Source organism: Cavia porcellus, unplaced genomic scaffold (genome assembly GCF_034190915.1).
Source record: "Cavia porcellus strain 051 isolate PalLab524CR breed Dunkin Hartley unplaced genomic scaffold, mCavPor4.1 scaffold_27, whole genome shotgun sequence".
In the NCBI taxonomy this organism is placed as follows: Eukaryota; Metazoa; Chordata; class Mammalia; order Rodentia; family Caviidae; genus Cavia; species Cavia porcellus.
The window spans coordinates 49,576,150-49,720,328 of NW_026947510.1; the positions used below are offsets into that span (position 1 = coordinate 49,576,150).

The 144,179-nt window shown below is 38.7% G+C and overlaps 1 pseudogene; it reads right to left on the minus strand.

Moving 5' to 3' along the window:
- Positions 1–10,657: 10,657 nt before the first annotated feature.
- LOC100722992 (ESF1 homolog) lies at positions 10,658–51,826 on the minus strand (annotated as a pseudogene).
- Between the last annotated feature and the right edge of the window lie 92,353 nt (positions 51,827–144,179).

The following is a 144,179-nucleotide window of genomic DNA, read 5'->3' on the forward strand; positions in this document are numbered from 1 at the left end:
GGGGTATTAAATTATAAAAATGAATCAAAGCAGATATGGTGCAAATAACCTATAAACGATAGTCAAAATTTAATCAGTGCTTAAGCATTATTAGGTACTATTTGAAGAACTTTACCTATACACATCAAATCATTTAATTCTCTGTAAGCCCCAAGTAGATACATTATTATTCATATTTTTCTTTTATTTTAAAATAATTTTAGATTCTTGGTAAGTTGCCAAGAAATGTACAGAATATGTGCAACCATTCCCCATGTTAACATCTCACACAACCATGGTACAATATTAAAACCAAGAAATTAATATTGGTACAATCCACAGAGCTTAAGGAGATTTTGTCATTTATTCATCCACTCACTTGTGTGCATTTCTAGCTTTATGTATTATTCCCATTTTGCAGAAGAGAAAACAAATAGAGGCTGAGAAGACTAACTTTCCCAAGGCACCCAATTTGAAATGGTGAAGGGATCCTTCAACGCTGGCCAATTTGGCTCCAGAGTCCTTGTCTGTATCATTAAGATCTACTGTATCTCACCTTAGCATATTGCAGTAATTTGAACAAATACATCAGTATACCTATAGAATAAATGGAATCATGAATATGTGTAAGGCTCAGCAAAGAGGACCAGAGAAAGCCTAATAAAAGAACAGAGTAGCTGTGAACATCCTATAACTGTATAAGGGCAGGCACTTCACACCAACTGACTCCAAATTTTGCAGTGTAATCACCACAAAAAGAAACCTTCTAATGAAAAGAAAAACCTCGTAAGCTATTTTAACTGAAGGACATGTCTCAAGAATAACAAAATAGCCCTTGCTTTTAATTCATAACCACAGAGCAATGTTTTAGCTATCCATCTACTTGTAGTGTCTCAAGAACTGTTATTAAACTCAACTAAAAGCTACTTAAGGGCAAGGATGGTATCTGTCTTGTTCATGCCGCCTTTGGAACGAGTGAATGAATGAACTTATTAGGGGTATTGTCAGCAACATCCATCTTTCATCTGTAACACTCAACTAACTCTATTGAGTGCTGCCCTGGAGGAATAGAGTACACAGAATAGGAAGTGTACCTGTCATTACGTAAGGGGACCTGCCGGTAGGATTTCAGGATCAGAACAGTGTAAGTCCACAATAACCATCTGCACACTGGAGAGTAGCTGCTCAGTCTACGAAGCTGGAAACCCTAAAACAAGAGTGACCTAGAATGCAGACTCAATCTGAAAAAGAGGCCTGAAATTTTCTCGGAAAGTGGTTGGTGTGAGTCTCAGTTCAAATGCTAAGGAAGCTGAAGTCTGAAGTCCACAGGCTATGGCAGTAGAAAAGGACACACCAGCTCTCAAGCAGAGCTTTTCAAATGCAGGTCGACTTTTTTCTTCCCTCTTTCTACCCAGTCTGCAAACCTGTTGGACGGTGCCACTCAGAGCTGGTCTTCCCTCCTCAGTTTGCTGGTCCAAATGTCAATCAACTCTGGAATCCCCATCCCCAAGGCATTCTCAGAAGCGTGCTTTACCAAACTGCTAGGCCTCTCTTAATTCAGTCAACAATTAAGCTTGTCACAAATATTTTCTTTCTTTTATTTCTAACATCTGAACTGTTTTCAAGTCATGCAATGTCTTTATCTTGCAACGTTTCTTTCACCTTTTCATTTATTTTATTTATATTTTCCCCTCCCATATCTGCCATCTTGTTATACACTAGTACCTGTGTACTTCGCTTTCCTTCATTTTAAAATGGAATAAATATTCTTGCTCCTATGGCCAAACCCTCCTCTTATACTCTTAATTTGAACCTCTCACTTTAATAACAAGGATTTACTTCCTGAATTACTATTTCTTTTCCCCCCCAATTTGTCTCTCATGGCTTATTTCCATCTATATACAAATATATGTTAATATTATTGATGTTAAAAATAAATGAATATGATACGTCTCTTTACTTTAATCCCTTTTTAAGTGCTGTAGATTTCTTTGTACCTTCAGGACAAAATGTTGAAGTTGTTAATATTCCTGCCACCTTTTTTCTCACTTTGTAATCATTCTTAGATCCACCAAGATTGGACCTTTGTGACTATCATTCCATAGAAATGGTTTTTATTAAGACCAGATAATTTCATTAGAGGTCAACTTTCTACCTGTCATTTATTTGACCTTTCACCTATTAGTCCTGTGTTGAAACATTTTCTTTTCTAGGCTTCCTTGATATTATTACAGACAGCTAAGTTAGGTAGACCTCGAAGAAATCAGTGCAGAAGACCAGAATACTCACAACTGTGGCTGGAGGTGCCTCAAGATAAAGATGGAATGACCTGCCTCTCTAGGACATAAACAATAATGGTGGATATTCTAAACAGGCATTAATCACCTGGGTGGGTGATCAGGACCTACTGACCTATCTCTTCCAAAAAAGGTCCTTGTTCTTTCCACATACACTTAATACATGATTTGCTTCACTTTTGGATCAACATTACCTGAGGGGATATACTTATAACCTTATTGTTTGGTCATTGGTTGATCACTGGCAATCCACTCTCTGAGTCCTCTTCTGTCTCTTTCCCTTGTTCTTCATAATTCAGTCTTCAGTTTTGGGGAACACAAACTCAGTGTACTGATAGGAGATATGCTCTTTCAGATACACCAAGTTCATGTGTTCCAAAGTCAAAAAACGAATTTTAAGGAACAACGGAAGCTAAGAGCAGGAAAATTTATTGAAAAAAGGAAGAGAATAGAAATGGGAACTGGGATGGGGGAATGGGGAACAGGAATAGCTTCTGAGAGTCTGGGGTATAGGGGGTCCTGAATGGGTTGCCAAAGAGTCCACTTCTCAAAGCAAGTTTTATAGAGCAAAATCATGAGGCACATACAATATGGGTCAAAATGATGATCAACCAATAAGATTGCAAGTATAGCTGTTTAGGTAACGTTGATCTAATGGAAATGAGGGCACATGGGTGACATCACTGACCTTGGTCAATTATCTATAGTTTTTAGTCTTAGTCTTAGATTTAATTTTAGTAGTGTCAATCTTAACTCTAGTGGGTGGGAGAAGATGTGGGAAATCTCAGCAGGGTGATACCAATAATCCCGAACCTCATCCCTTAGGGAAGCATGGCCATGCTGACTTTAATCTTCAGACGCTCCTCCAGCCTGTTCCCATGTGTTCTCATCTTCTGCATGGACTCCCTCAAGGGCCCAGTCCTGTCCTTCTGCCTACTGTATTCCTACCTAACTTGGCCATCTGTAATGGTTAGAGTTATAGTATTTCCCTTGTATCATTTGGAGGCTCTATAGCAGTATTGTTTAGTGATCTCATCCAGGTCCAGTCTTGGATGGCTGCCATATGCATATGACTTTCAAGTACATCCAGTCCTGACCTTTCTCCTGAGTTTCATATTCATTTGTCTAATTGTCTACTTGACATCTGCTACTGGATATTTATTTTAATTAATTTTTTTCTTTTTGAGACGGTTTGAGAAGGTGTTGGCCTTGAGTTCACTGTGTAGCCCCAGTTGGCCTCTAACTTGTAGCAATCCTGCTTCAGCCTCCTGAGTGCTGGGATCACCAATATGTATCATCACGCCTGGGTCTTCTTGGATGTTTAGTAGCCATATCAGACTTAAAATTTACAAAAGGAGCTCCCAACTCCAGCCTCTCCTTTCCCTTACACTCTGGCCAAGGTGTTCGTCCTTCTCTTAGTAAATAGCATGAGGCCAGAAAATATGGTAATTTTCCTTGGTTAGCTTTTCTAATCTCAAATTCAATCTGCAGATAAGACTTGTCTATACCAACTCCAGTATAGCAAAGTTTGCTTTCTCATCCAGTGCAATGCACCAAACTCCCAACTAGTCTGAGCCTCTGTTCTGCACCTCAGTGTATGCTGTTGGTGACCTGCTGGCTTTAATCTCTTTTCAATGAGGAAACCTCTGAACTCCTTCCTATTCTAGTAATTCCTCCGTCGTCATCTCCTTTGCTCCACAAAATCTAAATTATTTGGCTCCAACTTACCTCTGTAATGTCATCTCCCGCTGTGCTTCCCTCTGACTGTGTATTTTCTCTTGCCTAGAATACTTCCTCTCTGGCTATGCCCACAGAATGACACCTACTCATTTTCTCAGGTTCCGGCTCTGTGAAGCTTTCCCAGATACTCTACTTGGTCAATAATCCTTCCTCAGTCTAAGCTTGATTTCGTCTCAGGGCTTTCACATTTCCTGTTCCCTGAGTGGGAAAGGCTCTTCTCTCCACGCCTTCTTAGGAGATACTCCCTTATAATCCTTTGTTTCAGTTTAGACACCATCTCCTCAGAGTCCTTCTGTAACTACCCGCGAAGAGGCAGTTGTACCACATTCTCTGGTACCCTAGGTACCTATACCCTGCCTCCTGCTTTCATTATCTCTGTGCCACTTAGTGTTATATTATCTTTGGTTATTTTATTTTTTGGTATTTGGAATCGAACTCAGGACCTTGTGCTTGTGGGCAAGTTCTATGCTACTGAGCTATATCCCTGGCGATTACTTTATTTATTTATCTGTGTAAGCTTGCTTCTGTTTCCACTGCTGAGAGAGAATCTGTCTACAGTAGGCAAATAATAAAGTCTGAAATGGATAACACGTCGAGGATAGTCTGTAATGTGCTAGTTACCGTGCTGGGTGATAGTAAATAAAGTATTGGGCCCTGATCGTGATCTTTCCAGCTACTTGGGAAGAAAGATAATGCAACGAAAATATTAACAACACAATGTGATAAGTGGTATTGACTAGTTGTATGGTAAGTGGTATACAACTAGTTTTAAAGCTCAGAGGAATTAATTGTATCTCCAGAGAGAATTGGCTAGAAACATTTAAAATAGAAGCGCTATTTGAGCTGAATGAATAAAAGTTGCCTTTCAGTAAAGATAGGGAAAATAAATTTTAGGCAGTCAGAATATCAAAAGAGCATACAGAAAAAATAATATTATAAAAAGCACATAGGTACAAAATTTATACACAGAGCAACATCACCCAAATCATAATCTCACCAGGATTCTTTTTTTAAAGAAATGGACAAGATGATTCTAAAATTTACATGGAAATATGAAGGATCTAGAAAACAAAGCAAATGAAATATATGGGAATATTTATACTATATGATTTCAAGATTTACTATAAAACTACAGTAAGTGTGGTACTGGCACAAATCAATGACAGAATCAAGAGCTCAAAAGAAGATCTACATTAACAAGGTAATTGGATTTTCCACAAAGCAATAGGAATTTTGTAGGAAAAAGGAATTTTCATCAAAAAATGGCTCTGAAATAATTGTGTATTGGTAGGGGGAAAATGGACTTTAACTTATACCTCTTACTGTACCAGAAATATGTAAGTTGAGTTGTAATGCCAAACATGAAAGCTAAAACCATGAAGATTCAAAAGAAAACAGTAGAATATTTTTGCGACTAGAGAACAAGAAAAGGTTTCTTAGGGCAAGAAATGCAATCATTAGGAAAGAAAAATTTAGTAAACTAATCTTCAGGAAATTAAAACCATCTGAGTATCAAAAGGCACACATTATGAAAATAAATAAGCATGGACCAGTGAAATAGGTCAGTGGTAGAGCCCTTGTCTATCATGTACATGAAACTGGGTTAGAGTCTCAGCATTTAAATAAATACATAGGCAAACCATAGACTGGAGAAAACTTTAAGAAGTCTACAGTTGACAAAGTGCTGGTGTCTTAGTTACCTTCTCATCACTGAGACATAATACCTGATACCCACAATTTGAAGGAGAGTTTTATTTTGGCTCACAGTTTTTAGAGGTTTCAGTCCATAGCTTCAGCTGGCTTCAAAGGAGGGTATGGCAGCAGGGCAGGGCAGAGGAGAAACAGCTCATGGCATGGCTGCAGGAAGCAGAGAAGGATCAAAGGAAGTGGATGGGAGATAAACCCTTCCAGATCACATTCCCGGTGACTCACCTCTTCTAATCATGCTTTATCTCACATCATTATGTTTAGCTACAAATGTATCAGTAGACTGATCTACTGGTGACAATCACTCCTTCAAGATACAATCACCCTCAAAAAGTCACCTATGAGTCCATGAAGCTTTGGGAGAACATTTAGATATTAACTACGACAACTGACAAGCAGGGTTATAGAAAACTCCTTAATTTAACAAAATCAGAAAAGCAAATATTTGAACAGACATCACAGTAGGAAATATGAAAAAAATGCAACAAGCACATGAAAAAAAGACTTCAACATCATCCACCACCAGGGAAATACAAATTGAATCACAATGAGACATCACTACATACCTGTCAGAATGGCTAAAATTAAAAAGATTGACAACATCACATGTTGATGGGGTATATGGAGAAACTAGAACCCTTAAACACTGTCAGAAGAATGTAAAGTCATATAATTCCTGGCTATTACTTAAGCGCTTGTACATGCATGTGCATGCCTGCCATATGACTCAACAATTCCATTAATGTTTACCCCCTAAAAATGAAAACATACGTCCAAAAAAGATGTGTACAAGAATATTCATAGCAAAGTTATCTGTAACAACTGAACATTAGAAAAGCTCGGATGACAGGAGAATGGACACTCAAACTGAGATGTACTTGCACAATGAAATACTACCCACCAATTAAAAATGAATTGATACACTCTACTATGTGCTCTGAAAAAGAAAAATATGTACTGTACGATTACTTTCATGTGACATTCTAGGGCAAAGCAAGACTAATCACTTCTCTGGTAGAAAAAAATTGAGCAGTGGTTGTCTCTGGAAGATTGGGCCTGAGACAGTCTGGGAAAGGGGACTCAGGAAACCCCTGGAATGATGATACTGTTCTATATCTCAAAAGGAATTTGGATTATACAGCTGTAGATACTTATCAGATTTCAGGAGATGGTACATTTAAGCTTTGTGGATTTTATATGTAAATTTTTACCTCAAAAGAAAAATAAAGGTATAAAATAAATATCAGTCTCTAGTTAATGAATATGTATACCAAGGTGGCTAGGGGAAAACTTTGTGACTGCAACTTACTTTGAGAAATATGATAAACTGAGAACAGTAAAGGCAAAATCCAAGTAATGGGCACATGGACACTAACTGTAACATTCTTTGAGGCTTTCAGTTTGAAAATATCGAATATGAATAGAGATGCAAAGGATGTGGACAATTCCCCAAGGTGTTCAGTGGTTGAAACAGGAGGAATTTCTGGCAAACAACGAGGCAGGAGAGACTGGCAGAAGCCTGACCATGAAGGGCACTCTGGTCGCGCTGAGAAGTCTGTGTTTATCCCAAGCAGAGTATCTCCCAATCTTCCCACTCCGCTGCCACTTCCATCAGTCCTGCCCTCATTACCTTTCATCTGGGCTGTTGTCATATATTTATTTAATCAAATTGAATCAAACTGAATCAGATATGAAGAATGCACTTATATTGCCTGGGAGTTTACATAATTTTCCTTGCGCTACTGATAAGGAACTTTAAGATTTTTTGCATATAAATAGAAATTGCTATTTGAATGCATTTACAGTGGAAAGTAGCTTCAAAATTGTAAGTCTGTATCTAGCCCTGAGGTCTTACTTCAAATTTTTCCCAACATAAGCAAAAAGCACACTTTATAAATAACTTCTATAAAGGGAAAATCAAAAATGAATTCATTTTATATTTCTCAGGATAAAATATTCAAGCAAATGTTGAATATAAAATGCTGTATTATACACTATGAAGTTGTATAAAATTATTGTATTATAATTATAAACAATAACCCTTGACTCCAACTTAAAATTGCTGCATTTTGGAAGCACAAATACAATTCTTTGAAAGTTGTTTTGTTAGTTGGAAAGGTATGTCTCTTATATTCTGTGGGCTCCCCACTCCAGATCACTTTTCTATGCCCATTTCATGAGGTAACTATTTGCAAAGGTGTAATGGCAGATGACATCATAGGTTTGGGCGCATCAAGTGTTTACCATCTATGGAGACAGAGCAACAGGGACTGAGCAAGCCCTATCATTCCTAACATCATCTGTAAAATGCAAATTCACCTCTACAAGAAGCTTTAAGAAAGTAATTCATAAAACACAACAGTAGTTATGTAGCAGGTTATTTCTCTCTATAAAGAAAATGTAACCTATTCATCTACTTATTTTTATATTTTCTTTTTTATAGGATGCTTTGATTTGGATGATTTGGAAAACATGGATAGCCCTTAAGAAATCAAATTTTCTAAGCCTACTCAGCAAACCATATTTCTCTGTTCTTGAGAATCTTGTTTTTGTCAAACTTTGTATTCCCAGAGTTTTGCCTAGTGCCTGGCATAAAATATATCCTGATAAATATTATCTGAATACATATATGAGTGAGTGAACAAAGTTATGATGTCAGAAGACTAAAAAATACAATAGTCGAGTATCCAAATATTAAACCACCTAGATTTTACCCCTAATGCCATATGAAAAATATTAGGTATCAGACAAGTATCAGATTAACTTTTTAGTAAGTTACAAGACACATGCAGTAGTTTGTCTGCAAAATCATTATTACAACGATCTTTAGTAGGGAAAAGGAAAGATGATGCCCCACTTTGTAATCAATAATCTTATTAATAGATTTTTTATTAATAAGTCTTTGGGAATAGAATAAAAATCACTATTGATCGTGTTTGTGTGATGAATGTAAAATTATAATGAATAATAATTAGTGATGAATTTAAAACCAGACTGTCTGGTTTTAAAGGTTAGAAGCCTATTAATTTTGTACTGAGGGCTTTTTCCCATCTCTCTTCACACAAGGAGGAATCGTTTTGGCTTTGGGGCCAATACTGATTGCCTAGTCCACACATTTCCTTGGCTTTTTTTTTTTTTTTTTTTTTTTTGGTCCTAATGGAACTCCGGTTGTCTTTGGGGATTATCCTCCTCCATGGAGCTTGGACATCAGCGATTTGGCTGTAGGGCTGTATTCTGAGCACTGTAAGCAATCAGAGTGCTCTCATCTTCCAGTCAGAGATTGGTTTAGGTGATTCTCTGTGATGTCTTCTGTGGACAATCACCTGCAGGCTTCACGGAAGCCTGTGACACACAGCAGGAGACAATGATAATGTTTCTGGATGTTGTGCTGTTTGTGAAATTGATACCTGGAATTGTTGCATTCCCTTTGTTAAAGACTGAAGACAAACACAGCGGAAAGAGAAAAGCAAAAACAAAAGATTACAGGGAAGTGGACCTGAATTGTGTGACGCAGTCCACCTTCTGCTGTAAAATATGTTAACTGAGGTTTTCTGTTATCTGCTGCTAGCAATATATTTACAATGTCATACGGATTTTTTCTACTCTAAACCTTGGAAAGCTGACCTCACCTATGAATACAGATGAAGGAATATAACTCACCAGAATATGTGATTTTCTTATTTATTTATCTATTTGGGTTTTTCTGAAACAGGGTCTCACTGTATAGCTTAGGCTAGGCTTGAGCTCACTATGAAGCCCAGGCTGGACCCACATGATCCTCCTGCCTCAGCTTTCCAAGTGCTGGGATTGTTAGACATGCACCACCATACTCGGTTCACTTTTAATATGGTCTGAAAATGAGAATTTAATGTGTGTGTGTTAAATAGTTATAAAAGAGTTTTCCCTAAAGTCTTTTTATTGGGGCTATGAGTAATGACATTTGATTATTAGGAAAGAAGGAAAATTATTTTCTTAAACAAAAGGAATTCTCTTACTGTTGCTCCCTGCATAGCTGCTAGAATCTGACTAAGCTAAGTCAGCTTGTTTGACAGCCTATGATCATTACTTTCTACAAGCTTTATAAATCTAAAAGGCCTCATTCAAATCAGAGAGAGCTGACACCATAGTCACATGATGGGCTTTCGAACATCATTGGCGCCACTCAGTAGGGTGGTGGTTGATACAGTTGTCTGAGCACGCAGAACGTGGGGCAGAGGATCAATCCCACAACAAGACAACTAAGGATTTCTTTTCAAATCAGATTCTTTGGGAGATACTGTGAAAACCTCATGTCAAATGACAGAGAATCTGGGAAATGCTTTCAGGAGCATTTATAATGAAAGGAGTTATTTTTAAAGGCTAGGATAAAAAGGAGAAGCTGGTCATTCATGCCTGATATATTCTAGGGCATTTCCTATAAGTGAAGGCAAGTAGGAAAACACTTTTCTCAGAGGCAGTCATGGTGGTCCTCATCCCAATATGTGATAGAGTGGCATGAAAAAGGAACTGGTATTCATTATGCCCTGTACCTAGCTCAGTAGCAAGTGTGCATATGAAGTGTCAATCACTATTTATTGAATATCCTTGCAGTGGAAATAAAAAGACCAATTTTCCTTGAACAGCAGTCATTGCTGGGTTCACCAAAAAGAATTTCCTTATTTGTGACTATTGTGTTTATAGCATATACATATTAGAAAGGTAATAAGAAGGGTTGTATTTTATCAAGCACTAGTTACATACTAGGTACTATCTAGACACAAAGGTCAATTAAACCAGGCTGCTGTTCTTGGGGAATTAAGAGTTACAAATTGATGCACAAGATGTTAACAAATCTCCATGGAATCCCCAAAGAGAAAGCAATTCATGGCCTTGCAGAGACAGGCTTATCTCCATGAAGGGCACAGCCTTGAAGTAAAAACAGACTCACTGAATGCCTATGGATACATTAGGGTAGGCATTTGCCTAGCAGAAAAAAGTGAGAATCATATACAGGCACAGAAAGGCTAAAATGAAAGACTGCCCAAAGATTCAGGGAGTGTAATTGTAGCATATGGCATATCTGGAACCCATGAGAGATGTAATGGGGGAGGACTCGGGGGCAGGAGATAGAACTAGAAGCTGGATTATTCCAGCCATTGGGGTTTCAAAGACGGGGATAGACATGCCCTATACCTCGCTCAGTAGGTTTGAAAACTGATCGCGTGGAGAATGAATTAGTGGAGGGAGAGACTCGAAGCAGTGAAGCCAGATAGGAAGAGCAAGTAGGGAGGTCACTTTCACAGCTCCTAGGAGGGATCGATGACTTGCTGAACTCAAATGCTTTCAAGAGAAGGAGGAAAATACAGAATCTGAAGCCGTGCAAAGCAAAACAAAATGCAGTCAGGAAGACCAGGTGATTTGTGAGTTGTGAAAAGAAAAAGGAGAAAGTTACAGACTATTCCTAGGTTTAAAGCATAGAAAAACCAAGGAGGGGTATATATGATGATGTCTTCTATAAAAACTCCTACCTCTCTATATATCTCTGAAGGAAGTCACATTATGAATTGTTATTAATTTGTTAATTATAAATAACAGAACTTTAGACATGAAAGACAACATAGATTTAAGGAAAAGATCCCACTAAAACTACAAAATAAAAGATTTTAAACAAAATACTGAAAATGTAATATAAATAATTACTATCCACTATTACTAATTTTGTTATAGATGTTTCTGATAATAATAAATAGTCATTATTTAAGGTAAATAGGGGCCAAATCAGTGTCACAGTGCCTGGCTGGCAAGCAGAAGGCCCTGAGTTCAATTCCCAGTACCAAAAATAAACTAAAATAAAATAAATGCCTGCTATACACAGAAACCAGAAGAAAGGCGATAATTTCTTTTCACTTTGAATGCCTCTTCCTGGTTTTCAGTTCTTGAATTTGATGACTTAATCTTCACATATTTATCCCCAGAGTCATATCACTGAAACTTACTAGTCAAATTTTAAGAGAAAAGGAAATAGCAAAGTCATCTGTTTTCATTTTTGATCCTGAGCTGGTCTAAACAGGATAAATTCGCTTTCACAGGGCTTTTGGACGGTAACTGTTCTGTCCTTGGATGTATGATGTTTCAGTTAAGCATGTCCTACTCTAATATTTTCATGGTTAAAAATAGCTCTCTGGTCTTTCATAGGTATTCACTCATTGCGGTTAATATAAGCAACAATATGAATATATGGCACATTATGTTTTGAAGATGCCTTTATATTTCTTAGGTAATGTGTCATAAGACACATTTGACGTAGATATAACTGATGCAAATAGAACCTATAAAATTTAACCCCTTCATTATGAGACATGACCCACAAATAGTAAGTTGCACAAAACATGTACAGCTTAAGAAATTAAGGTGGAGCCACCTTTGAGGCAAGATCCATTGCCTGATCCCAGCAGAGTGCCTCATGTCATTTTCAGTCCAACCTCTACAACACAAGTTGCTACACGTGGCCTAACATACACAGCTGCCACTTTGTTGCAGATCTGCTACGGCATCCTTAAACACGAAGCCTTGTTTGTTTGGCTTTATTTAAATATTTCTGTGTATATTGCAGTAGCTTCTTTGATAATCCTTTAAGATAATCATTTTATGTTGCTGGGATTTATTGATGCTATTTTCAGCTTTAGTTAATTTTCATATCATTGCTATGGAGCATTTTCACTGACTAAATATGTCACAATTTATTACTGATAGAAATTTAAATTGTTCTGGGTTTGGCAACAACAAACAATGCTTTATGAGTGTTCTTATACACATCTGCATGAGCCAGTGGAATTAGTGAGTCACAGATTATGTACTGACCATGTAATGCCAAATTGCTTTCATCTCTTTGTACCAATTCACATCCCATTAATAGCATTTGAGAGTTCTTGGTCTGTCTTTCATTAGTATATTGCTACTGTTGGCTCTTAAATTTTATCCTTTCATGTGCATATGTAGTACTATCTCACTATAAATTTAATTTGCAATTCTTTGGTTACTGCCAATGAGATGCAGCCCATTTTCATGTTTATTGCTCATGTAGGTATATTTTGTGTCCTGTCAAAATATTAGTAACTATTTGGTTTTTCCTATGTTGATTGATAGGATTTTTGGGTCACTTATTTATATACAGATTTTTTTTAATAATCTGCATCTTGCTTTCATTCCTTTGTGGTATCTTCTTTGAACATTTCTTAATTTAATTTAATTTTTTTTCAGATTATAGTTTATTTGAGGTGCATAAGTGAAATAAATTTGTGTTATACAAAATTAAAAAAAGTTTTGAATTTTTATGTATATATTAATTCCATAAACTACTAAACATAATTATGACTTCCGGGCTTCTACCATATATGGCTAGAAAAGTAAGTTATTTTAATAGCTATGTATTTCTTCCAAAGCCTCTAGCTTCCAAAGAAATGAATGTATGACATACACATATTTTTCAAATGGTCTCTAACATTTACAGACTGACAAGTAAAAACTGATGTTTTTATACAAAATTGGAAAAAGGTTTTTTTGTTGTTGTTGTTGCTGGAGATGGAACTCATGACTGCACACTTGCAAGGCAGGCACTTATGCTGCTGAGCTAAATCCCCCGCCCTTGGAAAGAGTTTGTTAAGAAGCTAATTTCTAGTAACTTTCTACTTGTTAGAACTGAACTTCCTAAAAGATACACATCTTATAAATCTTGCCATTCAGGTAATTTAATTATGATTAACCTGTGGAAAAATACAGTACAAATCTATAATCATCTATAATTAGGTAGAAGTGTATATGGAAAGTAATTTTACTATGGTCAGAAAAAGAATTTTGTAAGTGAAAAGGTAACTGTATTCCCAATATCCCTCCAACTGTTTTTATATACTTTAGGGCACATTCTAAATCAAGAAGAAAGAATATCCAGTTATTTGACTTTTTGCTCTTTTCTTGCTTAAAACTGTCCTGTTTTTCACAGACAGATTTAATCAGCATTGACAAGCCAGGATCAGTGGGCTTCTTTTATGATGTCTTTTCAATCTCGTTTTCTTTTTTCTTTTTTGCTTGAGTAATTTCTGGTTCTTTTTGTTCTCTTTGCCAGGTTTTCCTCAAGGATTTTTTTTCATTGCATTTCTTTTACTGAAATTAGGATCTGAGGAATCCAAATTTAACAAGTAAGAAGTAGACATTACCTGAAGTCGTGCATTACTGACATGTACCTCATCCTCTAACAAAGCCTTCTTTTTCATAAGCTGTTTCTTCTTTGTGCTCAGATTCTGGTGCTCCCCAGTCTTGCCGGAATTGAACTGTTTTTTGCTGTCCTCCTCCTCCTCCACTGCAAGCAAAGCTATTTCAGCCTTTTGTCTTTCTATTTCAGTTTCTTCCTCTGGAGATGTGGCATCTTTTGCAGAGTTCATTGATTTGTTTTCTTTAAACCTATTTTCTTTTTTAACTTCTTCAACAAAGTGCAGGTCTTTCAGATCAACATGATGGGGAAGTTTGTCTTCAGTGGCCTGTTCAGCAAGAACCTTCTGTTTCTTTTGCAGTTCTTTTTTTCCCTTTTTCTCTAAAAATTGTTCTCAATGGGGTCAGTTTATCTTCTCCCTTCCATTTTTTTTTTTTTTTTTTTTTTTTTTTTTACCATCTTCTCTGCACTTTAATGCCTGGAAACCGTTTAATTTCCATTCTCATATCATTTTCTTTTCTGTGTCTTGAATAACCTGCAAGAGCTTTCTGTTTTTTTTTTTTTTTTTTAATTTTCTTTTTTTTTTTTTGGCTTTTTCGGTTTTTATCGGTACCAGGGATCGAACTCACGACTGCCTGTTTGCAAGGCAGGCGCTTATGCCGCTGAGCTAAATCCCCAGCCCCTGAGCTGCCTGTTTTTAGGAACTTGTTCATCATCATCCTTTTCTGCCTTTTCTGTTGTGGGTTGTGATTCCTTCATGATCAGTCCCATCCCAAGTGATCTCCACCAATGATACTCCCACTGCAGCGGAAGTGAAATCTTTTGGTTTCTAAGCTATTAAATTCACTTCCGAGGCCACATTCTTAGGCTCATCATCAAAAATAATATCATCTGGTATAAACCTTATATCTATGCAAGAATGACTTATTTCGAATCCCAGGCCATCACAGTCTTTACAGATTTCACTTGCTGTTTCAGGAGGCTCACAGTCCACTACTGTGTAATAGCACCTCACTTGTTCTCACTGATAACCTCTCAGTCTTGCGCTAGAAGTTCAATCCTTCTTGGGAGCATCTTCAGGAAAGCTTAACAACTGCACTGGTCCTTGAATTTGCTCTTCCTTTATTCTTTCCTTTCCAAACTTCGAAGGTGATATCTTTACAGAAAACATAACACCTCCTTTAGGCTTAAATGAGTTGAACAGAGCCAGTAAATCTTTTGCCTTTTATCTACCCCAGTCCATTTTGCAAACTGCTAATCGACATGTAATCTCATCAACATATTTATCTAATCTTCACCAAGCATGCTCAATACCAGGTTCTCCTGGAAATAAATCTGCCGAATCATCTTCATCTTGGAAACTAGTTTCTACGTTTCCTTTATCCCTTGTAAGATCAGGGTCGTCTCACTTCAGTCATCATCCTCATCAAATTCACCTTCTCCATCTTTGAGGCAGAAGTCCTACCGCCCCCTGTGATTTAATCTTCAGGTACCTTAACCCTACCTATTCAGCAGCACTGTCTGAATCCTCCAGAAAATCTTTGGCAGATGTGTCACCATCAATATCTCCTGCTACTCTGAAACCACTGAATGTTTTTCCTCTTTGTCTTAGAACAATGGATCTTGGAGACTGTACAATTTTAAAGGTGCTTGAGTCTGTCATTAGTTTTCTTTTGGGAAAAGAGTCACAACTATGCTCAATAAGCTTTTTCTCTTTTGTATTTTTTTGTGTAAGTTCTTTCCTGTCCTTAGGATTTATTTCTGAATCTGTCTTTTTAGATTTACACGAGCTTTTCATTTTCTGAGTTCCTTTAGGATTACCTACAGCATTTTTATTTCCAGGATCCTTCTGACTGACTTTCTTGGTTTCTTGCTCTCCCCTCTCCCGGTCACATATTTAGAATCTATTTCTTTTAGTCTCATTTTTCAAAATTTCCTGTTGATTCAGTTCTTTGCTGTCTTCATCACAGAAATCAGAATCAGAAGCTGAAAGGTGATAAAGACATTTCAAGTCCTTGATAGTGGTGTGGTTGATACAGTGTCCTCACTGATAAACAGCATATTTCAGTTGAAACCTTTTGATCCTTTTCTAGCATTTTCCAAAGTCTGGGGTTCTTTGAAACTCACCTAATTTATTACTTTTTTGTTTGGATGAAATTTTAAAAGCTTTACAGAAGAAATGTTCAAAGAAACCTAGTATGTCTCCTATCCCTCTTCAGCAGTTGTTAATCTTTATGTATGTATGTATGTATGTATTTATTTATTTTGAGACAGGCTCTCACTTTATAGTCCAAGCTGGCCTCGAACACACTGTGATTTACCTGCCTCAGCCTCCTGAGTGCTGAGTTTACAGGTGGATGCCACCAGGCCTGGCACTTAATTTTAATATAATCCAGCCTACCAATCTTTTCTTTATGGTTACTGCTTTTTTTTTTTGGTAGGTACTGGGAATCGAACTCAAGACCTTGTGCTCACCAGGCAGGTCCTGTGCTGCTGAGCTATATCCCCAGGCCCTATGGTTAGTGCTTTTTGTTTGTGGGACCAGAACCCTTCACCTCTATAGACAAGTCATAGTGTTCTTTTATAGATGAAGAACTGAGGTTAGAAACAGCAAGTGGTTTGCCAAACCTGAACCTACATGTTTTGGTATCGAATCTGGATTATTTCTAGGACACCGTGCTAATGTTGTTTTTAATGTTTTAATATTGTTTTTAGGTGGTGACTTCATGTCTCTTTCCTTCTAAGTATTTTATTATGCATTTCCTACCATCAAAATCAAGACATTTAGCATATATATAATGTTAGTATCCAAATGATACTCCAATCAATAACCCCATTATATTTTATTGTTGTTTTTACACCTTTAATGTAGGTTCCAACCCAAAGGTTGGCATTGCATTTAAAGGTTATAATTCTTTAATCCCTCTTTATCCAGAATAGTCCCTCAGACTTTCTATGCTTTTCTTAACCTTGATTTGAAGAATATGGGTATTGTTTTATAAACCACCCCTCTACATGTGTGTGATTTTTCTTGGGCTTAGATTTAGGCTATGCATTTTGTCAGGAAGATCCCAGGTGAAGGCATGCCTTTGTTTTGTATCAATCATAGCAAAAGGAACAGAACAATAGTAGTATTGACTTGGCTAGTGAGGAACCCTGTAAGCTGCATCCTTCTCCTTTAATATATTCCCTTCATTCATTTCTCTTTCTGGAGCCATGAGAGATCCCGACTTATCTTGAATTTCCCTGTCTGAGTCTTGGAATTAGCTCTTTATTTTTTCTCTAAGCATCTCTATTTCTACTTAGTAGAGAATGGTATTTAGAAAAGCAATAATATATAGTGATTACATAACCATATGTATTTGACAGAGCTATTTGTAGAACAGTGCACTAAAAAGGATTTTTTTTTAACTCCTGGGTATTTATAATACAAAGTATATAATCATTGTAGCAAGGAAAAGGAAAAAGCTTAAAGTGAATTATGGAACATGAGCAATGTGAGCACCCAGCAATTAAGATATAGTACATACTAAGTGCCCACAAAAGTCCCTCTCACCCCTGGTGCTGAGTTATCCCTCTATCTTCTGGTGACCATGGGTCTAAATCTGCTCCTCTAATTTATTTTGAATGGCTTACAAATGGCATTATATTCTCTGTATCCCATGTTCCCTTGAAGTTACGCATCGAGCTTCCTCCATACTATTGTACAAATCAGTAATGTTCATTTTTATTATTGAATAACGTCATTGTGTATACTCCGGTTCATCAGTTGAAAAGAGTTTTTGTAATTATGAATAAATCCAGTAGAAACATATATAACATTTTTCCCATTTGTCTTGAGTAAATACCCAGGAGTGCAATTTTTAGATCATACGGAATGTTTAACCTTATACAAGAAAATTTTGTATTTATAAAGTATAAAAATACCTTTTAACTTTGCAAAGGAAAATAATCTTTATAAACCAAAGTCATCAAGTCTTTTTTCCTTGCACTCACACCAACCTTAAGGGAGAGTTCTAGTTGCTCCATATCATTTTTGGCATTTGATATTGTTACATTACATTTAAAAAAAAAGTATTCCAAATGTACACAGTGGCATCTCATTTGTGGTTGTAATGTGCATTTCCTTGAATAGGAAAGATCTTTTCACATAACATACATGCTTCTTCCAAAACAAAGGTAGAATTATATTGCACTTATAATCTGTAAATTACTTTTTTATTTCCATTTAATATCATGACATACACATTGCTAGACAATATAATAGATCATTTTGTTGAAAATGTGTCTAGCTAGCAAATGTAAAAATCAAATGAAAAATCTTATAATGCTACTCCCTCATGAAAATAAATCTACGTTTTGATGCTAGAAAGACAGACATGTCCTTCTCTTTCTGGTTATTCATTTTCCCTCTCAGATCAGCCTAGGGATTATTGTTTAGGACTAATTCCTCCGTCTCCCCTGTCTCCTGCTTGTCTGCCTAGGTACCCTCTGATTGCAGATGTAATATGCTCTATGGCTCAGTCTTCCGTATCTTTCTCATTCTTCCAGTTCATCTTACTACCTTCCTAAAGTTTAAGAGGCTTTCCTAAACTATTACTTCTTAAGTGAGATCTCAGAGGCTGTCTCATTTCTAAGATTGCCACCCTTTCTCCTGGAGTAGGAACTGGACAGCTCAAACTCCATCACTGGCTACCCTGCCCTCAGCCAGATCCTAACATCATAATCTAGTCAGTGTTCCAAGAACATCCCACAGGTTCATTTTTCAGGCAATTTCTCCCGAAGTTGCATTTTTGTCTCAGTACTTCTGTGAGCTCTTCTGTTCAGTTAGATAGGTTTGCTGAAGCAAAATGTGTAGCTGAATTTATTCTTTTATTTACCTTACCCATGTACAAACTTGACAGCTACTAGAGTCAAAATAAGAAGACACATTCTCAGAGTTGGGATTTTAAGCCCCTTCTGGGGTTTGTTACCCTCTGAGATAAGGCTGTTTACAAACAAAGCTATTCAGCATAGATGTCCTTCTGTTCATTTCTTCCTCCCAGAAAAGAGAAAGATTCTTCGGAAAGGATCTCCCTCAAATACCTGGCCATTTTTTAAAAACAAGCACGATAAGCAAGTATCACGTAAGAGAGGCAGACATTGGAAACTGTTTCCTTAAACTACTACCCTGTTCAATTATTGTAACTTTTGATGTGATTTCAAGTCAACCCATCCATGTTAAGAAGTTAATGCCCAGAGAAAAATCAGAAAATGGCTTCAACAAACACTTTGAAAGCTTATTCTATAAAGTTTCTCCTACTAGGATCTATAGGGAACAGTAGATTTCAAGTTAATCTCCAGCTGGTTTAATCTGATTTTATTTCCCTGATTGGCATGATATATAAGAATGGCATCTAGCTGGAGATTTAGCTCAGTGGCATAAGTACTGGCTGGCAAGCATGAGGTTGTGAGTTTGATCCCTGATACCAAAAAAAAAAAAAAAAAAAAAAAAAAAAAGGCATTTCATCAGAGGTCCCCTTTACTGTGAAAAGTATCCCTCAGAATCTACCCTTCTTTTGTGAAATGCCTGTCATTCAAATATGTTGTTTATATTCTTGTGTCAATATTCTGCATAACTGGAACAAACTGGACAAAAGGAGTTCCTGGCCAGGATTTGGTGTACTGTGCTTATCAGGGTGCATTCATGATGAGCAGCAGTCTCTTTTGATTGGTCAGGGGTTTCTGCACTTGGGTCTGGATGTATTATGTAGTCCACAGGTCAGAATAGGTGGTGCTGACCTTTCATTGTTGTTCTTGTTGCTTTGAGGCAGGATCTCACTGTGTTGCCCAGTTGGCCTCAAAATCACAATATGGCTCCCTCTCCCTTCTGGCTCCCTCTCTTTGGGGCTGGGATTACAGGCATGCATCGCCATACCTGGTTTCCTCTCCATCTCCACCTTGAACATATTGTTTTCTTTGTGAGTCTGCAATTGCCCAAGTTCTTTGAGCATTTAGCCCAGTTAGCCAAAGGGTGCAAGACACCCAATCCCAAGGATTTTTAGGAGAGACTGTTTCTATTTATTTGCTGGCTCAGACCACAGTAGGTAAACCCAAGTAGTTCTTTAGTTTGACCAAGATAACTAAAAAGAATGGGAGAAACCAAAGTTTTCTTACTTATGTCTCTTGTGGCTCATTTGTATTTTAAATGGAAACCTGTATAATGACATGGTTAACTTAAAAGACTTAAAAGAATTTATGAAGTTGCTACAAATATTCAAAAGCAGACACTCACATGAGGCAAATTGAAAAAAAAAAAAAGACCAACATGACAATAGTTGCTTTTGAAGCAATAGGGGAAAAAACACCAAAAAACAAAAAACTCCTGATGTGAGTTTAAGAACCATCACAGCAAATATTTTAGGCATTCATGAGAACTCATTCTGTGAGGCTGTGTAAAGAAAAGAAATATTCTTCTGGGGCACCCACGTAGCTGTATCCACCCTCCCCACGTGCTCAGAGTTCACATAATTAGCCTCAAGATTTTTAGATGCTTTAACCGTGTCTCTGGAGTAAAATATTTTACCATTTAAGTGTTCTTTGCTTCCCTTAGCCATGTCTGTATTCAAACATCTTCCCGATTTCCCTGTCTAATAATTAATCTTACTGCTCTGCGTGACTGCCATTGTGTTTCTCTCCCTCCCTCCCCCAAGAGATAGCTTCCGGGCAATGAAGTGTCTCCAGGATATATTACTCAGTTTGGGCTTGATTTGTGGCTAAATTAGGGACCTCTACGATGTTGTATTTGGGAGACAGGAAGGCAAATGTCTTTCTATCCTCTTAAACAAAGAAGCCACTATAGGTGTCAATGGTACATCTAGTCTCCCTTCAGGTGATTGCTCCACATTACAGTGTGAAATTACAAATAATTCAGCGAGGCCATTTTGGATCTCATAAATATTTGCTAAATCCCTATGTTGTACATTATTAAGTGTTGGAGCCTAAAAGGATGAAGAAGACAGAATCTTTGTCCTGGAGAACTCATAGTATCGTGAAGAAGGTCAGCATGCTAGTATAATTTCCCATTCATTTGTGATAATCTTGTTATAGCTAATTTGACCTGCCTCCATTCCCAAAGAAACATAGGGATAGGGAGTCTGTACATAAGATAAAGAATTTTTGGAAACTGAAGTAAAAATAGAAAAGAGTATGGGGGTTTATACTTGAGACATTAGCCATCATGGTTTACATATGTATATTATTTCATGGTCTATTTATGTGTATCCTATGTATGTTGTTACTTTTCTCATTGCTGGGACAAAATGCCCAACACTCAGTGTTAAAGGAGGAAAAGTTTATTTGGCTTACAGTTTGTAGAGCTTTCAGTCCATGTTTGGCTGACTCCAAGGCAGAGTGGCACATGACAAAGGGCTATTGCAGAGGAGGAATAGTTCATTGTAGATAGAAGATAGCAAAAACAAGCAAGGGACAGGACAAACTTCTTTTTGTCCCTTATATTGTATCCAGGATACCAGGACTAGGATGAAATAAAATCTCATAATATTATGCTAAAATCTGTTAAAGTCAAATAGCAAGCAAATCAAGATTTGGTCTCAAATGTTTGTACTCTTAAGTTCATGTACAATGTATGTAGAAGTTTGTATATTATAAGCATTTTTGATGTACAGGAAGGCCCATAAAGTAAGGATGTTCAATTCAATAATTCCATTTCCTGAATTTGTAAATATCTTTTCTTGACCAAGAGAAATGACTGCAAATAATTATACAAAGTTGTCCAGCTGTTCTCAAGTTCCACTGAAGAGAGGAGGAGAAAGAAATGTCAGAAAGATTAGGTCAGAAATAAGATGGGAGCTATTAAACACTACAGCAGGTTACTGTTCTCTAAAGATACCGAAAGATAAATTGTCAACTATTCGGGGAAGGTGTTAATATAGTTCTGCCTGAAGGTTGGAGTGAATTTCAAAATTCTTATGTGATTGAGGGAAAACTATAGTGAAAACCTTTTTTTAATCCCAAGTGAAAAAGCATTAGCCAGCTAAGTATAGAACCAGCTCTAGCTTGTGTAAAACTTTTAACATTCTTGTGTGTTTGTTAAATTCTATAGAGTTGAAGACTTGGGACAAATAACCCATACCCTTTAGTGGTTTAACAGCTAAAATTTCTCCTGAGGAAAACAACTTTGAACTTCAAAGACAAAAAGAGAAAGTGCTTGGATGTGAATTTTCACTTGCATTTCTCATCACTGGCCATGCATTCATCTAGCACGCATAGCAAAGCTACTATATTTAGAGACTGAGCAGGATGCCAGAGGGAATACAGAAAGGGCTAAGGCTCACACTTGTAATTGAGCCAAATGCAGGAATTTCACTGGGGTAAGATTTGATTCACCAAATGGCAGAGCAATCTGGGTGATGAATTTGCAGTTCTAATTAAAACTCTCCAGAGTCAATTCTTTAATTCATTTTCAGACAGCCCGATGGCTTTAAGGTGACTTGTATAGATTCTGCAAAGACTAGAAACAACGCCTGGCAGCCATACATTTTGTATGAATACAGTTAGCAGGTAAAATCAGATAAAAAGCACTGAAACAATTCAGTATATTCAAATATAGTAAAGTCTGATGAGAGAAGAAATCTTGAAGCCCCCCAACCCTACCCTATTCCTGACACACATGGACACCGATATTTGTTATGTCACTTACTGTAGAGCAATAAAAATTAGGAACATGTGATTCCTCCCCTCTGAAAGCTCGCATTTCCTGGGGCCCAGGAACACACAAATGACTGCTAACAAAATAAACTTAACTGCTGCCAGATCGACTATAACAGAGGTGACAGGTGCTTTGTTGAATGTGGTAATGAATCCCTGAACTTGGCTCAGTATTTCTAGCCTGCTCATTCGGCAGTTGTACACGCTGAAACTCTCCATTCATCAATGTATCTCATTTTTTACCTGCCTGGCCCTGAACTGGTTTCTAGCCTTGCTAGGACCACTGACCTTGTTGGAACTGCTTACCTTTTGTTTCCTCCGCAAACCTTTGGGAGAAACAGCAATATGATTAGTTAACAGCACAAACTCTGTACTACCTAGACTACCTGTATTTGAAGCCTGACTTGGCTATTTATTATGATTTCTGACACCGCACATGAGTCTTGAATGTGCCTCCATTTGCTATGTTTTTGAATTAGTATCTTAATAGTACCTGACATATATTTGTTACAAGGATTAAATGAATTACTATTTCCAAAGCATACAGAAGCATTCAGTTTCAAATTAAGTAAGAGCGACTGCTTTGTGATTTATTCTCAAATTCTGTTTTGATAAATGCAGTCAGCGGGGCTCAGGACCGCTTGGCCTGACAAAGTTCTAGGATGCTACAAGTTTGCAAAAACTGTGAGTAAAGATAAGGAGGCAGGAAAGTAAAAAATATCAAAAGCTGGGACTCAGGGAGATGCGTAAACAGCAGTAATTTTAAAAGGGGAAAAATTCTAGGCTATAGAGGAACTCAAATACCAAATGGGAAGTTTTCCACCTATGCCGGATGATGTGTGGCATCACGGGATTATAATGTGGCTCTTGGGAAAATAGTAACGGCCAGAAGGAAGATGGTCAGGAGGCTGAGAAACTGTGTATTTTTAGAGAAGGTGCAATCACCTAGGCAAATTGTAATAAAGCATAAAACAAAGCAGCAACACTGTCAGTAACATGAAGAGAGCAGAGGCTAAGACAAGAGACGATTTGAAAGCAAAATCAAGAAAAATAAAATGTAAAAAACTCTGCACGTCCATGAGGCACCAGGCACACACACGATGCTCTGTAAACAGCCTCATTTAGCTGGCCCCAAATCTGGACTGGATAAATACGGTCCCTGATTAATTCACATGAAGACACTCAGAGGATAAGCAATTAGGCCAGTGTCACAATTTTAGAAAGACACACAAAAGAGATGCAACATAAGTCATTCTGGTTTTGAAGTCTGCTTTTTTTGTTTTCACCAATTAAATTAATGGAGAAGAGAAAAGCAAGAACTGAATGTACTCGTCAGTGCTCTTGCAGGATAGAAACGAAACAGGCCAGATGAGAAAGCTTTCACATGGGGTGCTCTGTTTGGCTGTGAGATATAAAATTTTAAATTGTGGAGTGGGATGGGATTCTGTAGGCAACTGGTAATTCAGGTGCCGGACTGGGAGAGAAGTCAGGATTGGAAGCAAATATTTGAAGTCACTTTCCGAAAGCCAAAAAAGTTGAAAGGACAAGATATACCAACAGAGAACACAAAGAGAATGAGCTACAAGAGAGCGTCAAGAGAGATCCTGAGCAGTACATCATTTTAGGCATAGAAGAAAAGTTTGGAAAGGGCTGTCAGGTCAGAGGTTCAGATGGGAGTCGGAAACTTCAATGAAGAGAACTGGAGTAGGGACGGTCAACAGTGCTGCACACTGCTCAAGAGAGAAGAACAGAGAAAGGGCCGGCTTGTGCTTGGGGAGACCACCGGGGATCTTGGAAGAACTGATTTAGTTGAATGTAGGCATAGAACTTTTTGTTTATAGTCAAGTCTGAGTAATAAAGGTAGAAAAACAGGACTCTAAATCGTGGGATGGGGTAAGCAGAACGTGTTTATAAGGTAAGGAAATTCATCAAGGCAGCAAGGGTGGCTGATGAACCATTCTAAAAGGATGAGGGATGCGAGCGAGATGCTAGAGGAGACTGGAGGGTTCAGATCAGGGCTTAATGAGGACTCTTCTCTGGAAAGGAAGGAAACTCTTAATTTCTTCAAAGACTCTTGGAAATTCATGGTGGAGGGCAGTAAAGGAAACTCACGCTGCTGGATCAGTTTCTCCAAAAAGTAGATGCAAATAATGGTGTGGAGTTGAGGAGCTGGGATGGGACAGTGGGGGGGAGGGAGAGAAATGTAACCCAGGCCACGGCCTCCTTTTACCCTTCCCTGCCTGTGGCTGAACGACCTCTTGCAGACACTGAACTTCATCTCCCTTTTATTGGCTCAAGGGCTGTTTTTGCTGGCATCACGCATGAGGTGTACAATGCTTCCAGCTCTTTGAAGTACTCTCATTTCCTCCTAGGGCTTAAAATTTTCTTAGTATTTTGTGAAAACCAAACTAAAAGAGGATACAATTGTAGTAAATTCATAAACAAGCCAATCAATGAAATAAATAAGGCATGACTGTGGCTCAGCCTAAAAACTGCAAAAGTAAATGAGACCGTTTTTGAAAAACCCTGAAAATGACCATTAAATCACTTAATTAAGCGTGTTTGTTTGTTTTTGAGAGGCGTAGAGGTTTATTAGGCAGACTAGAAAGTACACATTAAAAAAAAAATAGAATGTGGGCTGTCAAGCGAGAGACACATTATATTCTGGAGCTGGGAATATTTGTGTTTTGGGGAGTGGACATCTGTGGAATTTGTGAATTTATAGAAAGTTTGGACTTGGTTTATAGGAGAAAAGTGATGGCCCACCCATCACTTAGAAAAACAATGGTTCATTTTACAGGAGAAAGACATGGGCTTGATCTCTTGTATTCTTTCTCCTTTTTAAAATAGGTACTTAATTAAGTTTTGTCTTAGGCAGCCATTCTATTTGCTAGGCATTTTTCTAGGAAAAAAATGAAAGGCATATTTTTACTTTTAAGGATTGTTCTTATACTTCATTTGCCCTACTTCAAGATAAAAAGAAACAGCTTTGTACAGTATAACAATAAAATCACTGTTGATGATAACTGTAATAGAAGTATTTCCAGTTTTCCCAAACTATAGAGCAGGGGACTGGACTTTAAAGGGAAGAAACTGTAATTTATGCAGAGTGGGAAGCGGTCCAGCCCACCCCCTGCTAAGCGCCGCTCTGCTCCCCCATTTTTCTAGAGATATGATTGGTGTGTCCAGCAGTCTTGGGGAATTTCCTGGGCACAGAGAAATGGTTGGTATGTAGCCGCTTTGGTTCACTTCTCAGAGCTTTCTGAGCAACACAGAACAAGAGCTGAATCCAGCAGCCATCTGAGCTGTCTTTTTTTTTTTCTCCTGAAAGCCCAAGAGAAAAAAATAAGAGGACAGTGGTGAAATTAAGCTTTCCTGTTTCATGCAATTCTGAGGTGGCTGAAAAAATTATTAGAACTACAGTCCTTTCATCTCAGGAGCCTGGACATTTTCTGACCTACAAATAATTCCATTATGTGGACAGGCACAGCACCAAGCATGAGATTAAAGAAATGACACTTTTAAAAATATTGTCTTCTTATTTCGCAATATTTATTAAATATTTTGGGCCTTATTTATACTTTGAATGGGAGAGGAGGGAGGAAGGAAAGAAAAAGTAAAAAAAAAATGAGAGAAGGGAAAAAATGAAGCAGAGTTTTTGTAAACAAGGAGGGGAGGGGAATGGGAAAAAAGCAGAATCAAGTATTGTCATGTACAGGTATAAATTCCCTGTGACAAATGTGACTTCTGTGTATACCTAAGGTGTTCCAATAAAACGCATTTTCTTTGGGAAAAAAAAGAAGTGGCAAAAGAGGCACCTGGTTATTTGTTGAGTTGGCTCAGCAAAAGCATGGTGACGCTTTACTTCTGTGTTTATCCGTCAGTGCATCCCCCTGAGGAAGAGACTGTGTATTTTTCCTACTGTGTACTAGTGATGAACTCCACACTATGCATCGACTACTTTGCTAATATCAAAACTTTGAAAAGTAGTTTTTGTTCTGTCAGTTTTATAAATAAAGCTATGAATCGTCTGACAAATAAGTAAATTTCCCAAGATTAATGAATTAGAAAAAGATTGAATTTTGAATATTGAATGTACAGAGGCAAAGGAAGCCCAGTCTGTCCACCAAAGAAAGCCGCTTGTCCGAGGAAGCCCTGCCCTCAGAGACGCTATGCTGCTGACCTCCCGAGGTGTTAGTCCGATATTTTCCCATGGTTAAAGAATAATCTTGCTTTTAGGTAAATTTTAGTTCAAAAAGAACTGAAGAAGAGAGCTCCATAATTTGATTTCTGAAGGATTAAGTACTAGTTTACTGTTTCATTTTGTCAAAATGTAAACTACTTTTTAAAAATGGAATAGTGCCCCGATTGACGTGTTTTAAAATTTTGTTGTCATTTTTCCTCTCCTCTTCCTTGTTTCTATCCTCGAAATAAAATGGATCTGGAAAATAAATAAATAATAAATGAAAAAAATTAAATAAATAAAAAGGGAATAATGTCCCCGAGTAAAAAATTTAAAAATACATACATATATAATTGAGAATACATGGAAGTTTGGTTTCAGTCAAAAGTTACTATTGGGCTTCAAACTGAGGCTTAAACTTGGCTTTTGAAAGACAGAATGGCTGAATGACTACCTCGGGATGTAGGATCAATAACAAATAAGATACGTTATTCAGGCTAATATCAGTTCTTGAATATATTTTTTAAAAAATGTCATTATACTTATCTTTTCCAACACAGGTCCTTTTTCTTCCAAAACAGCCATTTCAATATATATGAAGTATTATTTCATTGTGGTTTTGATATGCCTTTCCCTAATTGGTGATATTGAATATCTTTTCATATATATATATGTATATATTCCTATGACGAATTTTGAGAGACTTTAAAGAAGTAAAATATATGATTATAATATTTATATATGATATATAATATGAATACATTATACTATACTGCTTATAGCTTGAACTTTCTTAAATAATATTTTGGCTAAAACTCATTTTTGTGTTTTGTTCAAATTTCGTCAGTTGAAATATAAATGTATTTTTGCTATCTTGAGAGTAATTAATGATTATAAATTTATTAATTTCATGCACCAAAAATGTCCATCAATTACTAAAAGCTTTGTAATAATTTAGAATAAGAATTGACTATTACTATAAAAATAAGTTCATAGTCTTTTATCTGAGTTCCTTTTGATTATATATCTTTTGGAATTCACATTTTAAAAAGGTAATAGGTATATGTATCAACACTTTGGAAACAAAATATGAAACACATTATTATGTATTAAAATAATCAAGCAGTCACATTAAGCTTCACATTAGACAGACTGTGGTCAAATGAATTACAAAAATATTTTCTTGAAGGTTTTGAATCTTTAAATTTCAGATAAAAAACTTGGACATATTTTAAAGAAGCCGTTAGCTAAAGAACTTTAGAAAAAATACAATATGCTTTATAAACACATTTAGCAATTTATATAACTGTCTATTATTATCATTATCTTATTACTTTATACACAGAATCATGACGTGCACAGTGGCCTAACCATTCTTTTGTTATTAGATGATTATTTTTTAACCCAATTTAACTCTCTTAAGCAGTCCAGCAGAAAATAAAAATTTCAGAGTTGGACTAGCGAAACTTTACAGTTAGAGGTTTTGACAGATTTCTAATAATGAAAAATCAAATGCATATAGCACTTCTATTATGTGTCCTAAGGCTGTGAAAAAGGTGATTTCAATGCCGTTTTGGTCCCGCAGAAGAAACTACTCAGTGACACTCATGGAAGCTTACGTCTAAGTCCAAGTCTTTTTTATTTTAACTTTATGGTTTTCTGATATATCAGTGCTTTTAAAAATGAGTCAAGCGGGGAGCCAAAATTTTGAAGAAACAGTATTAAATTTTAATTTTACTCTAACTTTATTTAAAACTCTAAGCAAATATTAGGCTAGGGAAAGTCTTTTTTTTTTTTTTTTTTTTTTTTTGGTACCAGGGATTGAACTTACAACCTTGCACTTGCCAGGCAGGCATTTATGCCACTGAGGTAAATCCCCAGCCTGGGAAAGTCTTAATTAATGTGAGTCTTATATAATAAACCCAAGGAAAGTTGACACTTCAATGCCAATTTAAATTATCAAGAAATCACCAGCATTAATGTGATGGAGAAGGTTGTTTCACTAGAACTAAATTGTCAATGTGAAATTAAATAGTAAAAAGATGTGTTCCTGACTTTTATTCTGTCTACATGATTCCTTTGCTTTTTCCATAGGATTCTTTGACTCATACATTATCATTGCAGTTATTCTTTTCATTGTTTGACTATCATTTATTTTGCTCTGCCAATATTTTTAAGCGTCCTATGAAATACAATCATGAAAATAGTTAAGTGTTGAAATTGGAACTATGTAATCTATTGCCATGAATTGGAATGTATATACATACCACAACTTCCCACGCTAGGATTATGAACTGCCAGTTACTGTACACATTTCTCTTGAGTTCAACAAGTCTACCCACCAGACTGAATGTAATAAATCCATTTACCTACCTGCTTCCTCAATTCAGATCACCAGGAAATGTTTGTCCAGCAAAGCATGTTGTCATTTGGCTTACTGTTGACCTACTTATAAGCCAAAATGCACAGGGAGGAAATAAAATCACGTGCCACCGCTTGACTATAAGATACTTATTATGATGGCTTAAAGCATGTTTCTTTGGTTTTAGATTAACAGCAGAAAAAGTTCAAAATTAAAAAAATTTATCTAAACTTTCAGACTCTTGAGGAGATTAATACGAATATGCATGCAGAATTCCTCACATATTAGAAGTACTATAAAAAAGAAAACACAAACACTTTCTATTGTTGAAATGTTTGGGAAATTCATTACCATATAAAAGGCTCCGAGAAATCTTAGGTAACTTTGTTTTACTTAGCTCAAACTAGAAAGCTTGAGTGGCCACCAGACTAATGTACTAGAATCAATATCAAAATATGAAGAATGAAGAATCACATCATTTTAAAGGCTGATCATCTTGGAAAGCAATTTGGGAAACTGTTTTGCTCAAAGTTTTTAAAAATTTCTTTTTCTTCCCCGCTTTAGTAGTCTTCAAAGGTCTGTAGAAATCAATTGTGTCTTTACATAATATTAAACACGTAATAATAATCTGTATTCAGCTTAACTCTTATTTTTAAAGAGGAATTATATTTTCCATTTTGAGTCTGATCACAGTGTCTAGTTCACTGTCTCAGATGTTACAGACACACTAGATGTTTGATATTTGACTGATAAAGCAACTTCTCCAAGCTTCCACTGTAATTTACAGACATGATTTTCTTGATAATAACCAAGTCCATAGGATTGAAGCACAGGAACACAACAGATAAAAGCATAACCCTGTTGCTATTAAATAAATTGGAGGAAATATTTATGGTATATTCATGAATAAAATGTTGGGTAGATTATTTTTATTTACAAGTACAATAAACAGGATGGAGTTCAATAAATATGTGATATATTTTTGGCTGTTTTCCTTCTTATAGGATTGGATGGTTTGATGCTTCATGTTTTTTAAAAAAGTGTCATTAAAAAAATAATCTCCTGTGAGATTTTTATGAGTTTTCAGCTGGAAAAAAATGGCTGCCTCTCATGGCACAAAATTAGTTTAAAACTGCTGTGGATTTTGGCTTTGGGGTTGTAGGCATCATTGTGTGTTTCTATAATTTTTCAGGGATATGTAACTTGCCTATAAAAATATGCCTGTGGGCTAAATCTTGCCAATTGACATTTTCGTAAGAGAATATTTTTAGTAATACCTGAATGCTTAAAAGACTTACACATAGGTAAGCTATTTTTAAAAGCTAGGTAACAAAAAACATTGGTTGTTATTGCCACCTTTTGAATATGTTTGGTTATAATGAAACATCAACTTGTAAATTTATTTCTTAAAAAACATGCGAGAAGCGAGGATTTGAAGGAGCTCTGTTCTGGCTCAATTCATCATGAAAAGCAAATAACTCAAATCCTTCATTTGGAAAATTGGTGACACTGAACGGGACATTTTAAGGACCTGACCTCTTTGAGGATATGGCATTTCCATTGCCTCTGCTATGTTAACTTAATTCAAAAGATATATTAAATTTTAATGGGAAGATATGAACTGAGATTCTTGTGGTTTCTCTTTTTCATCAATTCAGTTATTTAATAAGCATATAGAGAGAACACTTAGCATTCCTTGTCTTGAAAGGATACAACAACAGCTAAGAACTGGAGAGAATTATATTTGTCTATCAGGCGATTGTAACTTAGAAGAGAAGATAAAAACCAACACAAGGGCATTATAATGTCAGTCTTTCATTATAAGTGGTGCAATGTAAGAGTTAGATAAATATCAGGTACTTAAATAAATTGGGACTATATAATGAATGTTATTGTCGTGGTCAAATTTCCAGCAGTTTCACAGCTAGTAAGTATTAGTACACAATAAGGGGAGGTCGATTAGTAGATTGTACGAGCACAAGTCTGATTTGGAAAGGAGCTTTTCTTTAGCCGTACGTAGGACCTGGAGCCCCAAATTGCTAAAGACATAAGAAAGAATCATAAATCTGAAATCTTAAAACCTGAATTTTCTTGCTTAATTAGTTGTTCTTCACACTAAGTTGGATATGGTTATTACGGCTAAAACTTCTCTTTGTTATGAGAAGGGCTGAGGAGAGAGCTGTTGCAAGGAGAAAATTAATCAGACTGCTATACAACTGCTCCGCTATTGGCCAGATTTTCATGTTTTGGTGAACATACCGCTTTACCTTGGTGCTTTTGTAGATGTTTGCTCACTCCGCCCTGACAGCAATGCTGGGCAGTGTGGATTGCTGTCCTCTCCGTAAGACTGATGAAACGGGCCCAGAGCCAAGATGACAGCCTGAGTTTTGTTTGCCTTTAACCACGCTGTGTCATACACCACACGTATATCACGTAGCAAGATGATTTTCTACTTCACATAGTTCTTAAATTTCAAATCAGTAACCAACAAAGGTGGGCAATGACAGGGTGGAGGGACAGCAGGGCTCCTGGGATAGAGACGGGAGTAGATATGACATCCCAAACATGGTACCGAAGTGGACCCTGGATAGGGGGAGTCCACGGACCATCAGACAACCATACTCAGGTGAGTCCAAGGTGCTGTCAGTTCTTGAACCTTGGAGCTCCCAGTGAGACTCCAGAAACACGTTTCCAGCTTTCTCTTTTTCCTGAAAGATGTCCCAAGTTGTAAGGGGCATAATTTTGTTGTGTGGATCTCTATGATACGTGCATTTGAGATATGCAACTCTGAAACCCCACCTTCTCCAGCAAGCCTTCAAGGACTATTGTCACGATGTAATGACTTCCAGAAACTTCAACCAATGTAGGGAGGAGTAACTTCCTCTGTGCTCCTCTCACTTGCCAATCTTCATGTCTGCTGAGCTTTCGATTCATGGTTTGATTCAGACTTTTCCTTTATATAACGGCTACAGTAGCGTTTTCTATACCCAGTTTATAGTCCACATACACAATGTGTACTTCTGCTTGCAAATCAAAACTTCATATTGTTTACTTGAAGTCTCAGAAAAGACCTTAAACTTACCAACCTGAGAGTGTTTCCACCTGAAGATACGGAGGTATGGGAAAGTCTCTGGAGCCAGCCCAGCCCAGCCCAGCCCAGCCCAGTTATTGAATCTTTGGGACATTTTCTGGGCTCTCTCTTTCATTCTGAATTATCAGGTTCACCCTAAGTACAGGTAAGGTTTTCAGTGACAGTGAGTTTCTGCCCTCTGCCCAGTCTCCAAGCCTGTGTTATGCAACTGTAGTCCAAAGCTTTTTAACCATTGAGAAACAGTGAGAACATATTATAGAATTAATTAAATCATGCTCTCTTTATTACAAAGCGAATACATGAAGAATGTAAGCATTTTGACATAATTGATAGTAAATCAGAAGCATCTACTTCCTAGCTAGTCTGGGGGCCACTGTCTTTCCCACACCCGTTGCTGTCATTAAAGGACAAACAGGGCAAAGGGTATCAGGAAGTTTCTTTTCCTTTTTCTATTTTCAAACTACATCTTAGAGAGTGGCAGATGTAGCATTTTACACAGAGGATCGTAGAGGCCACATCCTATTCTAAAGAGAGGATTAAAGCTGTCAGTTTGTGTGGCACCTGACCCGACCTGTGACCTGCAAAGAAGTGAAATATGGTGTCTTCCCAGGCCACACTTTCAGGGCCACGAATTGCTGCCAAGGAGCGTGATCACTCAGTTTTCTACTTGGTTAATGGGCATCTACTGAGCACCTTCAGTGTGCAGTGCCACAGGTAGATTCTAGATGAAAAGAGACAAAAAAATGTACAAATTATGGTTTCTGACTGTATGGAATTTTCAAATAACAAAAAAGGACTTTGTTTGATGGTTATTTCCTACTAAAGAATAGAACTGTGAAGAAGTCCCTGCAGTTGAATTCTTTTGCACATCTACAAGCACTTCTTGGGGTATATTTTTTAGAAAGATATTCATAAGGTGTCAGCTTGATGATCTTAGTGCTTACAGTAAAGCAGATATAACCAAAATTTAATGGATTATTAACTTATTATCTATAAGAATAGGGTGGTTCAAAAGCTTAAAAGTATATGAAAAAAATGCAGGAGTTTAAACATTTTTTAATTTATCAAAAGCCAGAGATATAAATCCAGTCAAATTAGGCAGTTTCAAGAGAGCTTATCATAGGTCCTACTATGATTTAAAAATTAAGTAATAAAGTAACTCTAATCCAAGGCCTTTGACTAAGGGACTGACTTTTGTTTTAAAGGATGAGCCCTCTGTTATGGGCTGTAAACAGGACTTAGTGGGTCATTATATCCCTTCAGTGTCATAAACAAGGATTCAGTCCTGGCTCGGTGTATGTCACCTGGTCCTGGACCTTTGGCTAGTTGAAAAGACGGTCCATAAAGGCCCTATAGCAGTAATCTTTCAAAGGTCATGTCCTTATCAGAAGGATGACATAATTATTTTCTTGATGACTAATAGCTTTCAACTCTATAAAGATTAAACAAATTGCTCAAGGTATTAACATATTTTGCGTTAGCAAATCTGTGGATTTTTAGTATTTTTTGTACTTTTAGTGTTTGAAATTTGGCCTATTGTAGTTAATACAATTTAAAACTCATAGTGCTTAATGACTTAGACTTGTGGCTTAAGTTGAAATAGTACTAAGGTGGTCTACATACTAGAATAATTAGGGGTCTTACAGTTCATTGTACTTATAAATTTATTTTATTATTGTGATGATTTATTTATTGCCAGGAAGATTTATTTGCTAAATTCAACAATTATAATATTGAAAAGAAAATCAATATTTTAAATTTGAAAACAGGATTTAAAATGTCCAGAGGAGTTCCTTTATCTATAAAGAAGATTACACATTAGTGACTCTTACACATGATTAATATTTAATGAAAAATCAAATAATATTTATAAGCCTAACTTTAATGGAGAGCTTTGATGAAAACTTATAACTTGAAATAAAAAGTTTTGAATACTTTCTGCTGCACACCACAATCCTTTGTCAAAGAAAATAAGAGTATTCATTTTTAATGCAAGGATTCAAATGTATACTCCTGGGGTTTTGAAAATTATATTCTATTTGGTCTTACAACTTTTACTGGTTGATAATTATATATATATATATTTATACATAATGTATACACTCTTAAAGTATAGCTATACATTGCACATATGTACATTGTGGATATGTATTACGTATGTGTTTATTCACTTGGTATTAGGAATTGAAGCCAGGGCCTTGAGCATACCAGGTATCTGCTCTACCACTGAGCTACATTACAAGCCCTTATACATTATGTTTTGATAACTATTGAGTTGTCTGTTTGAAATTTTGAATTCTCTATCCCTAAGCACATATAGTTATCCCTAAAATACATTTTAAAATTTTCTAATCTACCTTTATTTCTCTTTTTCTTCTCATTTTACTGAACTTCTAATGAATTCTCCCAATATTTGTGAGCTAGCTGGCACAATGATGTTATAGGTAGAAAAATGCAGATTTCTTAAAGAAAACATATGGTAGTATTGCAATGGCAAGCAGAAACACTGAAACAGCACCTGAGATTTGCAGACAGATTTCTTTTATATCAGATGGGCACTGACTAGGGATCAATTGTTCCTCAAAATGTCAGGCCCGGATCTCTGGTGGTCCAGGGCTTATATGCGATCAGCAAGCAGGAAGTGCAGAGGCAGACTTACTGACTGGGGACTGGACCTTACACTGCATCACAATAACCAGCCGTCTCTAGGAAACAGAAGGAACGGAACTAAAACAGGAACATCACCTGGGCAACCAAAGAATATTGGCCGGCGGGGAGGTATTTTTTGCTACAGTATAGTTTTCTTCGGTGAAGATATAAATATAGACTTTCGATACTGATAGACTCAAAGAAATCTAATCATTGGAAGTTTTCATATTATTAAGAAAAAAAATTGAGATGAGTTTTGAAAGAACCACAAAGCTTAAATTTCATGCAAAAGTTCTCCTAGGAAGGATTTAAAGATCATGGATAAACTAGAGAAAACTGAGAAGTATCCAGATAAATTGGGTTCATGAAGGGTGGCCTATAAATACTGTTTATAATCTCTTTATAAACCCCTCTTTAAAGCAAATAAAGCTGATTTTTTTTTTTTATCCTTCAGTGGCTTACTAAGTGCAGTATATCAGGGTCTCTATAGGAAGAGACACTGTGGGAATTATAAACATTATTTTTCTATTAGCAATAATGCCAAGAAAAAATCATCTTAACCTATAGCAGGAAAATTATGCACATTAGAAAAAGTTTTATATTTAGGATTGAATTTTACAAATAACACATTTTCTTTTGGATATATACAAATAAACAAAAAGGCAAAGACTATATTTTCTTCATTGGTAACAAGTAAAATTAAACTGACAATTAAAAAGAAAGTCACAGGTGACAGCAGAGAGTAGGAAAACACACAGCCCTTGGATTGAGTTAAATCCTTAGTGAAATCTTGGTCACTCAGCCAGTTAATTCTTCCTGCTTCTTCTGCTCATGCTCAGGTCCCAGGCATCTAGCTCCTGAGCGTTGTTACTTTCAGAGTCTGCTCTGAACCCAAAGGTCTTACTCTCACTAGTCACATCTTTTTCAATCCTCATGGCTTTGCTTCTGGTTAGACATATATCTCATCAGACAAAAGACTCTTACTAAGGTATCAGTTGAGTACTGCTCAACTGATGTTATCTTTTCCCAAATATCACATTTGCTTTATCACTAGATTTCTTGAATATTTGTAACTTTCTTTACTCAAACTGTTACTTTAAAAGTAGAACTCAGTAGAATATTTTCTAGGTCACAGTAAAGAAGAGCATACTTTTGAGACATCAAGACATTCCATCTATATATTCATTCATTCAACAAATAATTCTATGATTTATTTTGTGCCCCAGGCACCCTTTTAGGGTTGATGATGATAGAGAGGAGCAAGATCTGTGATGTCCCTGTCTCATGGAATTCTAGTTGGATTTGGGAAAAAACACTGTGATTTCATTTAGCGACAACTGCTACAGAGAAAAAGGGGTGATTAGATCGAGTAAGGCTGGATGGTGTGGGAAGTCTTAGAAACTCTCCTAGGAGGAGGCACGTGAGCTGAGAATCTAAGTGATACGGAGCTGGTGAGGTAAAGATTGGGGGGAAGATGTTATTCCCAACATATCTTAAAAAGATGAGGTTAAATGGCCATTGTGTGTATTTAAGCAAAGTTAACAGCGGCCCTCACGCAATTACTGTTGGTCTCTCTGGGGTTTCCAGAAACTCCAGGAAACTCAAACAAAACTTTGATGTCCCCTCTTTCTGATAGCTCTCGTCTTTAGGTGTCAGTCTTTTAAGGCACTTAAAAAAGATATACCTTGATCACATAAAAGTTTAACATTAGTTCTTTAACATTCATTTACTAAATATTAATAAGCATCTACTACGTGCTGAATAAAAAAAAGCAGTTAGCCAAACAGATAAAAATGCATACGTATGTAAAATCTGTGTTTTGGTAGGAGAGAAATACAAATAAAAGAAATGTTTTAGTGCATCAAATCAGAGATCTACAATTTTTCACATTTCAAAATCTCTCAAATCATAATGTGACTGTCAGCCTATGCAATCGGCAACAATTGTTTTTATTTTTTGTGATAGAAAAATAATGTAACTTTAATCACAGGCATCTTAGTCTTGATCAGTTATAAATGCAAAATAGAAAAGTGAGAAAGGAGATAGCAAGTGTGAGGCTTAGCAGGTAGAAGGGACTGGTACTTATAGATGGGAAAGATCCCACTGAACGGATCGCATCTGTACAGGAACTGAGGGTGGCGAGGGAGAAGGTCATGTGGATAACGGGAATAGGCATTTGAACTAGAAAATTATAAGAGCGAAAGTCCTGAGGCGGGAGCTCGCCAGGTGCACTTAAAGAGCAGAAGGCAGGTGATGTGCGTGTAGCTGGAAGCAAAAGGGACGGCAGCAGAAGAGGCCGAGAGACAATGACACGCCAGGCCAGGGGTGGCTTTCAATCTGATTTGAAGAAGAGATCATCAAGGGCCCAATGCAACATGATTTGGAAATACCCAGTATTCAGTTTATCTGGGTCTTAAACTCAAGAAAGATCTAAGTTGGAGATGTAAACTTAGGATATATAATTATATATGCATGTATATACATATGTATATATAATTATATATGTATATATCTCCAAACTGTATAAATTTAAGATATGACTATGTAAAGAGCTCTAAACTAGGCATGATAACACCTGTTTGTGACTCTAAGCTACTCAGGAGTCTGAGGCAGATTAATTACAAAATCTAGAACAGCCTGAACAACTAGGTACAATCCCTACACCCTGCCTAATAATAATAATAATATAATAAATTAACATATGCTAGTATATAATTATACTCTATTAATAATATTAGCAATAGTAATAAAATTATTTGCTAGTATTATTATTTTAGGGACTGAGCCCTGAAGAATAGCCCACATAGGCTAACTGGACCTCAGAGATGATTTACCAGTATTCCACAATGTTAATATCAACAATATCAACAAAGCTTAAATTTTCCCAGATCCATCCCAATTAAGTTAACAGGCCCCATGGGAGTACACTCAATTATATTATGTGTTTTATTTTAGTAGATGCTATGACATGCATTTATTCCTCAGAGAGCAATGTTTGGATCTGTTTCCTCTGTGAGAGATACCTCTTGGTACTTTCGATCTCACGATTGAGCACGGTTTTACTTGAGCTGCCTTTCAACCCAGAGTTTTCCATTACTTGAAAGGTTACAAATGATACCAATTTCCATATGTATAAAATGGGATTTTAATAGCTACTTCACAAGATTATTCTAGCAATCAAGTGAAACGAAATGAAATATTTAGTGTAGTTCCTGGGGACATAGTGTAAAATCCATAAATATTTGCGTCGTTATTTCTAGATGCAGTCTTGGAGACGTTTTTGAAAAATTGATTGGATTATGACACAAAAGTCAGTTCTATAAAATCATGGGATGGCATCTACAATTATAAAAGAGAAAATGGGCAAAGATATAGCAATATTACCTTGGAATCCTGTGAAAAAAATTAAATGTGAAATCTCTTCCTTTTTGGTAATTTGTAAGCTTCACATCATTGAACTGGTCTTATATGTAGATTAAATTGTATACATAATACTATTAGTTATTTATGTTAATTTAAAAGATTGATAATAAAAATCTAGACTTTGAGAGAAGAGTGTGTTTCATGGTGCTCCATCATACATGGAGTATAGCAATGTTTATCTTATAGCCATTAGATTCTGATTAATGGATCCATGTTTCTTAAACTTTTTTTCCAGGGCTGGTAATCAAACACAGGGCCTTGTGCATGCTAGCCAAGAACTCCACCACAGAGCTATGTCTCTAGCCCTTCATGTGTTTCTTTATCAACTATTTTTTGAAGGATTTTACGTGTACTTTAATGTCCAGTGACTAAAGTATAGTAAGATTGAAGAATAGAGTATGGAAAATACACCTGTAGAACAAGCTCAACACATCATAAGAGAACAAGAATATCGTGGTTTTTCAAAAATCTGCCCTAATTTATTGGAGATTTAAATGATTGGGGATCTAAATTCTGATGTTAGAATCCCACTTTATGAGTAGCAGATGATCTCAAACATAGCTTTGAAACTGGACACCTCACTGGTATCATGAAAGCTTATTTTTTCCTTCCTGCAACCAGAGTGTGAGTCTGAATGGCCCATCTACCCCACACACATGCAGCTACATTAACAGCAGGAATCAGGAATCGCAGGACTCTGTAAGTCAAGCCTGAATCACAGTTTCGATGAGCAAATTATCTTCCTGCAGATCTTTTGGGAAAGGTGTGAGATTATAAACATTTTGGCTAAAGAACACCTGCCCTATTTACCTTTAGGGAAATCAAATCTCACCAAAATACTGTGACTGAAATATCTACATTCACCGGCTCCTAGAAGACAGAGCCCAGGGTATGATCATTTTTTTATGTCCTTGTCACATTTCTTCTGAGTTTCAGGGTGGATCACCAGCTTCCCTCTACACTTATGGAGGGCTTATGTGTCGGGGTTCTCAGGAGCTGAGGAAGTTGATAATGTTCACTTTGGGGTCTCACCCCTTTCCTTCTGGACATTATGAATTATCTTTGATCCATTTTAAGCTGCAGAAGTCTGTGTGATCTTTGCTCATGGAAGGTTAGCAGCTGACCAAAAAACCCCATAATTAAAATTCTGTAATACTACGAACCACCTAGAAATGATCAGTGCTTAGTGAAAAGCAATTGTCCCCAAAATTCATTATTTGCCAACAAGTAACCTTAGAAAGCCTCCCCATACAGACTGGCAGTAAATTATGAAAACATTAATTCAATAAGGGTGAATTAGAACCAGAATTTAAAGACGATTCATGTTTTTTAAACTTAGAGAAATATAATTTCCATTCTAATGGGAAAGAATTTTTTACAATATTTTCCTAAATTATAAGGCAACACTTATTTTAAAGGTAAGCTAATGCAAGTGATAATTGTTTATATTTCCCAATGAAAAATACCACTTTATCATTCAAATTTATGCTTTGATGTTGCCTCGTCTAGGATATCAGTGTGATCCCACACACGTTCATTTGTGTGGGCTCTTGAGTGCTTACACTGATATATATTTTCAATCAAATTCAAGACTTTCAGAGAAGGTTGTATACTTACAGTTTAATTAATAGTACACATGCTAATTAGGTCAATTAGTGAAGGAAGGCTGTAGGTCCCTAGACTCAACACATGAGTTATCATGTGGATCTCTCTCTCTCTCTCTCTCTGTAACTAGAGATCAGAGACCATCTCTTACTCATCTTTATAGTCAAAGCATTAAGTATGCATAGACCTCACAGACAGTAGAAGCTCAATAAATACATCACATTGGGCTTTCAAGAAGGCCCTAAAAGCAATTACAGTAAGGATAAGTGAGAATGGCAAGAGTTAGGATTAAGAATGAATTTATAATTGGTCCCATATTTCTTTAAGATACTGATAAGACCCAGCACTACACACAGATGTGGTACTGGTGCTGGTAGACAGAAATTAATGTGAAACTTCCAGGACGGTAGCACATTTTATGAGCAACCTGGTCTGAAAGTACTTTTTAAAAATGTTTTTCCTTAGTTGTTGTTATTTTTGGTACCTATAATTAAATAAACCAAACTGCCACATCTAACAATTTTCCGTGCTTATTGTCTATTTAAAACCAAATATAGCGAGATTCCCAGAACACTGGAAATAATGGCTTCATTTCTTTGCTCTTAGCAGCTGTGTCTGTGTGTGCTTTTTCACATCATGACAGAGCTATTTAAAGGAGAAAACTGCTGAAAAAAAAAATCACAGGACAACTTAATTTAACTGTCTCTGGCTAAAATTATGACAACAAAACAAACCAGTTTGAGTAAACTGTGTCTTAGCTCACTTTCCAAACATTGGGTCAACCTGTAGCATTTAAAAATTTTAACATCAAAATTTTTGCATCCTAAAATATGTACTGTGAAGAGAAATTACAATAGTCATGAAATAATGTGCAGCCTTTTGACACATATTAAGTCTCTAGGATCCACATGAATGTACACGGGCAAGTATCATTCAGAGTCTTTCTTTAAAATGCTGAACTCATTCTTTCCTCTGTGTCCAATGAATGGTCTTGAGTGTAAGAAAGAGAAGTCTTTTGAAAAGGTTCCTTTTCAGCTGTCTTTCTTTCATTAATCAATGGAATCTAGAGGAATTTATTGAGTGATTACTAAGTAGCCCTCAGAATAGGGGCTATAATAATGAATAAGACTAGATTCATCTTCATGGTGAGCTACGGAAGAGCCATGGTGATACGTACGGGATGGAGCTGTGTTGCAGAGATGTTGGGACAGCCTCTGAGAAGGAAATTTTCAATTGGGTCGGGGAGGCGAATTCTGGTGTTGGAATGCCACTCCCCAAAGTGATGCTATCCATAGATGGAGTCTTTGGGAGCCAATTAAATCTTTCTGTGTGTGTGTGTGTGTGTGTGTGTGTGTGTGTGTGTGTGGTCTTCACAAAAGGGATTAGTGCTCTTATCAAAGAGGTTCAAGAGAGTCTCTTCTACCACTTGAGAACACAGGAAAAGGCACCATCAGAGACCAAGCAACCAACTCACACGAGATACAAACTCTGCAGGGACCTTGATCTTGGCCTTCTTAGCTTCCAGAACAGTGAGAAATACATGGTTGTTATTTATAAACTACCTTGTCTGTGGTAGTCATTTGAGCAACCCAAATGGACCAGGACTAGGAGAGCTGGAGAAAGGCTCTTCATCTCACTCGGAAAATGAAAGCTTAGGGCAGTGAAAGGACTTTCCCTGGTTGGGAAGTGGGGAGGCATTTGGGAGGGACAGAGGGGAGCATAGGTAAACAGTCTTAAATGGCCCTAAAAAAGAAAGTGGTTTCTTTTTCTTTCAAGTTTATATATCTGCTTTTCCAACAGCTGTCTGCATGTTCAACAGGGGCATCTGAGACTTCAGAATAAACACAGTGCAGCTGCCTAGAGCACTACATTTCTGTGAACATTCAGGGGGCCAAAACATCATTTTTATATTTCAAAAAACCATTGTGCATATGTTCACAAAGCAAAACGTTATGTCTGGTACAATGGCTCAGGGCTTTGTCCTGCACTGTCAGAGACATTCTCTTCCCCAATCTCTCCCACCATTCAGTAGCCTTTGGGGAAGCACTGGGAAGTCACTGCTTGTGTGAACACTGGAGCTGAGTGCAAATCAACCTTAACAAGTCCCTTCAGGTCTCCGCTTCTCCCTCCAAAGGAAGAGGCACCCTGCCTGTGTTAGGTACATTCCATCTTTCTTCTTTTCTTGGGTTTGTATCTGAATACATGTCTGTACCCTCAGTGAAAGGATAATGCCTATACCACCTTTTGTTAATGAGTCATGCATTTCATATACAGTATGACACTAATCTCCTCTTCCTTGCCCATTTCCCATTAGGCTCATTTTGCATATGAGAAAAGTGAAACCTAAGGTCATATAGTTTGAAATGGTGAGGTCAGAATTCATAGAAAAGCTTGTCTGATCCCGAAGATCATTTTACAAGTTCCTTCATTTATGCAACTCTAGTAAAAAAAAAAAGGTTGACTAAGCCAATGATTTCTGAGATCAGATGAGTCCTGATCATATTTGTATGTGGGGTTTTCTAAATCCAGAAGCAAAGCAAAGGTGTAAAGGCTGGGGTCACTGTGGACTTGCAGAATCCCCACCTAGTTGCCACTTTGTTTTCAAAGTCTTGGGTCCAAAATGCAACCCTGAGGCTGGGGTCGTAAAACGAACATGCTTCATGCCAGAATGGAACACCAACTTCTGCTCAGCCTCCAAATCTGAGCAATGCATATGCAGAAGCCTTCCTTACACCTGTATATGGGCACTAAGACCAAGCAAGAGAGCAGACCTCTGTCCCTCCATGCTTTAAAAACTTTGTTTCCCCAAATAAGTACAAGGTTTGTTGCAAATTTACAAAAATTAACACCTAATTTCCTAGCTGAACAATGTTTTTCTTCCAGTTTGTACTCTCCTAATGGTAGAGTGCATATTATAGAAAGCATTAATTTGCTAGAAATTTGCACATTATTTTACAGAAACTTGGAAATCATGTTATGGATATTTTTAGAATCTTATTCACTTTTATATATTTGAATGTTTTTCATAATTGAAGGACAAGATATATATTGAGTATATGGTAAAAGTCTAGTTATATAACATTATTTGACCTTAAGAATCACTGGTGGAGTACATTACATACATGTAGATTCTGGGTTTCACCCTAGGGATTTTGATTTAGTACTGCAGAGCCCCTGAAATCACATAGCTGCCGAAACCAAGACATTCTGAGGAACTGATTGATTGGTAATGAGATTAAAGAGATTTCTTAAAAATACTGTTCTGGATTGTGAGAGAAATATATACATATATATGTGTGTGAGTGTGAATATATATGTAATATATAATGTAAATATTTATTTACATATAGTATATATATAATAATAGTATCTTTGTTATATGTAATATGTACTATATACTGTATACTTTGTAGTCATACACATATATACTCTATATACCATACTACATGCTATATTATATGTATTATATATTTATATACACTATAACATACTATTCAATTATGTTAATTAACTGTAGTGTCATCTTGAATAAGAAATGCTTGGCAGATTAGTTAGCATAGTTTCTGGATGTGTCTGGATGATTGACTTACAGAAGAGGGAAACACATCCTGGGCGTAAGTGGCACCAACCATTAGGCTTCTAGCCTGGGTGGGATCAAAAGGGAAAGAAGGAAGTCCCATCTTTTGTGTCTTTGGAAGAGCTCCAGCCCTCCATCAGCTTTGGACGTTCATTCCAGGCCTCCAGCACAGACCCTTCTTCCTCTAGTGCAGATTTTCCAGGCATCCAGTGTGACGCTTGAGCATCCCGATATGGACTCACACAAAACTCTGCAGTGAGTTCCATGCCTTTGACCTGTGATTGGTTCCTCTGGCTCTTCGGGACAAACATAGCTCTTTTTCTATTCTTTCACCCCTAACTCTGCAGATGGTCACTATAAACCAATCTTGTAAATTCTTTATATATCATAACATATCATATCATATCATATCATCTCGTATTGTATTGTATCCCATATCTGTATATCTGTTTCTCTGGTGAACTCGAGTTGTTACAATGATACAGTATAATGTATTTATATTTATACATTTATACTATGTATCATAAGTATATACATACTACCAGTATGTAGAGCGTATATGTACTATAGTGTGACATATATTATACATAAAATATACAGTCTAAATACTATTTATCCATATATATATAGATTTTTTCTAATTTTCCGAATTTTGAAAATATGCATTTTGTAATCAAAACAAAACACTTAATTTTGATGAAAATAAAATGATTGAAGCTGCTGCTTGTAGTTACTAGAAATCCTTGGCAAAACTTCAATTCATATTTCAATTTCTAACTGTATTTTAGTCACTAAAAGAAATGTAACTGGCGGGTGTGCCATTCCTGCGAACTAAGGATTATGATGAAGCCATTAAATTCTAATGTTTTAGGAATTAAAAGGCAGTGCTTTCTAAATACTTCATCAAAACTGGGAGTGGAATCCCACAGAGCAGATCTAGAAAGGGTGGGAATGTCAGCTACTGCCGGCTGCACACGAAGGCTTTGAATCAAGAATGAAGCTTGCTTCTCACCCCGCTCTCCCACAAGGTCCACCAGGCACACCTCAGATTCCTGAGTTCTCGGAGGTCCCAGGTTTAGAAATCTTGGCTAGCCCACTGAGGAACTTAGGGAACATACTGATCACCCAGGTATTTGCTATTCTCTCAAGTTAAGGAACTCTAACTAAACAAAGCTGGCCAGTTTCAGGGAGTCCTTGGATAGACTTTCTAGAGGTCACCAAGAATATGAGCAGAAGAAGGGAAGGACATACTTGATGACTGTCTGTAAGATACTAAATCAGGTTTTCACACATTCAAACTCACCTACTTTCGTTTGAATCTCCCAATTGCCCAGCATTTTAGAGGTGAGGCTCAGAAAGGTTAAGCAACTCTCCTGAAGTTCCATACCTGGTAAGTGGCTTATCTCGTCTTGAATGGAAGTCTTTGACTTTCAGAAGATATTTTTTGGATGTTAAGGCTTTGGATGTTACAACCTCTCTGAGGTTCATGTAGTGCTGCAGTGGATTAACAAGCCGAGAAATGAAGAAATGGTCACTGCATGAGGTAAGCCTCAATTGTTAAACTTCTGGCCACTGTGAAATGTATTTGAAAGGTCAGCTTGCACCTATAGCAGTTAGGCTGGGGAATGAAGCAGACAGAATGAAGGCGTGTGCCTGCAACCGATCTCTAAATAGAACTATGTAATCAACATCAGCAGCTTAAGAAGAGATGGTGATAAGGGGCACATTTTGAATTAAATGCAGCTCCATCCAAGATCAGCATGATACATGTTCTGCAATAGTAAAAGGCATTACACAACTGCGGGAATCTTATTTATAGAGAGCTTAATGTACCAGGAATGATTTGTTCCAAGTTATTTCAACTCAAATCATAATGCTATAAAACACATTGTTAGGTAAGCAACAAAGAGACATTAATATGCATGTCACACAAAATAGTTTCTGAGACTGAGCCACAGAAAACTGTCACTCCGGGCTTGTCTCTATTGCATTGATGTTTTATTTTATTCAGAACCCTGGGTGCTACTTGAAATCATCTTAATTTATTATACTTACTTGTTTCTTAGCTATCGAATTAGACTGTAATCCCCGGGGGAGCCATCTGGCCTAACATTTGCTATCCAGTGGCCACATCTGTGTCTGAAATGTTCTAAGAACTTGTTGCAAATTTGTTCAAGAAATGAATGAGTAAAGAAGTCAAAACACTTGAATTATGCATATGTAGAAATCGTGTCCGCCTAAATTTGTATTTTGGATCTGGTAGCATCAGAATAATAGCTATGTCTAAAAAATTACTTATTTGGAATTTTAGTAACTTTTACTAAAGGACATTGTCAAGGACATTTGTACTAAAATATTGAAAGAAAAAATTGCACCTGTATTAAACATGTACAGACTTTTCTTCCTGTCATTATTCCCTAAACGGTGCAGTATAATAAATATGTAACATTTACATTGTATTAGGTACTAGAGATGATTTAAACTATAGAGGAGGATGTGTGTAGGTTATATGCAAACACTACTCCATTTTAACTGAGAAACCTGAAAGCATTTGCATTTTAGTATCCACAGCGGGAGGTATCATAGGACCAATCCTCCAAGGACATGGAGTGACAATTCTAATAATATACCATACATATATGTGTGCCTACTCGGTGCCAGGCATATATTATTAACAGTTTTAATCCTGAAAAATTACCATGAATTAAGATCATATATTTTGTCTTCCATGACTTATTGAGGATGAAACAGAAGCATAGGAATGCAAAGCAATTTACCACATTGTCCAATAATAAAGTGTTAGAACTGGGTTTCAAACCTAAGATATCTGACTTCAGAGGTTTTAGCCTTAATCATTGTATTTTACTGTCTCTCTAATATATACCCAAGTTATATACAGCTATGGAGTATATCTTTTCACACAAGCATGGAATTAGAAAAAATTTTTAAATTCCATGGTGAGTCTGACATTCCATTAGGTCTTTAAATTTACAAATTCATTGCGGATACTGTTCTAAAAAGTGGATGTGATTCCCATACATTGTTTGTTAATCACAAAGGGGAAAACAGAAACTAAATGGGGGTATGGGGGGAAGACCATACCTTCACCAACTGAAGAGAATTAAATTACCAGCAAGGCGGGAACAGCATGTGTCTACGGGAGGGATACCTTCAGACAGACATGACATCACTTGTATAATATGCATAACCTGATTCTAATCATGAGAGCACATCAAACAAGCCCAGGAAAGGAATATTCCATAAAATACTCGTCTGTAAGACAAAATGCCAATGTCATGAGGAACAAAGAAAAACTGAGGAACTGTTTTAGATTAAAGGAGAATACAAAGGAATGGTAACAAAATGTAGTGCATACATGAACCCGACTGAATCCTTCTGAAGAAGAAAAACATGACAAAATTCATTGCTTAATAAGCTGACGAACTAGGAACATGGACTGTAGAGCAGATTAAAATATTTTAGAAGAGTGAACTTCTTTAATTTGGTGATTGTACTATAATTATATAAAGTATATCCTTGTTCTTAGGAAAAAACAGATTAAAGTGTGGGGAAAGATGTCTGCTACCTACTATCAAATGTTCCAAAATAACATGAAGCCATTTTGTAAAAACTGATGAGTCTGTACAAAGTGTCTATGGAGTTTTCTGTGTAGTTCTTGCAAATTTTCTGTAAATTTGAAATTATTTAAATCTAAGCAAAGGTAGAAAAGTAAATAACTTTTCAGAAAACTAAAGATGCTTCAAAGAATTTTTAAGTCTGATTTAAAATAATTGATTTAGACAGACTAGTTTTTAAGAAAGGTAACATGGCGTGGGCCTGTAATCCCAGGATTTAGAAAGGCTGAGGCAGGAAGGATCACACATTTGAGTTCCATCTGTGTAATTTAGCAAAAGATACTGCCTCAAATAAAAAAGGTAGAGGGACTAGGGATTTAGAAAGTCCCTGGTGGGGGGGGGGCAGGACAGAGAGAAAGAGAGAGACAGAGACAGAGAGACAGAGAGACAGAGAGACAGAGACAGAGAGACGGTGAGGGGGGAGAGAAGAGAAGGGGCGAGAGAGAACATGGCTCAGTATCCTATCTGAACTAGAACACGGTTCTAGTTATTACCCAAAGGTCTGAGCTGCTGGTTTGGAGTTAGAAGGGTTGTCATTCATTATGCCCACATATTAAGAGACTTCTATTTCTCATTTGTCAAATAGTGACTCGTCATGTTTGTATAGTATTCCGCACTCCATAAAAGTTCTATGATACTAAAGGTAATAAAAACCAACTCAAATCCTGAGCATCTTGCTGTGCGGTAGAGAAAGATACTGAGTCAGGGGAAAGGCTAACAAACTATAGAATGTGAGGGCCAGGAAAGATCGTGGATTAAGTGAAATTAGGATTGTAACTGGGCAAAATTATGCATTGTTATGAAAGGTGGAAACGGTGGTTTTGGGAAATGGGGAATTATACACAAGTAGTAGCAGAATGCATATTGGCTTCACAGTTAGGTGGTAATTGTTACTTTTAGAGTTTGGTTTATTATTTATTTATTTTTGTCTTTTTGAGACGCGGTCTCACTGTATCATTTTGGTTTATTCTAACGGATTGTGCATATTGGTTCCCCAAAACCAAGAGTCTTTATTTCTCATTTGCTATTCTCATGTTTAAAAATTTCTAGTTTTCAAAGAGTTATTTTTTTTTAAACAGCTTTTTTGGTAAAGGGATAATCTGAGCCAAGTGCTCGGGAGGCCTCCCAGGAACTATAGTTCTTTACAGACTGATGTCTTAGCACAACAGCCTGATTTAATTTTATATAGTGGTGACTGTGATTGATAAATAGAACTTTAAAATGTTTCAAAATAGAACTTCAAACGTGGCACTTGTCTAACATGTGCAGTGCCCTAGGGTCCATCCCAGCACTGCAAAGAAACAAAAGAATAAATAATCATATAAATCAAAAAATGTTCACCCTTAAACACAAGTGGTGAAGACATTTTACATCTAATTATTAGATTATTTTTAAAAATTATTTTTAAAAGGTTTTTTTTTTTTTTAATATGCGGGTGATGCGTATATTCAATAGATGCCTGAAGAGGTAGTCCGGGCGTCGTATGCTGAAAACTTGATTCCACTACAATTTATAAACCTAGACTTAGAAATGACTTCTAGAATCTTAACGATAGAATAGGTATTAACATAACCTTTACCAGTAATGACAGATGCAGGAAAGTAATCCGTTCCTCTGAGTACCTAGAAAGCAGGAAAATAAGATTACCTAACTGTAATTAATTGATGATGTTAGTGGTCCAGGAAAGCAGCCCGAGAGCATGCTGGAAATAAGGAATGAAGAAGCCAGGTGTGATGCCGGTTTGCTCAGCACTGGAGGCTGAGGCAGGAGGATGGAGGTGAGTTCGAGGCCCGCCTTAACTGCATAATGAATCTTGTCTCAAAGCAAAAAAAAGGAATAAGAGTTTGAGGCGAAATACATAAAATAAACCTTAATCAGTGTGTTTAGAGTGTTAAAGAAGGCGTAAATATTATAAGAAAGGCAACATGTAGATGATTGCATAAACACAATGTATACATTTTAAAAACAAAACAAAAAATGAGAGCAAGTGAAGCCCTCAAGAGGAGTTCGAGAGCAATAATGCATCAGTGCTGCGCTCCTGCGGGGCAGAGCCTGGAAGAAATCTCCCGCCGAGACCCGACAGGCTCCCTTTTCTTCTTGCACTGCTTTTCCTCCCTAAGCTGCCTTCCATATGTGGCTGCTGGAGGGGACACGACCTGCTCAGCAAATGGAGTAGCGAGCCTGGTCCATTTGTCAGCTGCACACTGGGGCCGGGGGACTAATCCATCACTCCACTCCGTTTAACACAGAAATTGCTCACGAGCTCCATTAGCAGGGTTCGGCTCCTGGTGCCCACGATGCCACAGCAGACGCTGGAGAGCTGGACACAGAGCCCAGGGCTGCTAGGTTACAGGAGCTGTGCCCCACGGACTCCCTACAGGAGAGCTTCCTCTTGTCCTCCCCACACTATGATCACTGCGAAAGGCATCATTCGGCTAATTAACTGCAATTCATTTTATAACTCCGGTTCCACAACCTATTGGTGTTAATGTTACTTCAAAACACAGATATGCACCAACTAATGCAGTACACCAAAACGAGCTGAGTACCATCTCCTAAAGCCTCTGCCTCTGGCTTCTCGAAGCTGGATGGACAGGGTAAAGCCAGGTGGAAGTCTCAGGGACCTGGGCCAAGGGCTGGGGTAGGGGCTGGGCAGGGGTTGAGGACAGGCTCCAAGCTGACTGAGCACAGGCTTTCCCAGGTTGTGGGCCAGGGATCTTGGCCATGCTCAGTAGATGACCAGGTCACTCAGCCAAAGCCCTGCAGACAGACCGAGGGGAAGATGAACTCGGTCCCTTCACCACCCGGAGGAATGCATATCTACCACAACCGCCCCCCACCCTTCCTCCAGAAATGTGCTACGGGCCTTAATCTCACTATCTGAATTCCCACAGTCTTTTTTAGATATACTATCGTTCAGGCAGTGAGACTCTCCTGACAGAATCATGTAAGTAAAATCCAACTACTGTCTCTGGAATGCCCTTGTAAGCCAGAGATTGTACTTCACTTAATGACCTCTTGTAAGCCCTGCAATCTACAGATAGGCTAGTTGTTATTATACATATATAAAATGGTATCTATCTAATATATGCAAATATACACACATTTCAATTTAGTTAAGGAAGTGGAAGTCTAAGAAGATTAAGTAATGTGGGTCAAAGTCACCCAGCCTGCAAATAGAAGAAGGGTTGGAATTTGCATCTGTCCCTATTCTTTCCCTCTACGCACCCTGAAAGCTCACTTGGGGAAATCTCTAGCCAATTAATGCCCATCTTACATTAGACCCACACTCCCATCTGAGAAGCTTGTCTTAGAGAAGCAAAAACTCCCTCTGGAAGTTATTATCATGATCACCATAACCACTGTGATTATTTCACCTGACCGTTCAGTTGGGACAAACACAAGTTTGCACAAAATTGCTCTCTTACTTTCCAATTGATTTTTACCTTCTGAATGCTTTTGTACTTAATCTGTATTGTTCTAGACATTTAAGATGGATCTATCTGTCATTTCAAATGTTTACAATTCTGAATACAGCTCCTGATTTTAAAATTTCACTTTACTTCAGGGGACAGCCACTTCATAGACAAAATCCAGCAGTGTCTTAGAACAGCAAACAGAATTCTTGCTGAAAAATTCAAAAGTCCAGGAGAACACAGATCGTATTTTGTACCCTGTAAAGGTTCTGGAACAAGCTGGTATTCAAGAAATACAAAATAATACACCCATTAAACTCAGGTTACCATTCAACATTTCAGGCTAACTTTATACCTTAATGGAATGGATTTCATTTCTGTAACAGCACAAAGAAGATTATTTAAACTGCTACTCACAAATTATGCTTATAAACTACTGCAGCTTTCCTCCTCCACACCACACCCGGCCAGAGTGTTATTTTTAAAGCATGAATAGTTTGACTATTGTTACTTTCATTTTTTAATAACAAAAGGAAATCAGAGAGACAGTGATTTTCCCAAGGTAATAATATAAAGATGAACAGATCAATTAATTGCTCCTGATTTAGGAACTGTGCTGTAATGCCCTAACTCGTTTCCTAGAGAAATAATTTTTTTTGTTACTCTTCAAATCATCACTAAGATATGAGGATATTCAAAGCCCTGGTCCAAGATAACATGACAAGGTAGTTTATATTGGTAGTAGTCAAGTCGTATGATTTCTGAGGTTTCTTACAAATTTGATATTACTTCAGGGTGAATGCACTTAATATAAAGCCAAAGAAATCTACAAAACATTATATAACATATGTCATATACTGTGTGCCATAATGTATAATAACATATAACAATGATTTATCTCATTTTAATTTTTTCAAAGTGTTACTTTTTTTTTTTTTTTTAGCACCAGGGATCAAACTCAGACCTCATGCTTGCCAGGTAGATGCTTAAACTACTGAGCTAAATTCCCAGCCCCGTGTTATCTATTGGTTATAAAATACAGAAACAATGTAGAATGTGATAAACCCAAAAACTAGGGTAGATGCCCTGCTTTTAATGATTTCACTGGTGACCAAGTCCCTCTTTGAAGAACAATTCCTTTCCTGTCACTGGAGACATTGCTTCCAGATAGTAACTCCGTGTTCTCACCTGACCTTTGGGCACAGGCGATGTTTGGGGGATAGTAAAGGGATCATCTGAGCGGCCACTGTATCTACATTCTTAGCCATCGTAACTGGTGCCAGAATGGACATGGGGCCCAAGCCAGGCCACTCAGAATCCTTTCCTGAAACTTTTGCTAACGAAAGATGGGGAAGCAAAATTTTCTTTTCTTTACCACTAAGATGTGAGCCTAGAACCTGCCAACAGGGGCATGTCCCCGCGCGGTGAACAAGACAAGGAGAAATAGAGCCGAGACACAGAAAAGAAAATAGGGAAGAGTTCTGATGCTATTTAGATCCTTGATTCTAAACATTCCCCAGGCCAGTTTCTCCACGCCCTTCCCACATGTGGACACATACTCTACCCACCCCGCACTGCTTTTGTTTATGGGAGCTCAAATAGAGTTTCTATTATTTGGTGGAAAAGATATTCTGAATAATACAATTACTACGTACAGTTGAAATAGGCATTTCCCCAACTTCTTTTCCAGAGGTACCACTCAGGAATTATGGGTCAAAGTAACAGAAGAACGAGTTGACCCAACATTCAAACAGATAGATATATTTGCTTATGTAATAGGGCTTCCAGAAAACAACTATGGGGCTGGACTGTAAGAACTCTGGGGACAGGGGACTCATACATAGTTCTGTCTCATTTCCATTTTTCTCTACATGTTAACTGTATATGTCAGACTGGTTTTGGCCTGCGAGGAATGAACTTGGCCATCAGGAACTCAAGAATCACCTTTGTGCTAAGGATGGGGGCAAAAGCCTATAATCTCAGCACTCAGGCGACTGAGGCAGGAGGACTGCCACGAGTTTGAGGCCAGCCTGGGCTGCATAGTGATTTTAAGGCCAGCGTCAACTACATAATGAGACCCTGTCTTAAAAAAACCCAAAAAACAAAACAAAAAGTCCTCATCTTATGACTTGTAGGAAAGAAGTCTTCCGCCTCTTAAAAGAATCCAGTTATTGAATGGTCAGAAGTACACTGATTAGTCTCACTTGGGTCACAAGTTAATCTCTGAACTAGTCACTGAGGCCGGGATTTGTGGTTGACCAGTTGAACAATTTCTGCAATTAGGGAAATAGAATTAAAAAGGACTATGTGGCTGATCTCCTTTGAATCACTTAGTAGAAAGTAGGAAGAAGAGAGGTTTATCAGAGAGAGGGGCTGCTATTGAAGAGAAAACTGTGAACCTAACAATAAGTGTTCTTTTTTGAACAGTTTGGTACACAGCTTCTCAGATTTTTTTCCCAATTGTGAGCAAATTTAGAAATATGGGAACATTCTAATGGCTTTGCTTATGCTGGATGCATTAGAGTATTTGAAGCAAGGCATGATGTGGAGACGGAGGGCCAGCTCGGTGACCCTGCACACACTCAGCAGGCTCGAGGTCCCCAGTCATTCCCAGCACCAAAAACAGAACTGAAAGGAAAAACATCAACAAACATGACCATAACTTAAATTTCTCTAATTCTACCAAAAGACAAAAGTGAAAAATTCCCAAAGAAAGCTGGAGGTAAAGGCAGAGCCCTGGAGATTAGTGGTGATTTTCATGGCTGACTTCTGGCTGGGGATATTATTCTGAAAAGGTCTTTCAATAAAGTTGAAATAAAGATATGTTCCTAGCACCATTCTGGATGTATAATGTGTTCTTTTTTTTTTTTTTTTTTTTTTTTTTTTTTTTTGTCTTTTTCCTTTTTATCAGTACCGGGGATTGAACTCACGACTGCCTGCTTTTAAGGCAGGCGCTTATGCAGCTGAGCTAAACCTCCAGCCCCTATAGTGTGTTCTTAATGACTTGATAATTAACTCCCCAGGAAAGTGAAACAGATATAGAAATGTACTTTTTTGCTGTTCACTGGCGATTTTTACATTAAAAAAATATAAATACATGCCTGAAAGAACTTTTAGACTTGAAGAGAACTGAATGCTTTGTTTATTGGTCATGTCTAAAAACGATCGGAAGTGCTTATGGTACAGACGACAGTAGCCAGGGACCCTGAGTCCTTGGCGTCCACGTCCCTGTGCAGTGTGGAGCTGCTTTGCACCAGCACTACAATGCAGGAGGAAAGCAAGATGGTTCTGAGGCATGGTGACTTTGCAGCTGTCCCCTGACCTCTCATGGTATTCACCTGAGGGGCGCCAATGCCATGTGTTGGAGGGCTGACCCACTGTCTCCGTAGAGAGACATATGTGGGGAGAAACTCAGGTCTCCTGCCAACAGCTACCATCACTTTCTGACAGGTTATGGGGGCACCTTCAGCCCCAGTGAACCGTGTTCTTGTCATCAATCTAGGAGACATTTGAGGCAGCCTTTTGAGAAAATGCCTTGTTCCTAACACATGGTTACTGTGGGTAATAAAATAAAATGTTACCTTTTGGAATTATTTGTGGATTTTAAATTTTTGTTTATTATTATTACTATCATTGGTTTTTTGAGACAGGGTCTTACTATGTAGTTCAGGCTGGCCTTGAAGTCACTGTACAGCCCAAACTGGCCTTGAAGTCACTGTAGAGCCCAAGCTGGCCTTGAGTTTACAGTCATCCTCCTGCTGCAGCCCCCCAAGAGCTGGGATTCCCGAGTGAGTGTGCCACCATGCCTGGCTGAAATTGTTATAGAGCTACAAGTAACTAACATATAAAATAAATGTATCAAATATACTTGAGTAAATTTAGCAATCTATTCCTTTGAAATATCGAGTCAAGGTTATGATATTGAATTAGATCACATTAGTAGGATGGAATACATCTTCTGTTTCTCTCTTCCTGTTGGTTTACTATTCTGAGAAGCACAGTATCACCAAGATACTCTTACTTCTGATCATTAGATGTCTCTCTAGCCAATGAGAAATTTTATTTATTTATTTATTTATTTATTTATTTATTTACTTGTAGAGTAAACTCGAAACAAAGTTTTCTTTACCAGTGGTAGAAATTCCGGGGAGAGGGCTGAGGTCACCAGTAGAATACAAAGTATTAAAGACGCAATATTTCTCTACTCTCCCCGTGGGTTTCCCTTCAAATGCTAAACAGACCTAAACCATAAAAAACACATTAAACAGAAGTGCTGCTGTTACATATTTTAGAACTTTTGTTGTTTACTTTCACTAAGTAACTTGTTGAGAAAATTCAAGCTACTGAAATATTTTTAGTGATGTCAACTCCCTGTTAATTGCTAAAGGAAGGGGTTTTTGGAATTACTCCTGCTAATATTTGCTTTCCTGAGCACCAACCGTCAGGTTAGCTGCATGTTCAAAGGATTCAAAGAAAGAGCTTTTAAAACTGTAATAGAAAAAAAAAAAAAAAACAGGGAAAGAATTGGTTTTTTAAAAATTAGTTTTAGAAAAAAATCAAGTTAATTTAGGCACTGTAGAAAGGATTACAATGAGTTGTCTTGTGTCTAAAGATACAGAATTTAAAACTGTTAAATTGGAAAATATAGCTCTCTTTTAGCTACAGAGTTCCAAAACTTCTGCCAAATTAGAAATCAGTGTCATTTAGAATCTAGATTAGTGGTTGCAAGGGTTTGACCGGTGGGGTGGTGGGGGGAGCAATGGCTGTGAATGGATCCAAGGTTTCTTTTGGTGTGATAAAAAATTCTAAAATTAGATTATGAAGATGGCTACATAATGGTGCAAGCATTCTAAAACCTACCGAATTGTATACTTTCAATGGTAAACATTATGGTAATAAAGCTATTTTTAAAACCTGTAACTGAAGAGCCTGAAAGCAAACCTTTCCTTAAAGGTTCAGCAATGTGCAAAAAGTCACCAAAAGAATCATTGTTTCAAATGTCCTCCTCCCTTTAAGCAGTTATTTGTGCAGCACTAAAGTTGAAAGTTTAAGACACTCCAGCTACACACTTTAAAAACTCTAATGAGAAATACAACTCAGAGGCTTCTTTAAGCTTAAAGGTTGGCTTCCTATGGTGCTCAGACAATAAATCTGATAGACTTTGAACTTGCTGTCAGGATTAAAGCCGTGGAGCTACAGAGGTTTCCAGTTACTGCAGAGCCAAGAGCAGTGTAAAACTGAAACTCCAGCAAGGGGAGGAAAGCTTGTTTCTCATACCTTACTGCAACCACAACAAAGCCCACTTGTTTTTGTGCACTTTCTTTCTTTCAAAGAATTATAGGGAAATTGTTTCCCTGTAGTTTACCTTAAAAGTGCAACAGTTGCTCTTAAATATACAAGCTCATTTTTTTGGATTGTTGTTTAGTTCAGTCGCCCCCCCAACCCATTTTTAAACTTTTGATGCTCTAGAGAAGAAGAAAAAGAAGAGGAGGAAGCAGAGGAGGAAGAGGAGGAGGAGAAAGAAAATAAAAGAAAGAAACGGAAAAACCCTGTCACCTAGATTTGGTTGACTGCTTATAATAAAATAGCTTGTGAGGTAAGCAAAGGTTAATTCTTAAGTAAAACACCAGTGATAATTAGATAATTACAGATCCCTGAGTACAATTCTACACATTTACAAATTAATAAATGAAACCATTTGTTACTAACATACCAGATGCATACTGTAGTGAAAGGTAATCAAATACAGTATTGCATTTTCTAATGAAAGAAGCCAGAAACAAAATTCTACTACTCCATGATTCCATTTATATCATGTTCTGGAAAAGGAAAAGCTACAGGGAAGAAAACAGTGCTTGTCAGGAGCTGGGGACACGGACTGCAGAGGCGCCCAAGGGGACTTTCTGGATGACATCTTCACGATGGCTGTCATGACATGACTGCGCCTGTGTCAAAGCTCACTGGGCTGTACGTTCCGGGGGTGGTGGTGGTTAATGCAAATTACACCTCAAAATCGGATATAAATATAATTAAATGCATAAATATAAATATTAGATTTAACTATTCAGATTACAGAGTGTGCTGCTACAGCTAATTGCAGGTTGCTGAAAGTACACGGTGCCTTAGGCGGAAACTGACCCTATATTTATTGGAGCCTTTATGATGGTCCCCAATTCTTTTTATCTTCAGTGTAGAAAGCGTTGATGTAAAAAATTCCACTGCACAGAAAAAATACTTTTAAGATATTTGTAGCATATACCTTTACTTTTTTTCACCTCACCCATATCTGATTTTTGCAGTTTTCTTCATAGTCACAGATATTTATGCATAACATGTATATACCTACATATTATATACCTATATAATTTTATTATCCCTTATATATTTTTATTATATACCTATAAGTATACTTATACCTGTATATAATATATCTACACATTTTATATTTTTCCAGGGTGGGTTTTTTATATTCTATTTTTCATGTGTAAAAATCGGATACATTTACCTCATTAGACCGTGGTGAGGGTAGCTGTATGAGTGCTTACCAGAGCTTGCAGGGCTGAGGCAAGGCTCCTGCACATTCTCTGACTCAGATGTAATGCAGGACACAGAAATTTACGGGAGTGGCCTACAATGGTGGACCACACGGTCAAACACAGAAGAATGCAAAAGGTCTGTCCTAGAGATCTGAAGGGCCAGCGGAAGGCCTGAAGCCCACAGCAATGTCCCCTATGAGTCTGCATCAGGCAGCGAGGGATCTATGAGAGAAGACAGAGGTTGAAGGGTCAGCGCTAGAAGCTATCGGGTCTGCACTGGCAGGTGGAAAAGTGGGTGCTGGAAGCTGAATAATCTACAAAGGCCAGGAGACCACGCCCAGGACAAAGGTGAAGACCTGAGCTCCTCCAAGGAAAATCAGCATGAAATCCTTTCCTCCTGTTCTCCTTTTATACCATTCCAACAACAATCCTCCTTAAAGTGGCTCAGGAGCACGCTGACTAATTCAGCTGGGTGATCCCCCTGTTGACAATTAATCAACCACCACAATAACGCTGTACTCTACCAAAACACTTTCAGGTTTGTTTGTCTGTTTGTTTTTCTTTTCCCTTTTTTATTTTGAGACAGGTTCTCTCTTTATGTTGTCCACGCTAGCCTGGAACTTGGACACTCCTGCCTCCTGAGTAGCTTGGATTGCAGGCATTCAGCACTGTACATAGCATTAGAATGTTACAGTGAAATGAGATAAAGTAATTAAAATGTATGAAAGTGACTGGCCTATAGTAGGCACTGGATAAGTCTGTGTATATCTGGAACATGCATATATATATATCAATGGTATGCATCTGAGAACTAAAACAGGATAGCTCTGAACAAGATCTTTTTAATTGGAAAGCTGACTATGCCTATTTCTTTTTGCTTGTTTTGAGACAGAGTCTTGCTATATAGTGCAGGCTGGCCTTGAACTCACTTATGCAGGCCAGGCTGGCCTTGAACTTATGGTGAGCCTCCTGCCTCAACCTCCCAAGTACTGGGAGCACAGGTGTATGCCACCACCCTGGATGTTGATGCTTATATCTCCTACTTTAGTGTCAGTTAGCTGAGGAAAGGGCCACTCTGATATGTGTCCATTTATTTGCAGTTTCTACTGTACCTACTTTACTGCAATGTATGTAGTAGATGCTCATATAGTTTTGTGACAATAAAAAACTTAATATTTATCACAGAGTTATACGTAGTTATAGTAATTGTTTTAACCACTTTCCTCATCACCAGGTCTCAGTACCTGACAGAGCACATTGAGAGGAAAGAGATTTATTTTGGTCGCATTTTAGAGGCTTTAATCCTCGTATGGTCACCTGGTTTCAGGTAGAAGCAGCACGGTGGAAGGGTAGAGGAAGGCTGCTCAAGGCAAGGCAAAGAAGGAGCCAGGGAGGGAGATAAACCCTTTCTGGCCACACTCCTGTGACATATCTCTCCAGGGCACACTCACCTCCCAACTGCAAACCAGTTGCCCCCATAATCCAGTCACTTTCTAAACACATGAGGCTCTGGTAATCATTTTTTAATATAAATCACAACATTCTGTCCCTGTCCCCTTAAAGACTAAGGCACATCTTTATACAGCATCCTTAGTCCATTTTTAAAAGTTACCAAAGTTTTAACAGTTCCCACATTGCTGAACAAGTCTAAAGTCTTTGAGAATTAAGACAAACTCTTCGCTGTGACGCCCTATAAAAACTGAAAAGAAAGTTAAATATGGCCAACACATAACAGCACAGAATATAAACATTCCCATTCCAAAGAGAGAAATATAGGGACAGAAACCAGTGGAACCAAAGCAAGACCAAAACCCAGTAGGGCAATCATTAAATCTTGCAGCTCGATGGCCTGCTCCCAAGGGGAAACTGTGAATTCTAAAGGGCTTGGGTGGCCCCACTCCTAGGTTGTAGCTCTCATGAACTCTCTCTTGAGCTAACTTTGCTTACTTCTTGAAGTTTCCTAGGATGTTCCACATTCCTGGTTTCTCCAATTTCCTATGGTCCCACTGTACTTTCTGGTTCACTTTCACAGCTTCATTCATAGCCTTCTCGGGGTCACAACACCCTGCTTTCAAGGCTTTCTTTTGAAGTCTGGGTGGACCTTTGTGACCCCACAACTCTTTCATTCTGCATGCCTGTAAAACCAGCATGGATGATGCCAAGGTCTGCCACCAGCTGGAGCAGTTGTTGGCCCTTCTTGAATCATAGCTACAGAGGCTTCCAAATGTCTCAATGGCTGAACAACACAAACCAAAGGTAGAGAACTAATTTATAGGTGACTGTTCTAGACCATGGTGCTGGTACTTTGAAGCTCTCTTCTCAAATGAAGGCTTTACAGCTTTGTACTCTTGAACCTAAAACATGGAGGAAGCTTGCTGTTTCCCAGCATTCTCAAGCCTTGAGTTCAGTTGCCATTTAATAAAAGTCCTTGTTCCCATCTGAAATCTGCTGAGCCTGGTCTCTTTGCCATCTGCATTTCTACTGACATTCTGGTCTTCTGAGTTCTAACTAGACTCTCCCATTAAGCTTGGCTTATAGCCACTTGGGATTCTCTAGTCTGCATCTCCAAACTTCTTCAAATATTTCCTTTGAACCATTTTAGAGGATTTGGAATCACATGGTTGCAGCCATGATCCCAATTCTCTGGTACCCAAATATTTCTTAGTCACTTTTCTCACTGCTAAGACACAATATTTTGATATCCACAATTTAGAGGAGGAAAGGTTAATCTTGGTTCACAATTTGTAGAGGTTTGAGTTCATAGTTCGCCAGTTCTGAGGCAGAAAGATATAGTGGAAAGGCCTGGGTGGAAGAAATTTGTTCACCTCATGCACCCAGGACACAGAGAGCAGAGGTAGAGGTTGAGAGGGAGATGAGCCCTTACAAGTCATGTTCCAAGAGATCTGCCTCTTCCAATCAGTCTCCTCAACACCAAGCCAGCTATAGTGCCTCCATAATTCCACCACCCCCATCAGCCCTATCCTCTGAGTCACTGAAAGCTTGCAGGGGACATCCAGAAATAAAGTATAAAAGTATTTAATACTACAAAATATTTTGGAGGATACTTAGATCAAGTTATAAGAATGGGCTTTGATCCTCATCAGTAACAAAGGTGATTTATAAATTAACCTTGAAAGTAATGAGAAATTATTTGTTAATAAAAATGCAGAAGTACTTTCACTTATCACTGCAAGACTTAGAGGCATGACTTGTTTAATGAATTGAGTGATTTTAGCCCATTTTGTTTTGGTTAATTTCAATATACGTGAAGGTATGGACAGCTATTTTGAAGCAAATGAGAGACACTATGACAGCCATTGTTGACTTCCCTGTTGTCTGATTTTGAAGCCATAAAACATCTCCTCATCTTGTTCAGGTCAGTTCTATATTATATTGTTTTGTGTGAATTCTCTGTATATGAAAATATGGACAACTATTTGGAAGAAAACAAGAGACAATATGATAGTGAAGATCTCTGTCTTGCTTTGAAATTTATGTCTCTTACATTGCTTTCTTATGTTCCGTTTTGTTGTGTTTAATTTTACCCTCTTTAAAATAAAAACAAATTTAAAAAATTCTAATGCATCTAAGATGACATTTGATTGTGGTATTGGCAATATTTGCAGATGAATGCTCCACATCCTTTCCATTGGCCTTTTAATGTGCTTGCCTGTTTTGCTGAGGCTGAAAAATCTCCCAGACACCTTGTAGCTGGATCCCAGAACTTTCTCAAAAGGAGCCCATGAGAAGCACTTGTGCGAGAGCAAACCCCACGTCTGTGGTCTCTGCTGGTGAGAATAATAGTGGGACAGGGGCGGTCTGGGCTTTCCCATGACAGTACAAACACGGCACTGTCAATGGCCCCTCAATTGCTACACGGGTGTCGAAAACAGAAGGTGGGGCACCCGTTTTGCTGGTGGGGACTGTGAAGTGGCCCTGATGCCAGCAGCTGTGGCAGCAGCTTCCTGATAGTGACAGTAATAGCATTGTTCCTGGGCCTGCAGCTCCCCGATGGGGAAGAGGTGACAACAACCTCACTTGTCTAGTTTTGTGGCCTGGCTCTGTGAGTTGTCCTTAAAGTTCAACCTCAGTTTTCTTTCTTTAGCCATTTCAATGGTTTGTAAGCCATTTGATAGCTATCATAAATCCTTTTCCTGCTTAAACTAGATTTCATTCTCTGCAAATGTACACTGAGCCATGTAGAAATGAGATGAACAACAGACCTTAGACAAAAGTTAAATGGAAGGCGACACAGTACTGTCAGTCAATGGTCAGCATGACTCATGAGCCTACACAAAAGGAATGAATTTACATTACAAGCACAGGTGGACACTCTGTGTCTGTCATACAATGAACTCCAAAGAGAAGATCAAATATTGCATGTGAACAGAACAATGCCCCAAATAAGAAAGTCTCAATTTGGCCTTAAAAATCTGTAGTCTTTTCCGTTAGATAACATTATTTACAAGTAATACTAGGCACAGTTAAATTAAAATGAGAGGGAAAAAAATAAGTGATTGAATTATGAAAAGTAATATTTCTTAATGGAAACTTTTCTAAGACATGTTAATCAAATGAAAACCTATCAATTCTATTTACTCACGAGAAGTTCTAAGTAAAGCATGGGATGCTTGAAAACCCTCCAAAAGAAGTGAGCTCCAAGAACAAATTAAGATATATTTTGGAGCGTAGACTTAAAAAGAAGTCCCTCACCTCTCAAGAAAATTTTTATTGGCAGTCTAAAACTTCAAAAGGATATAAGTATGGAATTGTACTTCAGAACTGTATAATTAATTGGTGCTAGACAACTTTTTGGTAAGGATTTTGAACTCTTAGAAGGAAAAATAACCAAATGTCAAACGGGATGACAATGATCTATTTTGAAGGACATTTTCCTTGAATAGTACTTATAATCACCAAAAACACATTCCATAATGCTGCAATTTAAAACAGCTAAAAGAAGTCTTTGAGAACCACCTAGGTGTCTAGCTGATGTCACCGTGTATGTGTCAGCACTGTAGGACTGCTATTTAAAAATAGCTGACATGGGCCTACAGTGTATTAACTGAAACATGACACACAAAAACTGTGAAGCAAGTTTTCCAATACATATAGGGCTGGCAGAAACTCACAGCTAGTCTGAAGTTTCATATTTTTAAGAGAATTCAGAGAACTAGGAAGGGTACAGAGTATAGCCCAAAGAATGACTAAAAAGCTAAAAAATAGTGCAAAAAATGGGAAAAGAACTGGGTTTATTTAGTCCTAGTGAGGCCAAATGATCTTAACATGTAAGACCATTCTGGTTATAAAATTGAAATAGATAAGTTATACCTAAATGTCCTAACTACGCAGACACTAACAACATAGAATTAAATAGGAACATAGGGTTGGCAACTGTAATTATTTAAGTGAGAACTGGTTCTATTTTTTTATTCCAAAATAGCTCATCAGATCAGCTGAGAGAATCCACAACGTGAAAACACAAGGGAAATGGAATTTTGGCTGAATGACAGAACCTCTGTGGTAACTATGGATTGCTGAATCAATATTTAAAGATCTCATTATGGGAAGAAGTACTATGATTATTATTTATAATGGGGGAAACCATGAATGGGGATTGTGTTATACTGTGACAGTTGTGGACATTTTCAGTAGAATAACTCATTCACATAGGCATCCAACTAGCTATATTAGCAAGTTACAGCAAGTTTTATGAATAACTGTATGGGACATATTTAACATGTACTGGCAGATTTAACTCTCCAGTAATAACACTTATTCTTTAAAGTTAGGCTACACTACAATAGGAAAAAAACTGTTGGCTTTTAATGGAGTTCTGTCCACTTTCTGTGTGGCATCTGCCTTGCTATAGTCTTAGTGTTTTAGAAGAACTTGGTCATCAGATTGTCTTCCAAAATAAACCAGGCGAGGGTAGGATTAAAGATGGCAGGACAGCAGAAGCTGTTACCAAATGCCACTCACTACTTCTTTTAAAAATCTAAAGTAGTTTTATTTGCTTTGCTTTGCTACCTCTCTAAAACCCCAACAACAACAACAAAAAACCCTCCAAAATAAAATAAAGCATAACTGACTCTCAGAACCAAGCGTTGGTTGAGGACCACATTAGTCAAAAGACAAAGTCTGCCTGTCATGTTACAGATTCTCAAAGGAAACGTATGAGAGCTTGGGGGAAAAAATAGCTGGAATGGAAAAGTGGTGTTCTAGAGATGCTCTGGATGTTTTCTAGAACTACATGTCATTCTGATGCTGTAGACCTGCTGCCTCAAAGGCCCTTGTAGCCCGCCCAGGTACAGTTTCTATAAATAAGTGTGAAGAAATATCTTCTTAGTCCAAATGAAGAACACAGTGTACTGTTATCCTGTGATCTTGAACTATTTCCAGGATTCTGTTTGGATAGCCTGCAAAATGAAACTTGCATATGTTCCATTTGGTGGTAACATGGCTGTTTGCCGCCTTGTGGGTCTTGCTCTGGGCAACTGCTTCCTTCCCTAGCTCCAAGAAATCAATCACACAGCTGTGTCTGCTCCAACGCATGAGAACCTCAGAATCCCGTTCCATGAGATAGCAATCAGTCCAGGGTAACTACAGCATAAATTGGACTTGATGGTTAAAATGGTTTTTGGGAAATGGAGAATTCTTTCTGAGAACACCAGGTTGCAAGGGCATATAACCCTGAAGCAGTGGAAGGGCCCCTTTCTTGCCCCCAGGAGAGAGCCTGCTAGATAAGACCCATGCAGACTACTGCCAAGAGATAGTGAAAACTACCAGACAGCAATCTTCAATTCACATCTTGCAACCCTAAGAGATTTTAGCTTAATTGAGCAAATAAAATTCTTTTTTGGGGGGATATAAGTTGGTTTGACTTAGATGTCTGTCACTTGTCACTAAGAGTTCTATTTATGATCATTTTGCAGATTGAGAAACTAATGCATAATGATCACTAAAATCTATATGAACAACAAATGAGAAAACTCACTGTATTAGTCAGTGTTTTATAACTATAACAAAATATATGAAGTGATTAGTTTATAAAGAGAAAAGAGCTTTGTTCACAGTTTTGAAGGTCGCACTTCCTGAGCCAGGAATGGCAAGGCAGTGTATCATGGTGGGACAACACGGCAGAGCAACATGGTGCACCTCCTGGGCCAGGAACCAAACCAGAGAAAGTGGAAGAAGACAAGGAGTCTCACAGTCCATAACCAACACAGTGCAGCCAGTAACCGAAGGCCTCCCACAAGACCACACCTCCCAAGAGCATCACCCGAGGGACCAGGCCTTTACGGGACAGTCATCCAAACCACAGCGCCTGCTAAAAGGCTCACTAGTACATGAGAACCTGGGTAGATGTGGGTGGAATTATACTATGATAGTTTTATTTATTTGGATTTAATCCCTGTGGAGTTTGTGAGAGCTTTTATTGTGCAGAGGAAAAAGGGCTGTGGGTCGGAGTCAGAAAAACCAATGGTCTAGCACGGGTCAGCAGGCTGTTGTTAAGGTGAGAAGGAGAAGAAAGAGACATGAACCTTCCCCAATATTAGTTTTCTCATTTGTAAAAAAAGAAAAGATAATAATCTGCACTTCATAATACTATCATGAGGATTCAATCTGTATGCAATCTGTCTACAAACACCATGTAAACTATATGGTGGCTGGCATTTAACAACAACTCACAAATTCCCCGTTTTTCTATGGATTGTAAACAAGAACATAGACAAGACCCAAGAGAAAGGTAAAATACTGGGGGAAACACATGCATTTCCAACGCTGAGTCCTATTCCTACGTCAACAGGTAGTTCTAGCTAAAACACAAAACCAAAAAACAGAACAAAACAAACAAACAAACAAACCCCCACTCTACACACTTACTAAAACTGTTTTGTTTATTAAAATAAATTTTACCAGTCAGGTATGGGGGGTACATGCCTTCAGCGCCAGCACTCTGGGTGCCTGAGGCAAGAGGATTGGCCCAGCCTGGGCACTTTAGTGACTGAGATCCTGTCTCAAATTCTGAAAAATTAAAAGGGTTTGGGGATACAGCCCAGCATGAAAGCTCAGGGTTTAACCATCAGTAACACTAAATAAATAAATAAACAAATAAATAAATGCATACTACCTACAATGTTAAGGATACACATAACACTACTACAAGGAAAGAAAATTTTAAAAGCCTGTAATTCAGATATTATCTTTATCTGCATTCTGATTCCTTCCTTGATGTTCTAATTTTAAGTTCTGACTTACTCTGATCCAAGCAAGATTCCAGGGAAGAATTAATCTGCTTTTTTTTTTTTTTTGTCTTCATTCCTTACTCATTTGCTTTGTTTGTGCTCAGATTTGTCTTGTTACTTCGCCCTGTTTCGCTCCTTCTGCAAAAGCCTGCATCTCCTAGGCTCCCTTGCCAATTCGCTCCACTGAGGATGGATGGCTGGTTGCAGGCCCAGGTCCTCCTGCCCTCGTGGAGTGAGGTCTCCCACATGACTAGGCCCTGTCATGGTCCGGCTTCCTGTGGTGGCCACAGCTCCCAGACTCTGCTAACACTACCAGGCTCTTTGGGGGCTAAAGCGTACCTGCTCTTCCTTATGTCACAGTTCCCTGCTCATTTGCATTTACAATTTTTTAACATCATTTTCGTGTGTCTGTGTGTGCATGTGTGTATGGAGTCTGTGTAGTAGAGGAGATTTGAACTCAGAGCTTTTACACTGAACTACATCACTAGCTCTCTTTTAAATTTTGAGACAGGGTCTCACTAAGTCACTAAATTGCCCAGGCAGGGCTTGAACCATAATCCTCCTGCCTCAGCCTCAGAGAGTGCAGGCATCCCAGGTATGCAATGTTGTACTCAACTTCCTAACATGCTTTAAAAAAAAATTCCCCGTAATTAAATTCTATTAATCTTTCTGGTTCAAGTCTGTTTTACTGGTCAGACACTGACTGACAGAATTCCTTAAGTCCAAGTGGTCACTCATGGGTTATTTTCAGCTCTTATTTCTCTTTATCTCCTTCTTACTGCCACAGTGCAAGCCAGCATCTCTTACCTGCACTAATATCACATGCTCACTGCTAGTCTCCTGACTGTCGATCTAGTTGCCCTTGAAGGTCTTTTTCAAAGGTTTCCCGGGTTTGTTTGACCTTGCTGAGACGGTGCTCCTGACTTCCTTACAAACCATTGGGTGGCTCTCCATCTGAGCTCCTTAGCATGATGGACACAGCTTTTTTTTAAACAACCTATCTCTTCACCCTTGCCAGCTACATCTCTGGCTCCTGAGTGCTGTAGTAACACTGAAATGCTTTTAACATCTGCTCACACACCCACTCTCCCACGCTGCAGGCACACAACTTCCCCTCAAGAACATCCTGCTGCTCCCCCTCCCTGACAGGTCCTGTTGTTTCCCTGTTACCCTATCTACTTCCGGCTGACTTGAACGCTTCGTGAAAGGCTGCAACACTCTGCAAAGCTTCTGTGCAAACTCTCACTGTGTTTCAGCCTGTACATCTATCTGCAGGGACCTTATTTCTTGTCATATCCTGTGGATGAGCCCCTTGTACCACGTGTAGTGCCTGACCATGCTTCTTCATTTGTCTAGAAGGGGTATTCAGGATATACAGTCAGTAGTTACATTTTAAAAAATCAGGAAAGTAAAAAATGCATTGATGTTAATTCCCCTAAAAATACTCTCCCTTCAAACCCTTTCTGTCCTTTTGGCCGTGTTCTGAAGCAGTTTTGAAGTCCCCTTTTGTGACTGTCATTATGGGATGTGATGAAAAGTACAGCGAATACTGGTGCCAAGGGCTGTCTGACACACAGGCTTGTCAAATCATCACGGTGTGTCCTGAGTCCACTTATTTACCGAATCTGGCACCATGCAACTTCCGGTTCTTCCCCAAAGTCTAAATGACCGTGAAAGGTAAACATTTTGAATTGATTCTGGACCTCAAGGCAGCTGGGACACTACAACTGAGCACAGTTGTGAAAGAGGACTGCCAGAACGGCTTCAGAAAGGCTAATAATGATGGGATTAGAGTGTTCAGTGAAGAATGAGTATTTCAAGACACATTAATAACAATCATACCACTTATGTTTTTATAGTTTCTGTCAAGAGATACTGGGGAGATAGTGTATATACCATCATGGGCCTTGACAGTTTTATGTCTGCAACCAACTAGCCAACAATAACCAGCTAGTTATTCAGAAATTTCACTTATTTCTTGATTCTTCTCCCCAATCTTCTTAGTCAGTATTTTTAAGTTTTCTTTGGCTACAAGCCATGCTGAGAAATACATTTTGCATTGTAATGCAGGAAATGCATTCCACAGTTGAAATTTTCCATGAAGTATTTTTTACATAAGACACAATTAACAAAACGTAACTGAACAGACTCAAGATTTAAATCTAATAATTAACTACCCATTTTCTCCTCTCTTTTTAATTTTCCAGGTAATAAACCCTAGAGTATTATATGATAGCTTCAACCTTGTCACGCTTTTTATAATTCCAAAATGATGATGCCTATGATGAAAAATAATATTCTGGCAATTAAACATGCTTCATTTTAAGCAAAGTCATACTGTTCTTTTTGAAGATAATTTATTCCTTTCATAAAAATGAAATTATTAAAATCAAAATTGCCCAAAAACTTTATGTATACTACATGAGTACATCAACTGGGAGGTTTAGGAATCAATGCTTATCCTTATTACACAAGATCTTTGATGTTTTCTTTTCAATTCAAGTTCATATTTTCTAAATGCAGCTTATGACTCACTGAAATCATCTCAAGATCCACTAATGGGTGGTGATCCGTAGTTTAAAAACCACTGCTTTCGGATGATTACCTGCCTGAATTACTGCAATTACTTCCCAATTTGTCTCCCTGTCTGGAGTCTGGCTTCTAGGTAGCTACCTTTCTAAATGGACAGATCTAATCATGTCGCTTTTCTTCCAGGAAAAATAAAATGTCAGGAGAGTCCGGCTTTTCACTGTAGCAGAAGATCTCTACATCTCAGCACGGCATCTCAAATGTTCTTCACCCTCAGCTCCACTCCTGCCACTCAGCACAGCCCTCGCTGCCCCTCACCGCCTTCTGCTTCTGCTTGCCTTGGGCACTGCTGTCCCTTCCCATTGGCACTCCTTTCTCCTTCTTTATTCTCCCAGGCTCCTGTACCGTGCCATTTCCTCCCTCCCTCATCTTCCCCTCAGCACTGAGAGACAGCACAGCAGCTCCTTGCTCATTGGTTTCCTCATTTGACAATTTTGGTTTGTATCATCATTGTTTTTCATGATGTTTAATAGGTGTCTGCGTCACCTGGCTAAATACGAGCCTCTGGGGGAAGAGCCTTGGGAGTTTAAGAGAGATAATAACTGCAGTGCCCTTAGAACAGAAATTGGCAAGATCAATGGACATAAATTACCCTTTCTCCTTCATTCATCTTTGTGTCTTAGTATCTAGCTATGATACTAAAAATGAGTGTTGACTTCTAATCCATAACTCACTTCTCTGTATTTATAATTACAGTACATATTAATAATATCCTACATTTATGGAGTACTTTATATGTTACAAAATATTTGTATTCTAATCAATAGAGTACTTTATATGTTACAAAATATTTGTATTCTAATCAATAGAGTACTTTATATGTTACAAAATATTTATTGTAATCAATAGAGTATACTGTAGGTACCTAGAACAAATGGGATTCCACTTTACCAATGAAGAAGCCAAGAAAGAACCAGAAAGGTCCTGCTACTAAGGGCCACGTAGCTGATTTCTAAATCCTAACCTGATTCCAGATCTAGCTGTATCTTGTTTTGTTTTGGGTAGGATAATCCTGGGTCACCAGTGCTTTGCATTGGTCACCTGCCAGTACCTAACCCTTCACAAACTCAGAGAAAGATCATGGGTCTCATTAGCTCCTAAATTCCACCTTTGAAACCTTAGCTTCAACCTTCCTGAGTGTCAGTCCATCTTCTTCAAAGACATGGTAAATAAATAAAATGCCTTTCCTGCAGATAGCTTCCCTCATAAAAGGGATGGAAAGGCATAATTCTCTTTAAAAAAAAAAAAAAGATAACTAAGCACCAACAGAAGAGCAATGTGCATGTGAAGCAGTTTGTTCACTAACAACAGATTGTTGATCAGATTATCAGGCCAGGTTTCACAAGACACCCAATGAAACAAAGCAAAACAAAAACCAACTGTAGTGTTGCACCATGGCTAGGAACCTACTCTAAATATCTTCTACTTTTACTCACTTTGGGGAATGAAGGGTGACAAAGATTGACAAGCACAAAGCATCAAATGCTGTGTATCAGCAAGTGGAGGGAAAGAATCCAGATGAGCCCAGTGCTTATTATGCATACACTGTCCAGTCCTCACGTCCCAGATCAATCAGGGGTTTCTCCTGAGCATCTTCTGCTCTGTGCCTGTCTCTGTGCATGGCACCAGGAAAGTGGGTACAGTCCCTTGCTTCATGGAGTTGTCAGTGTGGTGCAACAGCACCCAACTCGTCCTCCACCACAACGTACTCAAGGGACAGACACAGCACAGGTGTCATCCGCACCAGGACTCATTGTGTGGTGGTTTTTAGGCCAGGACAAATTCATGGCAGACTGGGTGTGTTGAGGGGTAGATGAGGTTTTGAGTGGAAGTTGAATCCTGAGTGATTCTTTGTTACTAAGGACGGATTCAGAAAAGGTAAAAGAGACTTGGTACATAGTATACAGGCTCAGTGATGGGAAAATACAGTTTTCTGATTAAGTCGGAAGCTTTCTACAGTGGGCTGGCTGGCAGTCCAGGGCAGCTTTCTGGAGAACATGATGTTCAATGAGAAATAAAAGAGGCAAGGGAAGGGTGTGCCATGGGATGCAAGGGGATGGTGGCATCCTGTAGAGCATGTTCAACCTCAGAGAAACAGAGGTGTTTAGCACTATTAGAGGAACTGAAAGATTTCAAGAATGGCTGAAGGGTGGAGTGTAAGCCAGGCAGTCGCTGGAGACACAGGTGTGGGCTCACTCCCGAGGGGCTTTGTAATCCATGCCACACTGCATTCTGAGGGCAATGGCCATCACTCAAAGGGAATGATGGAGGAGACAGGGCTGCGCAGTGAAGCTTTTAGGAGCTCTAGACAGATGGCAGCTGATGGCTCAACCTATGTTTAGGAGCTGGCCATTAATTTGACGGCTGGGTAAAGAGAAGACGGAGGCTAGCCAGACTTTGACTAGTACAACTGGGTGAATTTAGAGAGCGGTGGAGCAGACCTTTCATCAGAGATGACTGTGAGACAGATAATGAGCAGTTGGCCTTGGGATATTCAAGTTTGAGGTATGCAAGGGGGATGTTCCAGATACAGTCAGAGCTGAGGCCCACAGCTGAGGAAAGACCCTGGGAAGAGAGAAAAGCTGAAAATGGGTACAGAGACTACAGCATGGGTGAAATCTCTGAGCGAGTGTGTTGAGTGAAGAACAGATGTAGCTTATGAGGGAAAAGCTCTGAGCATTTAAAAGATGGGGTGAAAGAGAAGAGGCCACCTTTGAAATAAGGCTGCTGGCAGAGGAGTGACAGGTTAAGTCCCATTTTACAGTTGAAGAAACTGGGTCTCAGATTCCTTAGCAGGAACGACACCCTACCCGGCTCAAATGGAGCAGAACTGGGCTTAGCCTCTCCAAGGTGCCTGGGTTCTAAGTCATTATTTCTATTATCTACAAATGTGGTTTTACAAACAGATACAACCTCAGCTGGCTAAACATTTCTTCATTTGAATTTCCCTTCCCGGAAACTCACCATAAACCATTTTCCTAAACCACTGGGCAGTTTCCCTTCCCTGGCTCTAAATAATAAAGACCAGAAGATAAGGCAAGCAAAGAAGGAAGCCAAAACAGACTTATCTGACCTTGAAACAGATTATCAACTAATTCCTAGCGTCATTTCATTCCTAATTTACATGGCAAATCGCTCGGTTTTTTAGTTTGCTATATGTTTAATGAGAGAAAGATCTGGTGTTACTCAATGGCTTGAGCTAGGAGGGAAGTGCTACATAAAGTTTAACCATCAAATAGCTCTATAAGATACTGTTGTAAACACAAGGCAGTGAGCTTATTAGCTTAAGTCTCTTGGGTTTCCCTGAAGTCTCTGTTACAGGAAGATCCTGAAAACATGCCATCTGACAGCTATTAACCAGGACTAGCTTACTGCAGTCTTTAGACCAGCAGGGCGGAAAGAAGGCCTTTGCCTTCTTTGTCTAATATGATGTCAGCCTGGAAGGTCCCTAGACCAAAGTCCTGTGCCCTCCTCCACAAAGATAATGCACTGAGAGCAGTTAAGAGCCTTTGAGGTCAAACTGCCTGGTTTCACCTTCTCCTAAATGTGGACATGCTGATGCTTAGAATCTGTTTCCTTATCTGCAAAATGGGCACAAGAGTATCTGTGTCACCCAGCTATTGTGAGAACTGAGATCATGTTTGACAAAGCACTCAGCACGTGGCCTGGCACACAACAGTCAACAATCATTAGCTATTATTGCTGTGTGCATGTGCACGCACCCTTAAGGGGTGGCCCTAGACCTGGTTGCTAAAGTTACCCCCTAATGTCTCTAAGCTAGGACTCGGGAAGCAGCAAAAGCAAGTGAGGCTAATATCCAAAATCCTGCATTTGTTCTTAAGATTTCTAAAGAACAGTGACAAGAGCTCAGGAGACAGACACCGGGCAGGGAACAAGGTGATCCCTTTCCTCAACACTGAGAATGAGATTCCGGACAAGGTGCTCTGCTGGGATTTTTCTGTTTGCTACCTGTGTTTTCTGGGTTTGACAACAGCTCCTGCTAAACTAAGGTCCAGTAGTTGAGCCCTCCTGAAAATCTGCAAGTCTATGGGACAGGGTAGGGGTAGGGGTGGTATACTTTAAGAAGGTATTAGTTGTGATTTCCAAGATCGCTGAGAACAAGTCTGGTGACAAGGGGGTCCATGCACCGGAGTGAACATTTCCCCGAGGCGACGCCCACGGTGTCCTTGGCCAGAAATCCCTTAACGACTCAAAGGGGCCCAGCGCGCGGGCACGGGGGAAGGGGCACAGGAGAGGAAGCCAGCCTGCCAGGCAGATGCAACCGTTGCAATTTGAGTCTCTTTCTCCCTTATGACATAATGCGTTTCCTGCTTTCTCGCTGCAGTAGGCATGCAGTTCGCTGGTGGCTGCTAAATCTGGAGGCCAAACGACTGAATACCAAGATAATCAACGCCACTAACTTGCGATTTATTTTCCGCGAACACACTTTAAGTGGCCCAGTAACCCCGCCCCCAAATTCCACGACTTTTGGCTTTCTAGGAGGCATTGTTCTCCCCTCCTCCCAGGAAGGCAGCCTCTACGCACAGCCAGCACCAGGAAACGGCGTCGGCTCAGCTCAGAGAGAGGGTTGGGGTGGGGTCGGTTCCAACCTTCTGCCCCTGGCTGTTTCGAGATTCCAAATCCCTTGCTTTATTTTAAGCAAATGTATTGCCAAAGCAGCAGCATTTTCTGCTCCCCCTCCAGAAACCGAGGTAGGAAGTGGGTAAAGCCACCATGGAACATGCACGGATGCTCTCCCACGCCCAACACCCCCACAGGGCCGGGAGCAGCGGCAACAGCGACCGAGACCGCTCCGCCACCTCCGGCGCGCGCCCGGCGCTAGGCGCAGGCTCGCTGCCACCGCCCAGCCGGGCCCAGGAGACTCCCAAGGGCTCTTTAAATACGATCTATAAATACTACGGGTGCTGAGCGCGCGCGTCACGGCACATCCGGCTTCCGATTGGCCGAGGCAACATCGCTGATTTGCATAGACGGATTGCTCAACGGGACGGCCCCTCCCCCTCCGCGGGCGCCGGGCCCCGCCCGGTGGCGGGAGGGGACTGCGCGGTGGCGGTCTTCAGTGTTCCTGAGTCGTTTGAGCTCCGAGATTTTTAAAAACAAATCTGGCGTGTTTCTGGAACGTTCACTACCTGTCTGAATGACCAGCTTTGGCCGTTCAGGACTTGGCGGCCAAAACTGTAAGAAAAAAAAGAAAGTTTTACTCCAGAGCACACACTGGGTGTTTACAGAGGGTGGCTTTAAACCACGTGAGGCCTGGACAAGGCTCTGTCCAATGACTTGTGACTTGCGGTGTTCAAAAAAGGCTTTTTGCATGATCGCTAACTAGACCAAGTTAGTTGGAAAATGAAACAAGGAGGGCTCGGACAACGCACGCTGTTTCTATGCCTCCGGCTGTGATCCCAAATTTAAAAAATGCATCCAATAGCGAATGTGCAGTGGTGAAGGGGACATCACCACGGGGGTCTCAGGGTAGAGTCTCTCGGAGCAGTTGACGTTGTGCAGCTCCTGGACTCCGGCAGGAGCTGATTCTCTGGGAGGAGGGTGGTGGCGGCACAGGTCGCGGAGGAAAAAAAGATCGCGTTTTGTTACCAGGCACGCAACTCCACATTGCGGAGTGTGGAGGCACGGAGGGTTTCTGTTGAAAGGGGTGGCATTGGTGGCGGAGTAGAATATGCAGATACTGTTGTATATGAACATTCGGTTGTTGTAAAGTCATCATCTGATTTTGCTGTTTGCTCAGCGTGCACGGTAACAGTCAATTTTTACTTTGGAGTGAGATGAATATGGTAACTAAATCTTTCACTTTGTTTTCAAATCCTCTACCCTTAATGCACCATGGACTGATGCTGTATGTTGGTATCCTACATTCAATCAGTCCTCAGTAAACATTAGGTGGATAAAGTCAGACAAATGCATTTACAAGACAAAGCATGCCCTAAACGCACAGATTTTATTAAACTGTATTTCATAAATGTTCTACTTTGATATCCTTTCCCGCCTAAATAAAACTCGAATTCATTCAGACAGACTCTTGTTACTTGCAGACAATGGTTTAAACTGTTTTAAGTTGGATGCTAGCGATTTGCTTTGAGGTTCTAAAAGGTTTTCAAAAAGAACTTTGGATTTTTACGAACGAGCTCCCCCTGCTGTCAACTGCTTCCAGGGCTACGTCCGGAAAAGTCAGAACACCTGGGACTTCTGCAAAGCAGAGACTTCGAGCTTTAGGATGATTTTCACCGAGAACACCTAAGGCATTTTTTGAGGTGTTATTGCCAATTAAGTGCGATCAACACAAACCAGTTTTTACTTTAAAACCAGTCTGGGTTATGTGTCAGCAAAGACAGACTTCTTTTGCAATCATTATCCTCTGTATTCAATTACATCAATGTAAAAATGTTTTGATCATCAAAATCTTTTTCCTAATAATTTTAGAGCCATGCAGTGAAATAATCAAAATCGACTGTTTTGAACATCTGCCTGGGTTGTCATTTTTTAAGAGAGGTGTATTTAGAGGAATAGAGAGCTAAGCTCAGAGGTGGCCAACTGGTACAGTTCTGAGTCACTTGGAGATAAGAACATAGCTGGTAACCACAGCTGCAAAGACACAAGCCGAGTACATCTCTACTGTGAACGCAATATGGACAGTTCAGCGGTACGTTTACAGTAAGTGCTTACCTTCTTTTATACAAACATACAGATAAAGATCACAAATGATTCTGTGGTCACCATTCTCTCTCAGCTGCACAGGCAGATGTTGAAATATAAAGTCTGTTCTTACATGGCATATTATATTTAAAGAAATCTTGGTTGCTCTCCATGGCTAGGGGGAGACTCCATCCCTTTGTTAGCCCTGGCCAGGGTGCATAATCTAGCAGTCACAGAAGGATGCCTGCTTCTCCATGAACTGGCTCATGTGATGGACTGAATTGTACCCTCACTTCCCTAACTCACACGTTGAAATCGTAACCCCTGCACTACAGAGTGTGACTGTATTTAGAGACAGGTCTTTCACATAAGTGATTAGGGTCAAATGAGGTCCTTAGGTGTAGCTCTAACCAATAGGGCCAAAGTCTTTCTAAGACTTGTAGGACACGGGCATAGATAAACAGAAGAAAGACCATAGGAGAGCACAGTGAGAAAGCAGGCGTCTGCAAGCCTAGGCGTAAGGCTGCAGGAGAAATCACGGCTGCTCAGTCCTTGATCCTGGACTTCTCCAGAACTGTGAGCAAATATATTTTTGTGTAAGCCACTGGGTCTGCTGTACTTTGATACAGTAGGGGAGGCTGGGGACATAGCTCAGTAATGTCGCACCTGCCTGGCAAGCCCAAGGCCCTGAGTTTGATTCCTAGTACAAAAACAAAAACAACTCCCAAATACAAAAAACAAAACCAAACTTTGATATGGTAGGTTCTAGTAAAATAACACGTCTCCCTTTCCCAGTTAATGTTGCAAGAATGACAGTGTGTCTTTTTTTATCTGTATGGTCACAACTCCTCCACATCTCAAGCCAGTTTTAAATGTAGAAAAGAATACTGGATGTTCATACTTACTACTTGAATGTGCTTGGTGTTGTGTTTGTCTTTTTTCCCCCTTTATTCAGTCGTGGTTATGAATTATTTATAGAAGTTCATGTTTTTACTGTGTACACACAGTAGGTTGTAAATTTCAAGGGTTAGAAGCAGTTGATAAAAGGCTTATGAACTGGCTAAGCTTTGTTGCAATTACATCTGCACACACTGAGGTTTTGAGTGCCTGCTACAATCTAGGTTGCAGGAGCCTGCAGTGCTGGCTTCTCAGGTCCAGTAACAGAACGATGTGTTCTGGCTGGGCTACCAATAGTCCTTACTTTGCAGTCTCTGGCAGGGAGATCATATCACCAAAGGTATGCATGTAGGAATATGTGCATTCATTTTGGGCAAAAGTAGGAAGTCCATACTTGCTAAACTTGAGTCTTCTGCTTACGCATGACCTGAATTGTGTATGTTACCTACAGAAGTGCTCAGATTCTGGTTCATATTCCAAACTATTTTCGTTTTTATAAAAATGAGTTTGCAACAAACTCCAGTTGACTGTTTTTTTTGTTTGTTTTTTTTTTTTTTACAATTATTTCTTCAAAATTATGTTTCTTCAAATATACCTATCAGGGACCACAGCAAGGTCTCTTGCAATCTTTACAGTAATATTATAGGAAGGTATTATTGCAACCTGCAGTTTATAAATGGGGCAATTGGTCCTTAGGTCACATAACTTGCTCAAAGTTAGTATCAGAGCTGGTTTTAAATACAAGTCCATATGACTGTATGTGGAACTCTCAGAAAATAGAAAATATTACACATACATAAAATCAAGAAATAAAAGTCATAGACCTAATATTACTCACTTTGTATTGCTAGCACTTCCCTAATTATGTATCAAAGAACATTATTCCCCTATGACATATATGAGTAACATGACAAAAACAGAAACTTTCCATGATCAAACATATTTTGGAAATAATGAATTAAATCACTTTTTTAAAAATGTAGAACTGTATAGCCTTAGAAGGGGCCATTCACATTTGTAATTATAATGGATTGGTGTAGCTATTGCCATGATTTTCTGAGAGCAGAACAGGTTTTGTTGTTTTTGTTTTTGTTTTGTTTAATGCTAGATATTAAACCTAGGGGCTTGCACATGCTAGGAAAGTGCTCCACCACTGAGCTCCCTCCCCAGCCTCAAAGAGTCTCTTTTGTAGTTAATTAATTTTATTGGTACATTTTACACCTAAAATGATCACATTCATCATAGGGAATTTGTACCTCTAGGTGATATGTCTTGATTCTTGGGGTTTTTTTTTTTTTTTTTTTTTGGTTTTCATTCCCCTCCCCTCCCTTTAACTCATCTTTCTCTCCTTATTTGTGAAAAGTTTATTTCCATTTTTTTTCTTTTTTCCCCTTCCTTTCCCTCTCTCCCCTCCCTAGTTCACCTTTCCATTTGAACATTTTCTTCCTATTTCACAATATTTATTATACATTTTGGTGTTTATTTACAGTTTCTATTTCTCACACCAGAGAAACCACACAATATTTGAACATATATTCTGATTTATTTTACTTAACAGTGTAGTATTGAGGTGTATACTTTACAAAATTAGAGAAAACAATCCTAAAATTCATTTGCAACCAAAAGAGACCCACAATAGCAAAACCAATTCTGGGCAACAAAAGCAAGTTAGAGAGCATCACAATCTCTGACCTGAAATTATACTACAAAGCTACTGTGATTAAAAACAGCATGATACTGGAAACAAAACAAAACAAAAACAAAAAACATAAAAAAATCCTGAAGATCAATGGAACTGATTAGAAGATTCAGAAACAACTCCAGAACGGGGATCTCATTTTATTAAAAAGTTTTTGCATAGCAAAAATAATCACCAACAGAGTGAAAAGATAACCCACAAAGTGGGGAAAAAACTTTTACCACTGTTTCTTAAACAAAGGACTTATGTCTAGAATAAAGAACTCAAAAAATGAGATCCCCTAAATTTAAAAACCCAATCCAAAAATGAGCATCTGAAATGAACAGAAACTTCTCAGAAGAAGAATTAGAAACAGCAAATAAATATATGAACAGTTGTTCAACATGACTGGTCATTCAAGACATGCAAATTAAAACAATGCTGAGATTCCATCTCTCCCCAGGAACAATGGCTATTATTTTTCTTTTTTGGGGGGTACTGGGAATTGAACTCATGACCTTGCATTTGCCAGGCACTGTGCTGCTGAGCTATATCCCTGGCCCAACAATGACTATTACTAAGAAGTCAAACAATAACAAATGCTATGGGGAAAAAGAGCCCTTCTCCATTGTTGGTGGGAGTTTAGACTGTACAATCACTGTTGAAATCAGTAAGAAGCTTCAAAAAACTGAAGTTAGAGGTTCCATTTAATCTAGCTATTCCCTTTCTTACTGTTTTCCCAATAGAACTGAAAGTATCTCACCTTAGTGATGTACCCCATGTTTTAGTAGCAAAGGTTGGAATAGCTAAATCTTAGAAACAGCCCAAGTGTCCATTAATCAATGGATAAAGAAGATGTAGGTTTTTAAAAATGTAATGGAGTAATATTCTGCCATAAAGAAGGATAAATTTGAGACATTCTCTTATGTGTTAAGTAGGGGAATTTTCCATTTTGCACAACCAGTTGGGTTAGCACTGGGTTTAGAGATGGTGACAGTAGGAAATTCCCAATACTTGCAAACTGTCTTGTGTCATGCATGGCCACCAGTGTTTCTTTCTAGGGTTTTTTGAGTTGTCTGTCTGGACCAGATAGATTTTTAAAATAGCTACTTATTTTTAGGATTTTTCAATGCCTTAGATTATTACTTGTACACTTAAAAATATATTTGGAAAGCTAAAAGATTTCTTGCTAGCAAGCGACCTCCCAAATATGGTATCAAGACTTTGGGATGATGAACTACAAGATTATCTTTAAGTGAGCTAAGAACAGGCATTGGTTCAAGGAAAATAGTTGAAATTTGTGTGCATGCATTTGCTTACGAGTAGTTTAAGTTACTCTGAAGGCAGAGGCTTTCTTTTTGTCTTCTTATTAGTTCCAAATGCGCATGCACTTATTTAATGTTTATTGAGTGATTTCCCATGTACGTGGCCTGGTACTAGAGATGGGGGGTAGGCTTTTGTCTTTAGTGGAGCTTACATTTTATTGGGAGGAGAGAGACGACACAGTGAAAAAGAAAAGGGAAGGATGAAGCAGGGATGTTGAAACAGTTATAGGTTTAACAGATGCAGGGTTTTTTTGGTACCAGGAATCGACCTCAGAACCTTGTGCTTGCCAGGCAGGCGCTGTGCCACTGAGCTATTTCCCCAGCCCCCAAGTTCTTAATGAGATCAAAGAATTTTTGAAATGATGTCTGAGATTCAGGGCAGTAGAATGACAGAAAGATCTGAAAGGCAGTTTTAGGAGGTAGTGTAACGATTGGGAATAAGGGGAAGTTACCACTTTGGGAGAAAGAGGATTAAATGAAAGAAGACAGCAGGATTATTGGAGAGGAGGGTTCACGGTGAAAGAGGAGCACAAGGGAGCATGCTTTCTGCAAAGGTGGCCAGAGGCAGAGTGGTGCAACCCTCGGGGAAGGTCACGCAGGCCAGCATAAATGACTGCGCGAACACAGGAGTTTCTGAGAGTGGAGAGAAAAATAATGGGGGTGAAAACATCAGCTTATGTAAGTGCAGATCAATGCTAAAAGGAAGTGGGGAGATGCCAGGGCCAGTGTAACTTCAGGGCCACCCAGATTTCTACTGGGTCAAGAAGGTGATGGGAAACAGCTCTTCTCTGAACAAATTAGTGGTGAATCCTCATTTAGGCAGAGTTGCTTTGAACAAATTTTTGTTTAACTGACCTTTTAAATCCAGTTGAAGCTGATTTAAATTTAAAGCAGTGTGTTCTAGTTTTTTCTGTTTGTACTTTCATTTTTGTTTCAATATACTCCTAACGATAAAAGTTGGAAATGGAATAGAAAATTGAGTTTGAAAACATGTGTCAGGGGGGCAACTTACCATTTTTTACTTGCTGTGCCCGTGTGTTTGCATTAACAATGAATACTCATTTTACTATGAAGGAGAACAATGTATGCATGTTTACTTCCTTTGTTACATTGATTCCCAAGTATTTCATAGTTTTGGATGCTTTTGTGAAGGGTGTGGTTTCCTTAATCATACCACTGAAAAAATAAAATAAGTATCCTGAATTACTTCCTTTTTGGCCTGAGCTAGGGTATTTTCAGAAACAGAAAGAAATCAATACTTTTTAAAGATTGTTCTGCTATCAAAAACCCCACCCAAATAGGGGTCAGGACTAGATTTTCTTCTAAAAACTGAGCAGCTGAGCCTTCCTGGGTATAAAATGCTGGGCTAAGACCCTCTGGTCAATATTTACCCATTTTAAGAAGTGCATCTTTATATGTTCTAGATAAAAGTTCTTTAAGGGGCAGCTGGCAAAAATTTTTTCCCAATCTATGGGTTTTCTTTTCACTCTCTTGGTAATTTCTTTTGATGTGCAAAAACTTTTTAGTAAGATGGAATCCCAGTTGTTGCACCCATGTTTATAGCAGCACAATTTGAAATAGCTAAATCCTAGAAACAACCCAAATGCTCATTAAATGAGAAATGGACAAAAAAGATGTGGTCTTTTTATTCAGTGGAGTACTATTCAGCTATAAAGAATAAACTCGAAGCTTTTATAGGTAAATGGGTACAACTAGAGACCATACTCATAAGTGAAATAAATCAGACGTACGTGTGTAAACACTGTATTATTTCCCTAGTGTAAGAAACAGAAAGAGTAAAAAATCTATAATAGATATCATGAAAAGGAAAGAAACTGCTTAAAAGTAAAGAACAACTGGGATGGGGGAGAGGAGAAAAGAAGGAAGGGAAAAGAAAAAACATATATACATATATATGATAACTAAGATCATTATATTACTAATGTCTGTTAGTTCGCTGAAAAGAACAGTTTGTGCTTATATTGTCTGATCAATTTTGCATGCCTATATCTTGTAATCTGAGCAACTACTTTGAAGATTAAAAAAATATATTAATCATTGTTAATTTCTTATTATCTTTTTTTTTTTTTGGTCTTTTTTTCGTTTTTATCGGTACCAGGGATCGAACGACTGCCTGCTTGCAAGGCAGGCGTGTATGCCGCTGAGCTAAATCCCCAGCCCCAATTTCTTATTATCTTGATATGAAATTCTGTATCATTGTTATTTCCCTTTAAAATATATAAAAAAAGAGTACATTAAAAGGTTCTGGAGAAAAACCAGAATTTCCTGTTTTTCAGGTAATTGACTAGCTCCTACCTTGTGCTCAAGAGCATATTGAATCTTTGGGTAAACTACCTGACACAGAATACTGCCCCATCTTGGGTCCTGTTGACCACAGTAAAAACAGGCCAACCATTATGAAGATTCACTCCGTGTAAGATGCTATGCTAAGAGGTATGCTGAGATTATCTTATTTTACCCTCAAAATCTCTCTGTGATGTAAGTACTTTTAAAATCCAATTCACAGGTGAAGAAACTGAGGCACAGAGAGAACAATTAGCTTGAGTGTGTCACCATCAAGTCCTATACAGAGACATGAGTGTGGGCCCAGCTCACCCCGGGCCTGTCCCATGGACGCTCAGGCTGTACACTACATTGTCGCCTCTCCACTTAGGTTATGCAGCAGATACCTGTGTTTTTGCTGTGGTTGCCACTGAAACTGGATATTAACCAACTAAGAACTTTAGGAAATTGTTTTCAGGATAGGAGCAGCTTTGAATTCCCTTAAAAGGTAGTCTCAAAAATCATTACACAGTGATAACAATGATGTTGTTGCTTTATATCAAAGTGAGTACAATTAATAATGTTTTATGTGATTTGAATCTAAAACCACCAAGAATTCTAGTAGTGTTTATGAAAGAAAGGGAGAAGGAAGGAAGGGAGGAATGGGGGAAGAGAGGGAAACGTAAAGAAAGGAAAGGAAAGGAAAAGAAGAAAGAAAACTATGAGGTCCTGTAAAGGGACAGCACATATTCGGTAAACATTGTTTAAAAAGATGTGTTTATCAAAAAAGGTTATGGGGACTCTGGAGAACATGGCGGACAGACAACAGCAACTTCTGAACGCTCTCTAAAGGCTCGGCTCAGAGGCCAGGAATGATGCGGACTAAGGAGATACGAACCAGTAGAGATATGCTCTGCTGACTCAGGAAGGAACTGGGCTGAGAGAATCCAACTTGGAATACAGTCCTGGCGCTAAAATAGGAACAGAAAAATCTCGGTGTGGAGGCTCCACTCCGCGCCATTGGAAACCGCGGTTTGGATTTCCCGCCGCGCGGCGGCCGGCTACCTCCACAGCGGCTCAGCAAGGAGAGACGCGACAGCCGAGCTCTGGGAACGGGCGTCTGGGAACGGAGTCGGAAACGCGACGGACAGGAAGGAAGGCTGACTGGTGGCGAGGTGAGCGAGGAACTGACTCCCTACCGCAGTCTGACTCCAGCGGAGGATTTTCTGGGCGCGAGCAGTCCTGTAAGAGCAGGGCGCGGTGGCAACTGCAGCCGCGCATTTCCCTCTCGGACGGGATTGGTGAAAGGTGCCTGGCCGGAGGGACGCTGCTCGCGGACCCCCTAGGCTGGCCTAGCCCAGATCCCAGAGCCTGACGGTGGCCTGGAGGAGCGACCGACTTCCGCGTAGGCTGCCTCCTCCGCAACTCCCTGGGGCGCAGCGGTGAGCTGGAACAACTAGCCAGCGCAATTCAATCAAGCTGTAGCTGACAGGCAGGGAAGCCGGGCCTCCTGTGTAAGATTACATTTTATAAGGAACAGAAAATATGGGGAAGGGAAGCAACAAAAAAGGCTCCTCGACCCCCAATCCTGAGAATCAGGCAATAGTGGACACTGTACCAATATACATTAAGCGCCATTTAGAGAGCCTCATAGACCAATTCAGGAATGAAGTTATCAATGACCTGAAGCTAGAAGTATGCAGAATAGTTAGAGAAATGCTAAGCACCACCCAGGAAAAAGCAGATGGTGGAGTGGAAGAACAGAAAAAGAGGGGAGAATTGCTTGATGGAGAAAACAGAGAAAGCATTGAGTATGTGAAGCAGGTGCAAAGGGACTATCAAGAAATCAAGAAGTCTACCCAAGACTGGCATAACAGCTTGAAAGAAACTAAGGACAGACTATCTGAATTGGAGGGCAGACTTGAAACATGGGAGAATGAAATGAAAAACTTCTTAAAAATAACAAAGAAACACACAGCAATAATACAAAGACAAGAAGATGATAAGAGGAGCCATAACTTAAGGATTAAGAACATAAAAGAAGAAGTAGGGACACAAACAAGTGAACTACAAAAGCTACTCACAGAAATAATCCAGGAGAATTTTCCTAATTTAGCAAAAGGTAAAGATACTCAAATGTATGAGGCATACAGGACCCCAGCTACCTACAACCCTAACAGAGAAACACCCAGGCATATAATAATAAAAATTCCAGAAATTCAATACAAGAACAGACTATTAAAAGCTGTAAGAGACAAGAAACAGATCACTTACAAGGGAAGACCCATCATAATTACAGCAGATTTCTCTTCACAAACCATCAAATCACGAAGAGCATGGGGAGAAATAATTCAAGCTTTGAAAGATAATAATCTACAGCCAAGATTGAGATATCCTGCACAACTGTCCCTGGAAATTGATGGAAAAACGAGGTGCTTCCAAGATAAAGAGGAACTGGGGGAATTTGCAACCACCAATTCAACCCTACAGAAAGTATTGCAGGATATTCTAAAAAAAGAAAAATACAAAGAACCCAGAAATAGGGGCGGGGAGGCCACAACGAATAGAGCAGAGAACAAAACGAAGAAGACAAACTGACAGCTACTGACAGAAAAAGAGCTCAACAGAAATGAGACAGAGAAGATTGGATGATAGGAACAGCTTTTCTTGGAGAAAATGACATCTTAATAGGTAATGCTGATTTAGTACCATCTTGTTTTGAAGTCTCATCTAGCTTTTGTTCTTCTGTCTCCAATGGTCTAAACAGGTTGTATCTTATTGGATTTTACTATGTACGATAGTATAAGAAAAAACCTTTTAAAGACAAGGAGATTATACAGAGACCATTGTTCATTTTCTGTTAGTCGATTCTAAATACTCTATAATGCTGTCATTCTCTTAAATGGATTTACATTGTTTTGATATACTTAATGCTACAGTATATGAAGTTGTACTCAAGGACTTCAGGGAGGGAGTCAATATGGTAACTATTTTTGGGTCAGGATTAGCTGGTGGTGAAACACTATTCTGCTTAAATGGTTATGTTTTGATCTGCCCTGTTTCGCTGTTATGCCCTCTTTTTTTCTCAATCTCCACTCCATTATTTACTTTTTTATTTTTATCCATTTAATTACAGGGAAAAATATAGCAGGATATAATATAGTAACCCACTTTGACTTTCTATTATCTCGATTTGAAGCCCTGTATTACTCTCACCATCTTGTTTTTGACTGAGGTTCCTATATTCTGTTTTGCTGGATAGTATCAGGTTTGAAAGTTTAGGCATCAGCTGAGAAGATAAAGAGATTCATTATAACGCCCATTCTCGTTGACTTTTATCTACTTTTGAAGACCTACAATGTCTCCAATGTTTTGGTTTTGTCGGTTTTATTCTTTACGGTTTTGTTCAATTGTATTACAACTAATGATATAGGCAATTCTATTAGAAATAGCGGGAGGCATTAGGGTAACCATTGTTGATCACCTTGTATTATGTTTTTATATTATCTATTATGTCCACCCTTTTGACTTGACCGATTCTGTTCTGTTATGTCACATTTGGTTTTACTCTCTTCCAAAAAAGCAACAAGAACCGTGGGAGCAATGAAACCCAAAATGTGTAATAGTCACTGTACAAAAGAGAGGAAAAGAAAGTGCTCTAAACTATATAACTGCATGTATATTTAAAAGTATAAGATAGAAAATGATATCACAGAGTTTTATTGGATCATTGAACAGAACTGTTTGCAGTATCATTGGTGGAATGTCCACTCTACAAGCTTTAATTTTGTGACTTGAACAATTATTTCTAAGATGGCAATATGTAATCCATTAACTAGTGATTTCCTACTGCGCATTTTTTTATTCTGTAAATCTGTATAACTTGTACCCCTTCACTGTTTTTTTTTTCTTTCTTTTCTTTTCTCCTTAAATAAAAATTTAAAAAAAAAAAAAAAAGGTTACGAAACTGGGGGTGAGTTATGGGACCCGACAAGGGATGCTGAGGCATGCAGGGATCAGTAACGGTGGGAAGCCATTACTTCCCTTGCTTGGAGGGCAAAAGAACAGAGCTGTTTGGGGGAAGGGCGAGGTGGAAGGGGTCTCCGCCAACGGCTTTGGTCCAGCCACTGGCAGAGCAGGCAGTTGTGCCAGCGGTTAAGTGGAAGACATCATCACTCCTACTAGAAGCCAGAGGGCAAGGGAGTGGGGGAGTAGAGGGGAGGCCCAGGGGCTGTCACTAGGGGTTACTTTGCTCAAGCACAGGACAGGGAAAATGGATCTGGGGGCAAACTGAGAAAAACAGCCTGCTAAGGCCAGGCACAAGGGCTGATCACAAAATACAGTGTGTGTTTAAATTTTTCTTAAATTAACAAAATTTTAAATTAATTCTAATTATTTTTTAAAGACAGTAATCTCTCTCAAAATACTCCCCTCACTGCACACACACACATCCCATTTTTCTTACCATTTTCTGAAGCAGTTCTGGAGGCCCTCTTTTATGTCTTTACAAGGTATCATAGGAAAAGATGGTCACTGTAGGTACCAAGTGCCGTCCAATAGAAAGACCGGCTCCTAAAGACATCATGGTGCATATTCATCCTCTTCGCCCCCTGGATACGGCCTGGTGTATTCTGGTTCTTTCCCAAAGTCAAAATGACCGTGATGGGTAAAGTTTTTAATTCAGAACACTGAGGCCCTCAGGACAACACAACTAAAAACACTTAGCAAAGAAAACTTCTAGAACTGCTTTAGAAAGTGGTGTGAACATAAGTGTGTTTGAAGAGAGGACATATTTTAAGGAAGGTTGATGGCAATATGTCTTTTAAGGTAATATGTTTTTAAAATATTAAACATTCACTTTAGTTTGGTATCATACCTCATCTAGGGATGGTAATTTAGAGTCAAATAAGTCTTCATTGCTTAGTAGGACTACAGATACATCCAACAAATGGCCAAGTGTTCCCTGGGTTTCTTTAATACAATGTCACCAGTTTTCTCTGGGTATCTTTAGGGGGATGGTTTCTAATTCTTGACTGTTTAATGATGTCTCAAAATAGAGAACTTTTTGGCCTATGTACTTTAATACTTACAATATGCTTCATGACACAGTAATATCAGGGTTTTATTTCTACTTTTAAGAAAAAGAGAAAACTACTTTTAAAACAAATCACATAAATTGGCCATTACAGAACTAAGTCTGAGTCAAAATGGTAGGATTTTTTCAGAAGGATTTACAAACATAATCAAATTTGTAACAGAATCCAACGTTCAGATCATTTAGTACTAGAACACAGACCATTTCACTATTTTTCACATGCCTACACTGCTAGAATTTGTACGGTTTTTAAAGCAAATGATAGCTCACTCTCAAGTGCTAATTTAAAATCATGGCCCATCCCCAAACTCATTTACAAAGCCAAGTGGTTAATTAAATCTTCAATCAGATTATCTGAGTGCTTTTTAATAGCTATGCTGCGGTTTAGGCTGAAATGATGGAGGGACATCTTTTGAAAACGTTGTGTCACAATTTTGAGGACTAATCCAAAGATCATTTAGTGCAGATAATGATAAAACAAATAGCTATAATGATGACAACAATCTTTTAGTTATTTAGGTTAAAAATTTGTCAATTAAGTTGTTATGAAACCTTATGAAAATGTTTTAAATTTGGGTGAGCATGGAATATGGTACATTATCTAAATTTCTTTGTTATTGGCATAGATAATTGTGTAACAGCACCAAGATAATTAAGGATCAAAGGGCTGAAAGATATGAGTATTAGTTACATGAATACTTATCTCCAATGGGAAGAGATTTTAAAATGTCTTTGAGCTGATTTCATATAATAAAATAGGAATTAAAATTCAAATCAAAGATTTAATTAATATAACCCTTTAAGAAGAGATTTTAATTCCCCACACCCCTGGCTCTGATTGTAGTTTGCTAGAAGCAGGAGTCTTCATTTCCTTTTCTGCTCATACAATGTTTACTCCCATGTATCTAAACCCAGATCCTTGCTTTTTAAACAAAGGTATTGATTACTCCCTACTGACTTCCTGCTATAGAAGGTGAGGATTTAACTCATGTACAGCCAAATACACTCTACTATTAGTGATGTCAAGAACTGTAGATTGTTTTTCTTTGGCTGATCAGTTCCCCCAAAAAGGAATTCTCTGGGAGCTAAAAGCCAGGCAGTGCTTTGAGTCTAATAAATGAACATGGCTGTGAGGTTTCGCCATCTAGTATGTAGATGGGTATCAACTGAAAGCAGACGCCTTAAGTTTAGAGACTCTTTGGCTGAACTTCACAGGTAGGAGGATAGAGTAATCGCGTCAGCTCTGCACCTTGCAGGACGGGAAATGGGGATCTAAGACTTGCTGTATCTCTCTTATATCCAATCCCACTATTTTTGGCTGTGTGCTGAGCTCCATTTGCAGGAGCTTCCAGCCCAGGCATTGAGGGTCTCTTACAGGGCTCTAGGGCCTTAGTGTGGCAGCATTTCCCCACTACCCATTTCGGGTTTCCTTTTTCTCAGGTTTGCTAATTAAGTTAACACACACTCAATTTGTTTTCTCTTGTCCCCCAACTCCCATGTATCTCTCTCTCATTTTTTTCCCTTATAGTGCTTTACTTTTCGAATCTTTTACTATGATCTGAGTGTGATTTTGGAGGAAATATAAGAGGGAAAAATGCACGGCATTTATTGTCTTTAATGATTGCAAGGCTATATGTAATATTTTTAATGTACATTATAAGCAACTCTAAGAAACCTCTTTTGCATGAAATTAAATAAACAATTGGACAAGAATATTTGCTTCTTATATATGATGTGTTCAGGTAAATAGGCATTTTGTAGTTGAAGACATGGTTTTAGTGCCATTTAGAATGTTGTCAGTAAAAACTACAAAAGAAAAACATTAAAAATTATCATTCAACTCCAGTCATTTTAAGACAAATTGTGATATAATGTAAAAAGCTGAAAATATAACTTGCATTTGCAGGAAGATGGAGTATTCATTGTTCTCTGTCCTTCCCATTAAGAACTAAAATGCCATGGTGAGGGTGGTGTGTTTTTATAAACTTAGCTACTCTGGAGGCTAAAGCAGAAAGATTGCAAATTGGAGAGCAATCTGGCAATTTAGCAAGACCGTCTAAAAACAAGTTAAAAAACAAAAGTAGGAGAGAGCAGGGTGGAAATATAGCTCAGTGTATACTACTGGCTTAGCATGTATGAGGCCTCAGATTCAATCCCTACTATTGAAAAACAAGGCAAAAATCAAGAGCAACAACAAAAAATAAACACGGAATACAACAAACATAAGAAGACTGCAGGACGGAAAGAAAGAAGAAAGTAGAATTGCCAGGGAGCTTGGAGTCTGAAGAACAATATTTCAGTGATTTCTCTTTCTTTTCTTTCTTGGCTTCGTGCGTCCTAAAAACCTGACCATCCCGAAACACTATCATCAAGAGAATAAAAACAAACAAGAATCGCAATGAAAGCCTTCTCTCTGTAGACAAAGGAGCAGGAGAGAGACAGCCCTACAAAGGCAGAAAACTCTTAGAGAATATTCTCTGTCTCTCTCTCTCTTTCTTCTCTCCCCTTTCTTCTATTTCTTTTCTTTTTTTCCCCTGGACTACTGGCAATCTATTGCTGAGCTATATCTCCAAGATCTTTTTACTTGAGATGTGGACAGGATCTTGCTAAATTGCCCACCCTGACCTCAAACTTGTGATCCTCCTGTCTCAGTCTCACTTACCAGCTAGGATTCCAGGCATATACCACTGTGCCCAGCAGGTCTGCACTCTTGAAAATAGGATATATCAAAACTCATGTGATACAGCTAACAGCGGTGCTGGGGTAGAAATTCCTGGAACTAAATATATACATTAGAAAAGAAAAAGAATCAAAGCAATAATACAAGTGCCTACCTCATGAAACTTGAAGAAGAAAATCAGCTCAAAGCAAACAAAGGAGAGCAAATGTAAAGAGCAGACATCCGTGAAATTGAAAACAGAAAAGTAATAGAGAAAAATCAATGAAACAAAGAGCTGGTTCTTTGACAAGGTTAATAAATTTGACAAACTTTTAGTAAGACTAATAAAAAGAGAAAACATAAATTATCATATTAGGAATTTAAAAACAGGAGATGCCAGTATAGAATCTGAAAACATCAAAAGGATAACAACTTCACAGTTCATCAATTCTGAAGAAATGGACCAATTCCTCAAAAAAAAAAAAAAAAAAAAAAAGGTCACAACTCCAGCAAAATAAATAATTTGAATATCTAACACTTTTAAGAAAACTGGATTTATGACTTTAAAACTATTGGCAAAGAAATGTACAGGATCAGATGGTTTTACTGTAGAATTATATAAAATGTTTAAAAAATTAACATCAATTCTATATTTTTCTCTTCCAAAAAACAGAAGAGGAAGAAATGTTTTTCAAGTTATTTTATGAAGTCAGTATTATGCTAATACCAAAAACAAAGACAATACACACACAAATGAAGACCATGGATTTACATTTCTTACAAATATAGTGCAAAGAATCCTTAACAAAATATTAGCCATATATATTATGCAACAATATATTAAAATAAATATATACCATGAGGTGAGGAGGCACACTTCGTTCAGACATGCCAAGTTGGTTCAATATTCAGAACTCTGTGAAATTTATTATACTGTCGTATCATTATAGCAACTGATACAGAAAAAGCATTTGACAGATTCATCACTTCATTCATGATAAACATCTGGGAAAAACAGAGAAACTTGCTCAAATTTTTAAGGGGCTCTTATATGAAGTGTACATCTAACATTATACTTAAGGAGTAAAAGGATAAATGCTTTCCTCTGAGAAAAAGGCAAGTATGCCCAAGCTCGCCACTTTTATTCAACATAATACAATAGGGCACGTAAGAAAAACATATAGATTGAAAAGAAAGACAATTGTTTCTACCTTCAGATGACACGATTATCTAAATGTAAAATCCCAAGAAACCTAAAAAACTTTTTCTTTGAACAAATAATTGAATTCATCAAGGTCACAAGATATAAGATAAACACAGAAAAATCAATTGTATTTTTAAATACTAGGAATAAAATTACTAACAAAACTAATGATAAAATATAATTTTAAATGACTGAAAAACGAAGCACATATAGGTGTAAGCCTAAGAAAACATGCAGAAGAGTCACATATGGAAGATTGCATAGCGACTATTCAAGCAATCAGAGAATGGATAGGCACGTCAGGATCATGCATTGAAAGACATCACATAGGGAATACATCGATTCTCTCCAAATTTGTGTGTGGGTTTAACAGAATTCCTACAAAAAGTTTTGGAATTTCTTGTAGATATAACAAGATTATTTCAAAGTTCATATGAAAAGGCAAAGAAATAACAGCTAAAACAATTTTGAAAAAAAAAAAAAAAACAACAGTAGGAGAATTCTTAGTCACTTTCTCACTGCTGAGACAATATACCTAACATCCACAGTTTAAAGGAAAGGTTTATTTTGGCTGGCGATTACAGCACCTAGTTGGTTGGCTCCAAGACAGAATTGGCATAATGGAGTTGCACAGCACTTAAAAGCTTGTCAGAGCCCGGCAGACCGGAAGTAAAAATGAACGGAAGAACTAGGTGGGAGATATACACTTCCGGGGCATGCCCTCAGTGACGCCTTCTTCCGCCTCTTCTGACCAGGACCACCTCCTAAAGGCATATTTAGCTATGAATTCATCTATGGATTAATCCAATGATGAGTACAGGGCTCCCATGATCCAATCACCTTTGAAGAGCATGGATGAATGAGAGTTCAAGGAAACATTCTACATCTAAAGAATGACAGAAGAAACCGTATCAAATTTCATTTTGTATGATTTTAAGACCTTATAATAACAATAATCAAAATTATGTGAAGTTGTTGGAGGGATGGACAGACACACAGAACAAGGTAGAGAACTCTGAAACTGCCCACAGGACACAAATATGCCCAACTTTATTTTGATAAAGGTGCAAAAATCAATTCAATGGGAGAAAAACAGCCTTTCAAAAATGGTGCCAGAGAAATTGAAAATCCACAGGTGAAAAGGAAAAACAAAAGTCCTTGACTAAAGTCTCACACTTTGTATAACAATTAGCTCAAAATGGGCCATAGAATTACATGTAAAATGTGAACTTGCAGTACTTTAAAAAAAAAAAAAAAACGCAGGAGAAATCTTTATAATCTAAAACTGGATAGAGCTTTTCGACTTGATCCTGAAAGGATGATCCATAAAAGGAAAAATGGATAAATTAGATCACATCAAATTAAAATTTTGCTCTGTGAAAGATTCAATTAAGATAATAAAATGACAAATTGCAGGGTATGAGAAAAAAACTTGCATAAGAAAACTTGCATTCCAGTATCTAGAATACATTGTAACACTTAAAAAAGTTAGGAAATGGCAAAAGACATGAAGAAACATCTTACTCAAAAGAATATAAAGATTGTAAATAAGCATATGAGTAATTGTTCATCATTTGCCATTAGAAAAAATCAAATTAAAATCACAATATAATATTACCACACAATTATCAGAACAGCTGAAATAAAAATAAATGATGCCAAGTGTTAGAGAAAACTGCAGAGTAACAGGATCATGCCACCTACTGCTGTTAGGAATGTAACATGATATTTCTCTAGAAGACAGTATGAGAGTATTTTTTATAAAATAAATGCCCAGTTACCATACAATATAACCATCGTGTGTATGTGCAGCCATTGCTTCTGAATTAGACATTTCTGCATAAAACCTACATGTGAATCTTGATAGTTTTATTTGAAATAGCTCCAAATTAGAAACTCACCACAAGTTGTCCTTTCATAAGTGAGTGGTTAAACCAACTTGATACTTCCATGCCAAGGAATATGAGTCAGCAATAAAAAAGAATGAACTATATGTCCATCAATGGATGAGTGGATAAAGTGTGGTTATATACAATGGAGCACTGCTCTACCATAAAGAAGGATAAACTTGAGTCATTTGTAGGAAAATGGCTACATCTTGAGGTCATTATGTTAAGTGAAATAAATCAGACACCGAAGCTTAAATATTGCATGCTTTCTGGTACATGAGAAATCAAAAATATAAAGAGCAAAATAAAAGACAGATACAGTAGTAGGAACAGGAAGATAAATCTTTTTGAAATGGGAAGGGGTCAAGTGATGGAGGTGGACAGAGGGGAGGGGAAATAGACAAAAAAAGAACTAAAATGTGTTATGTACATATACCAACTCCCCACAAGGAAACATGTACTAATAAAAAATTAAAATTGGATCAAGAATATTGTTGTACTCAGGGGTCACAAGGAAAACAAGATAATACTGGACAAAGAATTTATATTATTTTATGATGGCCACCCAGAGTTAAATACAAGAAAATTCAGGAAATTTGTCCACAACACTGAAGACCTAGAAAACCCAGCTGAGGACCGAGATCCCACAGCAATGATCTGCATGAGTCCACATGAAAGCCTAGAGGCCATGACAGTGCCTTCCACCAGTCCAACTGGAGGCCCAGAGCCCACAACAATGACTCATGCAAGTCTGTTTTAAGGATCTGCGCTGAGAAGGCCCCAAGGTCCGTGATGGAAACTAGAAAGAGTATTCCAGCAGGGTGAAGGATCTGTGCCAAAAGGTTGAGGATTCTGCAGCGGAGCCAAGAAGTGACACTCAAAATAAGAACAAGGGTTCCCTTGAGAAGTACCACAGCCATCCTCATTAACAATGAGGTTCTGAGCTTCACAGCCATGTACATATCAGGAAGCCAGCATGACAAACTTCCCTTGGAGATTAAACAGCACACATTTTCTCCTTCTGAGCCAGGAAAAAATGCTCAAAGTAAGACCCAGAGCTCCTCCAAAGTGAACACAGCCATTCTCAGTGACAAGGTCCTGAGCTCCTCTGATCATAATAGTTCATATCAGGAAAGCCAGTATGACAAGCTCCTCCAGGAGAACCATTGGCTCCAATCAACAACACTTAGGAGAACCCACAATACTAACACTCTTTCTCGCCACATCTCTTTTTTTATGCTGGCAACTTTCCTCAGGGGGGCATCTACACTCAGCACCGTGCTGATTCAGTTCAGCTGGTGTTAAGTTGACCACCAGTTTTTAATCCGTAACAAATATCTTTCACAGCAGAGCAAAGGAATAAAAAAGTTGTAACTCATTAAATAAAAGAATGAACTACTGACACAGGGACCTGGATGGATCTCCAGGAAATTATCGTGGTTAAAAAAAAGGCAATCTCCAAGATTATAAACCATGTAATTACATTCATATAACATCCTTGAAATGATAAAAATATAGACATGGAAAAAGGCTACAGGATTGGAAGAGAACACAGTAAGAGCAGTTCTCGTGCTGCTAGAAACATGCTGTATCTTGACTGTACTGATGTCAGTATGATGGCTGTGATTTATGATAAGTTGTTACTAGTGGAGAAACCTGGTACAGGGTACATGGAATCTCTCTTTTTTTAAATAACTAAATATACATCTCCAGGTATCTCTGAGCAAAAAGTGTTAACTTTTCATGAAGCATTGCAAATACCCTTTAACCCTCCAGTTCTACTCTCTTTGCAGCCTAATTGCAGCATTAAACTTTTCAGTTTATTTTGTTCCAAATGGTGTGTCAGGACAAAACCCAGATTTTAAGTAAGAATCCCACTGTTCTCTTTAAAGACTGCTATACATGTCAGAAACGTAACATTTTCATTCAATAGTGTGTCCCGTGTGTCCCAGACAGCTCTCTAGGACACACTCTTCCTCTTTTTATGAGTACAGAGTAAGTAGTCCACTGTAGGAAATTGGAATAGCATTTCTCTTCTGATGAACTTTCGTATTTGTTATGGGTTTCATAACACATACCACAAAAAGTTGTGTTGAAGAGATAATCTCCAGTACCTTAGAATGTGAATTTATTTGGAAATAGAATCTCTGCTTAGGTGATCAAGTTAAAATGAGAGTGGGCTCAAATTAGAGTATGTTTTAATCTAAAGTAACTAATCATCTATTAAAATGGGGGAAACCTGGCCAAGTGGTGCTTATCTGTAATCCTGGCACTCTAGAGACTGAGGAAGAAGATTGCAAGTTTAAAACCTCTCTGGGTAACCAAGTGTCTTACCACAATCTTATCTAAAAAGAAAGAAAGAAAGAAAAGAGGCATGGGCATATATCTTAATGCAAAGACCTTGCGTTCAATCCCTAGCACTGCCTAGAGAAAGAAAGATATAACAAAAAGGAGAAATTTGAACACAGAGACCAACATGCACAGAAAGAAGACAATATGAAAACAGGATGGGAAGATACAGCTACAAACCAAAGAATATCATTACTGCAGCCACCTCCAGACACTAGGAAGAAGCAAGAAGATTTGCTCTGTGCTTCAGATGGAGTTCTACAAACTTCTGGGCTTCTCATTTTCAGAACAATGAAACTATATGTTTCTGTGTTCTGAGCTACCAAGGTCATGGTAGTTTGTGGCAGCAGCTCAAGGAAACAAATACAATACTTTTCCAAATTACAGACTGCTGCAGTGACTATTCTTATATCCATTCCCATTACTTCTGCAGCGTGGATGTGATTTATAAATCATAGTGTCTTGGTTACTTTCCTCCCCTTCCGGGGACAAAATAATTGGCCCTCAAAATTAAGGGAGGAAAGGTTTATTTATCTCACAGTTTGTGAAAGTTTCAGTCCATAATCTGCTGGCTGCAAGACAGGGTAGAGGGGCAAAAATTCATGACAATGGAAGACAGTGAAAGCAAAAAGATCAGAAGGGGAGAACAAGCATCTTTACCCCCATTATATTGTAGGCAGGGTACCTGTCCTGGGTTGGGTGTCCCTGTCCTCCAATCCCAGAGCTAGACACTGAACCAATCACAAACTCTGGATTCAGCTGCCTCCAAAAAGCCTGCCCCCATGACTGCTTGAGGATTTGGGGGGAATCAGACACAGACCATAATACAAGGTATATTTAGATGACACAGTATAAAATAGTACATGATATACTTCCAACTTACTCTCATTGGCTTTATTTTAATGTGTAAAACAAGGAGAAATTTCATCTTTTAGGGAAATTAAGGTTAGAGCTGCAAATCCCAGGGGAAGCTTCTTCCAATACAATAGTTATTGTACTGCCTAAAGTTTTAAATTTCAATTATATGTAAATGAGGAGTACTTGCTTAAAGGTTAACGTTGACTCCTTAGAATATCCTAATATGTACTACTTATCTTTTGGATTCAATAGCAGAGTGAAACAAAATAAAACAAAAATCCCCCAGAGGACTCCCAAGGCCTTTGAAAGGGGTGTTAGGCAACTCTTAGGCCTAATTTTGGTGAGAGATTGGTCTTCTCTCTTCCTGACCTGACATTTTTTGTTCTTTCTCTTGGCTCCTCATACATCTCCCATCCTCATCCCTTCCTTCTCTTTTCTTACCAGTTAGACAAACTTAATTTCTTGAAAAAGACTACTGCCATAATCATTTATATAACTTTAAATAGTTAACAAAACATGCATTCTCTTCCACAAAACATGCTTCGTGCCTGAAATTTTAGGCATGGAAAAATGATCAAACTGGTGCCCTTTAACATCAGACTGTAGGTGGTCCCCTGTCCTGCAGAGGCCTGGTCAGTGTGACATTTCCGATCTTTCCTCTATTTTCCAGTCCTTAGACTGTGCACCTATAAAATGGTGACCGTCTACACCTCAGCTGCTTTTGCCTCTTCCTTTGCCCAGAAAAGAAAAAAAATCTAGGAAAAGGAAAGAAAAAATCAGTGACGCAGTGAATGAACAGCTCGTATACCTCTGATAAGTCTGTTTTCCATTGTCACTGAGTACAGCCTGTGATGCAGGGTGGAGATGTCTTAGGGAGTGAAAAAACTCTAAGTTTCAAAGAAAGCTTCAGATCTCTTTTCTCCTTTCCTCTGAGCCAGTGCGACTCTTCTCAAAGCTCCCAGCTGCTTTTCTTTGCTTGTCTTAAGGTTCTCTGCCACTGACAACATAAACTATGGGTTTAGGAAGGGTTTGGATGGATGAACTTTAGAATAAAGTGAAGCACAGCTGTTTCCTTTCTCTTGTGCTTTTTCTTCCTCCTCATCACTTTTTCCTTTAAGTTTGAACATGTGATGTTTTGAAAGAGCCAAATACCTATATTTTACAACCCAATTGGTTTTGCAAACATGATTCTCATTTGTCTTTATTAAAGAACTCACATACCTGAAAGTTTTAGGATTCTAGCCACTCACTGTTCTGTTAAACATCAGAAAAACACGTAAGACAAATGATTGCTGGGCTGTTCCAAATGGGAGGGTAGCTGGGCCAGTTGTTTTTCGTCCTTCCCTTGCACACACCTCACGAAGGAAAACACAGAAACACCCTTTAGGTCACTCTCAAGAAGCACTCTTCAAGCCCAGAATAACTCCAAACAAGCAGAACCTTTATGTTAGCAGAGGGTGGGTGTGGAGAAGACCAGACTGTTGACAATAACACAGCAGTTAGGCCCTTCTTAGAAAGAAATTCCTGTGTTTTTAGTCTCTAACAACTGTTTACCAAGGGAAAGGATGGTAGAAAATGTACCCGTTACAGGGTTGGTTTGACTCTCTAAATTTGACTTCAGCTTCTAAGGTGAATAACCTGTGTAAATAAAACTAAAATTACCTCAGGTTTCTGTATGCAGTTCCCTCCACTCCTACTCCTCCCAGTTTTGGTCAAGTTTGTCAATAAAACATCTGGTGTGAAGAGAAAAATACTTCCCCAGTGGGCCTGGGCCTTTTAACTCTTAGGTTCGTTAATACATGACGCCTACCTGGAAATCAATCTTCATTTGAGAAAACTAAGCATATTTTTGATGTGTGGTCCTTTTATCTTTTGAACCATGTTGTCTCATGGAACCTTAGATTCTCTTCACCATGATATTTCCACATTTCCAATAAGTTCCCTATTAAAAACTCTAAGTTTTTGTGTGGTCATGATTTCAGTTTTGACCCATCTCAAACCAAGTTCATCGGTACTCATCAGACGCCTTCATGTATGGTAGGGGAATGGGGTGCTTTCCTGGTGTGAGTTGCTGGACTGGGTGAAAGGTCCAGAGGTGTACCAGGTGGATACAATAGTCCTGGACCACACCAAACCTACACTTCACAGGTAAGGTCAGACCCTCAACAAGTGAACCTCAAGGACTGTGTAATCACAGTAAAGATAAATGCCATAAAGCAGATGTTGGGGTGCTATAAGTGAGTTTATGGGGGATCTGACCTAACAGGAAGAAGAAGAACATTTCCCTGACAAGTAGCGTCTCAGCTGATCCCTGGAATGTTTGGACTCCCCCGATTGCCGGACAATGGCATGTGCCTAGGGAAAGAACCTGTGATAAAGAGACTGCAAAAAAGAAAGGAGCTGGGAAGGTTTGAGCACAGAACGAAGAGAGAGAGAGAGAGAGAGAGAGAGAGAGAGAGAGAGAGAGAGAGAGAGAGATACAAAATTTACTTTGGTGACGTTGGCCAGGCTTTAAGCAGGATAGCCTTTGAGCCATCCAAAATATTTTGAATTTTATGCAAAAGTAAGTGACGATTTGAAGCAGGGGGATGATGTACCATCACAAAACTTTTCTGTAAGAGTGGCATAAAAGGGTTGATTAGGAAATTTTAGAAGTACACACTCAAAGAAATAAAGTGCAGGCCCTCAAAAGGGAGGTGCATGATGGGCTGGGCTGGGATTATTTCTGAGGTTTTGGTAGCGAAATCTGTGGAACTGATGAATCTATAGAAAGTTTGGGTTGGATACTATCAACTTTAAAGAATAAAACAAACTATTTCTGGTTTCTAGGAGAAGAACGGAGGGAGACTGGTAGCATTTTGTTCATTGATCCAAATTTTTTGCCCTAGTTCTGACAACGTAACACCTCTGCTTATGGTAGTTTTTCACAGGATCTGAATAGAGTTGACCCTCTCTCACTACCTGCAGAGGGATGAACATGTAACTCAGCTCTTCATAAAAAACAAAACAAAACAAAACAAAACAGGGTTGAACCACGGCTTTGCCCGTGCTTTGCAAGTGGTCTACCACTGAGCTACGCTTCTGGATTGATTCTAACCAATCAAATTTTCTCCTTTCCCTGGTCTTAGTGCTTGGCTCAGTGTTGCATACAGTAAGTTAGACTAATCAACGTCATCTTTCGGAATTTCTAGCTGTAAGGGCCAGGTGCGATCAACAAGGGAAATATCAACAATTTTTCCTGTTTGAGAATAAAATCACCACAGAGGAAAGTACAGCTAAGGCATGGAAAGATGGATTCCTCAATGACTTGTGAAGAAAATGAGTTTTAATCTTAACTATCGTTGAGCTCACTTTTTCTTGCTTATATGACCCTTTTTAAAAATTGGCCGAGTTTGAATTTCTGTCACCTGCTTTCAGAGTTTCCAATACTGGAACTAAAAATAGATGCAGGGAAATAAATTTGTTAAGCTATCATAGTGGACAGGTGGGAGGTAATAGTGGCTTGAATTGGTGTAGTTCAGATGGAAATGGTGGAAAGTCAATACTTTTGAAATTTATTTGGGAGATAAGATTGGTAGGACTCGGTAACTGACTAGATTTAAGAGTGAAGGGAAACGTTTTCTGACTTGAATATTTGAGGATATCTTTCATTAAAACAGGCAACACCCAAGGAAAAGATTTTGGATGGTGGTAGAGGAGACCTTTAGTTCAATTGTGATCATATTGAGATTTCTGAAAGACATATTTCTGCTAATAGTATGATTTTACTAATCACTTAGACTTAAGGTCACTCTCTTTTTTGGCTTACCTCTATCATTCTTGCAAAGCAAAGAAGACTGTAGGCCACAGCTTTTGCTCTGTTTGGTGGATTGGTTGGTTTTTTTGCTTTTTGGATTTTTGATACAGGGTCTCACTATGTAGTTCTGCATGGTCTTGATTGAATTCACTGTGGTCCAGGTTGGCCTCAAACTCACATTGATCCTCCTGCATCAGCCTCCTGAGAGCTGGAATTATAGGTGTGCACCACCACACCGCAGCTTAGGGCTATGCTTTTTTTTTTTTTAAATTAACTTTCTTGAAGTGTAACGTGTAAAACTAAAATGCATGTATGTTATTTGTACAGTACACTGGTTATGGACCTAGACATACCCACCCAAGAATTTCCCCATTCTGCTTCCTGATATCTCCCCTGCTCTCAGGCAATAATGTTTATTATTGTAGATTGAACTTGGTTTCCCTAATTTTTCTTACAGATGGAACCATGCAGTATGTACACCCTTGAATTTGTGTTCTTTGGTTCGTGTAACTTGAAATTTGCCCGTTTTGTTACTGAGGTAGTGATTTTGTTGTATGGGTCTATCATAATTTTTTTTTTTTTTTTTTTTTTTTTGGTACTGGGGATTGAACTCACAACCTCATGCTTGCCAGGCAGGCACGTATGCCGCTAAGCTATATCCCCAACCCTAGTCTATCATAATTTTTTTTGTCTTTTTCATTTTTATCGGTATCAGGGATCGAACTTACGACCGCACACTTGCAAGGCAGGCACTTATGCCGCTGAGCTAAATCCCCAGCCCCAATCATAATTTTTTTTTTTTTGTCTAACTGACACTCTGTTGCTGGATATTTGAATCATTTCCAGTTTGTTTTCATAACTACAGCTGTTATAAATGCATCTTATACAAGGCTTTATGTGGGTATCTGGTTTTAGTTTTCTAGAGCAAAATAATCCAAATCTGGATTTGGATTACTGGGTCATACAGTGAGAGTAGGTTTGTTTAACTTTATAAGACACTGCCAAGTTGTATTCCAAAGTGACTGAACCTCCTGCAGTGTGAGAAACCAGCTGCTTCTACACCCTTGTCAACTCTTGATGGTATTCTTTTTAATTTTAGCCATCTAATGTATGTTTAGAGGTAACCTCACTGTGGTTTAATTTGCATTTCCCCGATAATGAGGTTAAGCATTTTTAAAGTGCTTTTTTGCTACACACACACACACACACATATATATATAATATGTGTATATTATACATATATATGTATATAATATATACATTATATTAATATATACATTATATTAATATGTACATAATATGTATATTATGTATTATATCATATACATATATATTATTATATATTATACATATTATACATATATATTATATAAATATATATTATATATGTACATATATAATATATATAATATAATATATATTATATATAATTTGGAGACACACCCATTAAAATCTTTTGTTAATTTTTCATAACTCCATTTTGTTTTTGGTACCAGAGACTGAACTCATGACCTTGCGCTTACCAGGCAAGTGCCTGAACTGCTGAGCTAAATCCCTGGTCCTCATGACTACTTTTTGTGAAGTCAGGAGGCTTTCTATCACTGAGGATATTTCAGCAAAGTCTGGGTTGATTCCTTTACAAGAATCTCAGGGAGAGTCTTTTGCACTGATGGGAGTGTCACCCCAGAGATTTATGATCTTTAGAATTCCATCATATTCTCAAAGAATGTGTTCTCTTGACAATATGAACAACTGAATCAGGAACCAAAACATATTAATCATACTCGAATCAAATTTGAGTAAAGCCCTATATAATTTGGTAAGTAACATAAATGTTTCTTATTTAAGCAGCCTAATTAATCAGAAATTTTCTTAATCCTTCTGCCAGGCATGAATATGAAAAAAAGATAAGATTTATTTTCCTCTTCCTCATTTGTGTTCAAATATTTATTATTATAACCACCAAAATCTTTAAAATCTTTATTTGGTTTTACAACATTTTTTACATGCCATTAAATAGAGGTAATATTATGAACCCACTCTGCAGTGGACATTTCTTTGGAATTATCCTCTATATACAATTTCTAGAAATCAGTGACTATGGGGGGCCTCTGGGGGTCATATATGCACCACAAAAATCCATCTGATTTAAAGTGGAATGACCATCCAACTCAAAGGGGAACTTGTCCACAGATGGGGCTAAAAAAATCAATTGATTTTCTCAAGACTTTGCACTTAAGGGATGGAAATGCAGTTAGATGACACATGGAGTTGGAAAGGAAAGTGGACTTGGCATTAGAGTTGATGGAAGACGAGGCACCTGTCTGCAGACTACTGTAACTAAAGAACGTGGCTAAGGAAGCTGGTCCTCAGCAATGACAGCGGACCAGTGGTGCAGACAGAAGCAGAGAGGAGTCCCTGGATCCCAGAGGAGACGGAGGAGCAGCTTCAGAGCTTGTTTTTCCAGAACCATGTGAAGGCAGAAATTAGTTCTTTTCGATGGGGGTATGCATTATTCAACAAACTTGAGGCTTATATAAGATTCTTTGCTAAGCAATCTTTTTACTTTAAAATAATCTTAGATTTACAGAAATATGGCTAAAATAAGATAGGGAGTTCCTATATATTCCTTTTTTTTTTTGGTTCTGGATTGAGCTCATGACCTTGTGTTTGCCAGGCAGGGGTTGTGCCACTGAGTTATATCCCTGGCCTATAGCGCTCATTTGGATTTCAGCAGTTTGTTTTCCTATTGCTGTCTTCTTTCTACTGTGAATCCTACCCAAGATGCAGTACAGGTATCATGCCTCTCTGCCTCCTTTAGTTGCTTTTGATCTGTGACAGTCTCAAAGTCTTGTTTGTAAGACTTCGAGAATCTCATCACCTAGTTTAGATTTGTCTGATGTTTCTTTCCTTAGTAGGCTGAGGTTGTGGGGTTTGGGGAAGAAGATCACAGAAGTACAGTGCTACCTTCAGAAGTGAAATATCGGATGCCCACATGACTACCCTGGTGATGTTAACATGCATCCCTTGGACAGGGTAAGGCTTGCTAGACATCTCCACTGCCAGGTTACTGTTATCTTTTCCTACACAATTCATTGGGAATGAGGCACCAAGACTAAATCACTGTGCTAGTCAGAGAACACAGACCTTACAGCATCCATATCTGTATCTATACCATCTACGAACATATATAAATACATAAGCACACATATGTTCTATTTTTTTTTCCAAGACAGGGTCTCACTATGTAGTTCAGGCTGGCCTTAAACTCACTTTGTATCCCAGGCTGGGCTTGAACTCACAGCAGTCCTCCTGCCTCAGCCCCCAGAGTACTGGGATTACAGATGTGATGTACCATGCCTGGTGATATGTACACCTATGTGCACACATCCATAGAGGTAAAGAGACTTATTATAAGCAATTGGCTTCCATGATTTTTAAGGTTCATACTGTGAGCAAGCAGTAGACCCAGAGAAAGTGATGGTACTGTTCCATTCTGAAAACTGGTGGCTTAAGACATTGCAGTTTGAGTCTGAAGGGAGAGAAAAACCCTGAAGGCCCAGGCTAAAGGCAGACAGGCAGAAAGAACTTGCTCCTACTCAAGGCAGGGTGCTTGTTCTTTGATTCTGGCCTGTGATTGATCTATGACAGTCCGACTTTTCTTGTTTGCATGACTTTGATAATCTCTCCCAGTTTAGATTTGTCTGATGTTTTTTTCCTTTGTAGACTGAGGTTATGGGTTGGGGAGAAGATCATGGAAAGGACCCATATAATTTGGGAAGAACAATCAACCAATTTAAATGTTATTCTCATCTAAAGATATATTCACAAAAACACCTGAAATAATGTTTGGCCAAATATCTAGGTATCTGGTAGCCCAGATGGCACAAGAAATTCATCATGACATCTACCCTCAAGGCTCAGGACACAAAGTACTACCTTCAGGCTGTGGTCACCCCAGGGGGAAAAGCACCAACGTGTCCTGAGATCCATGCCATGTTGGATCTTAGGGCGCTGGGAAACCAAGTAACCAGCTCGCCTCCCTGGCAAGTGGCTGTGGTGTGGTAGGCTGTGGCCGCCCCAGGGCGAGAACCACCAGCGTGTCCTGAGATCTGTGCCATGTTAGATCTTAGGACGCTGAGAAACCAAGCAACCAGCTCACCTCCCTGCTAAGTGGTAGTGAGCCTACTGATGCACAGGCTGAGAATCAAACATCCCAACTTTCCCCTCCTCCCCATTAGCAGATGGGAACCAGAGACCTGAGCATCTCTTGGGAGGTTGACTGTATGCAATATAGCAAATAAGGGGGATTTCCTTCTACCATCTCTTTGAAGGCAAATATTTTTACCACTGTTTTGCTTTATTCTTCTGATTAATGGTATTGCTCTATTCAATATTCTGCTTTGATAATTTCTATAATGTTCTGTATTTCATTTTGTTATACCTGACTGAAAGAATAACTATTGTGAAGATAACGAGATATTCTGTGGTACCCATTACTGTTATCCCGGTAACCTGCTGTGATGTTCTGTACCATTTTCACTATACTGTCTAAATTGGCTTTGTTCTGTCTTGTTTTGTTGTATTTTACTACCTTCAAAATAATAAAAAAATTTAATAAAAAAAGATAAAGAGGAAAAAAAAGCTCTACTTTTAGGAGGGGAGTACATCCACGGATATTACCCAGAATTCTCCTTCAGGGAGGGTGTGTGCTGGTGGGGTGGTGCACACTTGCTAGGTATCATCCAACACTCTGGGAGGCCGAGCAGGAGGGTCACAAGTTTGAGTCTGACTTGGGCAACTCAGAGACTTAGCAAGACCCTGTGTCAAAACAAAACAAAACAACAGAAAGAAAAAAAGAAAAGAAGGAGGAGGAAGAGGAGGAGAAGGAGGAGGAGGGAGGAGGAAGAGTAAAGGCTGGAGATTCAGTTCAGTGATGGCCCTGAATTCAATCCCTAGGCTACAAAAGAAAAAAGATTTGTCCCCTGCTCTGTTGAATTACTTTTGTTTCCTCAAAACTAATAAATGCGTTCTAAAATAGAAGGACTAAAGTGATGAAGAAGATATATCCCTTTAGTATATTTTTAAAAAATTAACTTTAAGTTAAGATTACATATATTCCAGACCCTCCCTCTTATCTGTAGACCTTAGTATCCCATGTAATGACTCGCAGTAAACCGGACAATCCTCTGAAGCATTTAGGTTGCCTCTAGTTCACCAGACATTTACCAAGGATGCACCAAGCGCCAGAGAGCACGCGTAGCCTCAAGAATCTCATGCTAAGTCTCTGCATCCCAACAATTTCCGAGCCCCTGGCAAAGCAAGGGAGCAGTTCTGAGAGGTGAGTTGAGACCCCACGATGCTGTCTGCGACCTCAGGCAGCTTGGTTAAGAATTCGTTGAGCTACAACTTCCTCATTAGTCAAAAGAATATGACAGTAATAACAATATCGCCTCACTCATGGGGTGTTTCTGGTAACTAAATAAAATCATGTGAAGGAAAAGTCTATACATTGCATGCAAATGCTAGCTATTATTCTCGATAACAATATTGTTAAAAGCATACATGGATATTATTATCCTTAGCTTTTATAGCTTTAAAAATTAAAATCCAAAGTGATTAATTTTCTGGTGTGGAATCATATAGTCAAATAAAAAGTAAAGGTGGGCTGAGGGTGTAGCTGGGTGAGAAGTCTCTGAGTCCACTTCCCAGTATTGAAAGAAGAAAGTGGGGTGACAGGGGGAGCAAGAGCAGAGGCAGGGGAGAGGAGACAAAGGCCACAATACAGGAAAAGGTATAACAGCTCTGTTTTGCATTTATCCTGTCAGCTTGGGGAGAACACACTTTGTTGGCCGTGCTCAGTAATGGATCCTGGTTCTGATTCCTATCCTTATCCTCCAGGCTTTCTTTGGGACTCTGAGAGATTATCATTGGGATTCAGGAAAGCATAATGTTTTAGTTTTCAGATCCTCAGGGTGCTGAGAGCTTGGGGTCTTATTTCCCAGTCTGCCCTTTGATTGCAGGTATTATTTTTTGAATATATAATATTCATAGTTCATTTGTTGAAGAAGAGATTTCATTTAATGTCAATAAATATGTATGACCGTTGGGCGGAAAAAAATGTCTGAGCTGTGAGTGCTGGCTTTATGGTACAGTAAAATAGTATTTGGAGATTATGCCATCCACATCCTCTTACAAGCCGCATGATTGAGAAGAAAATGGAGCTCATTTGCTGAAATTCATTCTGGAAACTTTTTAAGAAGCAGATTGGAAACATAATCAGATTAAAAGGACATAGTTTGTTTTATTTGGAAAATCATATTTCCTTATGGGAGATCTGGGTAAACAGACTTCAGAATCTTGGCTCTGTTGAAGATTCCCTGACTTTTTGGGTGGCTTAAAAAGATTATTTCAATTCACTATCCTTGTAAATTAGAATAATGATGGGAACACTGTATTTGGCAGTAGGTATAATTATTTTAATGGCTAGTGCTTATTGCATGATTGCTATGTGCCAGACATAATGCCTAGCACTTTCCTGGCTATCACTCTGCATACACTGGAAGCATGTAACATCATCATTTCTATTTCATAGATACGAAAATGGTGGTAGGATTTTTTTCAGCGTAGTATAACCATCCGTTTACGTGTTGACTTTTCCCCCCTCTGGATCTGAATTTGTGAAAGGAGAGACTAAAGCCTCAGAGCAACTGTCTCCCATCCTAGGCACAGACTGATGGGAGTAGTTACTTTGTAAATCTTATCTAACCTGTGCTTTAGGAAGTCACCACATGGAGTGTAAAAGTGTGCAGCCAGGGGTGTGGCTCAGCAGCACAAGTGCCTGCAAGCGTGAGGTCATGAGTTATCCCCAGGGCCAAAGTCAAACAAACAAGTGTGGAAAAACAAGGTAGGCAAAAGAGCTGGGACTGTTTCAAGTGTTTAGGCAAGGTTAATTATTGAAGAAAAGTAAGCACCAAACAAAAAAGATAATTAGTATGTGAGATAATTAGTAGTAAGATTTTAACTTAAAATGATGTTACATCTCTAAAAGAGCTACTTAGGAAGATGATGGGTCAAATAACATGAATACTAAATAATAAAACTTCTATTCAATATTAAAGTTTGAGCAGTGATTTCAAGAAAAAATATAGTAAACAGTAAGAAGATGATATAACTTGCATCAAGATATTTTTGGCACGCCCTATCTGATTTCTAGTCTTTGTCTATGACAGGCATCACTAATCAATAACAGATTTTTTTTTTTTTTAGTGAGTTTGGATTTGTCCTAGGAATCTTCCTCATTTCCTTGCTCCTGGTTCTCATGAATAATGCAGTAGCAACAAATCCAAAACTGCTATTACTGTTGTGTGTGTGTGTGTGTGTGTGTGTATGTGTGTGTGTGTGTGTGTGTAAGGTTTTTCCAGCTTCAGTGTAAGAGAGAGATACATGGGAGAGTAATGAAGCATCCCTTATGTGCTATGATACTCTTGGAAATATTTTTAAAAACATTGTACTGAAAGGTTATATTGAAAACTTACTTCCATGATGACTTTTGTTTTGATATAATTTCAAACTTTCAAAAAGTTGCAAGAAAGTATCACTTTACATACTCCTCTGGGATTCACCAACTGTATACATTATTTCCATTTGTTTTTTCAATCTACCTATTATGTCTACTTTTCTGCTTCTGTGCATAGACACTTTCCTGAAATATTTGAAAGCTGACACCATCATGCTTATTTCCTCTCTTTAAACTACTATTGTTATTAAAATTTATCTACAGTAAAATGGACTCTTTGGGAGGATATGTTTCAGCATACATAATTATGTAAACATTATCAGTCAGTATGCTAATGGTTTCACACTGCCAAACAACTCTAACCTGCTGCCACCTTTATAGACAAACCCTACCTGCACTTCTAAACCCTGGTAACTACAGATCTGTTATCTTTCCTCATAGATTTGTCTTTTCTTATGCATCATATAAATGCAATTGTGCAGAATTTAATCTTTTGAGATCGGTTTCTTATCCTGGGCCTCACGTCTTTGAGATTTACTCATGTTGTATATATGAATCATGTGTTGTATTATACTACATGAACATATCATAATTTGTTTATTCACTTTTTGGTAAGCACTGAAATTACTGGTTCCATTTTTGATAGTTAGAAACAGAGTTTCTATAGACACTTGTGTGAACTTTTATGTGAACATAAGTAAGCATTTCTCCAATACAAGTACCTAGCACTGGGCTTACTGGTTCATGGTAAGTCAACTCTGCTCCAAAGTATCTGTTTCCTTTTGTATAATGAACCAGCAGTTCCAAGAGCTACAGTTGTTTTGCTGCCTAGCCAGGACTCCATACTGTCAATTTTTTAAAAAGATTTTTTCAGCCATTGTAATAAATATGAGTGGTACAATCTTGTGGCTTTAATTCGTATTTTCCAAAAGTAAGTGATGTGAAGCATTTTTATGTGATTATTTGCCATTTTTGTGTGATCTCTGATGATCACAGCTCAAATAGTTTACTCATCTTTAACTGGATTGTTTATATTTTCTTTGTTGGTTACTAGGAGGTTTTTTAATATTCAAGACCCTTGTTTGATATGTGATTTGTAAGTATTTTACTGTATTTTACTGAAGTCCAATTTGTCAATTCTTTTCTTACAAGGACTGTGTTTTTGATATCATATTTGAGAACGCTTTGGTATGCAAGGTAAGAAGGTTTTATTTTCTTTCATAAATTTTTAAATTTTGGACTATACTTTGGAATTATGATCCTTTTTTGGTTAATTTTTGTAGAGAGAGCAATCAGGTTGAGATCCTGGTTTTGTTTGTTGGTTTGTATCAGAATATTCAGTTGTTTCAAAATTGCTCCTTGAAAAGATTTGTTCCATTTAACTTTATTCAAAAGTTGCTATATAAGACCTATTTTTTGCTTTTTACATTCTGTTTATTTGAGCTACATGTCATTTGTGTCTTGAATATTGTAGTTTTATAATAAGTGTTAAAATTGTGTACTGTGAATCCTCTAACTTTATTCTTCTTTTAAAAATTGTTCTGGCTATTCTGGCTCTTTTATATTCCATGTAAACTTTAGATTCAGTCTGTTTGTATCAGTAGAAAAAAATCCTTCTGGGCTTTAATGGAAACTGCATTAAATCTATAAATAAATTTGACGAAAAATGACATGTCAATTATGCTGAGTCTGTCGACTTGTAAATATGGTTGCTCCTCCATTTATTTAGGTCTTCTTGATTTATTCATAAGGATTTCTACTCTTACCATTTCAATTCCTTCTAGAAAACTTTATCTGGCACTTTTTAAGAGCAGTTCTGTTCATGATATTTATTCTCTCAGTCTTTCTTCATTTGAGAATGCCTTTGTTTTGCCCGCAACCTAAAGAATATTTTAACTGGATATAGAGTCCTGGGTTAAAGCTATTTTCTTTCAGTAACTTAAAGGCATTTCCTTGCTGGTTCTCATGGTTCTGATGCAAAATATGAAGTCATATGAATTATTGGTTTGTGTATTATGTATCATTTTCTCTGACTGCTTTCAGGAGGTTTTCTTTTGCCTTTATTTGTATATGGCGCTATCTGGGTATGCACTTCTTTAAATATACTCTGTTTTGGTTTCAAGGGGGCTTTTGACATGCAAGTTTGTGTCTTTTGCAAAATTTGAGAACTTTCTACTTATTGGTTTTTTCAAGTACCTTTCTATATGACTCTCTTTTTCTTCTCTTTTCAGAATTTCAGTGACATAAATGTTGGACCACTGGTATTGTCATACAAGTCCTTTTGACTTCTGCTAATTTTTAAAAAATTCTTCTTCACCTACATTGCTCAGATTGGATAAATCTGTTGATCTATCTTCAAGTTCATTTACTGAACTGATGCAATAAATATTCAGTTCTGTTCTTGTACATTTTTCAGTTTTAAAGTTTTACTTTGCTTTTTAAAATTTTATTTTATGGAAAAATAAATTTCATAACAAAATAATAGGAGAATAACAATAGTTAATACACTGGGCATTATCATCTTCAAAGTGGTTACTCAGAGTAAAGATACAGGCATAAAAAATTCTCCAAACAATATTAGAAGCAATCTGTCTTTTCAATGAATTAAGAGAAGTTAGTAATATAGCTATCTTGTATTTTTTTCCTTTTCCCTTGATTACTTTTCCTCTTCCCTACCCTGGTTCCTCCTTCCTTTTCAATTTCTTAACATTTCACACTATCTATTGTATGTTTTGTTCCTTATTTACTCTTTCAGTTTCTCACACCAGGGAGATGATACAGTGCTTACACGTGTGAGTCTGATTTATTTCACTTGAGTATAATCTCAAGTTGCATCCATTTCCATATAAATGTCTCAAATTTATTCTTGTTTATGGCTGAGTGACACTTCATTATATAAAACAACCACATCTTTTTTATCCATTCCTTGGTCAATGGGCATTTCAGTTGTTTCCAAGATTTAGCTATTAAAAATTGTGCTGCTATAAACATGGGTGCACATATATCTCTGTAGTATGATGTTTTTAATTCTCCTGGAAAAATACCCAAAAGAGGAACACCTAGGTTGAATGGGACCTCTAATCCTAGCTATCTGAGGAATCTGCACTGATTTCCACACTGGTTGTACCAGCCTACACTCCCACCAACAGCAGAGAAGGCTCCTTTTCCCTCACAGTCCCTCCAGCACTTACTGGTTGATTTTTTTCCTACTCTACTGTTTTTATTTAAATTGTGCATTTTAAATTCTGAAATACAGACTAAGATGGGAAAATAAAGTAACTTGATTAACCACTGGCAAATAAGTCTTCTCTCTATGACATGTTTATGTACACAGAAAATCCATATTTTTTCTGCAATAAAAATTTCTACTATTAGGAAATAGTAGCTATTCTAGTTTGCAGCAAAACATTTTGAACGAGAATTAGATTAAACGTTCTTTTTTTAATTTTTAATTTTAAAGAGAATAAAACCAAGCAAAACAAAACAATAAAGCCAATCAAAACAAAACAATGTAAGTGATACAGGATTTTGAAAGAAGATAATAGGAAATCAACAATGGCTACCTCTTGTATTCAGAATAGCTGCCCATACCATCAGACATAGGAGAATCAAAACAGAACAGAATACGGCCAAGAAAAACAAAATGATGAACCAATACAGGGTTTCAAAACAAGATTATAGTAAATCCAAAATAGCTACCATAATATATCTTATCCTTGAAATAGCTGCACAGGCCATCAGATATAATAAAATCAAACAAAACAGAATAAAACCAAACCAACCAATAAAAATGATACAGGACTTTAAAACAAGACAGTAGGGAATTAACAATGGCTACCACCTTCAGAAGGAGATCCTCCAAAGATGCTATACTGTGTATTGTTATCCTCTAAATAGATGATCAGATTACTGGCTTTAGGCCTGCAAAGTCAACAAAACACTAAACACTACAAGCATTAAGTTGCATTTTACTTCAGTAGCTATCATCTCAGCCTGTGTTTCTTTGGATCAGCCAGTCACTCATAGGGGAGGGGAGAAGAACTTGGCTCCTCTTGTCTCCCAGCCTGCATCCCCGGAGGAGCTGGGTGTCTGATTGTCCTTCCTATGGCCCACACATGGAGCCAACACACAGGAAGGTGCGAGCTTCTCATTTTCCTCCCTGCAGTCTGCAAATGGCACAGACTAACAGTGAGGGACTGGTGTCTGGTTGTCTTCCTTGTGGCCCGTGCATGGTGCCATTGTTTGACTTTTTAAATAATAACCATTCTTTCTGAGATGAGATGGAATCTCGGCATTGTTTTAATTTGCATTTCTCAAATGAGCAACAATGTGGAACATTTTCTCATATATTTATTTTCCATTTGTATTTCTTTATCAGAGAAGTGTGTGTTTGTCTCAGATGATCATTTTTTGACTGGGTGTTTGAAATGGGAGGTCTGTTTTTTTATTTCTTTATATGTTCTAGACGTCAGTCCTCTATATGAAAAACAGCTGGCATAAATTTTTCCCATTCTGTGGGTTATCTTTTCACTTTTTCTGTGATTTCTTATGCTGTGCAAAAGCTTTTTAATAAGATGGAATCCCAGGTGTTGATTCTTTGAAGTATTTCCCATGAAATGTGGATTTTGTTCATGACCTCTCTACTTACATCCATGTCTTCAAGATTTCCACCTGCTTGCTCTTCTAGTAGATTTAGTGTTGCTGTTTTAATATTTAGATCCTTGAGATCCATTGTGACTTTAGTGCATGATGATAGACACGGGTCTAGTTTTAGTCTTTTGGCATATAGAGCCAGTTTTTCCAGCACCATTTATTAAAGAGGACATCTTTCTTCCACTGAACGTGTTTTGCCCCTTTGTTGAAGATGAGGTGGCTGAGTGTCTTTGTAGTTGTGGTCATATATTCTAATGTATTCAATTGATCTTCAGATCTGTTTTTATTCCAGTACCATGCTGATTTTATCATAGTAACTTTGTAGTATAATTTCAAGTCAAGGATTGTGATACGCCCTTCTTTGCCTTTGTTGCCCAGAATTGCTTTTTTTTTTTTTTTTTTTTTTGTGGTACCGGGGATCAAACTCAAGACTTCACACTTGCCAAGCAGGTGCTTATGCTGCTGAGCTAAATCCTCAGCCCCTAGAATTGCTTTTGCTATTCTAGGTTTCTGCTGGTTCCAAATGAATTTTAGGGATGTTTTCTCTAGTTCTGTGAAGTATGCTAATGGTATTTTGATTGGGATTGTATTAAATCTGTATAACAATTTTGGGTGAATGGTTATTTTCACTATGTTGGTTCTTCCTCTCTGTGATAGGATATTCTAATATCCTGTTTGATCTTTTTTCAGATTACTCTGATTTTCAATGTCACTATCTTTGTTAGGTTGATTCCTAAGTATTTCTTTTTTTCCTTTTTTTGGGGGGATACTATTGTGAAAGGTATGGTTTCCCTAATTTCTCTCTCAGTGAATTTGTTGTTTGTATATATGAATTTTATTGATTTTTGAATGCTGGCTTTGTACCAGCTACAATACTGAATTCGGTTATTAAATCTACAAGACTTTTGCTTGAGTTTTTGAGGTTTTCCATGTAGAATATCTTGTCATCTTCAAATAATGCTAAATTAACTTCTTCCTTTTCTACCCTTATTCTTCTTATTTCTTTCTCTAGTCTAATGGGTCTCTACTTCCCTTCTGACTTCCTATCCTTTCATTTTCTTTGAAAATTTCCACACTTACTTGCTTACTGGAGAAAGATTTAGATTGTTGTGGAGTCTTTGTTTCATTTCAGTGACTATGTTCATGATTGTTGTCTTTTTTCTTGTGCGATGTCAAGATTTTTCTGGTTCTTTATTTATAAAATAACTGTAGATTTGATCCTAGACATTTTGAATGTTATGCTGAACTTGAGGTCTTGTTGGGAAATTTTTGTTTGTTGTTTCAGCAGGAAATGAACAAGTTAAGGCTGAGGTTGCAAGCTGCTAGCCTACGTTGGCTATGGTAGCATTGGCTGTGGTTCTGATGTTGGTTTAGTTTTCAAAGCCTTTGCAGTACTGCTTGGATCTGTCCCATGTGTGACACCCAGTGGTTAGTTTGGGACTTGGGCAGAGGTCCACCCTGCAGATCAGTTCTCAATGGCTTCTGTGTGCTATTTAGGCGTAGACTCATACATGCCCAGCTCAACTGTGAACCCAGTAGTTCACACATCATTTATAGAATTACTTACTTGAACCTTCTTTCCATAATTCCCTTTTCTGATTGTGGGTACTGTTTCCTGGCATTTTGATTAGATAGCCACTGCTTCGGTTTTCTTGGTCCGTGATGTGTTTTTCATAACTGTGTCCACTCTGGGGACTAAGTGATGAGAGGATAGAGAGAAAAGAGAAACAGGATTTTGTCCACTCACTTTTGGATTCTCTGGTCTAAGGATTCCCCTCCCTCTGAGTTTTAAGTGTTTTCCCTGCTGTGATAGTTTCTGTGCTACTGTGGAATTGCTTGAGGGCTGGCACAAAAGAAGAGAAGCTTTTATCTCCTCAGACAAGAGAGATGGCTGTCTCTTCTGCTTCTGTTATGTGTTTCCGGGTTTCAGAATGCCTTTGAGTTCAACCTGAGAGACAGATTGAAAATGGAAAATTTATTCCAGTTAAGTGGTCCTGAGAGTGGTTCCCCAATCTGCCTCCTACCATTTCCTCTGAAATTCCCCAAATAATTCCTCCACACATCTTTCTTTAGTTGGCTTTTAATTGCTTTCAATGGGTGAGACAAGGCTAGGTGCCCTTTCTCCATCATAATTGGATCCTAAAGACTACTTCTTTGCCCTTAAATATGTCTATATCCATTTCTTAAGATGAAGGTCTTTGTCTCTATGACCATACTGTAATGATCAAGATCAAGAAACTTGACATTTTTGTGATACTGTATAACACAGAATTCATTTAATCAGTTGTGTCAGTGATTTTCTTTGTAATTCCTTTCCCTGGTTTAGGTCAGATCAAGAATCATACATTAAATGTGGCTATCACATTTCGTGTTCCCACCTATGGTTCAGTTCTCTAGCCTTTGTTTTTTGTGATTTTAACATTTTAAAAAGTATAGTATTTTGTATGATATCTTTCATTTATACCTGATATTTCCTAATGATTAGATTCAGGTTATGTATTATTGGCAGAAATACTGCACATATAATGATGTGGTCTTAGGATAGCAGGAGGTAGATGATGCGTATCTGTCCCATTTCCTGGAATCTTATCTTTGATCACTGTTGTAGTCAGGGATCATGAGAACAAATAGAATCAGGGCACAGAGTATAATATTGTTTTATAATGGTCACCCAGAGTTTAACACAAGAAAGTGCAGGACATCTATCTACAACACTAAAGACCCGGAATATTCAGCCAAGTGCCTGGATCCCACAGCAATGTCCTGCATGAGTCCAGCTGAAGACCTAGAGCCCATGACAATACCTCCTATGAGTCCAACTTTATGACCTGGTGGATCAGATAATACCCAGGCCACGATAGGCAACACATGTGACCTGGTGTCCCATAGTCAGGCATTCAGTTTCCACTGAGATCCAGTAGCAGGCCAAGAGTTATTTCTCAAAGGGAGAGTAGATGTCTGTAGATGATGGCAGAGCCTTACTCCAAAGTCCTAAAGACCTCTGCTATAATTCACTGATGGGGGCCTTTCAGAGGCTCCAAATGGCATCTTTATTTGTTACTGACACTCCAAGTACCACTGGATCTGCTGGATCATACGGCCCCAGTGAAGAGCAGCCTGTACAGCAGCCTTGACTTGTTGCAGAGCCTTTTCCTGTTCTGAGCCCCACTCAAAATGAGCAGCTTTCCGAGTCACTCAGTAAATGGGATGAAGTAAGACACCTAAATGAGGAATGTGTTGCCGCCAAAATCCAAATAGGCCCACTAAGCGTTATGCCTCCTTTTTAGTTGTAGGGGAAGCCAGATGCAACAATTTATCTTTTACCTTAGAAGGGATATCTCTACATGCTCCACACCACTGGACTCCTAGAAATTTCACTGAGATAGAAGGACTTTGAATTTTTGTTGGATTTATTTCCCATCTTCTGGCTCTCAAATGCCTTACTAACGAATCCATTATGGGTGCTACCTCCTGTTCACTAGGCCCAATCAGCATAACATCATCAATGTAATGGACCAGTGTAACATCCTGTGGCAGAGAAAAGCGATCAAGATCCCTTTGAACTAAATTGTGACATAGGTCCAGTGAGTGTATATATCACTGAGGAAAGACAGTGAAGGTATATTGCTGGCTCTGCCAGCTAAAAACAAATTGTTTCTGATGATCCTTATGGATAGATATGGAGAAAAAGGCATTTGCCAAATGGATAGCTGCATACCAAGTAATAGGAGATGTGTTAATCAGCTTAAGCAAGGAAACTACTTCTGGTACTGCAGCTGTAATTGGAGTCACCATCTGATTCAGTTTACGGTAACCCACAGTCATTCTCCAAGACCCATTTGTCTTCTGCAGAGGCCAAATGGGGGAATTAAATGGGGAATTGGTAGGGACCATCACCCCTGCATCCTTCAAGTCCTTGAGTGGCAGTAATCTCTGGGATCCCTCCAGGAATGCAATATACTTCCGGTTTACTATTTTACCAGGCAACTCTAATGGCTTCCATTTGGCTTCCCAACCATGATAGCCCTCACATTACAGATTAGGGAAGCAATGTGAGGATTCTGCCAGGTACTAAGTACATCAACCCCACTTACACGTTTCCCACTCTGGGTAATGACTACAGGATGGGTCTGAGGACCTATTGGATCTAACTGTGAGTCAGAACTTTGCTAAAACTTCATTGATCACCTGACCCCAGAGACCCCTACTCTTACTGGAGGTTCACAATGACATTTTGGATCCCCTGGAATCAATGCTAGTTCAGAACCAGTGTCCAGTAGTCCCCGAAATGTCTGACCATTCCCCTCCCACCAGTGGAAAAAGGCCTTAGGTCCCTCTGGGGAAGGATGGGAGAAAGATTAACAGTATAAATTTTGGGGGCATTTGAATCCTTCTCCAAGAAGACCTGGCCTCCCCATCATTCAAGGGGTTCTAGGTCTGTAAATTGGCTCAAATCTGGGTACTGGTTCCATTTATTTGCCCTTAAATTTTTTCAATTATATAAACCTAGGAAAATTTTTTGTGGGCTTCCTGTCTATTTCACTTCTAGGAACACCATGGCTAACCAGCCAAAACCATAGATCAGCAAGGGTGAGATTATTCTGGTCATTGTTCTGCTTCTACTGTCCATTACAGTAAATACATGGACCCTGCTTTTAGTGATTAAGTGCTGCCACTTGACTTCTGCCACTCCGAGACCCAATCAAGCCTATTGGCCTTAAATTTCCTAATTGAGTAACTGTAGTCCCCACTGTAAGGCCTGGCATACAAAGAAGAGCAATGACAGGGCCCTTTAGGGATGCTGGAGCTTCCCTCACAAATCTGTTTTGGGGAAAACAATACTTGCTATCAAAGAGATAATAGAAGGAAATCTCCCGTATTTGCAATATTGCATATAGTCATCCTCCCAAGAGATGCTCAGACCTCTGGCTCCTACTTGCTAAGGGGGAGTGGGTGGAATGTTTAAATCTCAGCCCACACCCAGGTAGGCTTATGGGAGATGCTGACTGATTCTCTTCCTGGCTCACCTGCTGCTCGCTTGAGCCACAGCCATTTACCAGGAAGGCAAGTGGGTTGCTTTCTTGCTCAGTGCCCTAAGTTCCAACATGGCCAGATCTCAGGAGATGCTGACTGGTTCCAAAATTTCTGTTTTTAATGAATTGATTGATACATTTCAGGATTTGGTTTTTCTTCATGCCAATATTATAGCTTCATATGTAAAAACAATGACTCCCATGAGTCCAACTGGAGGTCTACAGCCCACAAGAAGTACTTAGGCCAGTCTCTTTTACAGATCTGTGCTGAGAAGGCCCAAAGATCAGCGTTGGAAGCTAGAAAGTCCATGCCAGCGGGGTGAAGGAGCTGTGCTGGTAGGTTGAGGGTTCTACACTGGAGTTGAGAAGTCACACTCACAACAAAGACCAGGGCTGACCCGAAAAGCACCACAACCATCCTCAGTGACACAGAGGCCATGAGCTGCTCTGATGACAAGCACAGTCGAGTACATGCCAGAAAGCCAGCATGACGAGTTCATTCTGGAGACCAAGCAGCACATGTCTTCCTCTCCAGAGACAGGAAGCAATGCTTGGTGTGAGGACAAGAGCTTCTCTAGGGGAACTTAACAGCTCAAACAGCAACTTGTAGGAGAACTTACAATGCCTCAACGCACAACTTCTCCTTCTCAACATCTCTATTTATGCTGGCAACTTTCTTCAGGTGGAAAATCTTATGCTCAGCACCATCATGATTTACTTTAGCTGGCATTAAGTTGACCACCAGCTCTTAATCCATAACAACCTCATTACATTCAGTAGTAACCTTGCTCCCCGAAAAATTCAAGATGATGAACATTCCACTCAAAGTGTTGCTACTGCTGTTATGCCACAATTTACATTTGCTGGAGAGATTACTGTAAATCATAATTTCCTCTAGGAGACAAGTTATGGTCATGTGGTGAAGAGACTTAGAGATGAATCTCCCTCAAAGTTCCCCCTCTTCTGTTGTAGATGTAAGTTATTGTTCTGGTAGAGACAAGATTGACAACTATATACTATGAAAAGTTTATGTCATCTTGTTCTTATAGGATCACAAAGTTCTGTCTTCTTTCAAGGCTGTTATAAACTACTCTGTCTTATTTCTGTGCCCTTGATTGCCTCCACCCCATTTCTAAAGTCCAAGTCCCTCAACCAAATGTGTAAAGCTAGTGCCTTTCCTTTGTTCTGATACTAAGTCATTTTGGACATCATAAGGTCAAACTGAGCCAGTGTGCACCTAAAACCCAATAAATACTTCTTTTTGCCCTTAGGTCTCTCTGATATCTTGAAATATACAACAGTGGGATTCCAGCAATGAGAAACATAGAGCAGTATGGTTTATATTTCGTATATGTGATTAAAAAAATACTCCAATGAGGCAAATTAAGCCATTGCTATGTAAACATGAAAAATTTTGTGTGAAAAAATAAAACTTTATGGAAATGACAGTATTGAAAGAAAAATATGCAACGTATGTACATGATACAACATACAGTGATATTGGTATACAAGCAGGTATTTGAGCATCAGCATAATCCTGTTTAGTCAACACAGAATTAGCTTCCCGAAGTATACTAGGAGGCTCCAACACAGCAGGGTGTGGAGGTGGTGACGCCCCTGCCACTTTTGGCTTGGGGGGTGGCTCTCTCCTCTGGAAAAATAACTTCATTAGCATCCAGAAACTCAATTTCTGCAATTTCCTCAGGATCCTCCCATACATCTCCATCCCAATTCATGGGATCCCATTCTTTTTCGACCAGTGCCCTCCCCTTCACTTTAGATACCCTTCGAGGCTGAGCATTAAATTTACATTGTAGTTCAGCCAATCGAATTATGAGGGACTGGGTTTGGGTTTCTGCAATCTCAGCCTTACAGCTAACAGAAAGGAGATTTTCACTCATGACACACTGAGAAACTTTTAAATTTGTTATCTGTTTCTGGAGGTGGGATTTTTCCTTCATTAGTTTGCCCAAAGAGGCTAAGACCAACCATCCAGCAGCATTATATTTTTTCCTCTGCCAAAGGTATTCAAAATTGCTTTGTACAGAGTCACTAAATTTCTGACAGCTCACAAGTGGTGAATTAGGATAATCAAATGGATCTATGAGGCAATATTAATTTAAACAGTTCATGACAATGATTATTAGTATACTCCACAGAAGTATAAGGAGATACTTTGGTGTCTTCAGGTCTCACCAAATTGCAGGGCCAACTCCAGGAATCTCTAATGCCATTAAAGAATGCCATTATTATAATTCTGTTTCTTTAGGACCTCACTCTTGGTACCAAAATCTGTATTAGTCAGGGTTTTACTAGAGAAAACAAATATAACACTAGATACACAAATTATAAGAAATGATAAGATTGGCTTACCATGGTCAGCCACAGAGTCGGATGAGGAAGTCTGCAGAGGGAGTCTATATACTCGAGGCTGAAGGATTCAATTCAAGGTCTGGAGTTCACTCTAGTGTCTCTCCACACCAGCAGGCTGCTGGTTCTGCAACAGAAGGCTGAAAGCTCTATGATGGAAGGCTGAAGAGTCTACACTGGAAGCCAGGAGATGATGTTCAAACCAAAGTCGAAGACTGGAGCTTCTCCCAAGAATGGAATGCATTTGTCCTTCCTCCTTCCCTTTTATACCTCCAGGTGATGAGCCACCCTAGGGTGGGTCTTCTACATCCTAGGGTGTAGAGTTGCTAACCCCATTTAGTTAAACTTCTAAATGTCTCAAGTTGACACAATCAATCAACCACTACAATCACTTATATAAAGTGCTGCCTAACAATGTTCTACAAGGTATTATTTTTATGAGTTTCTTAGGGGCTTGAGTTTGAAACTGTTACACTGTGATGAGGAACACATCAATGCTGTCCAATAGGACTTTCTTTGATGATGGAATCATTTAGTTCTGCTCTATCCAGTGTAGCACTCATTGTTGCAGATGGCTCATGAGCACTTGAAATGAGGGTAATGTAACTGAGGAAATGCAGGATGTCATTTGAATTTGTAAATTTTCATAAAATATACTAACATCTTTTTGAAGAGTGAAAAATGATGGCTATGTGTTTTACTGTGGTTTCCCAAATACTTTGAGAAGAAAGGACTGACTGTTAATAAGTTAGGGATCATTCTACAGAGCATATTTTGGAAAACAGTATGATATGCTACCATCTTGGGTTCTAGATATCTTTGTTTTCTAATTTAGCCTAGAGTTAGGTAGAGTTGAGTGTTGTACCCCCAAAACAAGACCCCAAAATGCTTTCCAAAAAATGGGGCAGGATGTCTTTGAAAGAAAAAGAAACACTTTATTTAAACTGGCACCAGTGGCACAGTGTGTTAGAAATTGTAAAACTGTGCAACTAGGTTAGATTTTTGGGAGGCTTACAAAGGAATAAACCACAAAGCAGGGATGGAAGGGGATAAGCGGGGTAAGGTTTTGTTCTCTTATTTGTCCTGGGGGCAGAATTGAGTTCCTTGTTTATGGGAACTTGACAACTTGTTGTCGGCTAATTCCAGGAACAACTGTCTTTCACAAAGGGGGACAAGGTTGAGACAGAATACAAGGTTACCAGGGTAACAACACATACAGAGCAGAGTGGTGCTTTTTTGTTAGTGCACAACATTCTCCACTGATTTTTGTTCATGAGTCAAATCACTGACTCATGGAAATGGCTTCAGTTTGGGGTATCTGTTCATAGCCTTGTGTCCTTAAGATCATTAATTTAAGTTTGAACTCAGTCTTTAACATAACTTATCAATTTTTTTATAATACAAGACCCAATAGTTACACAGACGAGGAGGATTAACAAAGGTCCAGTTGTTAACCAAGGGGAGAAAGGGAACCAACATTTGAACCAGCTTTGTTTAGCCTCCCTGGCTCATTATCATTCTTGCAATCACCTTTTAAGGCTTTCCATGTTCTGTCTAATGACCCCAGAATGGTTGGTGTACAGGCAGCAGTTTTTTTCCTAAAGCCAGACAAAGACCTCCCTCTTTTAGGAACAGGAGATCTAATCCCTGCCAGTTTTGTAAAACTATATCAGCCAGGGAACTCAAAGACTCTTCCAGCTTGGAGACAGAGTCACTGAGAGTAGCTAGATCTTGGTCTCTGAGTGCACTTAAGTGCCTGTAATTTTGGTCACTAATTACTAGGCTGGACACTCCTAAACCAAGTGATTCCTCTACCCTAATATCTACAAAAGTATTTTGTCTCTAAAGATTGTGAACACTAGATATGATAATCTCTAGATACTCTGATATGGGCAAGGTCAGTAACTGGTTGTTGCATCTGGGGGCAGAGGTGCCAGCCAGTGAACTGTAATGTCTTTTGACTCTCTCGGTTTTTACAAGGTCCATACGTCATTACCTGTGGGGGTCTGGCTCTCTTTTGCCTAGTTTTTTTTATTGGGATCTTATTTAACAGAGCACATAAATCTAGTTTAATTATCTCATGGACAGTGACGTTGGTTGCCAACATCTCGCCAGTATTTTAATCAGTTATATTTTAAGTTCCAAATTGAGGATTATGAAATGTGACCCTGAAGTCTCCATAAGGGAGTCCCATAGGAACAAGACTATTAGGTACATTTGGCAATCTTAAGCCTTATGGGGTTTTAGGAGGGGATAAAAGTCCACTTATCTGCAGGTTGATCACCGTCAGAGGCTGGGACCAGCTTGAAGTGGGAATGATGGATCTAGGCAGGTTTCCCAGTGACCTTGACAGCCACTGGAGTGCTGAGGACCACGGTGTAGGGGCCCTCCCACCATGGTTCAAGAGACTCTTGGTGATGTCTCCTGATGAAGACTAACGTTCCAGGTTCTGCTGCTGGGCTTTTGTCCTTGGAAAGGGGTGCAGGCGGAGGATGTTGTTGGCAAAACTTTCGGTGGACAGAGGGCACAGCTGAAGGGCCTGGAAGGACTTAATAAGATCTTGGTTAGCTAAATCAGCCAGTTTTTCCTCAGAAATTTTAGGGATAAGCGGAAGGGGTTTCCCATATAAAGCCTTGAAAGCAGAAATACCAGCAACATAGGGGGTACATTGAACATGCAAAAGGGGAAAAGGAAGGAGCCTCACCCAGTTCTTGCCAGTTTCTAAGACTGGTTCATCCTTTCTACTTGTCCTGAACTTTGAGGCCAGTAAGCACAATGGAGTTTCCAATCAATCTGCAAGGCTTGGATCAGTTTTTTTTTTTTTTTTTTTTTTTTTTTTAGTTATCAGGGCTATAAAAGCTGGGACATTTTCGGACCCCATGGATAAGGGGAGGCCAAAGTGGAGCAATTACTATCAGGGCTGACTCAGACTTAGTAGGAAAAGCTTTGACCCTTCCAGTGAAAGTATCAACCATTACTAGTATGCACTTATATCCTAGAAGTCCAGGCTTTCCCATCTCTGTAAAATCTACTTTCCAATGTTCCCCAGGCATGGTCCCACAGTAGTGAGTGGTTTCTATTTGTTGCTGTCTCTTTGGATTCACTAATTGACAATGAGGGCATCTGAGGCTTACAGACTGGGAAAGCTTTGATGCCAGCCCCCAGGGATATTGGGCTTTGCTCAAAATTGAGCTGCTAGATGCAAGTCTCTTGGAAAGATAGGCAATAGGCCTCTGCCAGGGTCCTAAACTCTGGGTCAGTACTCCTTTTGCTGTCCCTTGCTTCTCACTGGCATAGGGCAAAAAAGGTTTTAGCAAATCTGGCAGTGTCAGGGCAGGAGCCTCAGTTAGGGCCAGTTTCAGCTGTTTAAAAGCCTGGTCTTGAGAGTCTGCCCACTCTAGAAGGTCCTGAGTGGCTCCCCCTAATGAGTCATAAAAAGGCTGAGCTATCTCAGCAAAATTAATAATCTAAAGCCAGCAATATCCTGTGGCTCCTAGAAATTCTCACACTTGCTGTTTAGTCACAGGGACTGGCATCTATTGGATGCCTTGCACTCACTGGGAGGAAAGAGTGTTTTCCTTCATGGATTTGGTAACATTTGGTAGGTCACATGCTTTTGGCATAGTTGGGCCTTTTTAGCAGAGACCTTACAGTCCAGCTCATCTAAATCCCACTGAACTTGGGACAGTCCTTTTGCCAATGCCCCTTCTCTTTGCAATAAGCACATTGATTTTTATCTAGGGGCAGATTAGACTTCACATCAGGCTGGGTGACTTTGTCTGTTTCTGGTCTTTAGGGTTCTCCTGGTTGTCAAATATCTTTTAAGCAATCTCTAATAACTGACTGAAGGGCATTCCCTCAAATCCCCCAAGCTTTTGCAATTTTCGCTTAATATCAGGGGCCAACTGAGTTACATTAATTGCCTTTGCACTTTTAGGTGCTACCGGATTTATGCGTGTATAAATACAATAGGCCTTTTACAGTCTTTCTAGAAACCCCGTAGGGAGACTTATTAGCTGATCGTCTTACCTCTGCTACCTTGGAAAAATTGGTGGGTTTTCTGGTGGTGCCCTTACGGGCTTCCAAGAACAGTTGGCGATACTAATTGAGAGCCTCCTTAGCTCTGGTTGTCCAATTGGGGCGGGACAAAGGGAAAACACAGTTCTGGTGTTCGGGATCAGAGGACAGGTTTTCATTTGGCATACTGCTTTTTTGTCCCAGGGTATGAATGCCCTTTCTCTCTCTTCTGCTGTAAACAGGACCTGAAAAATCTGAGGGCAGTCATCCCAAGTGGGGCGATAAGTGGAGAAGACAGATTCCAAAAGAGAAATAAGGCCCTAAGAGTCCTTTGAAAAAGGGGGTTGAGGAAGAGGAGTCAGGCGATTCTGAACGCTGATGGCTCCTAGTCCAGATGGGACTGAGAATTACAGTCCTTTTTAATTTTTATTTCCATTGGCAAATATATTTTATATAATGGTCAACAGTGACTTCTGAACACATTTGTTTTTCTCTCTCTCTTTTTAAAAACCTGTTATTTACAGGTGCTATAAATCAAAGCAAACAAAATTTACATCCTCTCAAGCTTTCTACTACTTACTATACACCCTCAAGTTGAGCTTTTTCTATCCTCTTTCACATTCTGGCACAGCCAGACATTTTTACTTGAAGACAAAAGCACTTTCTTTACCCCTCTTTTTTTTTGCTTATTACCAGTCAATTACCTTCTCTCTCACTTTTCAGACAACATTAAACTTTCAACAAAATCTTTGAAGTGACTTTTTTTTCAGTAGTCTAAAATATATCAACTCATTTCATGTCTTTTTACCACCTTAAAATGCTACACTTTAAAAACTGTAACTTTCTTAACTGGCTCAATAACAGTATGACTGGTTTCACTTGGTAAAGTTACTACGATTTTTAAAAACCCATAAAAATATATGTATACACACACACACACACACACACACACACATATATATATACACATTTTAATCAGAAAGAAAAATATTTTTTAAAGGCATGCTGAAGTTTCAAATAATCAGTTGAGGGCTAAAACACTAAACAAGGCATCACAAAAGACAAGACCAACATTAAAGACACAAATGAAGGTTTTTCTGTCCATAGTCTGGTGAGCTAAAGGGAAATAATTTTCATTATGACCCTTGAGTCAAGTAAGCCTCATGGAGCCTGCAATAGAAATGGGCAATGAGCCCCTAAGTTAGTAACAAATTCAACAAATTCAAATGGGCAAAAACCCCAAAGTTAGTAACAGATTCAAATGGGCAGACAACTCCAAAGTACAAAAACATTGACCATAAAGACAAATGGGCAAGAAGCCCCAAATTACAAACAGAATACTGACAGATGTTAAGCTGATCGGTGAAAAATAATTTGAGGAGGGGTCCTCGAGATATCCCAAACAAGCCCCCAAATGCTGTACCCCAAAAATGAGACCCCAAAATACTGTCCAAAAAACAGAGCAAGATGTCTTTAAAAGAAAAAGGAGTGCTTTATTTAAACTGGCACCAGCAGCAGGGTGTGTTGCAATTTGCAAAACTGCAATTAGGTTAGATTTTTGGGAGGCTTACAAAGGAATAAACCGCAAAGCAGGGGTAGGAGGGGATAAGGGTGGGGAAAGCTTTTGTTCTCTTATTTGGCCTGGGGACAGAGTTCTTTGAGTTCCTCATTTATGGGAACTTGACAATTTGTGGCCGACTGATTCCAGGAACAACTGTCCTTCACAAAGGGAGACAAAGATTGACACAGAATACAGGGTTACCAGGATAATGACACATACAGAGCATAATGGCAGCGTTTTTGTTAGTGTACAACAGTGAGATTGTCAGTCAATTGTTAGAGGAGACCCAGAACAGTTCTTTCATTAGCTTTCATAAATGACTCACATTTCAGAATAGCCAAATCAGTAGCAATAACTGTGTCAGTCATTTGATTCTAATACACCAGAAATGACAGTGGGAAAAACTGGTGTTGCAGGTGGCTGAGCTAGTTAGAAACATTATAGGCAGTGAGATAGAGTCAGGTCCTCAATAGAGCCAGTGCAAACACCTGGCAGCTACTAGAGAAGCTGACCCCTTCTGCTATGGGCCAGGCCTCAAGACAAAAGACCATACAGATGCACCCATATCCTGGGATTGATCCCCTAAATAGTTCCCATCCCCCTAGGAAAGAGTCACAGCTCTGTAAGAATGCCTGCTTTCGACAACACTTGCTTCCCCATTTGTTTCTAATGTAATCAATTTTACTTGAACTATTGATCTTATTGGCTAACTATAGTTATGTTCCACCTTATGCCCAACTGCCTTGTGAGTTCCCAGTCTCTCCCCACCTTGAACCCATGGTTTTACTCTGTAAAAGTCCCTGGAAAAGACAGAGTCCTTGGCAACTTGCTGGGACCCCTTCTGTCTCTCTTCAGACAGAAGCTTTCTTTCTCTCAACAAATACATTCTTCACTTCTGTTGTTCCTAAAATTCATTCTTCTGTTTTAGAGAACTTGAACTCGTGGACATAGTAGGTTTGGAGCTTCATTCCCCTTTATCAATGGTATGTTGCATCATGAGAATCTTTAAACTGATAAAGAGTTCTTTAAAGACATTATTTATCTGTCATAATTACTTTCTTTGATACTGAGACACAGTACCATCAATTCACAACTTAAAGAGGTTTATGTTGGCTCACAGTTTGACAAATTTCAGTCCATGGTAGGTCGGTTTCAAGGCAGAAAGGCCACTGGAGGAATGGTCCAGGCAGAAGAAAGTTGTTTACATAATAGCATGTGACTTTCTGGATCTTACCTCTGGTGACCCATTTCTAATCAGGACCCATCTCCTAACACAAAGTCAGTTATAAATTCTTAGATGGCAGCATATAGCACTCACACAATCCAGTCGCCTTTTAAACACAGGAGAGTTTTTTGGGGGGTACACTCTAGATCTAAGCTATAACATTAATGTATGGTGTTACGGTTTGAAAACTGGTGGTCAACTTAATGCCAGCTGGATTACATCAGCATGCATTGAGAGAAGATGCTCCACCTGAGGAGGGTTGCCAGGATAAATAGGTGGAGAAGAAGAGAGGTGTAGACAGGGATTGAGGCGTTATGGAGGCATTGTTAGTTCTCCTACAAGTTGCTGTCTGAGCTGTTGATTCTCCTGGAGAAGCTTTGGTCTTCACATCGAGCATTGCTTCCTGGCTCCGGAAGGGAAGACATTTTCTCCTGGTCTCCAGGATGAACTCGTCACGCTGCTTCCTGGCACGTACTGACTGTGCTTGTCGTCGGAGGAGCTCGGGGCCTCCGTGTTGCTGAGGACAGCTGTGGTGCCTTTCAGGACAGCCCCGCTCTTTCTTTTGAGTGTGACTTCTCGGTTCCAGTGTAGAACCCTCATCCCACTAGCACAGCTCCTTTATCCTGCTAGCATAGACTTTCTGGCTTCCACCGCTGACCCTTGGGTCTTCCCGGCACAAATCCGTAAAAGAGACTGGCATGAGTCCTTCTTGTGAGCTCTGGACTTCCAGTTGGACTCGTGGAGGCGTTGTTCTGAGCTCTGGGTTTTTATCTGGAGTCATGTGGGACATTGCCGTGGGGTTTAGACTCAACTAAATAATCTATGTCGTTGGTGTTGCGGATAGATTTCTTGCATTCCCTTGTGTTAACTTTCGGTGACCATTATAAAAATATTATAAACTCCATGTCCTAATCCCAGTTGTTCTCTGTGTACAACCCCTGACTACAACATATAGATTCCCTCTTACCAATGCTAAACTAGGAAGTGTTTACCAGTCCTAGAATGTGGTCACCTCAGTCTTTCTATAAGGGTGTCAATGGCCCTTGTCCATGTACAGCATAACTACCTAAAGATGCAGTTTTATATTTAAGTAGAATTCCTGAAACAAACTGCTGGTTTGTACCTCACTCAAAGTCATTCAGGCAAAATATCCTTATTGAAATACAGTTGTCACAAGAGGGTCTAACTCTCTTCCAGAATTTCACACATACTCATCTACTGAAAGGAGTGTAGGATTAGTTAGAATGTATAAGGGAGGGGACCTGGAGGGAAGAAAAAGGAGAACAGTTTGCACAGACAAAGAACTCTCAAGGCAGAGACGAGAGCCAACAATTGGTTAGCCTGAATCAGAGAGGAGTGAGGTATGTAAATAGCTTTTCTTCTTTTACTTCAGCTATAGCTGTTTGGGAAGCTCTTTGCTGAGCCAGGGTTGAAGAATTTTATTTCCTATAACTTTAAGCATTGTTTTGATTGGCTTTCTCCAGTGTCTGAGAACTGTACTTTGAAGAATCCATAACCAAAGAGATCTCCTGTAGTTGGTGAGTTCAGAATCCAGATAAGATCTTGAAAGTCATCATTCATTGGTGTCTGAAGCTCCAGCTTTGATGGTTCTTGGGTTTTGAAAGCAGAAGTTTTGGGAAAAATGATCTCATCCTCCATAAAAACACACTGTGTTTTCTCTTAAGGTACACAGTGGAAGTTATGACCCAGAAGTGCCCCATAAGACGTTATGTTTCCATGTGCTGTTTGGCAGATGTTCAGGAAAACCACAAGGGAAAATTAGCTTTCAAATACTGTGCTTTAGAATATGTACTGCAATACTTTGAAAAGGTACATTTTCTTGCCAAATATAACAGTCAGTTAGCAAGTGGAAGTGTAAAAGTTCATATTTTTATGAAAATCCTAGCAATGAGTTTAACAGGGTCGTTTGTTTCATTTTTCCCCCATTCTTCGGTGCTTACTTAGTTCACCGCTAGAGGGCATTGTTGACAGCGATATCAAGAGAGAGCAATAGAGAGCATTTTGCCAAAAAGATTTCAAGATCTTTTTCAGTTTTTATTTCAACCAGTAAATAAACACGCAAAATTTACATTTGTAATTCATGCTTAGATTTCAATGCATTTCAAATACTTCTAGACTTTGAAGTGCATTAATTTAATGAGAAAAATCATTGTTAAATATGGTTCCTGTTTTTTTAAACAAATGCTAAATCTAGAATTTGTCAGTTTTTTTCCCCTGCAAATTCTACACTAATTCGCACCATGTTCTGGAATGTTATCAAACACGTGGAGACTCATTATTTTTTATTTCTCAAGTAGCAAAAAAATTTTGTTTTTCAAATAGTAACTTTCCTGATAGTTGTCAGGGTATCTCAAGGTGGTAAGGAGCCTTCAATTTATTTAGTGCAACTCTATAATAGACAGAATCTCCTCTTCATTGGGAAAGGGCTGTCTAAACCTAAAAATGATAAGACTAGCTCTTTGGGGACAATGATATTATTTATTGGAAAGTTTGTGTGAAGGTAATAGTTTGTCTCTTTGGTATTTAACTCTTTTAGCTGCAAGTAACAGAAACCAAACAAAGCTTGTTCATGTTAAAAATAAAAAAGACCAGAGTGAAATTTATTATTAGGAAATACGGGCCTCATGGGCTGTGCTTCACTGATAAGGAGAGATCTGTCAGGACTCTGTCTCTTTTAGTCTCTTCCATCTGCTTCCCTCTTTGCAAAGACTTCAATTATTCCTCTCTGCTTGTCAGTATTTTCTCCTTTCATTTTCTTGGTCAACTATGCTATTTGAATGAGTAAAAGGATCACAAAGGGGCTTTTGTTACCTAACAGTAGTTTGTTCCAGCGTTCTATGAAGCCAGCTACCTTTGGCTGGTGCTGGTCTGTGATACCATCAGTGGTTCCCATTGTCATAAGCCCACTCCCACCCTTCGGTCCAGAGAAGCAGTCTCTTGGCTGAATGCTTTATGTGTGAGTTTCTAGGCCGTGGATGGGGTGCCTCATAGGCCTCTGAGAGTGGTGCTAGCTGAGGCTTTGCAGGTAGGAAAGGCAAGCACACACCTGGCTGAGCTATCTGTCTCCGTGAGGATGAATGGCTGTCCTTGCCAGGAGAGGAGGGTTCCGATTGGTCAGCTGGCTACTATGAGGCTGACTGATTGGCTCTATTAGGAGATCAGTGTTGGTCCTGCTGGAGATTCAGAAGCAGCAGTACCTAGATGGACATGTAAGTGGAGTGTCCCTACAGGGCTCACGTAGCTTCTATTTTTGCTGATCTATCCACTCTGTTCATGTACCCATTATACCTACTCTCAGTGATCCATGACAAAAATGTTAGATGGAAGTGGCTGAGTCATTTTGGCTACTCTGTTGCTCGTTGCTTAATCCATAGCAGGTACTTTCTGGTGGCCATTCATACATCCTTCATAAGCCTTCGTGATTCATGCTATCACACTCGTACCAATCCACACGCCTTTCTGCAGACTCTTTGTCTGTGATCTTGCCATTCTAACCTTCCAGTTCCCTCACCAGACAACCAAGGGCACTGGACACTTTCTTGAACACACATATATTTTCAACTGGAGTCATTTTTTCTTCTACCTAAAGCGGATGACTAGTTTTACTGCTGGTGGCCCTGTCGTTGGAAAGATGTCTTCTCAACTGTCTTTCCCTGAATATGGTTATAACAAGACCTCTATCAATTTTTTGGCTTGCATTTATGTATTGAACCAATTCCTCTATCAACTAAGCTTGGGTTTTTTTCATTTTCTTTCTTCTGGTCCTATGGCCCCTCCCCTGTCCCTATGTTCATAGATACACAGGACTGACAAGCACTGGTGCTACTATGTTTAGTGACATGGAATGTTGGTTTCCTACTCATGAAACCTACTATCCTATTCAGGCTTAATTGCAGATATATTAGAAATACCTTTCCGATAGATGAAATTGAATTCATGTGGCTTTATGACTTAGTGGCTCCTGTGGACCAAGCATATAGCAAGTATTTTAGATAGTCATTTGATATCTCATGATCAATTGTTTCATCTCTTCCAGGATTCAAATGCAAAAAGTAAGAGCTATTTTTCAAAGGACTCGTAATTCTCTGCAGCTGATCACATGGCTTTGTTCCAGAATCCCAGGGCCTGAGTTATGATTCTTCCACTAGACTTGCCAAAAGCTCTTACTTCATCCTTTCCTATCACATGATACTCTCAACACTATGGGTGTCTGTTGGATTGTATGTCCCTCCCAAGTGACAGTGCTGACTGCCCTGTGGCCTGGCCCTTCTTTGGTCTCACTGAATGCTGGAAGCTTTCTGTGTCACTTGATATATAGGCTAGAAATATTTCTAAGCATGCAATGCATTTTCTGTAGAGCTCGAAACACAGGGGCTGCCTTTCCTTCTTTGTGGTAGGAGATGGAGATGCAAGATACAACAATTTGTCTCTTTGGAATCAATATCCCTACACAGAGCTGATTTAGGGACCCCCCCCCAATTTGCTCAGAATTTTGCATGTTCATGTTAATAAGAAATATATATTGGTCTTTTTTGGTTCTTAACACAGAGCTTTTAGAAATCCTTGGAATTTCCTGAAAGGAGTGATAGGGACATATTTTGTTATTCATAACAAATGCATTTTAGCCATAATTGAGTTTATATGAATATGGTAAATTTCTATACTAATATAGTGCTGATAGCTTCAGGACAGAGGCAGGTTGCTATGCAAGAGAATAAGATAGTACCTGGAAATTTCAGCCTTTTCCTGGACCTCGTGGAAGAGTTGAGATTAAGTTTAATCACAAATAGACAATGATTTCATTCACCATGAATACTGAATAGGATCTCCATAGAACCCTCCCACATGATAGGCACTTGCAGAGGATCTGAGCCGATGAACACATTGGTATACTAGAAAGTTAGCATACCCAGAGGGGACGCGGAAACTCAGCACCTCGCTGTATCTAGTTCTATGAATCTCTTCCACGTGGCTATTTCTGAGTTGTATCCTTTATAATACATCAGTAATACTAAGCATCCTGTTTTTCTAAGTTCTGGAAGCTATTCTAGTAAATTATTAAGTCTGAGAAGGAATCCAAATTTATAGATAAGTTGAAAAAAAGTCTGAGTAAAGTGGGGGCCCAATACAGCTTTGTGGAACTGAGCCTTAACTTAGAGTCCTTTGCTAACTCCAAATGGTGCAGGACTTGAACAACCAGTGTCTGTCTGAGAGTTGAAGAGATTACTGGTTTGGGGGAAAACTCACATGTTTGGGTTTTCCAAGACCTCCAGCATACTGCCACCTCTGACTCCAGCGCCATAAGCATGATGTCGTGATAAATGGATCAGCGTGCTATCTGTAGGACACCAGGTGGTTCACGTAGTTTTGAATTATACAGTGATGCAGGGCAGTAGAATCAGCATAACCCAAAATGATAATGCATATTATTGTGTTCCTCATGTGAATACAAAAGACTTGTTATCCTCATTTCTATTAGAAATGGAAAAAATGCATTTGCCAAGTCAGTGGCCTCCTACCATGTGCCTAAGCCGTTATTAATCTTACCTGACAGTGATACCCTTCCAGCCTAGCAGGTGTGTTTCAGGCACTATTAGCCAAGCTTGTAGTAGTCTGGAGTTGTTCTCAAAGATCTATCTAGTTTGGAGTCAGACTGAATTAGTAAAATGGAGATAAAATGAGCAACATTATTCACAATCACTTAATAGCAGTCTACCCTTTATCCTTCTGCTGGGGAGATGATATTGTCTTTTATTTACTGTTTTTGCCAGAGGTAAGAAGAGTTCCCAATGCTTCTGTCTTAAATTTCCCACTGTAGTAGCTCTTGTTCCACAGCCATAGACCCAATGTCTGAAATCTATCAGTTCTTATTATAAACAAGGAAAACTGATCACTGGGGAGGGGAGTGTCTGCAGGCCCAGTGGCCCCTCTGGGGACATAACTTTAAATAGGACTCCACTTGCTACCTGCTTCTTCTTGGCCCTACAAAGTGGTTGTAATTTAATCTGCAACACCGTCAACTCAGGCTTTATGTCTAACAGTCCTTGAAATGTTGGCCATTGTCCTTTCCCCAACTATGCAGTCACTTGAGTAAGCAGCTGTGTGTCTTTTTGAAGAAAGAGAGGGGAAATCATTTAGGCATATATTTGTCGTGGTGTTTTAGGGGCTTTCTTTCTAGGAAGCTGGCGACGTCTTTAATCAATTGGTGTGGTTATGAAAGTTTGGCTGGAAACTGAGGAAGGGACCGTGACTTTTAGTACAACGAGCTCTCTTATCCTTCTGCTCCTCCATTCTTCTGAAAACATCATTAATAGTAAGCAGCACTCATGCTGGCCACCCATCTTTGTTCCCCCAAGGGACATTGTGTGCTGTTAACCATCCCTGCAACTTCTTGGGCATCAGTTCCCATTGACTGTTCCTATGACTTTGCTTGTTCTTATATTAATTGTGGTTTCCTGGATTTTGGTGGATAAGAAATATCACCATCTGGTCTCTTCAGGGCCTTGGCATCCACATGGGCATAAAAGCAACAAACTCTGATGGCTCTCCTACCTACATTTCCAGCTGGCAGATGAGAACCATCACTGAAATTCTCAGTGATGCTTGCCTGATGGCCTTGAATGCTCTGTCCTCCGAGCTTCTCCTGGGACATAATCATCTGGTGGAATTGCTGAGATTACATAATCTATCCATTCCAGCACATCAAGCCCCTCAGACATTTTATTCCTTTATTTAGCACCTGCCAGGACAACTTAGGCATTTCTACATTACTGGAAGCTGGACATCTGGCTTCCCAGACTTCTAAGAACTATCCCAGCAGCGAATCAGGTTCCTTCCTTTAGGTCCTTTTCTATGGTGATAAAAATGTGTTCCAAGAGTATGCTCCAAACTTACTAAACTTTTGCTTTTCCAGCCTTCCATCTCACCTCTTTTGATCAGGTGCCCTCAAAATCTCCCCAGTACTCGATGGAAAATTCTTATCACTTTTTTTTTTTTTTTTTGGTTTACGGTTTCCTTCAGTAGCAGCTGTAGTTGTAGTATGTATTCAGGTTTTGCTCAGATTTAATTCTATTCTGTGGGCTACCATCAAGGGGTGGAGGTAGGGTAGCTATTTAAGACATAGTAACTATCATGTCAAGGACAGGCTTCTGTAGCATCTTCTAGCACAATGAAAGTGCGGCTTCTTACTAAGCCAGGGAAGATCACCTCTATGAGCAGAGGCCCCAGGGAGGTGTCTGGTCAATATCATCAAGGTTATCCATGCGGATGTTCCTGTTTACTAGGGCCATTAGCTTCATGTAAAGTTGCTTTGACTGCAAATTCAAGCTCTGTGACCCTGAAAATCAGATTTTCATCCTACCACACAATTTTGTTTGCCCTTTTACTATAGGCAGCTGGGCTTTCTGGAAGCTGCCACTAAATTCTATGGCTCTGTAGCCATTAATTGCTTATAAACAGCTTTCAGCCACACATTATTCATCTGCAGGGCATCAACGCGACTTATCAGTATCCACCAGCTTTACTGTTTCTGTATGCATCTTTCCCCTTATTTTTCAAAGACCTGCGTTATCGTACCTGCCATAGCATTCCTATCTAATGGAGTATTTTCCTAGGTCACTGTCTTAGTCACCTTTCTCATTGTTGGGACAAATGCCCAGCACCTACAATTTAAAGGAGGAGGGGCTTGTGTTAGCTCATGGTTACAATATACGGTCAGCAGGCTCCAACGCAGCTAGCATAGCAGAGGGTCAAGGCAGAGGAACGTTCCTCCAATCATGATGGCCAGGAAGCAGTGAGAGACAAGAGAGGGACCAGGAAAGGAGCTATCCACTTCCAGTGACCTGCCTCTTCCAGTCAGACCCCACTTCCCAACAGCCAGTCCGCTATAGCACCCCCATAATCCAGTTATCTTCCAAGCACAGGAGGAGCTATTTAATTTATTATTATCTTTTTTTTTTTTTTTTTTTTTTTTTTTGAGAGAAGCTCCAACTACGTAGTCCAGGCTGGTCTTAAGCTCACATCCCTCCTCCTACCTCAGCCTCCGAGTACTGGATTTACAGGTGTGTGCCATCATGCCTGACTTGGGGATTATTCTAAATGCAAGCTGTAACAGTCACTATCAGTGATTATTATAGCAATTAAATTACCTTGTCCTGCCAGTAATATAGTTTGCCAATTGCCAGTGAGGAAAATGAAGTAAATATGTGCAAAGCCTGGGAAAGGCCCCTGAATGCAAGAATGCAATCCAGGCATTATTACAATTGAAGGAAAGTGTGAGGAAATGAAGCATAGAACTAGGGAAGGTTGCTGCACAGTCTCAGTAAGACCCGGTAAGGCTGTCAGAGAATTCTTGAGCCCAATCCAGCCATTAGAGTAGTTCGAGGACTATATCCCGTGCACACATTGGAAGGGAGTCCTGGGATAGAGGCAGGGCTTTGGTGGCAACATGGGGCTGGATTTCACCTAAAGCCCTGGCCAATTGCATTCCCTATAGATGCAAGTCTGAGTGGTATATCACAGAGCCTGCTTCTTCTCATATTAATACTGCTTCAAAACTTGCTGTCTTGGTTACTTTTTTCCTCATTTTTGGGACAAAATATCTGATGACCAAAATGAAGGAGTTTATTTAGCTCACAGTTTGTGGAGGTTTCAGTCCATACTCAGTTTGCTGCAAGGCAGAGTGGCTCACCGCAGAGGGCAATAGTTCATGGCAGCCAGAAGACAGCAAAAACAATAAGGGCCAAAAGGGACAAGCATGTATGAGAAGACTTTCTGTCCCTTATATTGCATGTAATCTTCTCACCCATGCTAGGGTGAGTAACACTCACACTCATAAGCCCAGCACTGGACCAGGAACCAATCACAGACTCTAGAAGCCTGCCCCAATGACTGCATGAGGCTTTGGAGGGACATGTAGACAAACCATGACACTTGCCTGGTCAGTGTGTGCATGTTATATCTTTCTCTATCCTTTATTTTAAAAAGTTTCCAGCTTTAGGGTAAGGGAAAGTAAAAAGAACCAAGATGTGTTATGTACATATACCATTCCTCCCATACATGTAATCATTAGGCGCTATAAACAAGTATTAATAAAACTTACTTAAAACATTTAAAAATTTTTCCAGCTCTATAGAGGTATAATTGACAAATAGAAATTGTATATATTCGCAGTGTATAATGTGATATTATGATGTATGCATATATTGTGAAATGATTAGCATAAGCAAGCTAATTAACACATCACCTCATATAGTTATTTGTGTGTGTGTGGGGGGGGGAGAATATTTAAATTTATTCTCTCAGTAATTTTCAAGGACACATTATTAGGGGCTGGGGATATAGCTCAGTGGCACTGCATCTGCTTAGCAAAAGTGAGGTCCTAAGTTGGATTCCCAGTACCCCCCCAAAAAGTATATATATGTATGTATATATATATATATATATATATATATAGTCACCATAATGTACAATAGATATCAGAAGTTATTTATTTTATCCTTTTGTTTTCAACACATCTGTGTCCTTACATTTAAAAGTTTCTCTTATAAGCAGCATTTAGTTAATCCTTGCATTTTAAAATCCAGTCTATCTGACTTTCTATTTGAAATGCTTAGCCTGTTTACATTTTTGTTTGTTTGTTTGTTTGGTTTTCAGCACTAGGGCTTGAATCCAGAGCCTTTACACTGAACTAAACCCTTACCTCTTTAAAACTTTTGTATTTTGAAGTAGGGCCTCACTAGTATTGCTAAATTGTCCATGTTAGGCTCAAACGTGATCCTCCTGCCTCAGCCTCCTGAACTACTGGAATTACAGGTGTGCAGCAGCTATGCATAGCTTAGCCTGCTTATGCTCAGTGTGACTGCTAGCATGGTTTGGTGTAAATCTAAAAACTTATATTTAAACATTTCCACCTATTTTTATTCCTGTTGTGCCTTTGTGCCTATCTTCTTTGGGATAAGCCAAGTATTTTTATTATTTTAGGTTGTCTCTTCTATAGATTGATAAGCAATTTCTTTCTGCATTTGTTTTACTGGTTAGTCTAGCACAGAGGTGCATGCAGAACTTCAGTTGGCATTAGAATCATCTGGAGGGCTGCTTAAACAGATTACTGATTCCGGCTCCCAGTTTCGGGGTTAGTGCCAGTTTCGGGGACTGGGAGAGGACCCAATGTTTTGCATTTTAAATCAGTGTCTAGGTGATATTGATGCTGGTCAGCACTTTGAAAACCACTACTGTAAAGTTATAATATGCATCTTTAGCTTTTACTGCATTGTCAAAAGCCTTTGTCAAAAGCTTCTACCTCTAACTTTTTGGTTACATGTAATGGCCATGCCTGTTGTAATTATCATGAACTCAACACCATGTTATTGTTTTTATCATTTCTTGTTTTAAACAGTCAATGGTCTTCTAAAATTTGCAGGAGAATTAGATTTTATATCAGCCCATATTTAACATTCTTGGGGTTTTTTTTGCTTTCTCTCTCTCTCTCTCTCTCTCTCTCTCTCTCTCTCTTTCTCTCTCTCTCTCTTTTTTGTGATCACATAGCTACATGGTATCTTTTCCTTTAGACCAAAGAACTCTTTAGAAGTTCTAGTAGTGCACTTTTTATCGGTACCGGGGATCAAACTCATGACTGCCTGTTTGCAAGGCAGGCACTCACGCCGCTGAGCTAAATCCCCAAAAAGACAAAAAAAAAAAAAAAAAAGAAGTTCTAGTGGTGCTGGTGTTCTGGTGATGAATTCTTTCAGTTTTGATATGCTTAATGATGCTTTTTTTTTTTTTTTAAAAGCCTTCCTGGAAACTATAAGGGAATCTTAATGAGTTTTATCTTTTTGTCTATAATGTTTGTCATTTGTCTTTTTATAATTATTTTTGAAGATAATGTATCTTTTTTTCTGTGAGTACTTCAACGTTTGTTATTATTTTTAGCCTGTACCAATTAGCTATTATTTTGAAGAATTTTTTTCTTCACATTTGTCCTACTTGGTGTTCACTGAGTTTCTTGAATATTTGGGTTATATTTTTAAGCCCTTTTGGAAAAGTCATAGACATTCTTAGCATCTAGACATTCTTGATCTCTTCAAATATTTTATTTTCCCTATTCTTTCTCTAATACTCTAAATATACTTGTATTAGTCCATTTGTCAATGTTTTGACTTAAAAAGAATCCTTTATCAGCCAGGCATGAGGGTGTGCACCTGTAATCCCAGCATTTTGGAAGGCTGAATTAGGTTGGTCTTGTTTGAGCTCAGTCTGGGTAACTTGGTGGTAAAAAGGAAGAGGAGGAGGAGGAGGAAGAGGAAGAGGAAAGGAAAGGAAAGGAAAGGAAAGGAAAGGAAAGGAAAGGGACTGAAGATGTTCTGGGTTCAAACCCCAGAACTGACAAAAAAAAAATTTTTCTTTCTGTTCTTTCATTCAAATAACGTTTTAGCTACGTTTGAACTCACCAATTCATTCCATGATATTATCATTTCATATAATGTACAGTTTATTTGGTTCTTTGTGGAGATTCTATTTCTTTTCTAAAATGTTTCCCACTGTGTCAATATTTTCATATATTTTATTTACCATATTCATAAGGGTTATTATTTCATTATGTCATCAATTCCCATCTCTAGTTCATCAGTAGGTCTGCTTCTACTATTTTCTTTATTGAAAGTCTTGTCTACCTGTTTCTTTGCATGCCCTTTAAAATTGTTTTTGAGAAATGCTAAGTTGAATATTTATGTAAAAATACCCATAGAAATTGAAGTAGTTGTATTTCTCTCCAGGTTGGACACACATCCACTTTTCCAGGCAGGAAGGCTGAGCGCTAATTTCTTCAGCTGAGTTTTAAGTATCTGCAGTTCCCATGTGCTTTGCAATGTATTGAGAATGAGTTCTGTCCTGTGCTGTTTTCAGCAGTCCCCTCTGTCAGACTCTAAGACAACGGAGATCTCTCAGGACTCTAGTCTAATGTGCTGTCTTCACCTACTGCCCAAAACTCAGCAAGTCTTCTTTGCGAACAAGACTTGGTTGGTGCATTGGTGGGGAGGACAGGTTATGCTTCTTGAAGATCCTCTGGCAATTGTAAACTCTTTTCCCTCACGAGAAGAAACTCTCAAATGGTAAGCTTATTTGTTTGCCCTTCCTAAACCCTAAACCCAGCAAATACCACTCAGTAGAAAAAGGCTCTTCTCCACCTGGAGTTTAACTCCGTTAGACTTCTGTGCATGCTTTAAATATTTTACTGTTTTTAGTTTACCCTACTCATTACCGTGACTATTGCAGCTTTTTATGTCATAAACTAAAACAGGACTCTTTGAGTTGCTTATCATTTTTAAAGAACCATACAAATTAGATATTATTATCTTTAATTTACAGGTTAACGCTGTTTTGAGAGGACACTTGCCCAACAGCGAGCTACTTGTAAGGGACTAGATCAGGATTTGGGGGCCTGTGGAATGATTGGTGACTCCAAAGTACGCATTCACTTGCCTTCTCAATTGGCCCCGTTTCCTCTTTCCATTGTAAATGTGTTGATGCAAGGTGATTCAACAGGAAAAAAGAAAGCGTTTTGTGCTCAAGTCAATCTAAGAAATACTGTAGGCTATTTCCCCCTTTTTAAGATTCATAATGTCCAACAGTGTGTTACAAGTCTGACAGTAAAGGCCTTGTTTATTAGCATGCTTTCTAAAACTATTTGGCCTCAGGACTTTCACTCACCTCAGCAACTAAAATCTATTAACATTGAACAGAACTAGAGTTACATGGAGAACTCTTTGCACAGAACAGCACTACATTTTCCTGTTCTCTAGATTCTGCTGGTTATGTCATCCTAAAGGTCATTTCTGCATTATTAATAATAATTCTCCACAGTGTTTGACAAAAGAGTGCAGTGCTGAGTTGTATTAATTATATTATTCTCTATGGAAGAAACACACATGTAACTGGACATTTAGAATAAATCTACTTTAACCTGTCCCTTAAAAAAAAAGAAAATGGTAAATGTAGGAGAGAATAAATAGCATAATAAAATATATCTTTGTTTCAAACATGTATTTTCTCACCTAAATTATGAAATGAGTTGTTCTACTGTTGCCAGTAATAAAATTACTTTGCAGGATATAAATTGCTACCTTGGAAGTATTTTATATCAAAACAATAAGAGCATCTGACAACTTATAACTATCTATGCAGAAGTCATAAAAACCAAAATATTTTCTCTAATGCTACTTTGGGCATTACTGCCCTGCAATGATATTTTTAAACCTGGATTTGACTCTCAAGGTCAAAATAATATCTACAAAATATGTATTTTGCATGAAATATGTTGATGAGAGTGTGTTTATCTCTGTAAGACTTATGACATAAAGTTGCTCCTGAACTAACAGTCAAATTTGTCACCGGTAGATAATCTGAAATTTCTACAAATTCCAAGCTAAAAAGATATCCATGCTCTTCTCTGAGACAGGGGTCATTTCTGTGGCTTGAAAGACCATGACCACAAGGTGCTGGGTGGTAAAGTTTGGTATTCTGAGCACAGATGGACCAAGTGGTACTGGAGTCCCAGTACCACTAGGCTCATCACACTAGGCTCTTTCATCCTCAGGACCAAACATCTGCTAAGAAACATCTGGCCACCCTTGACCTTGAAGTCTCCATTACACATATCTTCCCAACATAACAGAAATAAGTACTGATCACTTGTTTCTGTTATAAGGAATACAGAAATGCAGCTTCTACATCAGAACAATATAGCCACCTTCACACAGCCATAATCCAGTTTAACTAATTTTCAACTAACTATGCAGTCTTGGGGGCAGGCTTTTTAGAGGTGGCTGAATCTAGAGTTGGTGACTGATTCATGCTCTAGTGCTGGGATTAAAGGTGTGAGTGCTACATCTGCCCTAGGGCGGGTAGCCTGCATATATTATAAGGCACAAAAAAGAGTCTTATCTCCTTGTTTGTTGCTTTTGCTGTTTTTCCTCTGCCATGAACTGTTGCCCCTCTGCCATATGCCACTCTGTCTTCAAACCAGCTGATTATGAATGCCAACACTTACGGTGACCTAAATAAAGCTTTCCTCTAACTTGTGGGTGTTGGATATTTTGTCTCGGCAACCAGAAATGTAACTAAGACACAGCTGTTAAACTCAAGAGCTGAAGCAAGGGCTGGGAGTGCTGGGGGATGATGTACTTGACCTCTTCTATAAGAGGAATTGACTGCCTGGATATCTCACAGCTGGAGACAGAATTTGTACTTTTGAACTATGGATGAGCTGCTCTTCCCATCAAACCATAAAGTCATTTTGGCTTTTGGGGGCCTTTAGCATTGAGTCAACAGGCACAATAACTTCATTCACTTGACAATTATGTAAAGATTCATAATTACTTCTTTGGGAAAGAGGGAATCAGGAATGGTTGTGCATGCCTGTAATCCCAGCTCTTGGGAGGTTGAAGTAGGATTGGCACAAATTTGAGGCCAGCTTGGGGATAAATAATGAGTTCAAGGCCAGTCTGGAATACATAGTGAGACTGTTTAAAAATTTTTAAAAATTAAAGCAGAGGGAAGCTTATTTAATTCTTACCAAGCTTTGCTACCTAGAGAGAAGAGGTGGTCTACACATTTTGGTAAGAAGAAAGTTTCTGTTCCGACTGGGTGTCTTTGAGTTACTCTTTCCTGCATTGAATCATACAGCATGAAGGCCAATTTTAAACCTAATTTTGTTTTCACCCCAGCTAAGAAAAAATAGTTGATTAAAATAAAAGAACTCCATGGCTTTACAAAATAAAGATGTTCCCTTGTGATCTTACATTCTGTAGTATTTTCATCCTTTTTATTGGCACTTCTTATACCTCAGGATCTGGGAAAATAGTGAATTACATTCTCCAAACTTTCCTTCCTCTCCTCCTCCCTTCCTTCCATTTTTCCTTCCTTTCTTTTCCTCTCTTGCTGCCACTTGCCTCTCTCTCTCTCTCTCTCTCTCTCTCTCTCTCTTTCTTGTTAATCACCCTCCTGTGGGCTGAAGGACAATTGTGACTGGTAACAGTGACCCTGATCGTGGATTTCCCTGACCTTTGGCCTACAACAGGAATTTCTTGATTGTCTGGATCAAAACTATGACTAAAATTGAAAGCTAGTGGTCTTACACCCCCTATGAATTTGGATCTCAACTTTTCTCACACTTCTGAAAGCATCTCTTCCTGTGTGCTAAGAGTTTTCTTCTTGTAATGTGTAGAGAAATTTCTGCCTTTTTAAAATATTAAATTCTGACATTAAAAACATTTTAACAGTATTTTTATGTCTTAGGTTGAAATGGTAGAACCAATTATATCTCTGATGGAGAAGAAAATAGGAAAGTACAAAGGAAATTATAAAGCAGAATAAGGAATCACTTTTTTATTTTAAAATGAAAAAGTATAGCTAAGCCGTACTGTGAATATTTTGCTTTCTCATTTCAAACTAAGCTGTCTTGAATTTTATCCATTCTTAATTTTGCATTCTCTTTTCCCTTTCTCAGAATAACTATATTACCTTTATATTTTTCCTTGTTATAAGTAAATTACAGTGTATCTAATGTATTTTAAAAATAGTGTTATATGTGTAAGTTTCTCAGTCTGCAAATTACCCTTCAAAAACAATTGTGATCCATGTTCACTTGTTTCAGCTTCTTGATAGGCCTTCCTAGGATTATTTCCTATTGGGTTAACATTTTCCCCTATTAACAGGCATCTAGGAATTTTTAATGCTTATTTTGCCATTAGAACAAAAACATAGTAAGTCTCTGTTGTTTTTAATGTTGCTTAGTCTTCAATTTTTAAGAAATGAAGATGATATGTTTGTTTTAAAAAAAGTCTCATCATTTCATATTTTTTTCTTGTAAGACACATAATTAACAATGACTTGGACACATATTTTAAAAATGAGAAAGTCTGATTTCAAATGATCAAACAAAAGAAATAGTTTCAAAGAACAAGGTTTTTTTTTTTTTTTTTTTTCAGGTTCTCATTCTTTATGACCCTATTAGGTCATGGAAACAGAAAGGAATTACGGGTATTATCTGTGGCTCTTTGTTTGAGGTGTGTTGTTGCAGAAAAATCAATATCAAACCAAATGGAAGACTCTTTGCGCTAAATCTAAAAGGCAATGTTTATTATGCCAGTGGGCTAGTGGGACCGAGTCCAAACCACTAGCAAAGAGCCAACTTTGAGTCCACTTTAAGTAGTTCACAAGCAGGCAATGCAAGGCATTACATGATTTGTTACATGGATTGAATTAAGTCATATACTGTCAGGAAAACTAAGTCTAAATATATTTGCTTAAAAGTACTTGTTTATCATAACACAGGAACATCCTGGGGAAGAGGAGAGGGGGTTCAAGCAGAACATGCAGAGTTAAAAAGTATGTTTGAGTGAGTTATTTGGCCCCAACCAAAGTCCTTGAAGCCAGTTAGAAGTAATGTATTTTGCTTAATAAGGGAAACATAAGCTGAGAATGGTTGTATTGGCCCAGTGCCTTATCAGAAGAAAAGTAGCTTGACCCAGACAGTCAAGGCTGGCTGAATTCAGCAGAGTGTTTATTTGAAGGGCAGTAGGAGCATTGGCAGAGGATATTATGTTTTTAACTTGCTCTAATGTGTCTATAAGTTTGTTGTTGTATAGCTGTGACTTTTCTAATCATATAATTGTGCCTATACAGGGTCATTACAGATTTCCTTTATAGTACTTTCTTGAATCCACATAAAAAGTAGTATGAAACTCTGCTTCCTTTGGAATTTGTTCGTCTGTTTTTTTCTTAGGATCAGTGTCAATTTATTGCTCCCTGACAAATTTCCTGGCAGGACAGAAACTGATTTCGAGCTCAGCATCTAGCAAGTGATTGTCCAGCATAGTTTTAACAAGGGTATTTGCTTGCTCACTTCATGGCATAGCTCATGAAGAGAGATAGGCTTTTGCAAATGTCATCCCTATTGCAGTTGCAAAAGCAATGAAAATGAGTCATAGCAGTTGATTAGTTTATGGTGGTGATGAGTCACTGGAACCAAAACATTTTGCAACGTACTTGGCAGATACCCAAATACTCTGGCTTGAGCTACAGAGAGATGACATTTCGAAAATGGAAAGAAAATTATCTTATCCTGCTATCTACCCATGGAAGGTGTTTGTCAGCTGTGCAGAGGAATATTTTCATTTTTTGCACATACTGCTCCCAGGGATCAGAACACCCACTCCAATGCCACCACCTGAGACTGCCAAGTTCCTGTTACTCATCATTTAAGACTCATCTTAAACCCGGAGTGTTTTCTGAGGCTAACTTCCTGCTCCCGTCACTGAGCCCCTGAAGTGTCAGGCTTCTGTGGTTATTGGGCCAAGGGTTACATGCTACCGTGGTCTACCAGTCCCTGTAGAATTCATCCCACTCTCACAGTGTGCAGATGCCCTGGCTCCCCTTGTGTACTTAGTGACACACAATAGGACCCAATTTGTGTTTCCATCTTTGTTAAGTGAATGTATCTCTGTGTATGTTGGTCCCATGAGATGCTGATAATAATAATAATTATTATTATAATTAATAAAATTATTAACAGTTAATAATAATAATTATTATTGATAGCTTTTATGCACGGTAGGCAGTGAATTAAATGTTTCAGTTGTATTAACTCATTTAAATTTCCTCAATACCATCCAGGAGCTAAGTACATAGGCTCTTCACTGTTCCAGGGGTTTACATCCCAATAAACCTACCATAAGTTGGAAATATACCAGTCTAACAAGTATTTAATTCATCTAACCTGCTGAGCCTCACTGGTTAGCAATGCTGTCCTAGAGCATTGGTTATTTACTCTTGTGTTCAAGTAGCTGACTGGGAATTCTGACAGCTGGAAATGCTAGAACAGGAAGAGATCAAAATTCTAAGTACAGTTTCTACTGGAAGCATGTCAATTATATACTACCATAAATTGTAAAAAATCACCAGGTCAAGCCATGTAAAATGAGAATTATCTACACAGTAATTCCCTCTACAGATAAGGAGACTGAGGCACAAAGAGGTTAATCAACTTGTCCTAAATTACACAACTAGTCATTGGTGCAGTTAGGAATTGCCCTTCAGCAGCCTGTCATCAGAAGCTACATCCTTAAGCCCTGTGCCCTGTGACCTCAATGTTTTCCTCCGAGGAGAATGAAACCTCAGAGGTTAGGAGTTTTTTCCAGATTCTTGATGTCTTGGACAAAGAATTAAGCAGGACACCCAGAGGAGCCAGAAGAACAAAGGTTTGTTGAGAATGAAAGTCTACCCCATAGGGTGGGTGCAGGCTGGTGGGAAGAGCTCATGATCCCAAGGATCTCGGGGATCCCGAGGAACTCGATGCTAGGAGTTGGAAGCATTAGGGTTTGGGGTGGGACTGAAGGGTTAGTGTGAGATTTGAGTCCTGCCGGTGAGCAGCTTGGCCTGGCTCTTCCATTATCTGGTGGACTTTTTGAACTCCCATGGCCCTTGGAAGAACTGTCAAGGCACCCAAAGCCCATGGAGTTGTGTCAAAAGTGCATAGTCAATGACATGATCATTAGGGCTGGGGTTGTGTTGAAGGCCACTGGGCATAAGACTAAAATCTCACTGGTATATGCTAGGTTACCTGGTTACTTTTTAAAATTGTGTTCAGACCTGGATATCACAGACCTGGATTTCATGGACCTTAGAAGGCGGATGTAGCCTAGAAAGTGGGCTCCAAGGTGGGCTCTTCTTAGACTCTCCAGCTATTTCCTTAGCTACCTTGAGCTTCAGTTTCACTAAGCCAGCACTAAGTTCCAGGGTAAAGCCTTGTGCTGACCACACTATCTCAACCTCAGTGAACAGGGTCTCGTAGCACATGGTGCTGCCTGAGGCTGGGGTAGTCCTGGTGAAGATAGTCCCTTGCCCACTGTAACTTTCCCATTACTAAACCACAATACCTGACATCCACATCTTAGAGGATAAGAAGTGTAATGTGGCTCTCAGTTTTACAGATTTCAGTCCATAGTCAGCTGGCTTCAAGGCAAGAATATTATGCTGGACGGGTGTGGTAGAGCAGTACAGGGCTACTAGGAAGCAGAGCAGAGCAACAGTGCCAGAAGGAGGCCACATATTGTACTCAAAGTCACATGTCAGTGACCCACCAGACACACCCCA